Source organism: Ornithorhynchus anatinus, chromosome X1 (assembly GCF_004115215.2).
Source record: "Ornithorhynchus anatinus isolate Pmale09 chromosome X1, mOrnAna1.pri.v4, whole genome shotgun sequence".
NCBI classification, from domain to species: Eukaryota; Metazoa; Chordata; class Mammalia; order Monotremata; family Ornithorhynchidae; genus Ornithorhynchus; species Ornithorhynchus anatinus.
In genome coordinates, this window is record NC_041749.1 from 104,482,819 (window position 1) to 104,602,231 (window position 119,413).

At 47.1% G+C, this 119,413-nt stretch overlaps 1 protein-coding gene across 15 annotated transcripts; it reads right to left on the reverse strand.

Annotated features, from left to right (window-relative positions):
* Positions 1–6,351: 6,351 nt before the first annotated feature.
* RANBP3 (RAN binding protein 3) lies at positions 6,352–102,234 on the reverse strand. Of its 15 annotated transcripts, none has more exons than XM_029049916.2 (18): positions 102,129–102,234; positions 75,108–75,163; positions 59,768–59,971; positions 48,861–48,894; positions 48,568–48,654; positions 45,171–45,242; positions 43,239–43,277; positions 41,261–41,326; positions 39,348–39,440; positions 38,357–38,469; positions 33,323–33,426; positions 29,209–29,287; positions 24,605–24,707; positions 23,199–23,308; positions 20,032–20,152; positions 17,840–17,982; positions 11,312–11,495; positions 6,352–9,733 (listed from the first exon to the last, which is right to left on the reverse strand). In XM_029049916.2, the coding sequence occupies exons 1-18, from the start codon at positions 102,148–102,150 to the stop codon at positions 9,690–9,692; spliced, it is 1,674 nt and encodes a 557-aa protein (XP_028905749.1). In that variant the 5' UTR covers positions 102,151–102,234; the 3' UTR covers positions 6,352–9,689. The 15 variants fall into 15 exon arrangements, with proteins under 15 accessions (XP_028905749.1, XP_028905747.1, XP_028905755.1 ...); XM_029049914.2 differs by having other exon boundaries at positions 23,199–23,323; XM_029049922.2 differs by lacking the exon at positions 102,129–102,234 and adding an exon at positions 76,980–77,047 and having other exon boundaries at positions 23,199–23,323.
* Positions 102,235–119,413: the final 17,179 nt, after the last annotated feature.

Genomic DNA, 119,413 nt, shown 5'->3' on the forward strand with positions numbered 1-119,413 from the left:
GGACTGCTTAGGCCCTTTATTGGAGTCAGATTTGGTCTGGGTTACCACCCCTTCAATAGGATGTGGAGAAACTGGAGAAAACAAAATGACAGGAGTGCCATTCTTTCTTAGTGAAGGGGGGTGGCTTCAGGCAATGGTGCAGGGCGCGGAAACCACACGTGCAGAATTTGGAAAACAAACAGCAACAGGGTTTAAGAGGAGGTATAAAGTTCAGAGGCAAAGGGACTAGAGAGACCGACAGGAGTGTCAATTTGAGCACGGGTCTGTGAGTCAGAAGGTCGTGAGTCCTAATCCCGGCTCCGCCACTTGTGTGCTGTGTGATTTTAGGCATCACTTCATTTCTCTGGACCTCAGTTCCCTCATCTGCAAAATGGGGACTGAGACCGTGAGCCCCACGTGGGACAGGGACCGTTTCCAACTCGATTGGCTTGTATCTACCCCGAAGCTTAGGAGTGCCTGGCATATAGTAAGCACTTAACAAATACTATTATTAATAGTTTGAAGTCCCCATGGGAGATGAGTAGGTGTAGGGCCCTAGCAGACTTGTGTTAGGATGCCGCCACTAAATCTATCCCAACCCGAGGCTGACAAATTTGCATGGCATCCTTGTGCTGAGGCAGCAGCTGCCGATCATTTCTGGCCCTGCCTCCTGGGCTTAGATGGCACAGGGTACCCCAGATATTATATACATCCACTAAGTCCTGGAAATGAACAGTTTCCTCTACCCGCAGAATGGGGAGCTGGTCATCCTTTGAGAACTCCACCCCATCACACAACTGCTTTCCTTGAACGATGCCCGGCCTCCACCACGCTCCGAGCGCTCAGAGGAAGGTCCTCTCCACATTTTACCAAAGAGATCCTCTGGATTGCAAGCTCATTATGGGCAGGGAACGTGTCTACCAACTCTGTTGTATCAATAATATTTATTGAGTGCTTAGCTTGCACAGAGCACTGTACTAAGCACTTGGGAGAGTATGGTACAACAGAGTTGACAGACACGGTCCCTGCCCACATTGAGCTTGCAGTCTAGAGGACTGTACTCTCCCAAGCACTTAGTACAGTGCTCTGCACATGGTGAGCGCTCAATAATTACCATCGATTGACTGATCGCAGGGCTGAGAAGCCTGAGAAATCCAACCTTTCCTGTCAGCCAACTCAATCTCCAATGGCTCCTTCCCCTCTGCCTTCAAACATGCCCACATCAGCCCATCCTAAAAAAACCCGCTCTCGACCACTTCCCCTTACAGTTATCGCCCTATCTCCCTACTACCCTTCCTTTCCAAAATCCTAGAACGAGTCGTCTACAATCGCTGCTTAGAATTCCTTAACTCCCATTCTCTCCTGGACCCCCTCCAATCTGGCTTCCGTCCCCTCCACTCTACCGAGACTGCTCTCTCTAAGGTCACCCATGACCTCCTTCTTGTCAAATCCAATGGCTCCTACTCCATTCTAATCCTCCTTGACCTCTCAGCTGCCTTTGACACTGTCGACCATCCCCTCCTCCTCCACACCTTATCTCACCTTGGCTTCACGGACTCCGTCCTCTCCCGGTTCTCCTCTTATCTCTTTGGCTGGTCATTCTCGGTCTCCTTCGCAGGCGCCTCCTCCCCCTCCCATCCTTTAACTGTTGGAGTTCCTCAAGGGTCAGTTCTTGGCCCTCTTCTGTTCTCCATTTACACTCACTCCCTTGGTGAACTCATTCGCTCTCACGGCTTTGACTACCATCTCTACGCAGATAACACGCAGATCTACATCTCCGCCCCTGTCCTCTCCCCCTCCCTTCGGGCTCGCATCTTCTCCTGCCTCCAGGACGTCTCCACCTGGATGTCGGCCCGCCACCTAAAACGCAACATGAGCAAGACTGAGCTCCTCATCTTCCCTCCCAAGCCCGGTCCTCTCCCAGACTTCCCTATCACCGTGGATGGTACGATCATCCTTCCCGTCTCTCGGGCCCGCAATCTCGGTGTCATCTTTGACTTGTCTCTCTCGTTCACCCCACATATCCTATCCGTTACCGAGACCTGCCGGTTTTACCTTTACAATATCGCCAAGATCCGCCCTTTCCTCTCCACCCAAACGGCTACCTTACTGCTACGGGCTCTCGTTATATCCGGCTAGACTACTGTGTCAGCCTGCTCTCTGATCTCCCTTCCTCCTCTCTCGCCCCGCTCCAGTCTATTCTTCACTCTGCTGCCCGGCTCATCTTCCTGCAGAAACGCTCTGGGCATGTCACTCCCCTTCTTAAACACCTCCAGTGGTTGCCTATCAACCTCCACTCCAAACAAAAACTCCTCACTCTAGGCTTCAAGGCTCTCCATCACCTTGCCCCCTCCTACCTCTCCTCCCTTCTTTTTCTACTGCCCACTCCGCACGCTCCGCTCCTCTGCCGCCCACCTCCTCACCGTCCCTCGGTCTCGCCTATCCCGCTGTTGACCCCTAGGCCGTGTCCTCCCGCGGTCCTGGAACGCCCTCCTTCCTCACCTCCGACAATCTAATTCTCTTCCCCTCTTCAAATCCCTACTTAAAACTCACCTCCTCCAAGAGGCCTTCCCAGACTGAGGTCCCCCCTTTGTCCCTCTGCTCCCTCTACCCCCCCTTTACCTCTCCACAGCTAAACCCTCTTCTCCCCCCTTTTCCCTCTCCTCCTCCCCCTCTCCCCTCCGCACTGTACTTGTCTGCTCAACTGTATATAAATTATCACCCTATTTATTTTGTTTATTTTGTTTAATGAGATGTACATCACCCTGATTGTATTTATTTGCCATTGTTTTTATGAGATGTTCTTCCCCTTGACTCTATTTATTGCCATTGTTCTTGTCTGCCTGTCTCCCCCGATTAGGCTGTAAGCCCGTCAAATGGCAGGGACTGTATCTGTTGCTGACTTGTACATTCCAAGCGCTTAGTACAGTGCTCTGCACATGGTAAGCGCTCAATAAATACTATTGAATGAATGAATTTCCTAATTCCATGATTTCTCTTTGGCACCTGCTATGGGAGCAAGTGGCTGTAGCTGCTGCTGCTAATCAAACTGGAAGCAGAGGACTCTCAGAGGCTGGGTGAGCAGCAGCAGCTCTCATTTATGATAATAACGTGGTGATACATGCCAAGTACTATGTGCCAAGCACTGGGCTAATTGCTGGGATAGATATAATCATCAGATTAGTTTCTGTCCCACATGGGGCTCACAGTCTGAAAGGGAAAGAAAGCATCGTCTCCCTTTGACAGATAATGAAACTGAAGTACAGAGAGGCTAAGTGACCTTCCATGGTCCCACAGCTGGCAAGTAACAGAGCTGGGACTAGAACCCACATCTCCCGAATCCCAGGCCCACGCTCCTTCCACCAGGCCATGTTGCCTCCATTTTCCAAAGCCACCATATACGTGTCCTGAGGCAAGAAGAGTCCAGCTCTGTCCAGAGCATGTTTCCACGAGCTGGTTAAAAGTACCTTGTTAGTTTCCCAAACAAGAAACCAGTCACTCAGTTTGGAAAGCTTCCAAGCCAGTAGAGGCATCTGCTCTTTACCCTCCCAAGTTCTGACCTGTAGAGCCCTGAACAGACTGGACAACCACATCCTGGCCGTCTTTGAGTTCAGGCCAGGAAGTAGATCCAGGGCACACTTCCAGGAGGTGACTGTTCCAAGGCCACAACCGTACATGAGGAACTACTGCACTTGTGGGCCAACTCCCAGGCTCCATGTTCCCAAAGCAAGGGAAGTGGGAATATTTGCAGCAAAACAATAACAATAATAGTAATAATCTTGAGGGAGATTCAGGATACATATTAGATAGCACACCAAAACCTTACACAGAGTGCCACTGGCACTACAGAACTGCAAGTTTTGATCAAATTCTGCTGCCTGGGCAACACACCACCTGATTTTGTGTTAATAAACAAAGAACTAGAAGGTTAAAGTAAGTAGGTTCCTTAAAGCGGCAACCAAGCTCCAGGCTAAAATGAAGATTCACCAGCTAGTGGTGGTGTCCAACTAATTTCGCTAGGGGAACCTCTGAGCCACGCTGTCCGGACAAGGCAGAATCACCGACAGCGGGGTCTACCTACATCAAAGGGATGCTTGTTGCAACTTGGCCCAATGGGGCACGTAAAGATAGATGAATAACTGCAGGAAAATTAATCTGTTGTTTTATGATGAAACAGGGCAAAATGATTGGAAGAAATGACAAAGATATAATGAAACCGACCTCAAAAATCACAGTATACCTGTGGACTGGGGGAGGCCACAACAGTGACTAGCTAAGCTTGAAGTAATCGTAATCAGGATCTTTGTCAACAGTGACCTCAGTTAGAACCTGAATGTCAGAGGTAAGGTCCACATGGCTTCAGGTGATGCAAGCAGTAACAAACTGTATAATCTCTGCTTACTGTGAGGTGGTCACACATTGGTCTGCTTGGCCATAACCAAAGCCACTGTCAATAGTGTCATCTTAAAACTCAGAGGGCAGCAAAATAGAGAAACAAGTATCAGGGCCAAAGTAACAGATACAGCTGTGTGATCTCTACATCTTTAAGAGCACTCGGCCAGACGACGACACAATTGGTTCCTGAAAACCGTATCTTAAGTGGAAAACCAATCTTCTCACAGGAACCATGTTATAAATGGGGGATTGTTTCCTGAATCAAGGTCGGGTCCAGAACTGTGCACTCCTTCATAGATGAGCAAGGCAGCTATGTTAACCTATTTATATTGAGAGACAGCGATCCCACAAAAAGACTGGCCACTTTTTACTACGCCAAAGTGAAATGGACATGTCGATCCTCCCCGGTGACTCTACCTGGCAAGGGGCTGGGTGGCCCGGGCTGGATTGCTTGTTTGCCAGGCAGAGTTGAAGGGAGGCTAAGGGTTGACATCTCCGTCTTACCTCAGATGGAAAACTCCAGGTGGTACATGGAGCTAGTGTCATAAGGGAGGCCAGTGTTATAAAGTCAAAATGAGGCAACAGGCTGTCAATTCAGAAACCATTGCTGAGCGCCATTCAGAATTGGAAACATATGTCCGGGACTACCTGTACAGTCAATGAGGTGCCACTGTTTAGACTGGAGATGAATTATTCCTTTGGTTTGTTGAGTACCTTCAGTGAGTAAAAGTAGACCACTGCCCATTTACTTTCTCAATCGATAGGGTCCGACGACTTCTTCCCCCTCCACGTTTGGCTATCGTTAACAAGTCTAACATTGAAATCACCCATTATAATCAACACGTCAGACGTACTCAAGAAAGACTTTTTTTTTTTTTTTACCTCCTAACCAAAGCGTTATCGGAAAATTACCTGAGATCACGATGAAGCGTATAAAAATCACCCTCCCACTTTCAGTTCAGAGGATTTGTGATTAGTCCAAGGACAACAGCACAGCATGCATTCCAAACGACGGCATTACTAAAAGCGCGGATATGAAGAGAAAAATTATTCAATTCCTTTGCGTGAGAATGCCACCTCCAGCGAATCCTCATAAGGATTTAAAGACTGTCTGCGACGACGACAAGTGCCACAACATACGAGGCACAGGCATCACACGGGAACTCACCGATTCCAAGATCCGTGCATGGTTGCTTCCAAGGATGTCGACCGATCAACTCCAAGAAAAATCAGAAGTCCACCTGTGTGAAACTCTGAACCTTCCAAAGTCGAAGGCGAGGAATTTATAGTGGGCATTTTCATAGGCAGTGAGACGCGAGTTCAAAATCAAGTGATGGACAAAAGAGTTGCATCATCAGTCAGAACGAGAAAGACTGCTGCCCTCTGCCAGTCAAGCCGTGGCACCTATCCTTTGGGACAGAGAGAGGGTGTTCCTTGTGGACTTCCACCGAAAGACGCCCTCCAATCCGGAGTGGTCCTTCAAGGAAACCGAAGAGCCGCTAACTCTAATACCAGCCGGCATAAACCGCGGGGGCGTTCGCGGCCATAGGATGGACCATACTCCCTCACCGTGCTGATAGACCAGATTCTGCCCCCTTTCAGATTACCATTTTTTGGGCCTGCTACAGGTCGGGTGTCACGAAGATGGTCTGTGACTGGTTACAATATTGCGAGAAGTAATTTCCCCCTGCTGGCTTAAGTGTATAGATGTGATGGAAACGAGGTGGAAAAATGACCACCTACTTGTCCCCAACATGTGTAGTTGCTGTAATTTTCACTTCAAAGGAACCTCCAATGAGAAATCACACAAATCCTTTTGTAACACCCTTGACTATATATGCCTATATACCACTCCCCTGCTCCCCTACGTCCTGTAGTTTGAAGAGGATGGTAAGATCGCACGAGCGTGAGTCTGTCGTCGAGAGAATCTCTTGCGGACCGTGTCCAGGAAAACCTGGTAGGGCATCTTCTTTTGCCCACTGTCATCTGGTGGAGAGCATCGCTCTGAAATCAAGGGTGCCGTTGGACGGGTCCTGCAACCTCGTCCTTGGCAAGAGATCAGACTGGCGCTGCCTAGGCTCGGGGGAAAGAGGATGGGAAAAGGCACAGAGCCTTCAAACCTGCAGGACACGCACTTGTGTGTAGCAGTGGCGATGGCCGGCACCGAGCCAACCACACCCGTCTCACCCTGGTCTCTCTACGTCCAGCGGCACGCACGGCGAGACAGCTGGCGGGGAATCTCAGCAGCACACACCACTGTGTACGAAACAGGGAGGCTGAAGATACGAGAGAGTCGGCTCCAGCGCAGCCACATCGTACGCCGGCCCTGGCAATATGGACCGTGGGCTGAAGTTGTTAGCCTCACGCAGCTTAGGTAGGGCCAGAGCACAGAAGCTCAAAGTTTGCCCTTAGTTGATCAATCCAGGATTCCTATGAGGCTCCTCACTTCACCCGTAAATCACTTCATGTAGCTGGAGATCTATACACATACGCTACATATACACCGTACATGTAGTAAGAAGCTCTCTGAAAGAGGCAGCCTGGATGTCCCTTCTGGCTGGCCCATCCTTCTAGAGCAGATGACCCATCTAGGAGAATGTGGGAACAGGGAACCACTCACTGGCCCACCTGGTTTTACTCCATCATGCCCAGCCCCCATAGCACCACAACACATGGATTTAGGTTTGGTCTGCCCACTCCAGCCCCCGGAGAACTCCCCTTCCTGCCCCGATGGGTCTCAATTTACCAAAGAGCACAATGCAGGACTGATTTGTTTTTGTTAAAAGTTTTAATGTAATTCCCAAATACATTTGATATGACAATCTTACATGATCCTTTCAAAACACATGGGCATTATCTGTTTTACTTGTCACTAGGCTACTAAGGCTGAAAGCAGAAAGTGTAACAAGGTTCAGCTCTGGCCTAACTACGTCTCACCAGGCGGGGCTTAAAATTAATTTCTGGCCCAATTAAGTAAGTTTTATAGCCTGGAATATCTTGGGTAAAAATGAAATAGGCTCCCACTCACGCTACATAATATATGCAAGACTTCTGGATTAAAAAATAAAAAATAAAAATAAAAATCATATGTCGGCAGGCTGCTGACAAATTTGAATTCATTTGATCAATGGCGGTTGTGCATATACTAAAATTTCCTGAAGATGAACATGCTTATTAAGCATTCTCTCCTGGCTCAATGTGCCTCTGTCTAATCCACGTCAAACAAAGGCAGAAACAACCCCAGTCAAGCCCCGGAAAACTACTAGGAAATTCATTTTCATACTTGCTAATAGATTCTCATCACTGTTTTCTCCAACTCCAAAGCTGTAAACACACCAGCCGAAGTGAGTTTCAATGGATTTTTACAATATCTGCGTTTAAAAGTTTAAATTTCATGCCAAGAAAAAGAGGGCAGTGAAGAGACAAGCCCAGAGGACTGTGATAAAGCCAGATCGCGGCCAAGGAAACCAGATGATGGGCGTGCCAGATAGCCCACTCTGGGGGTTGGGGGAGGGTGCATAAAAATGAAGTTCACAGAGAGGAACGAGCATGTGAGAGACGGAGGCTGTTTGGGAAGCAGACGGCAGAGAAATCACACAGATCTGATGGCGCGGCTTAATCTTCAGCCCCTCTCTCTACCCTTAAGAAAGGGACTTCTCGGTAGCGCTTGCTCCACGACTAACGTCGTGAAAGCAAATCGTTCAGATGTCCAGGAACGGCAGAACGATGAACGGCAGTCACAATATCAAGAGAACTGGGTTCCTGTGTGCATGTTCGCATTTGCAAAGGTAGGACTACAGAGGAAATTGTGGCGTTTTCTAGTCACGGTGCTTCATAAGAACTTGATTCAGACACATTTGATGATTCTGCTGTGCTAAAAGAGTTAAAACCAAGGTTACCAGCACTTAAAACAGGTGGCCCCGCAGCCACCTGAAGCAATATAGAGCTCTTTCTCGTGGAAAGGGGCTCTTTGAGCTCTCTCTCAGAGGCTGACTGAATTCTGCCTTTGTAGTGAGCAGTATTAAAGCAACGAGGCTTCCAGAGTCCAAGTTTTAAAAATGAAGCAAAAATTCCAAGCTGGGTCAGTGCAGCTAACCCGCAAAATCGCTTGGAAAAGCATTTTGCTCTGTCCATTGGCAAAGTAAGAGTCAACGTTTTTCAGCACCCACCAGTGCGCGCTGATAGCATCACGTTCTTCATGCTTCAAACTTTAAATGGGAGGGAGAGGAGGACGTGGAATAGTCGAGGGTATTATTATTATTATTAAGTCTGAGCTTCTTAAAAAAAGACCCAATAGATGCTGGTCCAATGGCTTGTCCCGTTCACCACAGAACCCTGTGTTCTCCAGGGGGCAAGCATCTGGTTTCACTGTGTAACCTTTATGTAATTATATGCTTTATCATAGCCAGAAGAACAAAAGTTTACTAAGAAAACTGTCTGTAACACCTATTATATATAGTGGCTTAGCTCTCCCTTAAATATTAACAGACCAGTACAAAACATAGAGTTTCAATTTCTCAACACACAAGAGCATCTTATTCTTCAAAACTTTGAAAAAAAAAAAAACAAAAACCCAAAACAAAAAAATCAAAACTTTAAAAAAAAAAAAGGGCGGGGGGTGGGGGGGTAAGGGAGAGAAGGACCGGCACAATATACCCATAATCATACTGTGAATGGGAGAAGGAATTAATAGAATAATCAATTATCCAATGTACTTTTTAAAGTGTCCTATTAACTCAAGAACAATTTCTTGTATTGAGTCAGTATTTTTTTCCTCACCAACTGACCCACCAAACAAGATCCCTACACGTGAGAAGGTGGGCGATGTTAACTGCTCAATTTGCTGTCCAATAAAAATGAAACCCTGAAGACTAAATGGGAGAGCATAGACCTCAAACTTCCCAGCAGGAACTCAAAAAATGGAAGTCAGAAAGAAAATATATAATGGGAATCATGCTGGAAAAGCTACGTCCTAGAGGCCTGAGACCCATGATCTACTGAAGGAAAAAAGCCCTAAATGTCCCAATGAAAAGTTGTGACAAGTAGTACTGTGCCGTTTCAATTAAAAAGAAGACAGGGAAAAATGTTAGTTTTCAGCTCATCAATATGATGAGCTTTCATGTCCTAAACCACATTCAGGCAGTTTACCGAGTCTGCTTTTTGTGGAATCCACCGATCCAAACAAAAAACCAAACATACAGAAAAGGGATACACGATTCCAAAGTCCGGGTGCCTTCAACACTGCCTGGGATGTCAACAGAGGCGCCCGCAAAATGAGGAGGCAGCAGCCTTTGCAAGCAATGGGCTCACAGTTGCTATGTGCTTCCTGCCGGCTCACCATCTCCTTCATCACTAGGATCTGAAATCAGAGCAGGGAGCTTTTTAGTCACTCGCTTCTCCCCCACCCCCCGCCCCACAAAAAAAAAAAACCCAAAAGGATAAATGGCGGGAGTCCTGTTTCCAGATAAAGAAAGGAGGAGGAGAAAAAGAATAGGAGGACCCTACTCGCTGGGCGAAATTCTGCCTTCGGGCGAGGTATAGGGCCTCCTCCTCAAGTCTTCCCTCACCGCCTATAAACCCAGGCTCAGTATGCACATCCTGGAACCACAGAGTGGAACCCTAAGCGGCAGAGACTCACTCGACAACTCGCTTATAACCTAAAGTGGCCTACTAAATTTACCTAAATTACAGCCAATATTCCTCTTGGAAAGGGTGGCATCGTTTTCTTTTAGGACTTTAAATTTTAGAACCGTCTTTAGATAGGAGGCTTTTCTTAGATTTTTGTTTCTCAAGTTTATCTGATTACTCCCACGTGACTCGAGCTTAAAAAACTCCCTTTATAACCTCTTTGGTGCCTACATTCCTGGAGTCAATCCTCCATTGATTTCTCCCAGTCAGTAGATTGGATTTACTGAGCGCTTATTCAGTGCAGAGCACTGTCCTAAACGCTTGGGAGAGTACAATAGAAAATAAAAGAGACACGTTCCCTGCCCATAATGCGCTTACAATCTACAGGAGACAGACATTAATATAAATAAATTCAAGATATGTACGTAAGTGCTGTGGGGCTGGGAGGGGGGACGAATAAAGGGAGCAAGTCAGGGTGACACAGAAGGGAGTGGGAGTAGAGGAAAGGAGGGCTTAAACAGGGAAGGCATGTTGGAGGAGATGTGCCTTCAATAAGGCTTTGATGGGGGGTGGCACAACCAAGGGGCAGCCCATTAATCCGGCTGCCCTTCAGTTCAGCAGGTTGAGAAGCAGCGTGACTTAATGGAAAGAGGCCGGGCTTGGGAGTCGGAGGTCATGGGTTCTAATCCCAGCTCTGCCACTTGTCAGCTGTGTGACTTTGGGCAAGTCACTTAACTTCTCTGGGCCTCAGTTACCTCATCTGTAAAATGGAGATGAAGACCGTGAGCCCCATATGGGAAAACCTGATTACCTTGTATCTACCCCAGTGCTTAGAAAAGTGCCTGGCTCATAGTAAGCGCTTAACAAATACCATCATCATTATTATTACCCTCTAGACTGTAAACCAATAGTGGGCCAGGAACGTGCCTACCAACTCTTATACTGCATTCTCCCAAGCGCTTAGTACACTGGTCCTCACATAGTAAGCCCTCAGCGTGGCTCACTGGAAAGAGCACGGGCTTTGGAGTCAGAGGTCATGGGTTCAAACCCCGGCTCTGCCACTTGCCAGCTGTGTGACTTTGGGCAAGTCACTTAACTTCTCGGTGCCTCAGTTCCCTCATCTGTAAAATGGGGATTAAGACTGTGAGCCCCACGTGGGACAACCTGATTCCCCTGTGTCTACCCCAGCGCTTAGAACAGTGCTCGGCACATAGTAAGCGCTTAACAAATACCAACATTAATTAATAGATACCATCCATTGACTGATTTCCAAGAGCAGCCCCATGGCCAGTGTGGCATTTCCCCTCACCTCCTCCAGTGGATCCCGAAGGAGCCAGAACATCGTCGTCGTCGCTGTCTTCTTCGTTTGACTGTGTGACCTCGGGTCCCGGGGCAAGTATCTTGGTTTCCTGCTCCTGTTCTGCTCGACTCCGCAAAGCCAGAATCCGGTGGTGCAGGGCTGCGTATAGTTGCCCTGTATCTTTGGAGCTTGCCTACCAATAGCAAAGGGGACAAAGAGATCAGGTTAGGGGCAGAGTTAGTTATTCCCAAGGGAACACGGACTACTGAAAGCTCAGTCATTTACAGCCTGTCTTTTCTACTCCCCATGAGCCGAGTGGCTAATTGAGAAGCTAAATTGTACATCGCTTTTTGTGTTGTGATTCCCAACAGTCTTGTGGTTCCCCAATCCCGTTTCTAAGGAAGGAAATGGAGGTAGAAGAGAAGTTCAAAGTAACAAAGTACTTCTCCAAACATCAACGGTAAGGCTGACAGATTACTCAAGCCGTAAACTCTAGGGTCCCCTTTAGTTTCCAGTCCCGTGGTCCTATTCAAAATTAAAAGGGGACGTATGATGTTTGGTCATGAAAAACTTTTAGGAAAAAACCAAAACCTAGAGTTGAATGTGAAACACAAAGTTCTAACCCTTCGCGAGTGCCAGATCCAATGGTACTGGAGGTGGCAATATCAATGATGGGCTGGCAGGTGGGACAACACGCCAACACATGGGGGTGTAAAGCAGTCAAAATCATTTAGACAGGTGCTTGGCCAGACCGCCTGCAGAGTCGACTCAATGCCCTGCTGCCTGATATGCCACAGTAATAAAGAACCTTCACTTTAGCCAGGTTTTTGTGAAAATAGGTCATATGATATTTATCTGGGGTCTGCACACACCACACACACTCGCATGTAATTCTCCAAATTCCACTGTGGTGCCACTGACGGTGAAATTCACACGATGAACAGCTAATGCGAGAGGCAATCTTGGCTGCATTGTTCACACACACAAGTGACCCTTCTTTCACCATCATGCTTGTTGCTTGCAGCACCTGGTCCTGTTTTCACTTTGCCTCCTTGTTTCCTTGTCCTTTCGGAGCTTCCACTCCTTTCATTCATTCACTCATTCAATAGTATTTACTGAGCGCTTACTGTGTACAGAGGACTGTACTAAGCACTTGGGAGAGTACAATATAACAACAGATCCACAACAAGCTTACAGTCTAGAGTGGGGGAGATAGACATCAGTACAAATAATTACAGATATGTACATTAAGTGCTGTGGGGCTGGGTGAGGGGGAGAGCAAATGGAGTAAGTCAGGATGACACAGAAGGGAGTGGGGGATGAGGAAAGGTGGGGCTTAGTCTGGGAAGGCCTTTTGGAGATGTGCTTTCAATAAGGCTTTGAAGGGGGGTTGGGGGAAGGGTAATATGTCCAAAACTGAGCTCCTTATCTTCCCTCCCAAGCCTTGTCCTCTTCCTGATTTCCCTATCATTGTGGATGGTACGACCATCGTTCCAGTCTCTCAAGCCCGCAACCTTGGTGTCATCCTTGACTCGGCTCTCTCATTCACCCCACATCCAATCCGTCACCAAGACCTGCCGGTCTCACCTTTATAATATTGCCAAGATCCGCCCTTTCCTCTCCACCCAAACAGCTATCTTACTGGTACAGGCTCTCATAATATCCCGGCTGGATTATTGTGTCAGCCTTCTCTCTGATCTCTCTTCCTCCTGTCTCTCCCCACTCCAGTCTATTCTTCATTCTGCTGCCCGGCTCATCTTCCTGCAGAAATGCTCTGGGCGTGTCACTCCCCTCCTTAAAAACCTCCAGTGGTTGCCTATCAATCTCCCCAGGAAACAAAAACTCCTCACTCTAGGCTTCAAGGCTCTCCATCACCTCGCCCCCCCCCCCCCCCACCTCTCCTCCCTTCTCTCTTTCTACTGCTCACCCCGCACACTCCGCTCCTCTGCCATCCACCTCCTCACTGTCCCCCGTTCTTGCCTATCCCGCCATCAACCCTTGGCCCATGTCCTCCTGCTGTCCTGGAATGCCCTTCCTCCTCACCTCCACCAAACTCTCTTCCCCTCTTCAAAGCCCTGAGAGCTCACCTCCTCCAAGAGGCCTTCCCAGACTGAGCTTCCCCTTTTCCCTCTGCTCCCTCTCTGCCCCCTCCTCACCTCCCTTCAGCTAAGCCCCCCTTGCCCCCCTTTCCCTCTGCTCCTCCCCCCTCCCTTCCTCTCCCCTCAGCACTGTCCTCGTCTGCTCATTTGTATATATTTTTATCCTATTTATTTTGTTAATAAGATGTACACCCCCTTGATTCTATTTATTGCTATTGTTTTTGTCTGTCACCCCCGATTAGACTGTAAGCCCGTCAATGGGCAGGGATTGTCTCTATCTGTTGCCGAATTGTCACATTCCAAGCGCTTAGTACAGTGCTCTGCACATAGTAAGCACTCGATAAATACTATTGAATGAATGAATGAATAATTGTTTGTCAGATTTGAGAGAGGGAGCGCGTTCTGGGCCAGAGGCACAACGTGGGTTAGGGGTCGGCAGCGAGATAGGTGAGACCGAGGCGCAATGATGCTAGCATTAATGGAGCGAAGTGTGCGGGCTGGGTTGTAAGAGAAGACAAGTGAGGTATGGGGAAGGGGGGGCAAGGTGCTGGAGTGCTTTAAAGCCAATGGTGAGGAGTTTTTGTTTGTTTGATGAGGTGGATGGGCAACCACTGGAGTTCTCTGAGGAGTGGAGTGACATGTCCGGGCAATGTGGCTTAACGGAAAGAGCACGGGCTTGGGAGTCAGAGGACATGGGTTCTAATCGTGGTTCTGCCATTTAACAGCTGTGTGACTCTGGGCAGGTCACCTAACTTCTCTGTGCCTCAGTTACCTCATCTGTAAAATGGGGATTAAGACTATGAGCCCCAAGTGGGACAATCTGATAACCTTGTATCTACCCCATTGCTTAGAACAGTGCTTGGCACACAGTAAATGCTTAACAAATCCCATCATTGTTTTTGTAGAAAGACGATCTGAGCAACAGAGTAAAGTATGGACCGGAGTGGGGAGAGACAGTAGGCTGGGAGGTCAGCAAGGAGGCTTATGCAGTAATCCAGGCGGGATAGGATGAGCGATTGTATTGACGTGGTAGCAGTTTGGATGGAGAGGAAAGGGTGGATTTTAGCAATGCTGCAACGGTGGGATCAACAGGATTTAGTGATGGGTTGAATATTTGGGTTGAATGACAGAGAGGAGTCAAGGAAACGCCAAGGTTATGGGCTTGGGAGATAGAAGGACGATGGTGCCATCTACGGTGAAGGGAAAGTCAGGGGGAGGACAGGGTTTGGGTAAGGAAGATATCTGTTTTGGATATGTTAAGTATGAGGTGCCAGGAGGACATCCAGGTAGAGATGTCTTGAAGGCAGGAGATGTGAGACTGGAGAGAGAGAGAGAGATCAGGGCTGGAGATGTAGATTTAGGTATCCGTCCACATAGAGGTGGTAGTTGAAGTCACGGGAACAAATGAGTTCCCCAAGGGAGTGGGTATAGATGTAGAAGAGGACCCTGAACTGAACCTTGAGGGACCCCCTCAGTTAGGGGGTGGGAGGCCGAAGAGAAGCCCATGAAGGAGACTGAGAATGAACGGCCAGAGAGATAAGAGCAGAACCAGCAGAGGACAAAGTCAGTGAAGCCAAGATTGGATAATGTTTCCAAGAGAAGGGGGTGGTCCACAGTGATTGCAGGGGGTCGTGTTTGTCTATCTGCAGTAACTGAAGCAGATAGCAACGTGGCCTTATGGAAAGCGCCCGGGCCTGGGAGTCAGGACATGGGTTCTAAATTCGGCTCCACCACCTGTCTCCTATGTGACGCTGGGCAACTCACTTCACTTCTGCATGCCTCAGTTCTGTCACCTGTAAAATGGGGATCAAATCCCCCTCCTTCTTAAGACTTAAGACTGTGAGCCAGGGACTGTGCTTAACAAGCACCATTAAACAAAAAACTGCCTCCCAGCTTCCTACTGGATGTATCCTTGTTCGAGGCTGGGTTTTACCGCATCTTTACAATCACTTCTGCTGGCCTCCTTGCTTTCAGTTTCCCAACTTCAGTTCATCATACTTACTTCTCACATGATTGACCTAATGCAGTTGTGATGAGGTGAGCAGAACGTCAAGCCTGGGAACTCATTCTGCTCTATGATCAATGGCATTTATTGAGTGCTTTATGTACATAGAGCTTGGAAGAGTACAACAGAGAAGCTCTGGGACTTCACTGTGATCCCATCCTGCTATCTGACGTTGAGTATAGCCCTTGAGCGGCAGGGACCAGAAGTATTCCAAGAGTAGCATCCATGGGGAGTCCAGGTCTCACAGCCTTAGGGAAGATGGGTCAGCACTGTAAACCTTCAGTTTGGTTTGGAATCTGATACTAAGCTGCTACCAAACTCTGACACTCTCTCAAAGGATGTGTCAGCCTTCTTGATTTGGTTTTCTACTTCTCTTTGCACTGTTCATCAGTGTGCTGCTTAGGTAACAGAAGTCTGTGCCGGTTGAGCTCTGTGTTGCCAACACACACCTTTAGTTGTATGCTTGGCTTCCCTGGTGCTGGCTGATACAGAGAACCAGGAGAGAACTAGGTCAGTACAACCAAGGTTAGATCGGGTTTGCAGGAGAGGGGTATAGTCCAGTATCAAAAGTTCTAGACTGCAAGCTCATTGTAGATAGGGAACGGTCTACCAACTGTTGTATCGTATGCTCCCGAGCATTCAGTACAACGCTCCACACACAGAGAGTGCTCAATTAATACAACTGATTGGCTGACTGAGAGCAGTCAAGCATTTGAGGAGGATTAGGATAGCTGCCTTTGTTCTCTGGGAGCTTAACAGTTCACTGTCTTGGGGGTTGGAAGCCACTTTTTGATGCACTGGTAGTAGAGTCACTGTGAGCCTGGAGCATATGAAACAGCAGCATTCTGCATCACGCTCGGCTGTTGTGAACCGTGCATCTCTATAATGCTGCGCCTGCCACACAGTGAACTATTTATTATCTGACATCTCTTGCTAGGATCTTTCAGAACCATGGCCATGTGAACAGGAGCCACTGAAAGGCCCAGGGGAGCAAAGGGCTGGCCAGTGAGATATTCCTCATGCTTGGGGAAAAAATTTCCATCAAAAACTTAACTGTAGGAAATCTTTGTTATAAAGGGATTCGACAGACAGAGGTTTCATAGTATTTTACAAATGGGCCCTAGGCTCAGGAGGAAAAGACCTGGGTCTTGAAAGGAGGATTTCCCAGTGAGGGACTTTTGAGGAATTTGCCTCCCAGATTTTTCTCATGACCATGGAAAACAGCCAGCGGTGCAGAGGTAATTGTCTAGAGGTAACAGGGCCACAGTAAGGATGTTTCTAGAGGAACAAGCTAAAAATGTGGATAAGTTTAGAGTTCAAGGTCTCTTAGGTGGGTGTGACGAATTGTTCGAGAGATCAGTGCGTTAATCCTCCACTGGTGATGGGTGCTCAAGTGTTCTGCCGACCGTTGCAAAAGTGTTCTGCCGACCGTTGATAACAGTCTTACCCCTTAGACTGGGGAGGGGAGGGGGTGCCATCTGAGGGGTCACAGACCTGCTTTCAGGCCCCTTCTAACCTTTCAGCATACGGAGCTCGGGGCCTGGTCTGGAACTGGGGGACGACTGCCGTGAAATGGGCCCAGACCCCACCTCCAATGGTCTGGCAGTTGGGAAAAAACACAGAGTCAAGAGCAGGGAACATGCTTGAGTTGAATGAAGAGGGCAGAATCTTGAGGAGCTCTTCCAGGAAAACTGGGGAGGGGGGAGGGCTTGTTGAAGAAGGCTCACGGAGGGCAGTGAAGGAGCACTTGAGGGTTAGGTCCCGGGCCTTCCCATCTGAGCAACTACTCCAAGTCCTGAGAGGCACCCAAGGGAGCCATTATGAAAATCATTTGATGTGGTCCACTGAAGAAATGCATTTCAAGCCTTAGCTGAAAGTATCTTGAGAAATCCAGCCACTTTCATCTCTTGGCTAGTTACTCAGTGAAAGAACAGTAATAATTTGAAGTAAGATGTTGATACAAGGTGCGTGACCCTTGCATGTATGCCCATGAGATTCACATTTACAGACATACGCACACACTCGCCTCTTCCGTCCTTTTTATTCCAAAATGACATGACCAACAGCGAAATTTACTTCTGGGACCAGGTGCAGCCAGGAAGGCCAGCAAGGGACCCACATGTTATACTCCCCCCACCCTTTATTTTAAATTTGCCTCCCCCATGACAACGGAAAGGCCAAAGACAGGAACCTTTTCTTAGATTTCTCTTGTAAATGAAACCCACTACCTAGTACAGGGCACTGCACAAAATAGGGGCTCAACAGCCTCTACTGCTTCTTGCCAATGCACCTCATCTGAACTGCATCATTCCACATAAAATATTAGTTTTTAAGAAATGAAAACACACCTAAGCCCAAGAAAAGCAAAAGCAAAAGAATTGCTCGTGAACAGCTGGGGTCTTTAAAGAAAATAACTGGCCACGGAATACTTACCGATATCAGGAAAACCTTGACTCCCTGATCTTCGGTGTCCATAGCTGTGATTCGGATGCTCTTTTCACTGGCTTTGTCAATCTGCATTTGGGCCCACAGTTTGGTGTTGAGGATTAATCTCAGACTTCCTTGGGTTCGCATTACTAAAAGGAACATAGTGGGTACTTAATAAAGCGATCACATTTACTTTCAGAACATGCACGGGTAAACAACCAAACAAGAAAGTTCATCACCTGAAGAGACTGTTCCCAACGGTAGTTTGAAAAAAAATTAATTCCTCAACTTCCCTCCTAAACCTAATCCTCCTCCTACTTTTCCTACCAAGAGCACTATTGTCCCTGTCCCAGTTTACAACCTTGGTGTCGTTTTTGACTTTTCACTTTCTTTCACCCCCTTATTCATGCTGTCCCTAAATCCTGCTGGTTTTTCTTCGACAAAATTTCGTGGATCTGCCCTTTCGGCCACCACCTTGATCCACGCCATTATCACCTCCCAGTTGGATTCCCGCATCAGCCTCCTGATGGTCTTTCTGCCTGTGGCCTTCAGCCCACCCTACATTCTGCTTTCTGGACCATCTCCTTAAAATGCACCACTTCCCTCCTCAAGGCCCTCCAATGTCTACTTGTTTCTTTCTACATCAAAACAGAAATTTCTTAAGGCTTACCACTCTCTGTCACTCCCTTTCACTCTCCTCTGCTGTTTCCTGCCACAGCTCCAACCCCAGCTCACCCCATTTGCTACTCCCAAGCTAAACTAGCTGTACCTAGTTCTTGATTCTCCCTTATCTGACCCACTATACATGTCCCTCCCCCTGCACAGAACCCCTCTGCCCCTCACCCTCAAAGCGGCATGGCCTGGTGGATAGAGCATGGGCCTGGGAATCAGAAGGTCATGGGTTCTAATCCCAGCTCCACCACTTGTCGGTGTGACCTTGGACAAGTCACTTTGCTTTTCTGGGTCTCATCTGAAAATGGGAATTGAGACTTTGAGCCCCACTTGGGACAGGGATTGTGTCAAACCCGATTTGCTTCTCTCAACCCCAGCACTTAGAACAGTGCCTGGCATGTAGTAAGTGCTTAACACCTGATTACCTTGTATCCCCCACCCCAACCCCCAGCGCTCAGAACAGAGCTTGGCACATAGTAAGCGCTTAACAAATACCATTATTATAATATTAGTAATAATTATGGAAAGTAGCCTGGCATATTGGATAGAGCACTGGCCTGGGATTCAGAAGGACCTGGGTTCCAAACCCGGCTCTGCCACTTTTCGGCTGTAACCTTGGGCAAGTCACTGAATTTCTCTGGGCCTCAGTTCCCTCATTTGTAAAATGGGGATTAAGACTGTGAGCTCCATGTGGAACAGGGACCATATCCAACCTGATTAATAATAACGTTAGTATTAGTATTATTAGCTTGTATTTACCCCAGTGCTTGACACATAGTAAACGCTTAAATACCATCTTTGCTTGAGAAGCAGCTTGGCAAAGTGGACAGAGCATGGGCCTGGGATTCAGAGGGTCACAGTTTCTAATCCCAGCTCTGCCACCTGTCTGCTTATCTGCTGTGTGATCCTGAGCAAGTCACTTCACTTCTCTGTGCTTCAGTTCCCTCATCTGGAAAATGGGGATTGAGACTGTGAGCCCCACATGGGACAGGGACTGTGTCTGACTCCATTTGCTTGCATCCACCCCAGTGCTCCATACAGTGCCTGGCACATAGTAAGCGCTTAAATACCACAATTATTATTATTATCCTACAATCCACATCTCTATAACTGGACCATAACTGATATGGACTGCAAGACTGCTAGGTTCTCAAAAACGTACTCAGGCACATTTTCTCTGTTAGGTATTTTTACTTAGTCACGAGAGTAAGGGTGGCATTTTATCCCCTAGCTCCAATCACCACACTTACTTGTCTCTAAACCACAGAAGAATCTGGTCACCAAAGTTTTCATTTTGATTTCAGCCCTTAAACCAAGTTTCCCTTCCTCTTGCTCAACAGATGCTTAGGCTATTAGGGAGTTCTACCCGCCCATGCCCTGGTTCAAAGCAAGGCTTTCTTTTCAGGCCCACACTTCAAAAGAGCCAAACAACATTCGCTAGAAGTTCAATATTGTTTTCTACCCAATACCAGGAGTCTCTTCGGGGCCTGGGGAAGCAGTCCCTGTCACCTTAACGTTCATTTTACCTAATCGAGATTGTAATGTCCCATCATCTGTTGATGCCATGTCATTGAGTCTTAGAAGACCTCTGCCTCTTTCCACCCATGACTGTGAGTTCTTGTCAAACACAAATAATTTGCACTGAATCTGTAACAAGAAAAAATCATTTACTGACGGACCGTTACCACCTAGCCCTGTGGTAGTACCATCACAAAATATCCCGGCGGATCAGCATCATCACGCCTTCTTGATTTCTGTACCTAGGGTGAGTCCTTGCTAAGTATCAGACCCTGCCTCAGAGGAAGGAGAGGGGAAGGGGATGGAAACTGCCTCAGAAGAAGGAGAGGGAAAGGGGATGGAAACTGCTGCGCCGACATGTTTCAACCCTGTGGCAAAGAGGAGACGAAGAGAACAGAAGGGGTCAGGTTTACTTCTTTCAAGTCTGCATCATCTAAGGGAGACAGAAGCCCTCTGACATGCTGCTGCTCTTTTCAATATGAGTACCCAGGGTTCCATCCACCTTGGGAACGCCATTTGGTGACTTACCCCAGCATACGTTTGATCCAAGTGCTGCAGATAAATTAATTTCCACTCTATGCTACCCACACCCCAAACTTGGCCCCCTCGCTGTCTTCGTATTGTGGAGTATGGCAACTTTGCCGCTCCTCCCCATCCCGGCCCAAGGAGGTGGGACGGGGGGCTTCTAGGCTTCCACCCCCGCCCCATCTCTGACTCTGTTCACCCAGCTTTGGGTGGATGGGTGGGGGCAGACAGGGCTGCCAGCCAGAAAAGGGGAGGGAGCAGCAAAGTTGGCAGCTACTGTGCCAAGAATGAAACTACATTTAAAAGAAAAGGCAAAAATACTGTGCTCTACAGTACACTACAAAGGGAGTCACCGGGTAATTTTTACTTACCTGTAGTGCGTGGTCATGATGTTGGGATTGGTTCTCGAAAGTAGCCTTAGTTAGAATATGTACGTCTATAGGCAGACACACCAAGATACAACCACATTTTCGAGGAACATTACCCAGTTGTACTTTGAGGCGTGCCTGGATGGTTTAGACAACGGCAACAATACCATCTATTTGAATGTGGCGAGATTATTCAAGGGCTGGGCAACAGAGCTAGTTTCATAGCTTTTGGCAGCCGAAGAAAATGCTCCTTGGCCTTTCTGGTTCTGACTGATGACCAGGGGACCTCAGCAGTGTGAAAAATAATGTCCATGGAGAGTCACAGTTTCATCTTACAGTAAAGCTAGAGGCTTAGGGTGCCCCAAGTGCTTGAGGCAAGCAGGAGCTTCAAATACCCACAAGTCCTTATGCGCAGGGAACACATCTACCAACTCTGTTTTACTGTACTCTCCCAAGTGCTTAGTCCAGTGGTCTGCACTTAGTAAGCGCTCAATACCATCACTGATTTGACTGAAGTAGTTTTGGAACAAGCAGGGAACACTCAAAGGGCTTGCTGGGCATTGCCAAGGGCAAGAGTTGCAGAGCAATGAAGCCACAAACCCACTCACACCCACTTTTAGAGCAGCTCTTAACCCACATAATCTGAGGTCTAGATGTTATGAAAAAAGCAGTTCCTTGGTTTCCTTACAGTGCTTTTATTTTTCCTAAAACACTTTTACATCAGTGATCTCATTCTATCCTCACAGCCTCTTGGTACCTTACTCTCCTCATCTTTAAAATGCAGATAATACCCGCCTCACTGTACTTCACAGGAAAGGCAAGTATTATCTATCTGCATTTTAAAGATGAGGTGACTAAAGCACAGAGAGATTGAGTTACCCAAAGTCACACAGGAGGCTAATGATAGGAGCAGGAATCCAGGCTATTTCCACTACACCACACTGCCTCCCTCAAGGCCACATGGCTAAAACTAATTGCAGCTCATCTGCACACTCCTCCCAGCCTCCCATCACAGTTACTTCATTGGCATCCCAGTCGTGTCTTTAAATATTTCTTCCTGGCAGATGTTTATGGCTCAAAGGTACTGTGGTCCTCTCATTGCTCCGAGCAGCCTTCAGATCCACCAAGATTCATCTTATCGCATAGAGTTTTTACTTGCCCTGGGCCCACAATCTCTTCTCAATCCTTAGGGGCCAGAGGGTCCTGGGGTAGGTTTTCCCTGCCTTGCCTAAAAGCCGTTTACTCCATTGGATAGAACCCAACTGCGGCTCAACCCTGCTAAACAGGAAAGGGTCCCGGGATCTAGGCAGGGCTGTGTGGCTCAGCTAAACTTTGGTGGTCAGAAGCAAAGCAGCTCAGTAAGACTGTTCTAATGAGGTGATCTTGGAAACTATCCACACTATAATACCTGTTGCGTGGATTAGGTCTTGATTTCTTTTTGCTCTAATGCAGTGCCTCAGTTTCCTCATCTATAAGATGGGAAGAAAATACTTGTTCTCCCTCCCTCTTAGACTGGGAGTCCCATGTGGGTCAAGGATCGTGTGCTCTGATTACATGTCTATCTACCCCTGTGCTTGGCCCGGAGTGAGCGCTTAAGTGCCAAAAATCGTAATTATTTACTCTTCTGGTGGAAATGAAGACACATTTGTCCGCTGTGTGATCCTGGTCAAGTCACTTCACTGGGCCTCAGTTAAACTCATCTGCAAAATGGGGATTGAAACTGTGAGCCCCATGTGGGACAGGGACTTGTGTCCAACCCGACGCTTGTATCCATCCTAGCGCTTAGTTCAGTGCCTGGCACATAGTAAGCGCTTAACTAATACCACAATTATTATTATCCCTACTGAATTCAGCTGCACTCAGTTTTGCATGAGCTTCGAAGAGCCCGAGTGTGTTGGACATATTTTTAAAAACACTATAAAAAACCGTCTTTCGGCATGGCATAGTGGATAGAACATGGGCCTGGGAGTCAGGAAGGTCAGAGGTTCTAATCCCAGCTTTACCGCTTGTCTGCTGTGTGACCTTGGGCAAGTCACTTCAATTCTCTGGGCCTCGGTTACCTCATCTATAAAATGGGGATTGAGACTGTAAGGTCCATATGGGACAGGGTCTGAATCCAACCCGATTTGCTTGTATCTACCCCAGTGCTTAGTACAGTGTTTGTTACATAGTAAGCGCTTAACAAATGCCATAATCATCATCATTATTATTATCATCTTCAGAGAATGCACTGGAAAATATTCCTCTCGTGATCGAGATCAGTATGTCTCAACAATACTTACCTGAAGTACATTACTCTCAGCCTCCTCCCCGGTGATAACTTCCACCTTTTCCAGAAGGCATTTCCTCGCTGTTGCCTTGGTGTAGGCTGCGGCAGATTCTGCCAGTGATTCTGAAATATTATTAGCTAAACAACATTTTAAACATTTATTTACGCAGGGGACTAGTTAACGTATCACAGGAAAAGAAAAGCTTGGATCTCTGCAATTAATTTTCTAAGAGCAATGGACTTTTTCTGAGAACACTAAAAACGGATCAGATTTTCTGGTCATTTTTTTTTTCTCTGGGAACTGTAATTTACCGAGCTACTGGTCAGAGAGAGAGCTCAAAACGGTAGAGGAAATAGGTCTCCAATTCTATCTAGTGACCGCAAGGATGCTGATGCTACAAGGATTAGCTCTCTTCCTCTCCTGCTTACTGGATAGAGCACAGTCCTGGGAGTCAGAAGGACTTGGGGTCTATTCCCGGCTCCACATGTCTGCTGTGTGACCTTGAACAAGTCACTTCACTTCTCTGGGCCTCAGTTACCTCATCTGAAAAAATGGGGATTTTGTGAGCTCCATGTGGGACAGGGACTGTATCTAACCTGATTAACTTGTATCTACCCCAGCATTTAGAACAGTGCTTGGCACATGGTAAGCACTTAACAAGTACCATAATGATAACCACAGTAATGAGAAAGCCATTCAATACACAAACGTTTTAAACTGCTGGGGGTAAAAAAACAGAATGAGTTGGACAAATGAGAGAAAATCCAGCAGAGAAATACTGGCCTACCCTACAATTAGACTTCCCTAAAGCTTGTACCTAAGTGTGGTGGCTGAAACTGTGCCCGATGGTTAGGATGTACCCAGTTTGGGTTTGACTGGATAATGAACTCCCCAGTTGTGCTTAATTCATTCCCCACCGGCACATCTTCCAGCCTCAAGAACCACGGTGTAGGAAGAGGACACACTATGTGTCAAACTTTGGGGAGCCCCAAAATCCCACAACTGGAGGCTTCTGAATGGGCTCCAGAGTTAGGGGATGAGGACAGACACTGCCTAGTGGGGCAGTTGGGGCTCTAAATATTCAGCACGTTCACGGCATATTGCCTTTGGAAACTCCAGACGAGACCTGACAAACAGATGGCTTAGTCTCATGTTACTCTGTGTTCAAAATATTTACAGACCTACCAAGTAAAATGAATGTGCCTAGCATTTATTCTATCAAGCACCAAAGAAATAAATCTTAGGAAATCATTCCAGTGTGTTTTGCAAAATTATGCTTCCATAAAGAATTTAGCTTTTAAATGATCTGATTGGGAATTACTATATTTCCCCAAACCCTTAAACCACCACTTTAACTGTAAGGGATAAATCAGCCAATCCTCATGGACACCAAGGATTTTTATTTATTACTTATTTACCTTTATCAAGAGTCGATTCCTGTGAAGATGACTCAGACACTGATTCAGTAGCAGCATTTTCCTTGTTGGCATCAGTATTAGCTTCGCTTAATTTTGGGGGACTCTGTAGAAAAGCATAAAGACATATATGACATGAGAATTTATTTATGCTAGCAGACCAAACTATGAGACTGAAACCTTTTAAATTAGAATGCTGCTTTAGAGGTAAGCTCCTCGAGGGCAGGGATCATGGCTTCTCCCTCAATTGTACTGCCCAAAACACTTCATTTAGGGTTCAGGGCACAGCAAATGCTCAATAAATACTACAATTTGTTTTTCAGGGCATGAGAGTACTGACTTACCTTTCCCTTGGGTCAAATTTGGGGAGTCAATTTTGCCCATGTTCTCCTGCCTAAAGACCAATGCTGTGCTGGAGACAAGTTTCAGTGAATGGAGACTACGCCCCTCAATTCTGTCACTCTCACGTCCCTTTTCTCCTCTAAACATCCCTGCCACCACTGGCAGGTTGGTTCTAAGAGGGCAGGGTGTTAGTTGTCTTTAAGGAACAGGGTTGAGTAGGTTGTCATCTTTAAAGGTGTCGATGCTTACGCTCTCCCACTTCTGTCTAAAACTCCCTCCCCTTACACATCCAGCAGACCACTGCTCTCTCCATCCTCAAAGCCCTTCTTAAATCACATCTCCTCCAGGAGGCCTGTCCTGATTTCTCTCATCTTCACACCCTGAATCCCCCTCCTGCCACTTCGGCACTTCTGTGTCCCCTAAGTACTTGCGTAACTCGACCCACACTATAGCACTTACATTTTATTTTATATTCTATTGTTTTCTCCTACCTGTAGTTTATATTAGTGTCAGTTTCCTATGCTAGATTGTAAGCTCCTTGAAGGCAAGGTTTGGGTCTACTAATTCTATTGCACTCTCCCAACCACTTACTACAGCGCTCTGTGGACAGCGAGCACTCACTAAATATTATAACTGGAGTTCTTATGCGATAGCCTCAATCCCTTCCTTTTAATGTATTCTAAAGAGTCTCTAGCACCGAGAGGACAGTGTCTATTTTCTAAAACTATATAAAAATGAACCAAAAAAAAAAAATAAATCCCTGAACGTCTATCTGAGAATAGATGTATAAGTGGTTCTATCCCAACTCATGTTTTCACTGCATGCTTATTTGACAACGTGAGCCCGATTGGATACAGTCCACCCGTGTCAGCACAATCTGTGCACATGCACACAATGTCAGAATGATTAATACAGTGAAAGCTTTCCTGAAAGTGGGATTTTACAATAATGCAATCCCTGTAATACAGAACGAGGAGTGCTATACATTCCCAAGAAAACTGAGGTAATACATTGGCAATGCAGGCTAAAAGCTGGGACAGAATTTTGCTGCTTAGGCAGCACACTGACTGATGATGCAGTGACGGACAAAGAATTAGAAAACAGAACTGAAGTGCCTGACATCCTTGGGGAGGCTGTCCCGCCAAGCGGGGGGAGGGGCGGGTGGCGTGAGATCAAGGCTCCGGACCAAACTCCAAGTCTATGGACCTGTCCTGCTATCCAACCTTCTCTACCGCCGGGAGGCCTGGACCCCGCACAGGCACCACATCTGGCTCCCTGAGCAGTTCCATCAGCGACCCTTCCGGGCAAGACTCAATATCAAACGGCAAGATGAGATCACATCCAGTGAAGTTCTGGAGCGCTGTCTCCTAGCATTGAAACTATGCTTACCTGAACACGGCTATGCTGGGAGGGACATTTGAGGAGAATGAACAACAGCGGGATAACCTAACAGCTGCTGAATGGAGAGCTGAAACTGGGAAACCGAAAGCAAGGAGGGCAGACAAAACGTTTTAAGGACACGGTAAATTGAAGCCTCAGACAATGCTGCATCCCAGCTGGAAATTGGGAGTCAATTGCTGAGGAGAGATCTGGATGGCCCCACTGCCCTCGAGAAGGGTGTCACTCTAAGGAAAAGCCTCGGACAGAGACAAGGAGGCAAAACGGAAAACAGTGCCAGGAGCTACAAACATTCAGTACACCACCACAACCAGGATCAGCCTTTCTTGTGCCCAATGTGGCCAGGATAGTAATTTCCACACTGGCCTTTTCAGACAGACAGACACACACAACACACACACACTTCACCGTCACTGCTGTGTCTCTCTGAATATTAAGGATAATTACATATACAGCAGCTACAATAAACTGGAATAGTAAATTCCTTATTTTTAAGCTGTTTCATAGAGAGAAGGAGATTCATTATGGACACAATCCCTTGGCTGAGTCTGCACATGTTGACACGTTTTTCCAATGTAGCATGTCAATCAATCCGTGGTACTGATTCAGTGCTTACTGTGTGCGCTGCACTGTCCCAAGCGCTCGGTAGAGTATAATAGAGTTGGAAGACCCAATCCCTTTCCTCAAAGAGCTTTCCATCTCCTTTCCAGGTGACTCATGGAAAAAAAAAAAGTCTCTCCTACATTGGAATGCTAACCTTTCCACCTATTTGCTCCCATCCTCATTTCAACTCACCCTGACTGTACCACTAGTCTGCTGTGTGACCTTGGGCAGTCACTTTACTTCTCTGTGCCTCAGTTACCTCCTCTCTAAAATGGGGATTAATGCTGTGTGTCCTATGTGGGTCGTGGACTGCGTCCAACCTGATTAACTTGTATCTTCCCCAAGCACTCAGAACAGTGTCTGACACACAGTAAGCACTTAATACCATTACTATTATCATCATCATTATTATTGGGGGATACCGAACTTGATTCACCCATTCCCTTGGGGAGCTCTTCTGCCCAAATACTGCATTGCTCCAAAACCTGATGAGTATTCCTTCCCAGCTCCATTTTGCTCTACAAAAAGAAAGGTTCCTCTTAAATGACCATGTAAGCAATCGACATCAATTATCCACATCAATTGAAGAATGCTTTTAGGCAGGCAATTGAAAATCGTTCCCTACTCTCGGAGGGATGCAAGCCCTACTCTTACAGAGGACCATGTCCTGTGCTGAATTCAGTACCTACCAGTCACCCAGGCATGTAATTTTGAATTCGTCTCTACCTCCCTTCTCTCTTTTGCCCCCACTTTCAGCACTCTTGTATTCTTTGTTACGCTCTTGAACCTGCTCATTTTTCCAGAATCCCACCCATACAGCCCCGGGCTTAGCTCTACTTACCTCTTATCGGGACAACTGGCCTCTTTCCCTACTCCAGACTACCTTACCTGCAGCGAGAATCACTTTCTTCAAACACTGAGCTGAACATGTCACTCCCTCCTCTTGGAAACAAATTCAAATAAACCCTCTCATCACTGCATTTTTCCTTCCCTCTCTTCTGCATCAAATCACACTCACATGCTCTCCCCCAAACCAATAACAAACCCCACCCCAAAACTGAGCTCCTCTAGACTTTTATCAGATTAACTCCACCTGGCCCAGTCACTCCAATTACTCCCCAGCACACCGTATCCCTGCAGACATTAACGCAAGTTTTTTGTGTTGTGTTACCATCTTGATACACCTACTAATCTAAAGGGGTAGGGGAGAGTGATGGGTGGGACCAGAGTGTGAGAGCTGGTCTAGGGGAGTTTGGGTAGGGGGGGAAGGGGGCTGGTGAGAAGTCTGGCCTTGAGAAGTCAGCTCTGCCATTTCTCCCTGCTTCCTATAGTTGGGTTTCTTCCAGGTCCACCTCTGCCCTTTCTTGAAAAGCAAGAGAGGCAGAATAATAATAATAAAAATAATAACAATAATGTTGGTATTTGTTAAGCGCTTACTATGTGCAGAGCACTAAGCGCTGGGGTAGGTACAGGGTAATCAGGTTGTCCCACGTGAGGCTCACAGTCTTACTCCCCATTTTACAGGTGAGATAACTGAGGCACAGAGAAGTTAAGTGACTTGCCCACAGTCACACAGCTGGCAAGTGATAGAGTCGGGATTTGAACCCATGACCTCTGACTCCCAAGCCCTTGCTCTTTCCACTGAGCCATGCTGTAGTTTCAGATACCAACTAACATCCTTTCTACACTGATTCAGTGGGCAGCAGCGTGGCTTAGTAGAGACAGCCCGGGCTTGGAAGTCAGAGGACGTGGGTTCTAATCCCAGCTCTGCCACTTGTCTGCTCTGTGACCTTGGGCAAGTCACTTAACTTCTCAGTGCCTTAATGACCTCATCTGTAAAACTGGGATTACGACTGTGAGTCCCATGTGGGACAACGTGATTACCTTCTATCTACCCCAGCGCTTAGAAAAGTGCTTGGCACATAGTAAGTGCTTAACACATACCATAATACCGATAATATCCCATAATGAAGGGCTGTCAAACAGATCCTCAGTCAATGTATTTATTGAGGAGCTCTTACTGTGTGCACATCACTGGACTAAATACTTGGAAGAATACAACAGAGTTGGTACACACATTCCCTGTCCACAGGGAACTTAGAATCTAGAGGGGGAGACAGACATTAAAATAGACTGCTTATTTTATATCTAAAACTTATAGGAGGCAACGTTGTCTCAACCATAGGCAGAAGAAAGACCTCCCAAACCTGCTCCTTAACTTCTTTGAAAGAATGGATTCTTAAAAAACAAACAAAAAAACTTACCAACACCCTCTCACTCATATTCTGGCCAAAGACAAATTTATTGCTGGAGGCATCAGCACTGTTTGTTGAATTCTCTAAACTGGAAACAAGAGCTATTATTAGTACAGTCCAACCAGTATGAACAACATCAATTCAACATCTTCAAAGACTCCTAATGAATCCATATCCAAAGGCAGAAAAGTTACAGTCAAGAAAAATATCTGTCTGCTGCTTCACTCGTGTCGAAAAGAAAATGGCAGGTGTGAGCAGGTGGAAGGCAGTTAAAAGTTACTTGAGGTCAAGAAAAAAAGAAGGCATGTGGGAATGGAACAGCCTTATGGTGCTCTTGCTTCTTCCTCTCAGAGGATGTTGTCCCAGGCAAGCTGGAAACCCTTAGCCATGAGTTTCGTATGCCCACACACATTCACTCTCTCATACCCACCCTCGCCTCCGACATTCTATCAGCACATCATAATCATGGCATTTGTTAAGTGCTTACTATGTGTCAGTACACTGTGCTGAGCACTGGGGTAGAGAGAAGATAATTAGATCAGCCACTGTGCCTGTCCCATGTGGGGCTCACAACCTGGCTGCTAATCCCGGCCCCGCCACTTGCCTGCTCTGTGACCTTGGGCAAGTCACAACTCCTCTGGGCTTCAGTTTCCTCATCTGTAAAAAGGAGATTTGATACCTGTTTACCCCACCCCCGTACTTAGACTGTGAGCCCCATGTGTGGACAGGGACCGCGTCTGATCTCATTGGCGGGCATCTACCCCATCACTTAGTTCAGTGCTTTACGTATTATAACCAATTAAATACCATAATCACTATTATTACCATTAATAACAACTATCTTCCCCCCACTTTACAGATGGGAAAAAATGAAGCCAAGAGCAGTTAAGGGACTTGCTCACAGTCCCAAAACAGCCAGTTCTGATCCCATTCCTACAATGATTTTATTGGACTCCTGGGAATGATCCCGATAATATTAGAACCATTTAAAAAAGAAAAAAAAGAAAAAAGAAGGAAAGAAAAAGAAAATCACAAGCTTGACTGGCTGGAAACCTTGGAGTCAGGATTGTACTCCCAGCTACCACAAAACTTGATCAGGTCAACTGGGTTATATCTACGCTCTTCCAAAAATTATCATGTGGAAAATACCCATTATCATTTACATACACTCTGCCCTGGAGATCTGGGAATTCTTTGGAAATACTATTTTTCAGGTAAGAATGATTCAAGGCAGCCTGCATGTCGAATAAGATCTATGTAAAGTGTTGCCTTGAAGGAAAAATAAATCTGAACCCCCTTGGGTGGATGACGTCTCCGAATCCACATCGCCTTGAAAAGCAGTACTGTGGAGAGTAAGGTTCACACACAGATTGGGACGTGAGCTTGTCAGCCCCACTTTGAATTGCCAAAAGCAGCAGTCACTTACCGTAACCCAAGTTCTCCGGAGCCGTGTGGATATGCCAGATGATCACTCTGGTAGCCGCTCCCGGATACCCCCGGACTCGTCCTTGTAAAGCTCAAGGGGACGCCTCTCTAGATAGCAGGCAGCCTGGCCAGAAACAGGTCAGGCTCTGCCCCTCCCATGTTCCCAGGGAGGCAGGGCCCCTTCTCCCCTCCAGTTTCCCGACAGAGCCAGAGCCCTGCCGAAGAGAGCACAAAGAGAAAAAAGGCACCGCCCTCAAAAGAGGGGAGGAGGGCGGGGGTGATCATCTGGCTTGTTCACACTCTTTCAGAGAACTCAGGTTATGGTCAATAACCTTTGCTTCCCCAAAGCAGAATCAGGGACATGCCAGATGATCACTTTTGGCGATTCCATAGCTGGTTCCAGTTAGACTGTCAGCTCCCCAGGGGCAGGGATCATGGCTTCTACTTCTATTGCACGCTCCCAAGCGTTTAGTCCACACCAGTGCCCTGTACCCTGGAGGTGTTCAATAAATGCCACAGATTGGTCAGTCCCAGAGAGGTGGTGGGACTGACACTACTGAAGCAGGCGCTGCGAGAGAGACCGACCAAAATGTCAAAATGTCCCCTACAGGCCACATTCAAATAGTGGCTGATGAACTGAATGGAGACTCCTATGGAGACACTGATCAGGGCTGTTATGGTGACTGCCCAATCCCTGATGGGGGTGGGTGGAGACCCCATTCGTTACAAAGACAAGCACGGTAAATGAGCCATTTCATCATATCCTCTTTGGGGGCCTCCAGCCAACAGCTTAACTAGTCTTGCTAGTCGTGTTCCAGGCAAATCCCTACAGCTAAATGGCTAGCGAAGAATGGCAGATATTGCCTGCACTCGACCGGTTTCTGACTTTCGTCTTCCGGGGAAGAGGCTCTGGTTCAACATGTGGGGGAAACCCTGGTGGCCTTCCAGAGTGCTGTCCCCAGGGGCAATGAAGCCAGAAGCTTGACTTGGGAGGAAAAACAAACCAACAGATGCTTAGGCTTTGCCGCCACTCGCTCGGGACACGAGACGCCGAATGTAAACACAGGAAAACCCCTTTATGGAAAAAGATCCCCCAAGACCAATAAGAAGCAGAGAGGGTGGCTGACCCGGCCTAGGCAGACAGTTACCTAGGGAATTCCCCTCCCCATCTACCTTACGGGATGGGGGTGGATCAAAGAGGACAGCACTCCAAAGCTTTCAGGCAATGGAAACCCTCTCGGTCATGCCAGTGGGTGGGTAGGGGGAGAGTCTAACACCCTCCACCAGCCCAGGTTGATAGCTTACCTGAAGGGCGTCTCCAAGGTCTTCACAGCACAGGAGGGAAACTGGAAGGGAGAAAAAATCCCTCCTTCCTGGGAACCCGGGAGGGGCAGAGCTCAACCTCTTTCTGGACAGGCTGCCTGCTAGTTAGGGAATCGTCCCCTTGAGCTGTACAAGGAGGTGTCCGGGATTGGGGGGCCAGGGGGGTGGGGGGGAAATCTGGGAGCGGCTACCAGAGTGATCATCTGGTGTGTCTGTTACCCACCATTAGAGGGGTCTCTGACTCAGGCTCCTCATATGTAAAGCGGGGCTGATATTACTAGTCTTCTACTTTCCAGAGATTGTTAGGAGCAAAAAAAAAAGGACTAAAAAGGTCTATAAAGCCGGGTACTCCATGGAACTAGAGGCTACGTAAAGTCAGTGATTATAGTCATTACTTATGACAAGCCAATACTTCACGAACCCTTTTGTACCCCATCTGAATCTTCTTGGTCCCTAGAGGAAAGAAGGCAATATACTCAGTTCTCCTACAACACAGAGGATGTAAACGCCACGTTAGGGAAAAGCCGTTGGTAATACTCAACAGTCTGATGCAATGGGGACAGCCACATTGGCACTAGCGGTTTCTTCCGACCCCGTGGCACTCTGCCGGACAAACGTTCCCTAACTCCAAACCAGGGGCCTAACCAAACTGTGGGGCCAAAACCCTCTGTATGGCAGAACTGAGCGTACAGGTCAGTATTCCTATAATAGGTGTTTTCACTATGGATTTTCAACAGGAGGCTATCGGGAAGTTGGGAAACGTTCTTCCGACTACACCCATCAACCTGGACAAAGCGGAAAGTGGAGGAAGAAACGGATGCACGCATAAGGCACTGGACGCAGTGTCTCAAAACTCAAGTTTTCCTTATCGTGGGATCGGTCAAGAAAATAACTCCAGGGTTGCAGGAGAATGGAGTGTATTCCCTTCTATCTGGTAGCATTTCTGCACTTAGGAGTGATGGGAATGTTTTTTGAAGTGTCTGCTATGGAATCTGACCCGGTCGGAGCTCTCTGTCCAACTGTCGGCTTCTTCTAAAGAACTTGCATACAAACACTGCTGCCCTCTGATTCCTATGACCAAAGAAGCAGCGTGGCTGTTGGACGGAACAAAAACAGTGCTGCAAAGAACTCAATGTTCTTGCCCTGCCTTGCTTAGCCAACCGTTTCCAGGTTACACGCTTTGGCAGCCAAGTATTGGTCCCGATCTTCTTTAAAGCCATCTATATTCATTACCGGCAGGTGCATGTGTATGTTATCATCCCCCTCATCCAAAAAAGTTCTCTTGGATTTCTGAGGTAACAGTGTGGTAGATTAAAACTACCTTAAATTAGATTAGTAGCCTATAGCAAATTGACATTAAATTATAGCACCTCACCTGAAACTGATGTACTGCAGGAAATAATTGGTTGCAGATGGTGTTTCTGTACTCAGATGACCAGCGCTCTGAATATCAGCCGTTTCATTACTTTCACTTCCCAACTGAAAAACAGAAATCCAAATTGTATGTGCATAATGAATGATATGCCACCAAGAACTCTAGTTTGCCAGAACTCCGAGAAACAAATTTCCTAAGTAAGTTAATAATGTTGGTATTTGTTAAGCGCTTACTATGTGCAGAGCACTGTTCTAAGCGCCGGGGTAGATACAGGGGAATTAGGTTGTCCCAAGTGAGGCTCACAGTCTTAATCCCCATTTTACAAATGAGGTAACTGAGGCACAGAGAAGTCAAGTGACTTGCCTGAGGTCACACAGCTGACAAGTGGCAGAGCTGGGATTCGAACCCATGACCTATGACTCCAAAGCCCGTGCTCTTTCCACTGAGCCAGTTGTTGGTTTGGAGTCTAGCCAATTCTATACTATATACATTAATCACTACATTAATTACAAATGGATAAAAAGGTAAACAGAGAAACAGCTTCTAAAATCCTTAGAGGTCTGGGCTTCTCATAACAAAGCAGCAAAATCAAACGGAGACTCTCAAATGCAATAACAGCAATCTAACTTCAAATGGTGCATACCTCCAAGGAGATTGAAGCCCTAGAGTAGTGTCTCATTTGGATAATTCAGCAAATCCTCACAAAGACTCTGTGAGGGAAGGAGCAGAGACTGAAATTTAGTCATCGAGTGGCTTAGCCAGCAACAGCTCTGGCTTCTGGATTCCTCGTCTACTTTCTATTTTCAATGATATTTATTAAGTTTTTACTTTTTGCAGAGCACTGAGTTAAGTGCTTGGAAGAGTACAATGACAGAGTTGGTAAACACGATCCTTACTCACAAAGCTCTTGATAGACCTGATTTCTGCCCATAAAGTAGCTTACGGGCCAGAGGGAGAGACAGACATTGAAAAATAAATTACAGTTAGGAGAAATGGCAGGCTATAAGGATAGCCATCAGACCAGATTGCCGCTAACAGCAACATCAAAAAACCCCAAACCACCTAGCCCCAGGCAAATTCGACGATATTCAGGACAAATTATTGTGATTCGTGTAAAAACATCTGATGCGTTTATTAGCTTGCTTCTGGGACTTATTTTTGTGAAAAATGGAATTCCTGGCAAATTTCATCATCACCTCCCAAGCTTTCAAGGCTGGCCCCACCGGCAATAGAGCTTGTTGGTAAAAGGGATGTCAGTCACACAGAATTTTTTCAGCTACCGGGGAGAGGTAGATGCTATCTTTCATAAAATCATGCCCATATAGAAAAAACAATTTTTCTACTGACAGTGAATCCTCTGCCATCACTGATTTCTTCTCTCACAGCTGGAAAATTAAACAGCTGCTGACTAACACTACTAAACTTTCTGATACGAGTCAGTTCACCCTGAAGAGGGAGTGCTGTTTGACATAAGGATAAGGTACCAATGCAGGAATGACTTGCCATGGTACGAAGCATTAAACCATGATCCTCTTCCCATCTTTTCATATAAAAGGGGATAGACATACAAGAAAGTAAATCCCAAAGATTTTTTCTTCATTACTACTCTTTAAAGAACATCTCAATACTCACACTACGTTCAGTGATATTTACTATTAACAGAGTATGTCCAAAGGCACAGCATGGATACTGAAAGCCAGTTAAAGCCAGCTGCCACTTTGGCTGAAGTAATTCTGCAGAAGAGAACTCAGAGCACACCAAAGCATGCCTCACACTTAAAGCTAGCTTCATCCATCAGACTTTACCAACCACTCATTAATTAATTCAATCTATTTATTGAGCGCTTACTGTGTGCGAGCGCTTGAGAAAGGTGTGGCAATGGGCTGATCAGATGCTTCAGGACTGCCATATCCAGTTTAGGCCCAAGATATCTCTCTTTAAAAAAAGATGATCACACCCAAAAACGTATCTCCCTTTCTTGATCTTGGAGTGGGGGGGTAATGTCATTTCATCAGTTCAACAGCTCACACCGGTTTTAGTGCTCTATTTAGATACCTGAATTCCATCCCTCAAATTTTGCTCAAATATATAATATATATTTTGGGCATTTTATTCATTACTTCTCCCCCTGCCCCCCTCTGGCCACCTCGCAATTTTATCCTTTGAAGTATTGCTAGACTCACTTTTCTTGGACTTTTTTTTTTTATGGTAATTGTTAAGCGCTTGTAATGTGCTAGGCACTGTAGTAAGTGCTGGGAAAAATACAAGTTAATCTGATTGGATGCAGTCCATGTCCCACATGGGGCTCACAGTCCTAATCCCCATTTTACAGATGAGGGAGCTGAGGCACAGAAGTTAAGTGACTCGCCCAAGGTCACACAGCAGACAAGTGGTGGAACCAGGATTAGAACCCAGGTTCTTGTGACTGAGGCCCAGGCTCTATCCACTAGGCCCCACTGCTTTGTCCTAAAAAGAGAAGCAAAACTTAATCTTAGGTGAAAAAGATCAACGATTTAAAAAAATCCTTTTATTTAAACTGCATGTCTTCTTTTTAACCTTCTTGCATCATTCAGGCCTGCTGAAATAGGTCACTTTGCGGCCCCCTTGTCCTTAACTGGAACGACCAGAAGGAGATACTCGCCACGGGACTGCTTGCCATGACATTTCCAACTCATTTTGAAAGTTGAATTTAGGTGTTTTGAAGCTAACTGTGGGGCTCTCACCCCAGTATACAGCACTTTCTGTCCTTCGACAAAGCAGCTGGGTTGGAAAGCCCAGTCCCATCCAGTCTTAAGAGTCAGGGTCGCAGGTCCCTATTCCAAGTGATGGAGTAGTCCCTCACTACTCAGAGACCTTGGTACTAGGCTATCAGTTCCCGGAACTTTGTCATTCTTCACGGGTCTAATCGAAGGATTGACTAGGTGTTAGAAATCAAAATTATGTCTTCATGTTAGCAGGTTAACTATTCTTTGTAGCGAATCATCCTCAATGGTGGAAAATGTATTGGAGAGACTGTCGGAGGGCTGTTGCCGGCTCTTCCCTTCGGTGATGCTGAGGTGCTGTCCATGCTCTTCGGAAGTGCATGGACCAGAGGGAAGACCTTGATTTGGCTACTGAAAGCGGCACCTTGCATCTCAGGTCAGCCTGTCATTTTTATTGAGCGCTTTCTGTGAGCAGAGCACTGTCCTAAGCGTTTGGGAGAGTACAATATACAAACACAGCCTCTGGCCACAATGAGTTTAGAGTCCAGAAGACTGGCTTGGCTTTGGCCCGCTTTTTCAATCAAGTGCGAATTACTCTATGTGATCCTTCCCCCCTCCCCCCCCCCCCCCGCCATCTCCAACGGGGCAATGGATTCTCCTGTGGAAAATGACAGGGGGGAGGGGGGAGCCTCGCACCTATAGAAGATTCAGGGCTGAGAGCCCGGGCGAAGGAATTGATTCAAGTGAAGGTGTTTTTCACGGCTCCACGTGCCCGTTCTCATCATCTGCCCAGTCGCGTCCCCGCTGGGGCACAGAGTGCAACAAGTGAGTAGGCGGGCGGGCACATTGCGGAGGGCACGCAAAGTTCCTTTTGACGTGTAGGACCCTTTTACGGCTGAAGCGACCGCAGCGTAATGCCAACGCTGTGCTGTAGTGCCACGAACCAGCAGCTGCTGCAGTCTTTGCCGCCCACGTTAGCCAGCTATTTTCAGGATTCCTGCTGAGCCTGTCCACTTTGCAGAACACCCTGGGTGGTCCTTCGGTCCAAAACCTTCACCACTGACAGTACAGCTCTAGCAGGCACTCCCCTACTTCTAGCTGTTACACCCCCCCACCGCAGTGAGGTGTGGGTCGGACTTTGGGGGAGACCAATGGAACCAATGGAGTAAAGAAGGGCCGTGTAGTAGGTCCAGTCATATCCAATCTACTTTACACAGCCATATTGGAAGACACAACAAGGGTTCTGGAAGTGAATGTCAAAATATAATCTCAATCCTCTGTTGGGAAACTTTTTCAACCCAACAGGCTGGGAGTGCCACTGAATCATTCCTCCATGCTGACGACTATGTTCTGGAAGCAAGCACCCAAAAATACATGCAGATGACCAAGAACTGCTTCTCAGATCCAGCAAAACACAACGGACTGACCATCAGTCGAACGACTGAGCTATGTTCCAGTCCTTACCCGGCAAGCCCTTTATTCAAGGACCTTCACCTGGGACAGATGTAAGCTGACCCTGAATTCTGCTACCTAGGCAGCAGACCATCCAATGACAATGGGATAGAAGAGGTAGAAAAATCAAATCAAGAAGGTCAGCATGTCTTTTGGACAATGAGAGAATGGGGCATCAACATGGCATCAGGGTTCAGGAGTAAGTAGTGGCATCTTTTCCGATGGCTGTGGGACCTGGACCTACCACATACGCCACATCCAGCATCTAGAACAGTTTCACCAAAGGCACCTACCTATACGCAATAGTGAATGGCAAACAGGAAGACAGAATAACATAAATTGTGGTCTTGGTAAGCAGCCCACCCGCCCATACTGGATGGCTCACTACACTTTTCATTTATCACAACACACCTTCGCTAGGTGCGTAATGTGAAGGGGACCAAGAGTTGGAAACTCAAAGATCTGAAATGTGGCAACCATAAATACGCAGACAGAAGAACAGCTTTAAAAAACACAAAGAAACCAAACTTCAATGTAGCATAACAGCTGGGAGTCGGCAGAAGACGGATCGTCCTGGTGTGTGTGTATATATATATGTATGCATATATATATACCCATCAGTTGGAAATATGGTTACGGTGTTGGAATGGAAGACTTCAGGGAGATCAACGCACCAAGAGGACACAACCAAACCGTGCATGACCCTGTGGAGAGCAAATGCAAAAGCGTGGCATGGAGCAAAACTCCATGGATTACTGAAATTGCCAAAATGCATTATAGAGTTATAGAACATGAAGAGAGAACACAAATGAACTATTTTCAGGTTGGTGCAAGCACATAGACACATCTCTTTGGATTGCCAGATCTTTCTAAAACTCACCTTGTCATTAGAGTCAGAGGGACTTCTCAGTGTGGTATTATTTAGTGATTCAGATGTGGCTGCCCCGGAAGGTTCTGATGATACATTAACACCATTGGTGCCACTACTTGGAACTGTAACAAAAAATTAGAACAGTTTTGAACTCTAGATTGTATGTGGAGGTCCAGTAACAAGAAAAGTGGCAGGTGTCCTCATTTGCTTACTTCAAAACTATGTGTTCAAGGGGTTGAAAACCAAGACAACAACTTTCTTCTAGATTTTCTTTGCACATATCATCCGGAGGCAGTTAAGACTCAAAACTGTTTAGATGACTGATAAAAACCCTCATACATTTAGGATATCCATGAAATGTTCACTCACTGTGTAAACGCTTTCAGGAAAACCCACCATACCTTCAATGCTTTCTATGACCACTGGCACGAGCCAATGAATGAAGTCTTAGTATCAGTTTGAGCAATGCATCACAAACACCCTACTGAGCAACGCAGTTATCGAGTCTGGGTTTATAATGGGAAACAAAAACCTGGTTTCTTGGAGGCTGGGGCGGGGGGAGGGAACGTTTGTAGCTTAAGTAGGCATCACATCTGGGGTGTACGACTGTGAAAACTCTCCACCTTTCAAGGGTTCGTTCATTCAGTCGCATTTACTGAGTGCTTACTGTGTACAAAGTGCTTGGAGGAGCAAAAAATAATAATACACCTACATGTTCCCAACCCATAAAGAACAAGCTTACAGTATAGAGGGAGAGACAATCATTAACACCACCACAGTGTACTCAAGTTTCTCATTTTTACCAAGATTTCTATGTCTTTTTAAACAGAGATGACTAGAAAAGCCGATAAGAGGCTTGGTGGGGTGGGAAGGTAGTTCGTTAACATAGAGCAAACAGTGTGATTTAACGCAAAACAACCCTGTGAAAGACGGCTTGGGGGACACCTATCCCAGCTTTCCTTCTCGGACCGCAAAAACGTTAAAGGGAAATGTCATTTACCTGTCTGTGAGAGCGCCTTTGGCTGTGGGGCTTGTAATACTGCAGGGCGCAGCACACTTCTTTGTTGCTCCTTAGGTTTCTGGCTTGGGAGACCTAAAAATGGAAGCATCCTTTTCCAGAACTCATGGATTTGAGAGGCAGCCACTGCACAACTCGATACTGAAACAAGTCATTTCCTAGGCAACTACTGGACACTTCCCTTATTAACACTCCATTTTATATTCCATTCCGAGCACGCTTCGCTTCAAAGCTATCAGAGCTCATTTACCGAGCTTCCCCGCATGCTTCCTTCCTGACAACTTTCCCAAATCCTTATATGCATTTGGCGGGGGGGCGGGGGGTGTCCTGACTCGGCTCAGCTACCGGCACCAAACTGATTCCGAAGGAATCATACGGGGAAATCCAAAATGTGCTCTATTCACAGTGATTCCAGAGTCAAACTGACCTACTGAAAAAAATCTATTAGTAAACTTCAGAAGTCAACTGGGACAATGGTGCAAATCAATCCACGAGACATCCGAATTTCTACTGCAATTAAAACAAACCTGAGGCCACAGAATCACCTTGGCAAAGCAACAAAACAAGAAACACCCCAAAGAAGCAAAAAAGGGCCACAACTAAGGTGGCAGAAGTTATTTTTCCACACATTTTCACTCTTAGGGTTGGCTTTGTCGTTTCCTAAGAAAACGTTAATCGCAATGATGATCGTGACGAAAATACCTATTTTTGAGCACTTCGCCATCTTTGCTCACAACCGACCAATTTGGGTTGGCACCGTATGGGCACACCCTGGCTTTCAACTACTCTGCAATAAAATCGATGTGGTGATAGAGCCCAGTATGACGACTTACCTCAGCAGATGTCCAGGCACCCCCAACCTAGCTAACACCCTGTAGTGAGTGAAATCCCTCTCCCTCCTCCCGCAGCTTTATGTCTACATATATCTAGCTATCTGTGTGTGTGAGCGTAGCTATATATACACATATATATATTTATATTTTCTAATTTAGCCTTGGAAAGCCCCTGCATCATTCCCCTCTGAAATCAATCTGGCTTTTTTCTAGTTTTATCTTTAATATTAACCTTAGGAGAAGCTGCTCATTCCCTTAACCTGCCCCTTAAAACTTTCTTTTTCCCAGTTTCCCACCCTGCCCAAGGCCACGAAAAGAGCTGGTCTGGCAGGGGAGTAGGAAGGAGAGGAGGCAATGGTGCCCTCCCAGTTGTCCCGCCGTCTGCGTCCAAGCCCAATTAACTCCTTTGGCCTAGGAGGGACTGCAACTGGGCAGTAAGGGGGTGTTGCCACTAAGGTTAAAATTTAAGGTAAAAAAAGAGAAAAAGCTGGACCGGATAAGTTGCGGGGGGCCAGGTGAGCTCAGGGTGTGGGGAGAGAGCAGGACAGCCACTGGGAACAAGGGAAGGCGAGGCAAGGGATATCCTGTAGTCACCTGTAGTACGTGGCTGTTATATCAGGGTTAAGTCTGGAATGGATCTTAATTTCTAATATGTACATCTATGGGAGAACATACCCCATAATATAACCACATCGATTTCATGGAACCAGGGCCCTGGTGTGTCAAAGGGTGTACTTGGCTAGAAAGTCAGGCTTCCATCACAGTTACACTACTCTCATCAAGCAAGCGTTCTCATTCCCTTGACTCATAAAAAGCTGGATCACTCTCACTCAACATAATTTCTCTTTTTCAATATACTTAGGCATTCAACTCAATCGATATTCTTCAAGGTTTCCAGTGCTGTGTTCAAGTCACTAAGACTGTTTGTAAAAGATGAACAATTTCCAAAATGATGTTCACACTGGCTGCGATGCATTCGTTGAAGGCGCTTCTTTGGGAGGCAAGGCCCTAGAAGAGCAACAGTCCTTTACTCCTCTTCTCCTCAGAAAATGGTGAACCTACCAGCACTGGGCGCCTGACCATGGATAAGTGTTGGAGGCTTCAGTCGAAATCCGCTGCTCCTTTCTTCTAAAAGCACAATACAAAACATAAGAAAGTAGATCCTGTAGTTGGATGGTTGAGTCAGGAATTAAAGCTGGGCAGAGATAACAAAACTCTGGGCCCTATGAAAGATGGCCGAGTGGTGCACATTTCCTCTCCGATGCCTTGATGGGATCAGAAATGCTTACAAAAATGTCACAAAACAGTGCGACTCTCCCAACCCCAATGGAGCGCTCCTCTCTGAAATATTATATTCTTCTGCAGCATGATGGACTCAGAATCCGGGAAAATTGGGACGGCAAGAAGTTACACAAAAAGTTGATGGTTCTTGTGAAACGCTGTCCCCACCATGTTAAATTAGGTGATGACGGGGCCAAAAAGGAGACACAAGAACAGTTACTACAACGATTTTCATCGAGACTCCATCAAAATTAAACAGAGGTTGGCGAATCCAGGAGAAGTGAGTAAATGGCAAGATTTAAAAAAAGGAAAAAAAAAAAAGCGAGGAAAAAAAAAAGCACACCTGGATCTCCCAAATGTGGAGCTTGTATTCTTGCAAAACCCCGCGTCAAGGACAACTCATATTGCAGTACTCACCCCGGGGTCTGATGCCCTGTGCGTGCACACGGCCATCATTTCTTCCAACCCTGCATCATGCCGTATCCAGAGAGGCACAGAGCGCCCAAAGAACTAATTCTGCTATCCTTCTCTAATCACAATGTATAATGAAAGCACACGTTCTGGAACAACTGAGCGTGTGCTGAATAAATTTTAGTCATTTACATTCCATTTGGACCAGGGAATGGAAAAGCTAGCCTAGGAAAGGAAATGTGGGCCAGATATGTTGGTTTGTGCACAGCCATCCCACTTCCAGTGGGAAGGCTATAGGTTTAAGGGCGTCAAAGAAGGAACTGAAAAGAACTGGAATTGGGAGCAGTTGGGAAAGAGTTCTAGAAAGCAGGCGTTAAAGTGTTGAGGGAAACTCCCATGATACTCACGCTGTGTCTAACACCATTTCTTCCTACGCCGCATGGCACTATCTAGACTTCCAGCCGGGGTCAAATGAATCCTCTCTAATTCTGCCATTGAGTTCTATCCAAAAACGGGTTCTTGGGGAGCTGGCTATCATTATATATCTAGCAAAGAAAGTGAATCCTTTTGGACAGAAGCACTTTAAAAAAACACATCCCACCTACCCTTAGAATCCATCTATTTAGGCAGTATGCTGAGCTCCTAATTTAAAGCAGGATTCGGGGTCTACAGAATAAGGAAGCAGAAGCATTCTGTCAGGGGAAACAAGGGCTTCACAGGGGCCTTGACTTATTTCTAGATCAGATAGCCAACGGCTGCACCTTCAAGGCAGGCCAAACCCTGACACCTAACAGTAGTTGAAGAAAACCGTGGTGGCCACGCTATTTAAAATAAGACTAGAAATGCTAACTTTCCTCTTAAGGGTGCACTATAAAATTATGGGGGACACACACACACACAAACACACCCTCTCAACCTAATCAGGATCTCAGAACACTAAAAGTGTCTGAATCCAGGACATTATGTGCCTTGGTTTGTGCTGGAGTTACCCATCTGAAACCAAGTTTTTTTGATCCAAAGATACATCAAGGAAGAGCCTAAAACAGAAAGGGACACTATCTTCTTGTTTATTCCATTGGTTCAAAGCAAAATTCTTTTCCCAGCACATGAGCATCAAGAAAAATATGAACAATTGTCTGAAAAAGGACATGGAGTCTTCCGATTTTCATTTGTTTCTTTAAATGACCTAGACCTATTTGCAGAGGGAACAGCATCACTCATACTCCGTTCACCATCTGTGTCTCCTTTTTTTTTTTAAAAAAAAAAAAGAAAGAAAAAATGCCCCCAAATTTCAAATGGAAAAGAAATGTAAAGGGAAGCACCTACATTAAATTCTTATGCAACTCACCTTGGCAAAACAACTTTCCACAGGGATCCAGGTCTTGCTCTTTCAGAGGTAACGAAATGTCAACCAATTAACAATTACGGTTTTGCCAAGCAACTTCAACTAGGGAAGTTGAGTCTCAAATACAATGTGGCTTAAAAGCAAAACATTTAATGTTAACAAGTTATAAGAACCAATTGGGACATTCATAGAATAGGGAGGAAATAGCTTTGGCAATTTTTTTTTTAAATGTAAAATCTACTGACTCTGGGCTTATATAATTCAAACTTCCTTCCTTCTTAGTCTTCTGCAGAAAAAGAAAAGGTCATTCATTACCCAGAGGTTTCCCTTTAATGCAAATAGCCTTCAAAATCATCCTCTCTACCAGACAATTTCACTCCAAGATCCTAAACCAATGTGCACTGAGATACATTAGGAAGTATACAGGCTAGACACTTGAGGAGGGAATAAGAAAGGACTTGACAGTAAGAGCCAAACATATATAAATGCCTTCACTATTTTCAGGAGAATCAATTCAATATCCTGATTTAAGAAATAGCCCCTGATACAATTTGTAAAGCCCTATGTTAAGGAAAATTCATCCTGCAGAACTCACCCATTTTGATATGTGAATGCACACATGTTCTTGTGCACAGTTTCTTGTGACACTGGAGCACTGCCTCCCAACAGGCTCGCCTTGTTGGACGAGTGTTCTCTAATAATTCTCTAGCTAAAATGTGTATTGAAAACACATGCTCTTGGCACAAACGGGTGTATTCAAAAATAGACTTCTCTTGGCTATCAACAGTAAATGCAAAATGTAGAACGGGCTTAATTTTCTGTTCTGATGCTTGCACCTTACACATTCTGCTTTACAAATTCAGGACAAGCTAATGCAGTAGGTCCAGTAAAGAGGCATTTAAATGATGCAATCTACTTACACTGTAAAGCTCAATACATGATGATTGCAAAAAAAAAAATATATATATATTTTTTTTTTAGGGGGGGCGGTGGTGGAAGAGAAGGTCTCCGGTATATATGCTTTTTTTCAAACCAGTTGCTTTTTCCAACTAGGTGGAATTAAAAAGAGCGATGTATTCAGATGGACTGAGCAACAGGAACAAGCAAGGAGTGAATTTTAATATTCTAGAGTTGAAAATTTTGGTTTAGTTTGCAGAGTATCAGAATACTTTCCTTTAATCACAAGCATTTATTTTGAAACTCTGCTCAAAATGTGGTTATTCTAGTCAGTAAGCACACCAGCAAAAACAGTATAGGGCTCTGCCCAAAGTAAGCGCTCAATAAACACCATTGACTATTACAGGAACTGAGTAACACGATCTAAGTGCTTAGAAGAATATAACACAACGGAGTTGATAGACACTTTCCCTGCCCACAAGGAGTTTACAGTTTATAGAGGGGGGCATTAAACACCGATCAGATTCAGGGAGTTAATGTAGAAGGTCTTCGGAGGAAAGTGTAAATGACTTTCGTATCATTTTTCGATGAGGATCGTGAACTGGGAGACATGGACTGTGTAATTCATTTCTGACACTAATTCAGATACATGGGAATTATTCAAGGATATTTGGAAGTAGATGCTCACTGCCAGAGGTCCATCAGGCGATCTGTGGGGCTTCTTTAACGGTAGAATTTCTCAGGTTTAAAAAATAATATTGATTCTTTTTTCAGAGACTGATTTTAAAAATATTCATATGCATACGTTCTTCACGTGCATATCTCTGGCTGTCACTTTTACATTTTAGAAAATTAAGATGGGGAACCAATCTGGCAGAAGTGTTTGAATCCTCAAGGAAATGGTTTGGAGAAATATTCAATAAACGGACGAAAATGAACTGTAGAAGAAGGATTTGGTGGATTATAATTTTACAGTTATCGACTGCCACTGTTTGATCAGTTACTGATTGAAATGGGCAAACAGATTAGGAAGCTCACCTGGTTCTGAGTCAGAATTGCCTGCAGATAGCTCGCAGAGGGTCGATGGCATAAAAACATTTTTTTTTGTTACTGTCATCAGGATGGTTGGGGGTGGGGAGAGGTAAGAAGCAGGAGGAAAAAAAAGAGCATGAGTGAGAGAACAGAGACAGACACACGTGATTATTTCCTTCAGTCTGCAGTGTTAATTTTTATAATATACAAATGTGTGAATGATATTAAGAAGATTCTCCATCACACACACTGTATTTAGACTACTACTACTAATAATGATATTTAAGCACTTACTATGTGTCAAACACTGTTCTAAGCACTAAGGAAGATACAAGATAATCAGGTCAGACGTGGTCCCTGTCCCACACAGGACTCAGCAGTGTGGCCTAGTGGATATAGCAAGGGCCTGGAAGTCAGTAGGACCTGGGTTCTAATCCTGGCTCCGCCACTTGTCTGCTGTGTGACCTTGGGCAAGTCACTTCACTTCTCTGTGCCTCAGTTCCCTCATCTGTAAAATGGGGATTACGACTGAGCCCCACGTGGGACACGGACTGTGTCCAACCTGATGATTTTGCATCTACCCCAGTGCTTAGAACAGTGCCTGGCATATAGTAAGCCCTTAACAAAATACCATAAAAAAAAAAATAAGTAGGAAGGAGAAAAGATACCGAATCCCCATTTTACAATGGGGCAACTGAGGCACCGAAAAAGTTAAGTGACAAAGTTAAATGATGTTAAAGGTCACAGCATGCACGTGGCGGAGGTGGAATTAGAACCCAGGTCCTCTCAGGCCTGTGCTCTATCCACTATGCCCCGCTGCTCCTATAATACTGCATACAGTACCTATGATAAAATCATTTCAGTGTGGTGTCTCACTCCTGCAGGGTTATATCTTTAGGACTACTGTTCAATTTGATTTTACATCTTGCATCCAATTTATCCATAAAGTGCATCCTTGAGGACTCTTGATTCTTATCTTGCTTCTACTTCCTGCTCACCTTTGCTCATTCCAGCAGTCCAACTGGGTGGGCAGAGAAAGGGAGAAGATGAAGATGAAACTCATACCATACTCGCTTTTCTATCTGTTAGTAGCCTGATGCGGAAGGAGGTCAAAACCACTGGCTAAAATGAGCAGTTCTGTAGGCTGCGTTAATTCCTGCCATTCTCACTAACCACTGGGCCCGGACAATCGGGAATTAACTGGCAGCAGAGCGGCCTAGTGGAAAGAGCACAGGTCTGAGAGTCAGAAGATCTGGGTGCTAATCCTGGCTCTGCCACCTGTAGGCTGTGTGACCTCGGGCAAGTCACTTGACTTCTCTGTGCCTTAGTTTCCACATCTGTAAAAATGGGGATTAAATCCTAGTCCCTCTTACCTAGACTGTGAGCCCCATGTGGTACAGGGATTGTGTTCAAACTGACAATCTGGTATCTACCCCAGTGCTTGGAACTGTGCTTGGCACATAGTGAGCACTTAACAAATAGCATAATTATTCTTATTTTGCAACTGCCAATATTTCAAGAGAAGTACCCATATAATAAAAATAAAGTCCTCTGAAGTAAAGCCTACCAAAAGATTTCTGGCGACTACAGATGCTCCATCACTGACCTGACTCTCTATGTGTGTCTTTCTCTTCTCTGCTACACACTTATGGGAAAAAGTGATGAAAGTCAATAACGGGTGGGTGAGAAGGAATAAAGGTGGTGGATGGGAAGGGGGTTTCGAGGCACGACAAAATTTGCAGGGTAACAATGATGAAATTTTAGCATGAAAACAACCAAGGTACGGTTTAAGAAAGCACATGCAACTATACATCTGTGGCCCTCCAACTGCTGGAAACTTCTCTGTAAAATGACTAAGATTCTGTTTGTTTCTCAATAAGGGAAAAGAGACCCCCCTCATGAAAAGCTCCACGTTGAGCCGGTAACAGGAGATGGATAACAGTAATGCAGTCAAACAGAATGAAAACAAGAAGAAACTCAGAAAGGAGCAGTGGTTTGATTTGGTGGGGGAGGGAGGGTGTTTGGTTTTTGTTTTTTTATCTAATGTACCTGAAAAGAAGGGCCTTAAACCAAGCCTCGAATCAATGGCATTTATGGAGTGTTGACTGTGTGCAGAGGACTGTACTAAACACTGGGGAGACTACAGTAGATGTGGTACATGGCAACCACCAGAGAATTCTGGTGGACAGCTTCAGGATGATACAAGATCCCTGAACTGAAATGGTCTGGAGCTCCGACTGATTCAGAAAGACTCCAGATAGAGTCAAAACAACCCTGCCAAACTCTGTCCTGAAAGAACATAGGAGGAACGAGTTTATCAGTAGCAGTGCCCGCAAGGTCTGAGCTAATTTAGAGCAGCTTAAGCTCTTCAAGGGAAAGGCAGTTTTTATTTTTTGGTCATGCTCATTTGATCTAGCTAGGACCACCTATGAGAAACAGTGTGGTCTAGTGGAAAGAGCACAGTCCTCAGAGTCAGAAGAACCTGGGTCCTAATCCCGGCTCTTCTGCTTGTCTGCTGTGTGATCTTGGACAAGTCAGGTCACTTCTCTGTGCCTCAGTTACCTCATCTGTAAAATGGGGATTAAGACTGCGCGCCCCAGTGGGTCAGGGACTGTGTCCAACTCGATTAGCTTCTATCTACCCCAGCCCTTAGTACAGTGCCTGGCACCTAGGAAGCGCTTAAATACCACATAAAAATCCAACAAGTCTCATCCTGTCCATTCTTAAACATTGAGCAGCATAAAGAAATTCTACACCACCCACACCCCGAATGCACCGATAATCTCTCTGAAGCCATGGAATGGGGGCCATGTGCCCAGGCTAATATATGACCTGATTAAAGTAACGCAACTTTAAGATCAAAATGCTCTCATCTCCAACAGACACTCGCCAGTTTGGGGTTTTTTTTTAAATAGTATTTGTTAAGCACTCAGTACGTGCCAGGCACTGTACTAAGTGCTGGGGTAGATACAAGACAGGTTGGACACAGTCCATGTCCCACATAGGGCTCACGGTCAATCCCCATTTTACGGATGCGGTAACTGAGGCACAGAGAAGTCAAAGTGACTTGCCCGAGGTCACGTAGCAGACAAGTAGAGGAGCCGGGATTAGAACCCGGGTCCTTCTGACTCCCTTGCCCATGTTCCATCCACTAGACCACGCTGTTTCCAGTTATGAGGGACAACTTGACTGTTTTCCCCCTAGAGTCCTCCACTGTGAAATTCCTGCACGATAACTCTGCCACCTGTTCTAGCAGATGCAATATTAACATGGTTCGGAAAGAGCTACAACTTTGCTGCTTGATAGAAATGGTTCTTGGATTTATTTGGCCAGATGCGGAGAGGCACAGAAGAAAAACACACTTGAATTACTTAAAGCAATGAAGTTATTAGACAACTTTCACCTGGATATGAAGGAGGAAACTGGGTTAACGATGAAGTCCTTTCACGCTTTACAGGAGGACAGTAATTTCCATCTTCGTGGTCAGAATCTGCAATGGATAATTAATGAGAGGAAAAAAGTTAGGTTGTTTTCCTTTTACTTCCTTTCTCAAGAACCAACAGTATGTAGGGTCTAGATAATAATAATGTAATTATAATAAAAATAAATATTGGCATTTGTTAAGTGATTACTATGTGCCAAGCACTGTACTAAGTGCTGGGGCAGAGGCAAGATAATCACATAGTATTTCCTCACCTCCAGCTTCAGGACTTGAACCATCAGCTGACCTCTGAAAAAAGAATAAATCACAGAGAGTAAGAAATAGTCGCACTGACACAATATTAAATTATTTCATTTAATGGAGTTCCAAAAATTGATACTACTAAGACACATCCTTGAGGTGCATTACTACTAAGGAACATTACATCAACTTCTCCAGTTCTTAAACGAAAATACAACTCCTCTTTCACATCAACGGATGATCATTTGGGTAGTGACAGAAGGAGAAAGCCGGCTGAGGCTAGACCATCAGGGGGTGAAGGTTTTTGACCGAAAATCAGGTAGGATAGACGGGCTCAGCAGGCATCCTGAAACCGGCCGGTTAATGTCGATGGCCAAGATCCCCGCAGCCTCCAAAGCGGACGGCTTGGCAATCACCTACTGGTATATGGTGCCACAACCCTGGCACTAAACTGGAGTCACTTTACCCCCTGCTCACTTGCCAACTTCACTGCCCCGCTGGGAACGTGACTGGCAGGGACAACAGAATGTGAGTGGCCATCGGCACGGGAATCAGTTCCTTCAGGTAGGTGCTCAGCCCTGATGTCTCAGTGACTGGAGATTCCATCGCCGGCGAGCAGCCGTGAGTTAATGAAACTACCCAAAGATGACTACTGTGCCCTGGGGAAAAGTAGCCCAAAAGTATAACGCAAAAATAATTCAAGACTACGCTTGGCTCCCAGCACTGTGCTCTTTTCACTAGGCCAAGCTGCTTTTCTTATCGCAATAGTCTTCTCACTGGTCTCCTTGCCTCTAACCTCTCCCCTCTCCATTCTACACTATGTAACTCAGTTCGCACCTCTCCTCTCCTCAAAGCCCACCACTGGCTTCCAGGATCTCTTTGCTTCTAGACTGGAAGCTCGTTATGGGCAGGGAATGTTGTCTATCTCTCCACCACACTGCCCCTCCTTACCTACCTGCTCTTCACCCACTATTCCTCAACCGCTGTCTTCGTTTCCTCAAACCAACCTTCTAGCTGTACCTCACTCACGATTCTCCCACCTTCCCCCTTCCCTCGCTCAGTGTAGGCCCAGCATCAGACAGACCACAGCTCTCCTCTCGTTAAAGTATCTCCTAAAATCTCACTTCCTCCAAGCTTTGCCTGATTGATTGCCCGCTCCCTGAGTCACATCATCCCTTCAGTCAACTCTAGAACTTGGGAACTTATTTACACCCTCCTTTAAAAAAAAATGGTATTTTTTAAGTGCTTACTATGTGCCACACACTGTACTAAATGCTGGGGTAGATACAAACTAATCAGGTTGGACACAGTCCATGTCCCAAGTGGGGTTCGCTCTCAATTCCCATTTTACTTGTCTGCTGTGTGACCCTGGGCAAGTCACTTCACTTCTCTGTGCCTCAGTTACCTCATCTGTAAAATGGGGACTGAGACTGTGAGCCCCATGTAGACAGAAACTGTGTCCAAAGAAATGTGTCTGTATCCACCCCAGCGCTTAGTACGGTGCCTGGCACATAGTACGCACTTAAATACCACAGTTATTATTTTTCCGATATCTGTTGCCGGATTGGACTTTCCAAGCGCTTCGGACAGTGCTCTGCATACTGTAAGTGCTCAATAAATACGACTGGATGAATGAATGAGATGACTGAGGTACAGAGAAGTGAAGTGACTTGCCCAAGGTCACCCAGCAGACAAGTGGCAGAGACTGGGAGGAGACCCCGGTCCAGGCTCTATCCACTAGGCAACCTTGCTTCTTCTTAGCAAACCACATATGTATCTGCTCAAAACACTTACTATGACCACTCTAATTGTTATTACTTGTATGTCTGTCTCTTCCTGTTGGACTGCAAGCTTCTTGTGGACAGCAATCACGTCATATTGTTATTTTGTACTTCCCAAGGGCACCACACCAAGTTGAGGCTCATGAAATGTCACTACTACATTTCTGTACCTAGCTTCAAGCCCAGAAAATTTTTATCAGAGAGAAGTACAAAATAAGAACCTGCTTGTACCACCATGCATTGCTCCTGTACCTTATGCCCAAATAATAATTGTGGCATTTGCTTTATGGTATTAAGTGCTTACTATGTGTCAAGCACTTTTCTAAGCGCTGGGGCAGGTGCAAGTCAGTCAGGTGGGGGCACAGTCCATGTCCCACATGGGGCTCACAGTCCAAGTTGGAGGGAGGACCAGTTATTCAATCCCCATTTTACAGATGAGGCAACTGAAGCCCTAAGAAGCTAAGTGACTTGCCCCAAATTTCCCAGCGGGCATTGGGTGGAGCCGAGAGTAGAATCCGGGCCCTCTTAACCCACCGACCCTCACTCTTCCTAATAGGCCACGCTGCTTCTCTGTTGAACACTTCCTCTGTGCCAATCGTTGTGCTAAGCACTGGAGTAGACACAAAATCATCAGATCGGACACAGTTCTTATCCCACATAGGACACACGGTTCTAAGGACGTGGGGCTACGTCTTGCACATTCAAAAGTCAACCTGCTTATGCTAGGGAACAGAGAGACCTACTGTCATTGCAAAGTAACCCTGGCCCACCAGTTTAAGTCAAGAAATGGAGAATATCCTGAGGGGAAATCACCAAGAACTAAGGCAAATGAGATAAAAGGGAAATGTCTTTACTGCTAGACTTGACTTCAGAATTTTCAGCCTGTAAATTTATCAGGAATTAGTCCAGAGAGTGGAATCTCGCCTCAGTAACACGTTTCTAACACTGTGAAAAACAACTTGTAAGTAAAGCTTAAAAACCAAGCACTCCAAATCGATAAACCAATGTGGCCATCATCTTTAAGAGAGTTCAATAGAAAAATAATTTCCCCCCGAGATATTAAGCTTCTAAACAGAAAGCAGGATGTTTATCTTTCAGCAGATAGCGCTGGCTGAGTATTATCACTTCTTCCAAACTTTAAGTGAGAAACTACCCTTTATAACCTTCCTCCAGAATGGTCTCACTTCAGTGTTCATTTCCTAACATGGAACCTACAAAACTCATCATATGAATATTCTGTCCTGCCTAGCTCCAAAACTGTTCACCAAGACAAATTAAAAAAAAAAAAAAGGAAGTTCAGCTAGGCAAAGATGAATGGAAAATTCCACCCCACATTAATTAGACCCCAGAAAAGACGGTATTACATTCAATGTTCTCCTTCTGTTTGTTTCTGTTCAATGATGCTCAACTGACCCACTGGATCCATTTCCAAAAGCGCAAGAAAACCTGGCATCCCCATTGCTAGCAACAATTCCACTATAGCCACTGAAGAGGAACACTGTGTTCCCTCAGGCCTAGCACAAGATTAAAGCACCTAATGGAATTTGAAATATTAGGCAATTTTCTAATTAATGCATTTTACTTCCCTGGGCCGACAATCAGTACAAAGAACCTTCAGCTGTGCCACTTTCTTTCCAAATGTTTCTATGTTCTGGGAGGCTGTATGTTAGGGTTGAAGTACAAACATATCCGTAAACTCCCACGAGGGTACAACCCGTCTTGTGTGATGGCTTACCCCACGCATATGCTCAACTGGTCCAACGTTCCACTGGAGCCTGGAACAGCTCCACCTATTGATTTTGGACAAGTCACTTAACTTACTCTGTGCCAAGCACTGGGGTAGATACAGCATAATCAGGTTGGGCACAGTCGCTGTCCCCCAGGGAGCTCACATTCTAAGTAGGAGGGGAAATTCTATTTATTTATATTGATGCCTGTTTACTTGTTTTGATGTCTGTCTCTCCCCTTCTAGACTGTAAGCCCAGTGTGGGCAGGGATTGTCTCTTTTTATTGCTGAACTGTACTCTCCAAGCGCTTAGTACAGTGCTCTGCACACAGTAGGCGCTCTGTAAATATGATCGAATGAAAGAGGTACTGAATCCCATTTTACAGATGAGGAAACTGAGGCACAGGAGTTGTCCTCTGAGTCCCAGGCCCATGTTCTTCCCACTAGACCACAATCCTCCTCCTTCCATCTCCCCACCGGGGCTAAGATTAAGCAATCAACAACATTTGGATTTAGAGGAAGCTCTGCCAAGAGTCTGTGGTAAATTTGCAAGGTGTGGAAGAAACCCCCGAGCAGGAAACAAAGGAATTGTTGAATGGGGGAGGCAAGCTAATTTAGACATGGATGTGGCAAATTCTGATGAGCTAATTGCCCCTCATTCGGAGTCCAACAAGGACAATCCAATGCCCGACTACAAGATGCTGAAACAAATGAAGTAATTCTAGTTTCTCCACTACCACCTACATTTGGGGATTAAAAAGCTGTGCATAAATTGTCTTGAAAGCAGGTGAACTTGGTGCTCAGAGGTACCCTGCAGAAACCAAGCAGGCTGTTCAACCTAACTTGGACAAATTCTTCACCAATGTGGAAAAAGCACAATAGTCAGCAGCCTCCTGCAAAGACCCTTAATATTACAACTTTTCGTGCATTTAAAATGATGTTGCTATGCTTTGAGTTACTTGAATAGAGATACTATATAATCGTTTAGTGACACTTATCATTACAGAATGTAGAACATAAAGGAATTTCCTTTTTCTTTTCCAGGTGCCTGGAAACAACCCTAATTTCCAAACAAACCCCAGGAAGAACTCAACACTCACAATTCAACCACATTTTCAAGGAACACGATCCAGTTGTATTGCAGAGTAGGCCCATATAACCACGACTGAAATTATGCAGTGCCTACATTCCATCAACCAGAAGGCTGTCAAAACTTGGGACCTTCAGTGAAATGAGGAAAGAAAACAGGAAAGAAATTTCCTCCAGTTCCCAAAGGGAAAGGCTTTGTTACAAGCAGAAGGATCCTGTGATAATTATTACAGATGGCTAGATAAATTCTGAGTGTCATTTTTAAAGGAGAAGTGTATCATACCTACAGTCCTTTTTCATTATTTGCAGAAAGCTCAATTATATCAATCACTCTTGAAATTAATCCACCCTTTCCTCTCCATCCAAACAGCTACAACGTTAGTTAATCCAAGCACTTATCCTAACCCGCTTTGATTACTGTATCAGCCTCCTTGCTGACCTCCCCGCCTCCTGTCTCTCCCCTCTCCAGTCCATACTTGACTCTGATGCCTGCATCATTTTTCTACAAAGACGTTTAGGCCACGTTTCCCCACTCCTCAAGGACCTCCAGTGGTTGACCACCCACTTCGGCATCAAAAGGAAACTTCTCACTATTGGCTTTAAAGCAGTCTATCGCCTTGCCCCCTCCTATCTCATCTCACTACTCTCCAACTACAACCCAGCCGGCACACTTTGCTCCTCTAATGCTAACCTTCTCACTGTACTTTGATCTCGTCTATTGCCCATGTCCTGCCTCTGGCCTGGAACGCCCACATCTTGCCTCTGGCCTGGACTGTCCTCCCTCCTCATATCCGACAATTACAATTACTTCAAAGCCTTACTGAAGGCGCATCTCCTCCAAGAAGCCTTCCTTGACTAAGCCCTCCTTTCTTCTTCTTCCACTCCCTTCTGCATCGCCCTGACTTGCTCCCTTTATTCGTCCCCCCTCTCCGCCCCACAGCACTTATGTACATATCTGTAATTTTATTTATTTATATTGTCTGTCTCCCCTCTAGCCTGTAAGATCTGTGTGAGCAGGGAATGTGCCTCTTATACTGTTACACTGTACTCTCCCAAGTGCTTAGTACAGTGCTCTGCACACAGTAAGCACTCAGTAACCATGCTTAACTGCTCACTTTCACAGAGTGTCCAGGAAATAAACCAGGTGAGAAATATCACTTTGAGGAAAAAGAAAAACAAAGAAGAAAAAACCCACCACACACCATACATACAACCCTCAAAAAACTCAGAATTCACTGATTCATTGTAATAGTCGCCAAAAAGTCCAGTTCCTTCTTTAACAAGATCGGGCGAGTTTTGCTGTGACAAAATGCAAAAATTTCCTATAAACCTTTGTGACAGGTTTATAGTATTAATAACCTTCTGAAGTTCACAGCTTAAAGCTCATACCAAGCAAAGCATATGGGGAAATTCACCCAGAGTGTGCTAAAACTGTTCCCCCAATTCAACAGAGAAGCACAGAGGAAAATGAGCATCTCAACAATTGTTCGACCAAGAGTCTTTAAGACAGCCAAAGGAGTGGTTATTGGTCACTTCAAAGGTCAATTCAGCTAGTGCAAGGATTGGCCCAATATAGAGAGGTTTGAAGAAATTCTGAATGGTTCTTCCTTCTTCCCTCTATTTCCTTTAAAAACCAAATAAAAAAATCTCAGGGGGGTGAGGACAGAAATCTCAAATCTTTCCACCAAGTAGGTTTAAAATCAGGGTCGTTTCAATTCGATCACTCAAATGAATGGGTCCTGTGAAATTAGTCATACTATCAGCACCTAATATGCATATGGGGAAAATCAGGACATTTTCCCAAATGTTTGGTTTAGGAATATGACCATATTGCTATTGGAAGAATCTTTTAATGGCCATGTTAACATGCTTCAGAATTATAATCTTGAATAGAATGAATCGCAGAAAGTAGAGAGATTGTTTTCAATTTAATCAATGATATTTTTGAACACCTATTAAGTGCTAGGCTCTGTACAACAGAAACAAGCCCACGTGCTCCCTCTCTCAAGAAACATACAGTTTAATGGGGGGGATAAAAATTGTTAACCAAGTGGAAGCAGAGGAAAAATACAGACAGCAGGAGACAAGACAAACACGTCAGGATGAAACAGCTAAACCAATAATTGATTTTACAGTTAGGCACAAAATATACAAGTGAATGCACAAATATATACATGTGTACACACTGTGTTTTATTTTGTATGATAGACTTAAAAGGTCTCTCTGGAGAATACAGGGAACACCTGACGGTTGGCTTTGAGAGTCTCCTCCAGCTGTCCCCACTTCTTTTATCAGCTCTCTTTACCCATTACTCCCCAGTTTGCTTTCTTCACTCCTCCCAAGCTCACCTTCTATCTTGCTCTAGACTGTAAGATCCTCGTGAGCAGGAAGTGTGTTTATAGACTCTACTGTACTGCATGCTCCCAGGCACTTAGTACAGTGCTCTGCACACAGAAAGAGATCAAATGCGATTGATGGATTGATTTTCCCATCTCTCCCCCCTCACTCATGCGGTTCCCCCATCCTGGAACTCCCTCTCTCCCTGAAACCCACCAGACCACCATTTTCCCCCCCTTCAAAACCCTCCTAAAATTCCATCTTCTTTGGGATTTTGCCAAATAATTCATGCTGTCCTCGTCACACCAACCCAGCAGCCACCTGTAACCCTTATGTATACTACTTTATTCCTGTCATCAGCATTTTATGTATACTTGAATATTTTCATTTAGATTTTTCACTTGTATATTCAATTTTTTATGGTTTTTTTAAGCATTTACTATGTGCCAGGCACTAAGCACGGGGGTAGGTACAAGCTAATCGGGTTGGACACAGTCCATGTTCCACATGGGGCTCACAGTCTTAATCCCCATTTCACAGATGAGAGAAGAGAGGCACAGAGAAGTCTTGCCCAAGGTCAGACAGCAGATAAATGGCAGAGCTGGGATGAGAACCCAAGGCCCTTGACTTCCAGGGCCATGCTCTACCCACTAGGTCATGTTGCTTCTCACTTACTTATTCTCGTTCACCCCGACAGACTTGAACTACTTCCTTTTACATTCTCCTATGCACACTATTTGTAAATAATTTTTGTCTGCCTCCCCTCTTAAGAATGTGAGTGAGCTATTTGAGGGGAGGGAACATGTATCAGCTCTTTCACAAGGTACTTTCCCAAGGGCTTAAATCAGGGCTCTAAACTGTAAGCTTGTTATGGGCAGGGAATGTACCCATCAGCTCTGTTGTATTGTACTTTACCAAGCGGTTAGTACAGTGCTCTGCACACAGTAAGCGCTCAATAAATCCCACTGTTTGCTCCGCACATAGTAAGTGCTCATTTGACACCAATGATTAATGTGCCCTATTTCTGATGCATTCTGTAGATGCTCTATATCCCCATTTGAGAGGATGAATTGTTCCCTGCTGAAGATAGCAGGACTTTGGAATTATTAGTACACCTATATCCTGGTTAACATTTTGAACTGGTTCCACAAAAACATGGAGCTAACAACAACAAAGCTTTTCAGAGGACCAACATAAAATGCACTAATAAGCTCCTAAGGTCCAAAAAACTGAACAAAACAATACGAATGTTTCTTTATCAAAAAAAAAGTACCTTGTGCTAACATACTCTAAAAGAACAGAGGACAGCTTTCCACATTTACATGCCAAGAGTCTCAGGTTAAAAAAAAATAATCATCATCGAGCAAAACAATGAGCAGACATGCCAGGGTTGAAGGGGTGCAGCAGTGAGCAAGAAATGGCAGGAGCTAGTGAACCCCCGCGCACCACCCAGAGGGCTGAGGTAATGGCTTAATGTGGTGGGGTAATAAGTGAGAAGGATACTATTTGGCCACCTTTGTATAGAGGTCTGCCATGATCTTGGCAGGGACACTCGAATGGGCTTTCCTCCCTACTCTAGCCAAGTCGGTCCAAATACTTCAAAGGGCGGAAAAGGGACCCACCGAAGCCAAGGTAAACACTTGCAGCGGTATCATAGTCAGAGAGTCAGATCCTTGTAACAGAGTTGTCCTTCAGTTTCAAGAGGACACAGCCACTGGTGAGGCCTGATCCCTGAACCTGGGTAGTGTTGAAAGACCCCTAGCACACTGTGTCCAGGATAATACACTAGGGCACCATTATTGGCCCTGAGCCACTGGAGAGAGCAGAGCTCAGCTACCAAGGAAGCCTAGATGACCTAGGAAACATAAACCCCATCCACAGCAGGGGGGGTGGGTGCGGGCACGAGACCAGCATGATCCAGAGGCCCTTGAACACCGGGAGCTCTCGGGTCTGTCCAATGCCCGGCCCAGTCACCCTGGAAGACACTTTCGAGCCACTATCTAGGCCTTCCCAATTTGATTCACGCAAACAAAAGAAAGAATGAATTGCATAGAGCATAGAGTTTACAGGTTGCTTTCAATCAATCGGGGAACGTGTTTCCCAATTCTGTTATCGGTACTTTCCCAAGGGCCGCGGCAGACAGGCGGCGAGCACGACAGAGTCCACAGCAATGCATGAGGCCCTAATAATGCTTCTGAATAACGGGCAACTTGTTCAATCAAGGCTCTAGGCTTGGAACCCACGTGATACGGGCATCAAGACTCATATCGACATTGGCTCAGTTCGGCACTCAAAACAAAATACTTTCCGATTTGCTCCCTCTTCTGCCTTTGTCAGTGTGCCATCTCGGACTACCGTCAGAACTCTGGGTTGCCCGTGGCCACCGCCGTGATGGCTGAACTGAGCCGTAAAGACCCCAAAAACCCCACTCCTCTAACCCTATCGCTCTTATGTTCATCACTGTCTTTGTCTTGTGGGTGGCTTCTGTATTTTTCCTTCATCCTTCCTTGTGCTGTCTCCAGCCCTCTCTATCCGCTTTCTTAGATGGCGCGTCCACTGGAGGCCAGGGACGGTGTCAAATTCTCACCCGGGTAGTTTTTTTCCTAGTGCTTAGTACCGAGTTTGGCACACAGTAGGTGCTTAAATGTTATTACTACCATTTCAACAGCCTGGGCTTATCTGCACAGAAGATTTCAATCTTGACTTTTCACTTGTCGCTGACATGTGGGCAGGAGTGTATCTGTGGAGTACTGACCACGATGGTATCGATCCGAGTCCACCCTTCTTGGTGCCACAGGAAAGAATTAAAAGAACAAGACACGACTCTTGCCCTCGGGAAACTTACAGTCTAACTGGGGAGGAAAAAGAACCACCAACACACAAGTAATACGATTAAATGTGCCCCGGGGGGGCGGGGAGAACATGCTGCCACTTCCCTTACCAATCTTTGTCCAGCCTCCGTTACGACACCTGACGTCCACTGTCAGCAGGTGCCAAATAATTTTAGGTTTCAAATATCTTTTGGCTCCCCCTATTTGTCCCACCCCCTTCACTCCCAGCTGGCGCCTTCTACTCCTCCGTGAGAGTGACCGGCCCCAGTGGGGAGTATGAGCAGCTACCCAGAGAGGTCAGGTGTCCGACTTTATTCTGCAACAATTTCCACAGAAGATGCTCCTCTTCATATAGGGAGCATACTTTCAACTGTCCGGCTCGACCTCTGGCTTGGAGGAGCCAGAAAAACCCCAAAACACAGGCATCTAAAAATACTTCTCACAGCAAAGGTCAGCTGGTGGGTTTTTGAGGGGATTTTTTGGTTTCTTTTGGGGACTGGGGAAGAAGAGTTGGCTTGAGTGCATCACCGCGCCTGCTGCTCAGGGTGGCCTGCCCAAGTCAAGAGGTTGCTGGCCTCTGCCGTGGAGGTGGCTAGAAAGCTTTCCTTCCGGCATGCCATTATACCTACCACTCGGGCAGCACATTTTCCCCCAGACATCCCAGGCCTACTCATCACCTTGGAGGCAGTGTGGCCTAGTGGAAAGAGCATCGTTCCTCATCTGTCAAAGGGGGATAAAAGCATCTGTTCTCCCTCCCTCTTAGTCCCTGTCCCCCGGGGAGGGGGCGCTCATAATGTACAGTCTGATTAGCTTGTGTCCACCCCAGCGCTCAGCACAGTGGTCGGCACATAAAAGCACTTAATACCGTCACTACTTTCATTATCATCGTTGTAACCCAGGTCCCGTGCTCTTTCCACGCTTCTGGTCTATCCCCTCTATCTCAACTATATGTATTTGTTCTGAATACATTAGAAATGCCCAGATTTATTTGGGGGGGAGGGTGGGGGGAGAGAAGAGAGGGGTTGTTCTCTACAATTCTGAGTGGAGAGTTCTTCCTTACTCTGCTACCAGTCCATCACTGAAATTATCTCGGGACTAAAGACATCGTGGCCTCGAAGCCACTAAGGAGGTGGAGTACTGGGGAGATATGGACTTACCCTTGCCAGTTCCTGATGGATAGGAGTAGCCCGGGCTTCAGGAGTGGGAAGCGGAGAAGCGCTGGTGGAGGCAATAGCGGGAGCAGAAAGCTCTAAGGCATGCGCACTAGCTGATTCTGTATGACCCATACCATGGTGGGGAGACTCAGCCTCTCCCTGAGGGTCCTCTCCCGAATCCGACATGCCTTTTTGCTCTGCGGAGGACTGGGAGCAAAAAAGACAATTTTCCTTCAATGAACATCTACAACACGGTGGAGCTTGTTACCACCACCAGGATTGCTCAATCTTTATACAAAACTGCTTCTTCTGACATCTACTGAGGGAAACTGCTTCATGCAGCGAAGTCAACAAGAACATAGAACAAGATTAAAACCAGACAACAACAACATCCCCAACAACAACAACAAAAAAAACCACCCCCCTCATCCAATTAGTCCTTGAAGATAGTGGCGAAAACAAATATGCACCTGCTACCATTATGCGGCTCTTTAGTTTTGGCTTTGTACCAGGTTTAAGGCACTACTTTGAATGGCAAGCTTCCTGATTCCACTGGGAGGAAAAGGGAATCCAGATGGCAAGGGTGGTGGTTATACAACTCCTGGAGAAGAGTAAAACGGGGGGTGGGGGGGAGGAGAACATGTTTAATCTAGGGGTTACGCCCCATACTGGAATATTTCCATTCCACTTGGGATCAGACCAACCTGTTTTCCACCCATGGAAACATGGAGGGGCCAGAGCAACCTTGGATGAAAAAAGGACGTGTCTACTCTTGGATTTTCAGACCATTATGTTACCGCTAATTTTCTTTGGGGCTAATGTGTTATACAGCTTCATTATCAGGAAGAGAAAGAACAGGATGGAAAACCCGTGAGGCCATTCAGGAGAGCAACGGGGGGCGGTGAACGGGTTCGAGAATCCTTTCGCAGTCACCGATTTGGGGAAGCACTATCACCGTTGGGCCTTCTACTTTCTCTATTTTGGCTGGCTGGTCCAATATGTTCAAATAAGGGCCTCTCTCGCTCGATTCAGTTTGGTTTATGGCAACTGAAGTCTGGAGCCCGTAACCACGACTGAAGATTTGTGAAGAAGACTGGTAGAGCACAGCAGACCAATCCAATACTGGTATTCAGAATGTGCTGGGTTGCAATCCCTTCTGACCACCTCCCCGACCCAGCCTAGGTTGAGGCAGCAGAAAAACTTCAACTCTACAGGCGTGGATCACACGGGCTGCGGCTTGCCCGCTCCCTTCCCATGGCGGGAGGGGGAGCCGGGGCAAGCAGCCGTGTGCGCGGGCTGAGACTGTCATGACTCGGAGTAGGACTGGCACTTTGAGTGTGTCTGGGGGCACCGAGCTCTGGTTTACGTCATGGCTCTCGCTTGCAAAGGCTGTACGTGTTTCGGGGCAGGGACACCACCGCATCATCTGCTGAGGTGGCGGGCACATATACGACTGAAAACCACCAATCTAAGCCCCGGAGGCCTACCTTTTCATTTTGCAGGTCGACCTCCGGCTACGGAAAACTGAAGAATCGAATGTACTTTAGATTAGACCATGCCAGGGTACACAGTTGCTTAAATAGAGGTGGAGCTTCAACGGGACCTCTCCCTGGTAAAATCAGCAAGGCCTAGTGAAAAGAGCCCGGGCCTGGACGTCAGAGAACTTGGGTTCTAATCCCAGCTCTATCATTTGTCAGAACCTTGGCCTCAGCAAGGCCTTGAGTTTCACTGGCCTTGCATTACCTCATCTGTGAAATGGAGATTCAATACCCATTCTCCTTCTTAGACTGAGAGCCCCAGGTGGGGCCGGGTCCGCGTCCGACCTGACGCTCTTGTATCTACCCCCGGTGCCTGGTACGGTGCTTGGTACATAGTAATAATAATAATAATAATAATAATGTTGGTATTTGTTAAGCGCTTACTATGTGCCAAGCACTGTTCTAAGCGCTGGGGTAGATACAAGGTGATCAGGTTGTCCCACGTAGGGCTCACAGTCTTCATCCCCATTTTACAGATGAGGTAACTGAGGCACAGAGAAGTTAAGTCACTTGCCCAAGGTCACACAGCTGACAAGCGGCGAAGCCGGTATTAGAACCCATGACCTCTGACTCCCAAGCCTGGGCTCTTTCCACACAGCTGACAAGCGGCGAAGCCGGTATTAGAACCCATGACCTCTGACTCCCAAGCCTGGGCTCTTTCCACACAGCTGACAAGCGGCGAAGCCGGTATTAGAACCCATGACCTCTGACTCCCAAGCCTGGGCTCTTTCCACTAAGCCATGCTGCTTCAAAACAAACCCCAAAGTCACAAACAGAACCATAGAGCCCCACAGCCTGAAAAATCTTCAGCTCAGCCTGGCCTTCCTTACTCTGGTCCAAGTCAGACCCCACTTCCAGGGAGTGGAGAAATAGGAGAGCACAGATGCTGTCGCATGCACCTGTGCGGTGCCCTGGCCCCTGAATTGGGCAGGGATTGTCTCTATCTGTTGCCGAATTGTACATTCCAAGCGCTTAGTACAGTGCTCTGCACATAGTAAGCGCTCAACAAATACTACTGAATGAATGAATGCGGTCTCCCAGGGGTGCAGAACTAACAGTACAGCCAGTCATCCCACAGCCACTACTCCACGGTCCCCTCGGACCTGAAGTGAGGGAGTGCAGCCTAGTGTCGACCTGGTCCCACTGTTGCCTAAATGTACATCGCCTTGATTCTATTTAGTTGCCATTGTTTTTACGAGATGTTCTTCCCCTTGACTCTATTTACTGCCATTGTTCTTGTCTGTCCGTCTCCCCCGATTAGACTTTAAGCCCGTCAAACGGCAGGGACTGTCTCTATCTGTTGCCGACTTGTTCATTCCAAGCGCTTAGTACAGTGCTCTGCACATAGTAAGCGCTCAATAAATACTATTGAATGAATGAATGAATGAATGAATAGCCAGGCCCAGAGGTCCTGCAGGCTCACAGGAAGAAGTTGGGAGGCTTCCAAGATCTCTTAAGAGAGATACGCTGACCTGACTTCCCCACGCATTTTCTCTCATAGCACTGAATGGTTTCCTTCATCTAAAAATGACTTTACTGTTTTGAAGGACCCAGTACCAGGTTTCTTCATTCCATAGGTGGTTCTATTTCTGTGGTCCTGAATGATCCCTACAGGGGCCATGAATAGTCTTTTACATAAGAAAAACCTTATATGATTGTAGGAAGCAAGGGAATGATGATAAATAAAATACATGTTGGTCACCGGGAATAGATGTTCTCTTAAAAACGGTGGCACACCAGATCAAGGAAGGTGGGGAGAGCTCTGTTGACTTTTCTCCCAACAGAGAAGCAGCAACCAACCACCTCTGTGGCTGGCTTGGTTACTAAAAAGCCATTCTTGCCTTGACTTGGTCCTGACCCTTGCCTTTTTGAGAAGCAATGTGGCCTAGTGGAAGGAACACAGGTCTGGGAGTCAGGGAACCTGGAGTTCTAAACCCAGTTCTGCCACTTGCCTGCTGCGTGACCTTAAGCATGCCACTAAACTTCTCTATGCCTCCATTTCCTCATCTATAAAATGGGGATTAAGACTGTGAGTCCCACGTGGGACAGGGACTGTGCCCAACTGGATTATCCTGTATCTACACCAATGCTTAGAACAATGCCTGGCCCACAGTAAGTGCTTAGCACCATTTAAAAAAAAAAAAATTCCCCTTCTCCCTCCCTCAGACTGTGACGGGGACGTTGGACGGGGACTGTGTCCGATCAGATTGTGTTGGCATCTACCCCAGTGCTTAGTACAGTGCTTAGGACATAGTAAGCACTTAAATAACAGGATTATCATTATTATTGTCTGTGGCTTCTCCCCTGTGTCTAAGCCAATCTTCCTCAATATTTTTGATATCAATCGAATTTACTGAACGCTTACTGGGTGCAGAGCGTGAACTAAGAGCGTGGGAGAGCACAATATAACAGAGTTGGGTAGACACGTTCCCTGCCCGCAATGATCTTACAGTCTAAAGGGGAGAGAGACGTTAATAAAATTAAATAAGTGCTATAGGGCCGAGGGAGGGGTGAACAAATGGAGCAAATCCAAGTGCAAGGGCAACGCAGAAGAGGAAATGAAGACTTAGGCAGGGAAGGACCACTGGAGATGTGCTTTCAGTAGGGCTTTGAAGGTGGGGAGAATAAATTATCTGTTGGATATAAAGAGGGAGGGCATTCCAGGCCAGAGGTAGGATGTGAGCGACAGGTCCACATTGATATCTGCCCAAATCAACAAATCCCAAGAAGATAAAGCAGAGGTTGGTGGGAACAGGAAGAGTAGTGGATCCTGTGCTCTCCTACGAGCTGCAGTAAGTAGGTGGGAGGGTAAGTGGCACAGGAAAATTTGGATCTAACAGGTTGCTTACTATTGTTATTTTTGTAGTTAAGTGCTTACTATGGGTCAAGCACTGTTCTAAGAGCTCACCAATAAACAACTTGGAATACAGGTGGAGAAACTTGTATTTCTCCAAATATAGGTTGCCATCCAAATGAGAAGCAGCGTGGCTCAGTGGAAAGAGCCTGGGCTTCGGAGTCAGAGGTCATGGGTTCAACTCCCGGCTCTGCCACTTGTCAGCTGACTGTGGGCAAGTCACTTCACTTCTCTGTGCCTCAGTTCCCTCATCTGTAAAATGGGGATTAAGACTGTGAGCCCCACGTGGGACGACCTGATTACCCTGTATCTCCCCCAGCGCTTAGAACAGTGCTCTGCACATAGTAAGCACTTAACAAATACCAATATTATTATTATGAGGAAAATGAACAGATTTAGTATCAGCTACTGGCTTTCCCAAGTGGGGAGGAGGGGAGATTCTAAAATCTCCCAGGGGGCACCTTCCTCAGACTTCTAATAGTGATTCTGCTATTTATTAAGCACTTAATTTGGGCCAAGGGCTGTCCTAAGCACTAGGGTAGATGCAATACCTTTAGACTGTGACAAAGTCACACAGGGCTCAAAGGTTAATGGGGAGGAATAACCAGTATTTAGCCCCCATTTTAAAGATAGGGAAACTGAGGCACAAAGGAGTTAAATAACTTGGCTTAAGTCATCCAGCAAGCAAGTGTGGTGGAGGCAGGGATCAAACCTAGGTTGCCTAACCCCCAGGGTCCTGTGTATTCTTTCCACTAGGCCATCTGCTTCCCCAAAAGGCAAAAACTCCCAGATGGAAGGTATTCCTGGGGCTAGGCCTGCCAGGTAGAAGGCTTCAAGTGGTTAGCAGAACTTTGGACTCCTGCTTGGGGACACAGTTCTACCCACTCCCAAAGTCCAATTCTATTTCTAGCCCTTTGGAAAAGAGGGGGCAGGGGGGTGAGTCCAAGCTGTTTCCCTCATCTGAGTGGACAAACAGGCTATTCTTGGGAACCGTTCCTACGGGAACCAGAAGAGGGTTCTTATGCTGCTGGATCCGCTTTAGATTAAGGAGGAATCTTGAAATTAATAATAATTATGGTATTTGTTAAGCTCTTACTATGCGCCAGGGACATATGGAAACCTGGACCAAATGTTGCTTCTGCAACATACAGAGTAGCTAGACTGTAAGCTCATTGTGGGCAGGGAATGTGTCTGCCGACTCTCCCATACTGCGCTCTCCCAAGTGCTTAGTATAGTGCTCTGCACACAGTAAGTACTCAATAAATATCATTGATTTTTTTTTTATATGGCATTTGTTAAGCACTGACTACATGCCAGGCTCTGAACTAAGCACTGCGGTAGCTACACGTTAAACACAGTCTTAATCCCCATTTTACAGATGAGGGACCTGAGGCCCAGAAGCTAAGTGACCTGCCCAAGGTCACACAGTGGACAAGTGGTGGAACCTAGGTCCTTCTGACTCCCAAGCTCGTACTCGATCCACGAGGCCACGCTGCTTATCCCCCTTTAGGGAGGTCTGACACAAAGAAAAAAAATTTCAATCAATGGTATGTATTGAGCACTTCCTGTGTGCAGAGCGCCTGTACTAAGTGCTTGGAAGAATACAATACAGTTTGTAGACACAATCCCTTCCATCAAGGAGTTTACAGCCTATCGGGGGAGAGAGAGACAATAAAATAAATGACCGTGGAAATGGGAGAATCTAGGGACACGTATATAAGGCATGAGGTGAACATCAAATGCTTGAGGGGTACACATCCAAGGACAGAGGAGACAAAGAAGGGAGGGTGACTACGGGAAGTGAGGGCGTAGTCAGGAGGAGTTGCAATTTTGGGAGGCTTCTGAAGGTGGGGAAGAGTCTGTCGGTTATGACGGGAGGGGAGGGAGTACGTGGGCAAGAGGTCGACAGCAAGACCGACAAGATCATGGTCTGGTGAGTGAGGCTGGTATTAGAGGAGGAAAGTGTGAGAACTGGGTTATAGTAGGATATCAGTAAGGTAAGGTAGGAGGGGGAGAACTCAGTGCTTTAATACCGACAGTAAGGAGTTTCTGTTTGATGTGGAGGTAGATGGGCAACCCCTGGAGGTTCCTGAGGAGTGGGAAATGTGGACTGAACGATTTTTGCAGAAAAATGATCCAGGCTGCAGAGTGAAGTATGGACTGGAGAGGGTAGAGACAGGAGACAGGGAAGTCAGCAAGGAGGCGGATGCAGTATTTGAGGTTGGACATGATAAGTACTTGGATCAGCACAGTAGCAGTTTGGATGGAGAGGAAGAGGCACATTCTGGAAATGTTGGGATGGTAGAACCAACAGAATTTCAAGACAAATTGAACATGCAGGTTGAACGGGAGAGGAGCTGAGGATAAGGTTACGGGTTGATGAGACAGAAAGGATGGTGGTGCTACCTACAGCGATGCAAAAGTCAGGGGGAGGAGAGGGCTTGGACACGTTAAGTTTTGAGGAGTTGCTGGAACAGCCAGGTAGAGATGTCCTGAAGGCAGGAGAAAATTTGAGACTGTAGAAGAGGAGAGGGCAGGGCCGGAGAGGTAGATGTGGAAATCAACACCATAGAGGTGGGAGGGAATGAGTTCTCCAAGGTGCAGATAGAGAAAAGAGGGGGAACCAGAAATGAGCCTTGGAGGACTCCCACAGTAAGAGGGTGGAAGGCAGAGGAGCCCGCAAGAGACTGAGGAGAAGCAACCACACAGATAGGAAGCGAACCAGGAAAGGACAGTGTCAGTGAAGCCACAGCTGGATAATGTTTCCACGAGATGGGGGTGGTCCAGTGATGAAGGCACCCAAAGGCCAAGGAGGATTAGGATGGAGTAAGGGCTACTGGATTTGGCAAGAAGGGGCTAACTGGTGACCTCGGAAAGGGAGGGCCGTTTCGGGGGGAGCGGGGCGCAAAAGCCAGATTGCAGGGGGTCAAGGAGAGAATTAAAGGGAAGGAAGTGGAGGCAGCAGATATAAACAACCCGCTCAAGGAGTTGGGAAAGGATTGGTGAGGCGAGAAATGGGGCAAAAACCTAGGCTTCTCTTTCAGAGTGAAGACGATGCATTTGGAATGCCCCGTGTTTCAAATGGTATGGAAACTAGCCCTCTCCCTCTCCTATGTGGGAGCCAAGTACCTGCTTCCACATTGACCTGGCCAACCAAGAAAGTGGCCAGTAATTTTAGACCCATGCCCGCAAAAAGCACAACGCCTCACGAAGACTTCGGGAATGGAGAGAAAAGCCTAATGTGCCATAATGGATCAGTCCAATCGTCCATCCAAAATGGAGAATTTCAATTTAGGCAAGGACAACAAAGGATGTTTGAAAAAACACCGTGCCGACTGCTCTCCTTGGCATCTTGGCTCCGTACTCTTGAAGCACTTAATATTCACCCTCAGCCCCACACCACTTGTGTCAATACCCATAATTTATTTTAATGTCTGCTAACTGTAGACTGTAAACTCCTTGTGGGCAGGGAACGTGTCTACCCACTCTGTTGCACTGCACTCTCCCAAGTACCTAGTACAGTGCCCTGCACACGGCAAGCACTCGATAAGTACAACTGATTGACCTATGGTTAGAAATATACCTTCTAAACAACCCAACTTTCCCCTCAGTCTATTGCAATCTTCTCATCCACACAGTTTTCCAATAAACTTTTGAATCTATTGATATTCTCTGCTTGCACATCTTCCATATATTTACTACCGCTTCGTGTGAAAAATGTTGTCGGTTTGAAGTTACCATCCCCTATCGGGATCGATTCCTGCCCTCTTACTGAAGGCACATCTCCTCCAAGAGGCCTTCCCTAAGCCCTCATTTCTTCTTCTCCCACTCCCTTCTGTGTCACCCTTGCACTTAGATTTGCTCCCTTTATTCACCCCTCCCTCAGCCCCACAGCACTTACGGATCTGTAATTTATTTCTATTAATGTCTGTCTGCCACTCTAGCCCATAAGCTCCTTGTGGCACGGAACGTGTCTGCCTACTCTGTTATAGTGCTACACTGTACTCTCCCAAGTGCTCAGAACAGTGCTCTGCTCACAGAAAGTGCTCAATAAATGCAACCGATTGATCGATTCTTACCTTTAGGTTGGGGGACTAGGTGAATAAGTTCCATTAGAGTGTAAGCTCCTCGAAGGCTGGAACCAGTGCATTTACTTCTACCGTAAGGTCCGAAGCGCCTAGTACTGTGCTCTGCACACAGGTGCTCAGTAAATGCTATTGATGAAGTTCCTCCCGTCAAAACCGCCCTCCCCTCCCCGCCCCATGATTTTTGGACACATTACGCACATTCCCTCTTCTCCAAGCCTTTGCCTTTAGAGGCCAAAGGGTCCATTCTGTCCTCGTGTGGAAGCTTCCCCAACAACCGATGTCTCGGGTGTCTTTATCTTCCCTTCTCTGGCACTATTCTGTCTTTAAAATCTGGAGACCCAAACTGCACAGGATATTCCAGGTGCAGACATGCCATTTCATAGTGTCAAAACTATGACTTTTGCTTTTTCTTTCTCTTCCCGATGATGCTCGGCATTTTATTGGCTTTTGGGGGGCACTGCCTCAAATGAAACCGACGGTTTGGGAGAACAGTCAACAATGACTCCAGAGTTTCTTTCCTGAGTTATGACCGATTCCTCACAGCCTTTCATTATGTAGTGGAGGTGTGGATTAATTTTCCCTAGAGGGATTACTTGGCACTTGCTCATATTTATACTCACTAGTCACTTTTTTTTTTTGCCAAGTCGCTTAGGGCGTTCCGCAAATTTGAATATTTCAATGTTTACGCCCTCTTCAATGATGTGTTCCTAGGTCTCATCTGATTATCTTGTCTCCGTCCCAGAATTTAGCACCGTGCTTAAACCATAGTAGTTATTATATTATTATAATTCATTCAGTCATTAAATGGCATTTAGTGAGCGTCTACCGTATGCAGAGCACTGGGGAAAAGAGGACACTAGAGGATAAAAAAAAAAGTGTGACTCCTGGCCCTCACTGGGGTCCCAATCAAATGGGGGGGCCTGGGAGGCTGCCGAAGGGTGAATGAGGAAAAATTTAAAAGACAAAACCAAGACAATCCAAGACACTTAGGGAAAACAATAAATGCAGCAGGAGTTCCAGAACCTTTGGCTAAAGGAGGAGTTTTCTGGCTCCCCGACGCTTACGCGGAGCTCTCTGAAGCCCAATCACGAACAGCCACTGCCAGCCCCACAGTCTCCCACTGTCACTTCATCACTTCTATGCCGTCGAAACACTTGACTACCCAAAGCTGCTCATGGGCAACCTCGTCGGGACCTTTCTGGTCTGTCGCTTCTAGTCTGTCTCCTCCACACCTCCTTCGGGGCAGGGCTCGGTCCACCAATTCTATTGTCCTCTCCCAGGAGTTTAGTACAGCGCTCTGCATGCAGCAGATGCTCAAATACTATTGGTTGCCTGGAATAGCCGAAGCAACACCCTCATTGCTGCCCCATCAGCTTCTCCCTGCCATAACAGACCATGGATGAGCAACTTAATCAGCTCCAAGCAGCCAGGACCCCGCTATCGCCTTTTCCATCCAAAAATGTGACCATGCCAGCCCTTTCCTCTATTTCCTATCTTTTAGCCAGATCTCTAGCCTCGGACAAACATTCCCTCCAATTCCATGAGGTTACAGCCTTTGAAAGGCCATCTACAAATAAAGGAATACCTCAGTAGTACTCCAGATTACTCCATTTGTGGTAGATGAGCATATATTGCCCCACATTATTCGGAATTAAAATCTAGAAAATTCATACTGCATTAATACATACTTTACTGGAGTTCACACTGAAGAAAACATCAAGCTCAGATCTACCAATATATTTCAAAGTTTACCCATTTCTACAGAATAGTCAGTCAGTCAATCATACTTATCGAGCACTTACTGTGTGCACAGCAGAGTATTAAGGGCTTGCGAGGGTACGATAACAATATAACAGACATATTCCCTGCCCAAAACGAGCTTACAATTTAAAGTACAAAGAGAACCATGTTCAGAGAAAAGCCCAGAGATTCTTTCCCCAGCCCAGGGAACTCAAATTTTCAGCTGCCCTTATAAGAAAGTCAAAATGGGAGGAAGCTCAAAAACATTCAGTATGGCTAAAATCAAAGGATTATAATAAAGCTCTATCTGCACCCTTTAGTTATGGGGCAGGTTTATCATCACCCACATAATTGCCCCTCACTTTCAATCAGTGGTAATTATCGAGCGCTTACTGAGTGCTAAGGGCTTGGAAGAGTACAAGGCAACAGAGTTGGCAGACATGATCTCTGTACACAAGGAGCTCACAGTCTAGAGGGGGAGACAGACATTAAAATAAATAACAGATATGTTAGTACGTGCTGTGGGGTGAATATCAATTGCTGGAACTGTGGAAGATCCCCCTCTAGGCTATAAGCTCCTCAGGGGCAAGGAACATGCCTACCAACTCTATTGTAGTGCATCCTCCCAAGTGAATGTTCGGTAAATACAAATCGCTGATTAAAGGGTGCGGAGCTAAGTGCACAGACGATGCAGAAGGGAGAGAGCGTGGGGGAAAAGAGGGCTTGAAAGACCTCTTGGAGATGTGATTTTAATAAAGTGGGGAGAGTGGTGGTCTGGCGAATATGGAGGGGGAGGGAGTTCCAGGCCAGAGGGAGGGCGTGGGAAAGGGGTTAGTGGCGAGATAGATGAGATTGGGGCACAGTGAGAAAGCTGGCGCTAGGGAAGCAAAGTGTGGGATTGAGTGAATTAGATTAATACAAAATATATTTTTAATAGTAAATGCTGTGTTACCGAAGGTATTTACAATCTCTCAACGGGAGAGGGTTTGCATCCCAAGCACCCTGTATCAAATAAAGTAACTCAAAGGGTTTGCCTAGACTAGGCAACAGAAAATCCCAGCAGGAGGGCCAGAGAGTGGCTCATAAAGCTACCCTAGTGGGAACCAGCAGCTAAACACTTAAGTGTGGCTTAGTGGAGAGAGTAAGGGCTTCGGAGTCAGAGGATGAGAATTCTAATCCCAGCTTCGCCACTCGTCTGTGTGACCTTGGGCAAGCCACTTAAACTTCTGTGTCTCACCTCACCTGTAAAATGGGGATTAAGACTGTGAGCCCCACGTGGGACAAACTGATTAACTCGTGTCTACTCCAGTGCTTAGCACATAGTAAGCGCTTAACACACACCATTATTATTATTATTATTATTCCTATCAGCCACTGCACTTTGCAATTATTTCAAATAGGCACGTTCACAATGCTCACAGCTTTTCTCTCCTCTTTGGCTAGAGGGGGTACAGCAGACTGCATCTCAGAAGCCATGACTGTGGAAGTGGTGAAACGGCAGCAGCCCCATCACAACCACAGCTCCCGGGGGAGCCTGATAAGTACTTGGGGCCACTCCTCCATCCCCGATTGCCATGGCAACGATTTTCGATTGTTGACGCCTGGCACGGAATATGCAAATTACATGCACTAATCATGAACAGCGTGACATATATAACTGTAAACTCCTAACTCTCCTGCCTCTTTACTTTCGCTCATACAGGTGCCCAGGGTAGGAACTTCTCTTCCCAAATCTGACAGACCACAATCCTCCCCTTATTCAAAGCTCTCCTGAAAATGCTCTTCCTCCAGTGATCCTTCCCTGATTAATTTCCAGCATTCCAAAGCCATATAAATCCATCAGTCATCTCTAACGTGTGTGTGTGTGTATGTACATACACTCATTCTCGGCACTTAAGATCAATGGTATTTATTGAGCACTTAATGTGTGCAGAGCACTGTTTTAAGCACTTGGGAGAGTGTGCTACAGAAGAACTGGCAGACATGATCCCTGCCCACAAGGAACTTACGGATTGTTCAGTTCTATAGTCAATTATTTATTTTGCTTACTGTTTGTAATCCCCATTAGAGGCTAAGTTCCTTGTGGGCAGGGAATGTATCACTTCTTTGATTTGGGATTGTCGGGCACTTAGTACAGTGTGCTGGACCCAGAGGGCTTTACTACTACTAAAGAACAAACGACCCCCGCTCCACTATAGACTGTGAGCCCGTTATTGGGCAGGGATTGTCTCTATCTGTTGCCGAACTGTACATTCCAAGGGCTTAGTACAGTGCTCTGCACATAGTAAATGCTCAATAAATACTATTGAATGACTGTTGCTGGTAAAATAAGCTGACAAACAGACTTCTCACAGATTAAAAAAAGATGTGAATGACATTTTAAGTGTAGTCGTCAGCAACAAGGTATCATTCAGGGGCAAGAGAAGACAGCCCAACTAGCCAGGCCTGACAGTGCGTGGGGGGGGTGGGGGGGGGGGAATAAGGGACACTTTCCGAGAAGGACCACTGGAGGCAAATAACCTGTGTTATCAATACCTACTTCCACCTTCATTTGGGAGTAGTTTAAAAGGAGCTCACTTTTGACTACACATTTGCAGGAACTTCAAATTGCAGATCTTTTGTTGTGCAAACATATTTGGAGACAAATGGGTAATGACAGGTATTTAAGAGGAGAGACAAAACTGGAAAATATCACCCCGAAAAATCTATGGCACACCAAGTCCTCCTAAAATGTGGGGGTTGCGTTCTTGCAAGAACCCCACGTTAAGAAAAATCTGCACTGTAATCACCTGTTCTGCACCCATGGTCTTATTCAACACTACGGGGCCCTGTGTACTAGCAGGCTGAAGGTGGCAGCTGACAGTTTGCTAATGCCCCAATAACGTCCTAGCCAAAAGAACAAGTGAAAACGTGTGAGTACAGAACTGAGATTAAGTGCAATACAAAGGTTTTCCAACCTTCAACCGTTTCTGTATCAAGGGATTTCGATGACAAAAAGGTTTACGTTCGTGAGGGAATCCCTTTATTTGTGGAAAAAAAAAAGATATCCCTGAATGATTATTCACTGAGCAAAATTCCTCTCAATCCTTATTTTCCCATTTACTTCAATTACCAACAGAGAGGCAGGTTCCTAGACAGTCCAAACTCCTCCCATGGCAACTCGACTCTCCACCCCCCCACCTCGACCCCCCTCTCCAAGCACTCTACCATGCTTAACCATCTCAGCAGGAGCTTTCTTGCAAAAGGAGACCCTCCTGCCCCCTTGGGTTTTTTTTCCTCCTCTGATTGTTAAAAATCATCCTACATATCTAAGTTGCTTCCCCATGGATGGTCTCCCCCAAGCTACACAATATAGGGTTGGAGGAAGGCAGCCGGGTGGCCAGGTATGAAGAAGAAGATGGGACTCTTCTGTTGAAAACAACAAATTAGCCTCACTCCTGAGATTTCGGGGCCGAGAAACCATGGGGAGGAACTGACGCGAGTGATAGCGGGTGAAACCGGCCCACTAGCAGCCTCTTGGCCCTGCCCCTTGTGTTCCTTCTGGGGCACGGACTGCAGCAACCTTGCCGAGAGCATCCGAAGGATTTTGCCAGGCAGGGCCAAGTTTACGGCCGGAGTGACTGGAGCCCATAGCTGATGGTGGGTGGCAGCGCCTGGAACCAGCAGGCTAGAAGCAGCGTGGCCTAATGGATAGAGCACGGGCCTGGGAACCAGAAGGACCTGGGTTCCAATCCAGACTCCGCCCCTCGCCTGCTGTGACCTTGGGTGAGGCACTTCGCTTCTCTGGGCCTCAGTTACTTCATCTGTAAAATGGGGTTGAAGACCGGGAGCCCCATTTGGGACTTGGATGGTGTCCAACCTGATTAGTTTGCATCTACCCCAGCGCTTAGAACAGTGCCTGGCCCATAGTAAGCGCTTAATACCATAAAAAAATAGAAAATGTTGCCTTGGTGGCCGCGTTCCAGGTCAGCAGGCTCTCTTTCAGGATTCCTGCTGGGCCAGTCCACCTCCCGACCGCCCAACCATGGCTCTTGGGTCAGAAACCTCCCCTACTGAGAGCAGAGTCCCAGCAAGCAATACCCTATGCGCCGAGCCAAGACTACAACTCTCTAGGCCATAGGCTCGTTATGGGGAGGCAACGTTGTCTGCTAATCCTGTTGCACTGTACCCTCCCAAGTGCTTAGTACAGTGCTCTGCACATAATAAGCGCTATATAAATACCACTGACAGAACCCAGACCCACTGGTTCCCAGGGCCGTGTGTGTGCTTGCCACTGGGCCAAAAAGCCCTAAGTTGAGCTGTTGTAGAATGAGGAATATCCACCCCTGTTTAAAAGCACTAACAGGCTGGCCGAATAAACCAATGAAATCCCCAAAGTTGTCAATATCAAAATACTATTTCGCATATGCATCAGCTGTTTCTTCTTCCACCACCACACCCCTAGTCCCCAAAGAAAATGGGCCAGGAAAAAGAAAAAAACCCCAAAACACTGCTTCTTAAGCTTGGTCCCCACCTTTCCAAGGCAAAGGTGTCGGTCATCTCCCAGAACGCTTTCCATGAACACTCAGCAAAACCCCCAGCGATAATGCATGTTGGAAATTCTTAATCAAAAATGGGAACAGTGCCTTGACTGTGAAAATAGATAAAACAAACGGACTGCGGTCATCCAGAGAATTTTTACACTAGCAACAATGAGAAGGAGCCTGTTCCAAACTTCGCAAAATACAGAGTTGGTTGCAACCCAAAAACCTCCAGTGAAGGCTACAAACTACATTTTTCCCCTCTATCATCGGCTGCAACCCAAAAAACTCCAGCGAAGGCTACACACTACATTTTCCCCTTTATCCTCATGTCTTCCGACCTTCTGTTTCTATTTTGTTTAAAATTAGAAACCTCTCTTCTCCCACAATAAGCCAGCCTGCTGCCTTCTTTTTCAGCCCATAATAATTTGCAGCCTCCTTCATTGTTAGCTGCTGAGATTCGAGCCCTAATCATCTTTCTAGCTTCCTCAATTCTGGAGCAGCAACAACCTATATATATATGGTTCTCCTCAAAACTTGGATCTTAAGCCCAGGCTAGCAAAGCAAAGAGCACATATAAGATAGAATATCCTGGTTCCTTACCTTCTGTCCTTTATCCTTCTGAAATACAAAGACTGGTGGGGAAATGGCCGACTTTTCTGCAAAAAAAAAAAAAATACAAAAAAAAACAGAAAAAAACGTAATTTTCGACTATTAAACACAGTTTAATCCTTTTTTAAAAAAAAAAAAGTTCTAAAATAGCAAAGGAAAACAAATCCATTAGAATGCAAAAACAATCAATTAGTGTACTTCCTCCTGCCAGATGTTTTCAATACAGTCCCAGCTCCACTGTCTGCATCACCTGACAAGCCTGGACACTAGACTCTGAGGATAATTGACTTTTCCAAATTGCTCCAGAGGACTCCAGGTCCCTTGAGAGCATCCCCTCGACCACCTGCCTGCTGTTCCAATATCAATCCTGCCAGCACACTGGAATCTAAGTCCCTCAGTCCTTCAGAAAATTCAGCAGGATGGAGGGCGCAAGGTGGGGTCAAAGAGTTCTGGTTGCCAATGACCATGAGATGCCTGTCGAGCTGTTCCAAGAAGAGCAAGGGCAGATTGAGCTGGAAGCTCTTCTTGCCTAGATTGTTCTGTCCCCTTGACGGGGCCCACCCTGACTACATCTACCTTGGAGAAAGAACATCTGGAGAAGCCTCTAGGCATCTAGCCTAATTCTTTTTTTTTTAAATGGTATTTGTGAAGCACTTCCTATACGTCAAACACTGTTCCGAGCTCTGGGATGGATACAAGTTAATTAGGTTGGCCACAGTTCCTGTCCCGCACCAGGCTCATAATCTAAGTGGGAAGGAGATCAGGAGAACTGAGGCCAAGAGAAGTTAAGTGACTTGTCCAAGGTCACACAGCAAGCAATTGGCGAAGCCTGGATTAGAACCCAGGGCTTCTGACTTCCAGACCCGGGCTCTCTCCGCTAGGCCATGGTGCTTCTGAGAACTGAGACTTTTCACCGGACCCATAGGACCACATGGCCTACAGCATGGGCGAGAGATCAGGGCTCGCCCAGGCTTGGCTATCACTCGCCTGAGACACGACCTGGGAAACCTGGAATCTGTCACGCAGTCTTGGGCCAGAGGACTGGAGTAAATGTCTACTCAAGGGCCCTTTCAGCTCCTTAGCCGCATTTCTGGATAGACCAAGCCCAGATATGGACATTTCTACTGCGCCTGGAATTTTTTTCTCCTCAAATGAAAATACCAAGGGAGTGACTCAGCAGGCTCCCTCTCCTCAGTACAAGTCTCTCCCTAGTAGTCCAACTCGAGTAGAAAGATGCATTCATTCTTTCAGGCCACTAGGGTACTACTATTCAATGTAACGGACAGGGTGTCCTTGTCTTAGAACTGAATTCTGGCAAGTGGCGCTTCCAACGATTCCAAATTAACCCCCTGACTTGGCTTTTTGACATCAGGTCCGACTTTAGGACAGAGGCCTCCTTTATGGCACATATTCTGCTTACCACCTAGAGTAGTACAGTGCTTCCGGGAAGGTAAAAGGGATGAGTCCACCAGTCCGGGTGACCGTGCCAGGCTGGTACGTGCGTGTGCGTACGTGTACACACACACACACACACGCACTCATGTATCCAGATCTATAGATTGAAATACGTGCAATCCAAACCCCTCCCCACCCTCCCACCCCAGCCGCTTCCATTTTCCACCTTTTAAATCCCCTCCCCAGTCTCCCCAGAAATTAGTCTCCATTCACTAGCTCCCGGGCACTTCCCTTCACCCTCCTTCGACCGGCCCCCACTTAAGTGCTACACTTTTGGGTTTGGGGTGTGCAGCTGGGACTCCCCCGCACCCGAGCCCTTCGCAGCCATGGGGCCAGGTCAGATCGACTAGGACGAAGGAGGAGGCCTGGGAGTAAACAGGCACTGCTCACCCCAACTTCCCTACTTACAGCCAGCGGGGACCGGGCCAACGTGGCAGTCACCTGATGGGCAGCAAACGTTCCCACCCTGGTCACCCCAGCCCCCAATGGTTGTGGCGGTCCTAAAGAGATGGGGGAAAGAAGGGGGAGGGGGGATGGAACACTGTGGGTTTCCTAGAAAATTTTCACTTTTGTGGATAAACCACCCAGCACCAACTCCCACCCCAACTCTCGAGCTCTCCCTTTGATGGGGCTTTCGGTCACCATGTCTGTTTCCCTTCGGGCCCAGGAGAACCTTACTTCTTCCCTCCTTCCCCATTTTTAACCTCCAGGGGGAGTTTCCACTTGAGATTTTTGGGTCTTTGTGGCTGGATTGCCCCAATACCCAGGCCTAGCTCAAATGCTGCAAACCCCCTAAATCTTGGTCAATCAATCGCAATTATATCGCCCTTGCTGTGTGCAGGGCTCTGTATGAAGCATCTGGTAGAGTATGATGCAATACAGTTGGTAGACACAGTCTCTGCCCAAAAGAAACTTACAGTCTAGAGGGGGTGACAGACATTAAAACAGATTACAGAGAGGGCAAATGGGAGAGAATTAAGGATATGTACGTAAGTACCATCTGGGTGAATACTGAGAGCTTAAGGGGTACAGATCCAAGTACACGGGCAATGCAGATGGAGATTGGGCAAACGGGAAAAATGAGGGCATCATCAGGGAAGGCCTCTCAGAGGAGATGTGATTTTAGGAAGGTCTTGAAGATAGGGCGAGCAGTGGACTGTCAGATACGAAAGGGGAGGGAGTTCCAGAAGGAGGACGTGGGCAAGGGGTCGGCGAAGACAGTCAAGATCGAAGTAGTGAGTAGATTGGCATTAGAGGAGCAAAGTGCGTGGAATGGGTTGCAATGGAAGATCAGTGAAGTAAGGTGGAAGAGGAAAGCTGATTGAGTGCCTTAAAACAGATGGTAAGGAGTCTCTGGGGCGGAGGTGGATGAGCAGCAATCACCGGAGGTTTTTAAGGCTTCGGGAGATATGGACTAAACGCCTCTTTAGGAAAATAATCCAAGCAACAGAGTGAAGTATGGACTGGGGAGGGGATAGACAGGAGGCCAGTGAGGAGGCAAATGCAACAGTCAAGGTGGGCTAGAATAAGTGCTTGGCTCAACCTGGTAGCAGTTTGGATGGAGAGGAGAAAGCAAAGGTAGAATCAAATGGATTTGATGACACTTAATATATGGGCTGTGTGAGTGATGGGTCAAGGACAATGCCAAGGTTTTGGGCTTGTGAGACAGGGAGGATGGTGGTGTTGTCCACGGCGACAGGAAACTCACGGGGAGGACAGCGTTTTGGGTGGGGAGATGAGTTGTGTTTTGAACATGTTAGGTTTGAGGTGCTGTTGGGACACCAAAGTAGGAATATACTGAAGGCAGGAGGAATTGTGAGACTGCAGAGAAGGAGAGGGGTTGGGGCTGGAGAAGTAGATTTAGTAATCTTCCTCGAAGAGACAGCAGTTGAAGTTGATGGCAGTTGAATGACTTCTCCATGGGAGTGGGTGCAGATGGAGAATAGAAGGGGACTCAGAACTGAGCCTTGAGGGACTCCTATAGTTAGGGGATGGGAGGCACAGAAGTTGATTTATGTACTTGCACATAGAACTGTTTATCCTGTTGTGCCCTAAAACTATTAGGGACCATGACTGCTGATACCTCTTCTCCTTTTGAGAAACAGCCTGGCCTAGGGGAAAGAGCCCAGGCCTGGGAGTCAGAGGACCTGGGTTCTAATCCCAGATCTGCCACTTGTCTGCTGTGTGACCTCAGGTAAGTCATGACTGTAAAATAATAATACCTTTTCTCCCTCCTTCTTTGACCGTGTGGGACAGGAACTGTGTCTGACCTTATTAACTGGTACCTATCCCCACGCCTAGAAAATGTTGGACACAGAGTAAGTGCTTACAAATACCACAATCATTACATATCCCTCACGTTTCCTCTCCTTTCAACTCCACCTATCAATGGTTTTTATTGCGCACTCGCTGTGTGCGGAGCACTGTACTAAGCGCTTAGGAGAGTACAATACAACAGAATCGGTAGACACGATCCTTGCCCTGAAGGAGTTTATAATCGACTGGAAGAGACAGACATTACAGTAAATGACCAAGGGAGTGGCAGAATATAAAGAGATGTACATAAATACTGATGAGGTAGGGTGAATATCAAAGTGCTGAGGGGATAGATGCAAGTGAACAGGTGAGGCAGAAAGGAAGGAAACTAGGGTGTTTAGTACAGTGCTCTGCACACAGTAAGTGCTCAATAAATACAACAATAAATGGAGAGATGAAAGGTTAGTCAGGAAAGACTTCTTGGAGGAGATATGATTTTAGGAGGGCTCTTATGATGGAGAGTGTGGTGGTCTGTCCGATATGAAAGGGAAGGGAGGGCGTGAGCAAGGGGTCGACAGCCAGAGAGACAAGACAAGACACGAAGTAGACTGGTGTTAAGAGGAACACTGTGTGGGCTGGGTTGTAGTAGGAGATGAGCGAGGTTAGGTAGGAGAGAGAAAACCAACTGAAAACCTTAAAGCTGAAGATAAGGAGTTTCTGCTTGATGCAGAGACAAATGGGCAACCACTTGAGGCTACTGAGAAGTGGGTAGACATGCGCAGAAAGATGTTTGAAGGAATAATGATCCAGGCAGCTGAGTGTAGCATGGACGGGAGAGACAGGAGGCAGGTAGGACAGAAGGGAGGCCGATGCAGTAGTCAAGGCAGTATTCATTCATTCAATCGTATTTATTGAGCGCTTACCATGTGCAGAGCACTGTACTAAGCACGTGAATGCTCGGACCAGTGTGGTAGCAGTCTGGATGGCGAGGAAGGGGTGGATTCTAGAGACACTGTCAAAGTAGACCCTATATGATTTGGTGAATGACTGGATGTGTGGGTTCAGGGAGAGAGAGATAGATGAATCGAGGGCAACAACAAGGTTGTGGGCTTGGGAGGTGGGGAGGATGATGGTGTTACTTACAGTGATGGGAAAGATATGGGGAGGAGAGGGTTTGGGTGGGATGATGAGGACAGGTTAAGTTTGAGGTGCTGCTAGGAAATCCAAGTAGAAATGTCCCGAAGGCAGGAGGAAATGCAAATCCACAGGAGAGAAAGATCTGCAAATCATACCCGTAGAAATGGTAATTAAAGCCATGTGAGTGGATGAGTTCTCCAAGGCAGTGGGTATAACTGTATAACAGAAGAGGACCCAGAATTGAGCCTTAAAGGGGCCCCACAGTTAAGGAGTGGGGGGGTGGGGGGAATCCCTCATCACGAGTTTGTGCTTGATGCACAGAGGGACAGGCAACATTGGAGGTTTTTGAGGAGTGGGTGGGGAGACATATGTGGAAGGTTTTAGAAAAATGACACACGTGACAGAATGAAGTAAGGAGTAGAGAGGATGGAGTGAGAGGTCTGCAAGTAGGTTGATGGAGCAGTCAAGACAGGATATGGCAAGTGCTTGGAGGAGTGTGATAGCAGTTTCCTTCCCAGCCACCTTCCAAAAGATCTCCTGCTCCCTTTAGAAAAGTACCACCTCCACCTACGCATCTGACCTCACGCCTCAATGCATGTACATTATCCCCACAGAAGTTGTGTACTTATCTCTAATTTATTTATATTAATGTCTGTCTCCCCCTGTAAGCTCGTTGAGGGCACGGACTGTATCTGTTTATTATTGTACTGTACTCTCCCAAGTGCTTAGTACAGTGGTCTGCACACAGTAAGCGCTCAATAAATACGATTGACTGACCTTATTAAAATACTTATGCCCGCCCCTCTTCCCTCTGACCACTGTCTTTTTAACAGCTCCTTCTCCACTGGCTTTTCCCCCACTGCTTTCCCATGATCTGAGGGCTTCCTCCAGTTATTCATTCATTCGATCGTATTCATTGAGCACTTACTGTGTGCAGAGCACTGTACTAAGCATTTGGAAAGTACAATACAGCAATAAAGAGAAACAATTCCTGCCCACAACGGGCTTACAGTCTAGAGGGGGAGAGAGAAAGACATCAGTACAAGTAAACCGGCATCAATATAAATAAGTAGAATTATATATACATAGAGACATAAGTGCTGTGGGTTGAGAAAGGGGGGAAAGAGCAAAGGGAGTGAGTCGAGGTGACTTAGAAGGGAGGGGGAGCTGAGGAAAAGGGGGCTTAGTCTGGGAAGGCCTCTTGGAGGAGATGCAGGGCTTTGCTGGGGGAGGTGAGGGGGGAGAGAAAATCGTTTGGCAGATTTGAGGAGGGAGGGTGTTCCAGGCCAGAGGTAGGACGTGGGTCAGGGGCTGGCAGCGAGACAGGCAAGATCGAGGTGCAGTGAGAAGGTCGGCACCATAGGAGCGGAGTGTGCGGGCTGGGATGTAGAAGGAGAGAAGGGAGGTGAGGTAGGAAGGGGCAAGGTGAGTTATTGCCCTATCTCCCTCCAAACTCCTTGAAGGAGTTGCCTATACCAGTTGCCTCTCCTCGACTCTCTCCAATCTGGTTTCCAGCCCCTTCATACCACAGACATTGCCCTCTCAAAGGTCACCAACGAGCTCCTTCTTGCCAAATCCAACAGCCTCTACTCCACCCTCATCCCTCCTCGACCTCTCAGCTGCCTTCCCCTGGAAACATTATCCAACCTCGGTTTCACTGACACTGTCTTCTCCTGGTTCTCCTCCTATCTCTCTGGTCACTCATTCTCAGTCTCTTTCAGGGGCTCCTCTTCCTAACTGTAGGGGTCCCTCAAGGCTCAATTCTGGGTCCCCTTCTATTCTCCAGCTACACTCACCCCCTTGGAGAACTCATCGACTTCCACGGCTTCAATTACCACCTCTGTATGGAACGCTTCCCAAATGTACCTCGATCTCGCCTATCTCGCAGATGACCTCCCCTCTTACCCACATCCTGCCTCTGGCCTGGAACTCCTCCCCTCTTCATATGCAACAGACGTTTACTCTCCCCATCTGCAAAGTCTTATTAAAATCACATCTCCTCCAAGAGCCCCCCTCCCCCACTCCCACCCAGCCCTCATCTTTTCTTCCTCTCCCTTCTGTGTCACCCTTGCACTCGGATTTGCACCCTTTCTTCACCACTCCCTCAGTCCCGCTGCGCTTGTGTATGTCGCCATTATTTATATTAATGTAGACTGTACATTAGACTGTAAGCTCCTGGGGGCAGGGAATGTCTACCAACTCTGTAATACTGTACTCTCCCAAGAGCTTAATACAGTGCTCTGTACAAACTACGTGCTCAATAAATATGACTGATTGATCTGCTTACCACCTGCTGGACCAAGAGGTGTTTTCTTATGTTTGTTTTGAAACTGTGATATGCAAGCTTCAGTAGGTGCTCCCTCACTCTCCTGCTGGGGGTTATGGAGAACAACCAACCCATGGTTATCCTGTCCACACCCTTCACAATTTTGAACACTTTAATCATGTCAGGTCTCGGGAATCACTGTTCCTGAGAACACAGTAGAGCTGCAGGGAGGAGGGGAATCAAGATACCCAAGGGAATTCAAAGCTTCTGCATGATAACTGAGAAAAATTAGGATTCTCAGGCTGGAAAGACAAACACTGAGAGTGGATGTGACTGAACACCAAAATAATTATGGTACTCATTATTAAAGCCTACAAAATCATGAAGGAATTGTTGTCAGTACATCCCTAACCACTATGTTGGATGTCAAGGAGGGCAGCCATTCCACAGCTCCCCAGAACATCCTGTTGCTGCTATTCACAGGTGAATGAATTCTAGGCTGGATGGACAATTGGTCTGACAGTACTAGAATTGTACATGGTCTTAACGGCCACAATTTATCTAGTGAATTGATGGTAAATCCCCTCCCAATGCCTCCCCAAATTTAATTCAATTGGTTTTCATACATAAAATTCCCTTCTGAAAAAGTGCTAAAATAATGACTTCAAAATGTATTGCCACTACTCACACTGGGGAAATAAATATAGTTCCAAAAAGAATGCAGGTTTTGGTTTTTGGGGGGCAAAAATTGCCATGAGGCTTCTTGACTGAAATCAATTTCATTCGAACCAAATTCATCCTACTTGACTGATTTGTAGCAATACTTCATTTTTAGTAGTGATTATGACTAATTTATAAACTAACAGTAACTAATTTGTAGCATCACAATCACCAAATTGTGAGCTCCTTGAGGGCAGGGATTGTTTCTGACTCTCTGTACTCTCTAGTACTTAGTAATGCTCTGCACACAGTCTGTGCTCAATAATCTCGACCAACTGCTTGATATCATGCGTTACCTTTGCCTTCCCCAACTAGATTGCAAACTCTTGGTAATTTCCCACAGCACCTAATATAATGCTCGGTGCACAGTGGGCAATCACTTTCTTTCGTCTGACTAGGACCTCCTGCCCCTAAAACACCCCCACACAACCCACTCATTTTTCCCTTGAGAACAGAGGTCTTATCACCTGGGTTGTGCTTACATTCTCTGCAAACCTGAGTCATAACCCGCCCTGCCAATATACCACGTCACGAGAAAAGCAAAAAATGTGGCCATCTTCTAACTCTTTGTACTTTCCCAAGACCTTAGTACACTGCTCCGTACCCAGTAGGCATTCAAAAAAATACTAATTGATATGTAGTCTAATGGGGTAGGTAACGAAGGCATTACTTCCAAAATAAGTTTTTGAACCCAGTTAAAAATCTGAATGTAACCTGTCCAGAGCACTCTCTTAGCTCTAAGGCATTGGTCCAAAATACTTCCTCCTGAAAAAACACTATTTTCATCAGATAACTCCTGAGGTGACCATTTGTAAAGCAGAATACATTGTAATTCAATAAGTAAGAGAGCAAATAATGGGTTTCTTGGGTTCACCATGTGAGTAGGCAAATTTTATAGCCTTTGGCCGCAAGCAACCCAACTGCGAAATCGGGTTTAAAAAAGTCAAACCACGCCAACGATAAATGTATTAAATGATTTAAAAAGACATTGAGGTCAGCACCTTGGTACTATTCCTTAGAGAGACTCACATTTTACATCCGAAGTTAAAACCTGAACATGTACTCCTGTTCACTAGGCAGGCCTTACTAGCTTTGGAAGTGCAAGAGTTAATTTTTCCTTTGACACAAATCTCCTTAGCCCCACAAATAAGCTGGACTGATTGAGTGCCTCTGTGTAACTTTGGCAGTGTAAGCAGGCACAATCCAGTGGTGGGTGGAAGACTCATGTTTACACCCTTGGAAAGGAACAAGTAAGGCTACATGGTTGACTTCAGGGACCTAGAAGTGTACAATCGACTACTGTAGTTGAGCAGCCTGCTAGCTGCCCTAGGAGCTCAACATCTGCAAACAGATCTGAAGTCAACTCCAGGCAGCAGCAAGAGACTCGGGATTAGAGTGTGTGAGTGAAGAAGAGATGAAATGAACAAGTGCATCGGTTGTGGGCCGGGGAAGAATCCCAGGGCTCAAAACTGCCTTAACACAAACAGAAGCTCGTTAAATGATGAAAATTTTCAAGTTTGGGGTGCCGTGAATGCAGGTGATTGGGCAGTCGATGGTCTTTATTGAGAGCTTCCTGGGTGCCCAGCACTGTGCGAGGCACTTGGGAAAGTGCACTGCAAAAGAGTTGGGAGACACAACCCCTACCCACAAGGAGCTTACAGTCCATGGGGGAAGACAGACATTCATATAAAAGTGCTGTGGGGATAGGATGAGTATCACAGTGCTTAAGGGGTACAAGGTAATCAAGTTGTCCCACGTGGGGCTCACAGTCTTAATCCCCATTTTACAGATGAGGTAACTGAGGCACAGAGAAGTTAAGTGGCTTGCCCAAGGTCACACAACAGACAAGTGGCAGGGCCGGGATTAGAACCCACATCCTCTGACTCCCAAGTCCGTGCTCTTTCCACTGAGTCACACTGATTCTAGGCCTTTTGGAGGAGACTTGATTTTAGGAGGGCTTTGAAGGTGGGAATATGAGGCAGGAGGGAGTTTCAGGCCTGGCAGTGGATGTGGGCCAGGGTTCAGTGGTGGGATGGATGAGATTAAGATAGAGATAGGAGGTTAGTGTCCTCCACCTCTCCCTTCCCCTTCCCACAGCACTGTACTCGTCCGCTCAATCGTCCGCTCAACTGTATATATTTCCATTACCCTATTTATTTTGTTAATGAATTGTATATCGCCTTGATTCTATTTAGTTGCCATTGTTTTTACGAGATGTTCTTCCCCTCGACTCTATTTATTGCCATTGTTCTTGTCTGTCCATCTCCCCCGATTAGACTGTAAGCCCATCAAACGGCAGGGACTGTCTCTATCTGTTGCCGACCTGTTCATCCCAAGCGCTTAATACAGTGCTCTGCACATAGTAAGCGCTCAATAAATACTACTGAATGTAATGTTGGTATTTGGTATTTGTTAAGCGCTTAGTATGTGCCGAGCACTGTTCTAAGCACTGGGGTAGACACAGGAGAATCAGGATGTCCCACGTGGGGCTCACAGTTTTAATCCCCATTTTACAGATGAGGTAACTGAGGCACAGAGAAGTTAAGTGACTTGCCCACAGTCACACAGCTGACAAGTGGCAGAGCTGGGATTCGAACTCATGACCTCTGACTCCAAAGCCCGTGCTCTTTCCACTGAGCCACGCTGCTTCTCATGAATGAATGAAGAGGAGTGGAGAGTGTGGATTGGGTTGCAGGAGATCAGTGAGGTAAGGTAAGAGGGAGAGAGCTGATCGAGTGCCATAAAGCCGAGAGTGAGGAGTTTCTGTTCAATGGGATGGTGGATGGATGCCTGGCACATAGTAAGCGCTTAAATACCATAATTATTATAGCCACTGAAAGGTTTTGAGGACTGAGGAAATAGGAACTGAACAATATTTCAGAAAAAGGCTCTGGGCAGCAAAGTGAAGTATGAACTAGAGAGGGGAGAGACAGGAGGCAAGAAGGTCAGCAAGGAGGCTAAAGCAGTAGTCAAGGTGGGAAATAAGTGCTTGGATCACTACAGTAGCAGTTTGGATGGAGAGGAAAGGCCAGATTCTGCAGATGCTGTGAAGACACATCCAACAGGATTTCATGACAGATCAATCAATTACTGTGTGCACAGCACTGTACTAAATGCTTGGGAGAACAGAGTTGGTAAGCACGGTCCCTGCTCACATTGAACTTACAGTCTAGAGGGGGAGACAGATATTCATATCACTTCTAATATATAATTTATACATATGTGCCTAAGTGCTGTGGGGTTGGGGTGGATACCACATGCCCGAAGGTCACAGATCCAACAGATGAAGCAGAAGGGAGAGGGAGCTGAGGAAAAGAGGGCTTAATCAGGGAAGACCTCTCAGACGAGATGTGATCTTAAAGTTTTGAGGGTGGAGAGCGACAGACTGGCATATAGGGAGGAGGAGGGAGTTCCAGGCCACAGGGAGGAAGTGGGAAAGGGGAGCCTGGGGCAAAGTGTGTGGGCTGGGCTGTAGTAGGATATCAGTGAGGTGAAGTAGGATGGGGAGAGCTGATTGAGGAGTTTAATGCAGAGGTGGATGGGCAAACACTGGAGGTTCCTGAGGAGTGGGGAAAAACAGGAACTAAACTTTTTTTTTTCTTAGAAAAATGATCCGGGCAACAGAGTGAAGTATGGACTGGAGAGGGGAGAGACAGGATACAGGGAGGCCAGCTGGGAGACTGATGCAATATTCAAGGCGGGATAGTGATCGACGTAGTAGCAGTTTGGATGGAGAGGAAAGGGCAGATTTTAGCGACATTGTGAACGTAGAACCAACGGGATACGGGTGACAGATTGAATACGTGGGTTGAATGAGAGGAGTCAAGTACGACACCAAGGTTAGGGGCTTGTGAGAAAAGGAGGGCAGTGGTATTGTCTATAGTGATGGAAATGACAGGGGGAGGGGAGGGTTTGGGTGGGAAGATAAGGAGCTCTGTTTTGAACATGTTGAGTCTGAGGTGTAAGCGGGATACCCAAGTAGAGCTATCCTGAAGGCAGGATGAAATGTGACACTGAAGAGAAAGGGAGGGGTCGGGGCTGGAGAGGTAGATTTAGGAATCATCCACATAGAGAAGGTAGTTGAAGCTGGGGGAGCAAATGACATCTCCAAGGGAGTAGGTCTTGATGGAGAATTGAAGGGTCCCTAGAACTGAGCCTTGAGGGACACCCCCACGGGTGGGGGGGCGCAGAGGAGGGGCCTGCAAAAGAGACTGAGGAGTGACCAGAGAGATAAGAGAACTAGGAGAGGACAGTGTCAGTGAAGTCAAGGTTGGATAATGTTTCCAGGAGAAGGGGGTGATCCACAGCACTGAAGGCAGCAGAACAGGAGGAGGATTAGGTTGGAGTACAGGCCATTGGATTTAGCAAGAAAGAGGTCAGCGGTGACTTTAGAGCGGGCAGCTCCAAGAAGTGAAGGGCGCGGAAGTCAGAATGGAAGGGGTCAAGGAGAAAATTGGAGGGAATGGGTGCAAACAACTTGTTCAAAGAGTTTGGAGAGGAACAGTAGGAAGGAGATGGGGTGATAACAGGAGGGTGCCATGGGGTGGGGGGGGCAAGGGGATTTTTAGGATGGGGGACACACGAGCCTGTTTAAAAGCAGTGGAGAAGGAGCCATTGTGAAGTGAATGTTGAAGACGGTGGTTAGGGAGGGAGCAAGTATTTCGATAAGGAGGGATGGGGACAGAGGTGCGGGTGGAATGGGCAAAATCTGAGAGTAGGGAGATTTAGGGATACTGCTGGGATGGGAGAGTTAAAGAGGGGGCAGGAGGAGGGGAGATTTTAAGGAGACCACATCTGATGGCTCTGATTTTATCAACCACATAGGTAGCCAGATCTTTGGGGCAAGAGACTTTGGGGGGGGGGGGTGGAGAGAGAGAAGCAGGGGGTTTGAGGAGGAAGTTAAATGTCTGGAAGAGCTGTTGCAGGCAATGGGCTTGTGAGCCAATAAGCATGGAGAAACAGCATTGCTGGACAGAGAAGGCAGAGTTAAAGCCAGTGAGGATGAATCTGAAATGGATGAGGTCAGCCTGACGTTTGGATTTCCACCAGCAGCTCTCCACAGGAGCAGAGGAAGCGTATTGTGAAAGTGTTCCAGGGCTGCAGATTAGTGGTATGAGATCAGAGGAGGGGCAGGCAAGCAAAGGAATCGAGTTCAGTGGAGAAGGCAGTGTTGAGGGCATTGATTTACATGTCAAGAGAAGAGAGGTTGAGCATGGAGACTAAGTGAGGCACGATGACTTTAAATTGGAGAGCGTCAAAAAATTGGAGGTTTCTATGGGGGAACAGGATGGATTTGCAGGGAGGGGCTGTGTGGGAAAAAATGCAGGTCATGATGTTGTGGGTGGAGTAAGGAATTTCAGAGTTGGTGTGGTTAGAGCTCGTACAGTAAGTAGAACTGATGAGATCGAGTGTGTGGCCAAGTTGGTGAATGGGTGAGGTGGCAGGGAACAGGTCAGTGGAGTTGAGAGGAAGCAGGCAGCAAAAAGGTCGTTGGGTACATTCACAAGGATGTTGAAGTCCCAGAGAAAGAGAGAAGGAAAGTGAGAAAAGGACTGAAATGGTTCAGAAAGTTGGAGGTGGGGTCTGGGAGGCAGTAAATAGAAGGCCAAGTAATAGGAATGGGTGGTAGAAGCAGGCAATGTGGGTTTTAAAGGAAGGGAGAGAGAGAGGGTGGGAGATTGTCCAAAAGCTCCACTGGGGTGCAAGCAAGAAGGAAGCTCAGTCCTCCCCCTTTTCCAGTAAGTCTGAGGGAATGTGGGGGGATGATGAAGCTCCCTCGGGAGAGACAGCGTCGTCTGGGAAAGCCAAGTTTCGGTGATGGCATGGAGGGGCAGTAATTGGGTCAGGAACAGGTTAAGGATGAAGGGGTGCTTTCCCCATGATGGAGCAGGGGGGCGTTCCACAGACTGCATTTGGCTGAGGCTAGGGTGTGGGCACAGTTTGGAGTGGGGAGGGGGTGGGATGGGAGTGAGCTGACGGGGGCCCATGCAGGGGGGAGGGGGATATGGGGCTAAATTCAGCAAAAACAAGTCAACTCCCGCAGTGGCAGTCCCCAGCGTATGCACCGGGGGGAGGTCCCTTAAGCAAGCACCCAACTCCCTGTCCAGGTCCACCAGATCAGTCATCCCGTTCTTTAAATCACAGCTTGGGGCCTATTTCCTTCAGGAAGCGTCCCCCCCAACTAACCCAGAATAATAAATCACCCCCTCCTCCACCACGTCATTCTTGTCATTACACATATTTAAAAACTTATCTTAATTTTAAGTTTGTCTCATATTCTGTACTAGCTGGAAAGCCCCCTTTAGGGCAAAAATCATTTCTATTCTTTAACATGCACCCAATGGCCACCCCATGCACCCCCTGGAGATGTGCTAGGGCGAGGGTGCGCAATGGCACTGGGTACAAGGGTGAGTGGCAGGAAGCTTGAAAGAACTAAAAGGGACAGAGACGATGAAAACTCAGGTCAGCGTAGCTTGGTGGACAGAGCACAGGCCTGGAAGTCAGAAGGACCTGGGTCCTAACCTTGGCTCTGCCACATTTCTACTGTGTGACTTTGGGCAAGTCACTTAACTTCTCTGGGCCTCAGTTCCCTCAGCTGTGAAATGGGGATTAAGAGTGAGCCCTACCTGATTAACTTATATCTTCCCCAGCACTTAGAACAAGTGCTTGGCATATAGTAAGTGCTTAACAAGTACCATAATTATTATACAGCATTTATCGAGCAGCTATTGCATGCAGAAAACTGGACTATGCACTTGAGAGAATCCAGAGATCCCTGCCCTCGGGGAGTTCATACAGCCTAGCAGGGGAGAAAGATACTTAAATTCCTGATAAGGCACCCACCCTCCAGCAGAATCTCATAGTTTTGAAGGAAGCCAGGTGGAGAGAGTAATTTAAAACTCAGGGCTAGGAATCAGGAGATCTGGGTTTCAGTTTACAAGGATTGCAGTTTGGCAAGGGCCGAATGATTTCATCTCTCTGACAGATTCTCATTTGCAAATTGATTAGAGTATTTCCATTTATCTCCTGAAACAAGCGTAAAGTTGTCTGAATTAAATAGACAACTAAGACAGACTAGAGAGTGACAGGCCCAAGGCTAGTTCTGATCAAAGTTTGGAAGGGGGAAAAAAAGAAGAAAAGAAAAAACCCCAAACCACTTTCTTACATATAAACATTGTTTTTAAATGGACAACTTAAATGAGAGAGCTTCTATGGACACTCAGATTATGAAGAATCTGATTTTAAAGGGTGGAGTAGGTGTTTTGCAAGACTCTTAGAGAGCTCTAGTAGCTTTAAATAGCCAAATGACGCCCTTAAAACTTTTAGAGAACCTCAATCAGGTCCTGCACTGAGCACTCTTAGCTTTGAAAAGGTTTCAGCTCGGCCCTATCTCAGCTGAAACGTGGAACCTACCTGAGGCTCTTTGAAAACCTTAAAATACCGTTCCGGCTCCCAGAGAATCGCAGATGGGCCTCAAAATGGGTCCCCACACGTTCTCTGGGCGATTGGCGGTGTTCTCGCTCCAGCACCCCCGGACAGTGCCACCGTCCCATCCCCAAAGGTCGGGAAAAAGGAGGCACCCGGGGCAAGTGGGCCTGGTGCATCACATGTTTTTTCCAAGCCTGCAGAACTATTAACTTGGCACCACAACAACATCAAGGCTTAAGCTGAAATGAACGCCTCCTCTTTAATCCTCCAGCCAACTCTCAATTATCTACAGTAATAGCTACCAGGGATAGCCTTGACAATTGAAATCCACAGATAACTCCCCAAACCTCATTTCGAATCACAAATTCCGGCCTCCTCCCCAACTAAACCTGTTAAGAGCCATCTTTCGGCAGTCCACCAGAGGGTGGGGTGCAATTGGGCAACAAAATGGCCAAAAGAAAGGGAGGTGGGAATCCAGACTAGGCAATCTGTCCCTGAATAATTCAGGTGATTATTCTGACGGTAACCTTACCGCCCCGCTTCAACCCAAACGATAAGTTAGAAAAGCTGGAAGGAATTGCTCGCTTGCTTGCCTGCAGGAAGCACTCCATTTTGTTCCACTCAAATACAGCTGAGCAGGCAGAACAAGGGAACAGCATAAGGCTTGGGGGGCCCAGCAACCCATCATCTGGCAGCACTGATAGCTACCACAGAAGAGAGTCACTCTGAAGATGCCTGGTGAAACAATGAATAAAACTTTGACTAAAGCAACTCAAGGAAAGCAGCGTGGCCTAGTGGATGGAGCCGGGCCCTGGGAGCCGGGAGCCAGGTTCTCAGCCTGGCTCTGCCACTTGTCTGCCCTGTGACCTTAGGCAAGTCACTTCACTTCTCTGGGCCTCAGTTCCCTCGTCTGTAAAATGGGGATTAAGACTGTGAGCAGCCCCATGTGAAACAGGGACTGTGTCCAACCTGACTAGCTTATGCCTACCCCAGCGCTTAGTACAGTGCCCGGCACCAAGTAAGGGCTTAAATACAAAAAAAAAAAGAGGGAACAAGCTACAAATGGCACAAACCATAAAGTCTTTACATACATAAAAATCAATTAGCTAAATCAGAGGGGAAAACACATTTGAAAGCATTGGGAAAAGGCTAGGATTCTCTTTTTCCCTATAACTTTTTCTCTAAATTACAAAAATAGATTTTCCCCACTTCACAAAACTGGAAAGATAATTAGTCGTATTTCTTGAGTACTTGCTGTGTGCTGGAGGACTGTGTCTGTATAATTCAACTGAGTGCCAAGGCACTGACATTTTCAGCTGGATGGGTGGTCTGACTTCACAGTCCAAATGGCTGATTCAATCATGAACTCAAGTCCCACATTTTGCTACCTTAGAAACTATTACATTGGGATGCCTAATTAGTTGACATCATGGCTTGGCCCTCTGCCAATCTTCTAGGTAGAAAATAGTTAAGGCAGTAAGGTTGTCCCCTACAAATTACCAGAGCTCAAAAAATGTTGCCTTAATTTGGCAAATTGCTAGCATCGTATCAAACAGTAGTATTTATCAAGTGCCTACACTGTGCAGAGCACTGTATTAAACACAAAAGAGATAGTATACATGGTCTCTGGCCTCAAGGAGTTTACGTTCTAGCCAAGAAGACGGACACTAAAAGAAGTTACAGGGAGGGGGAAGCAACAGAGTTTAAAGATCTGTTCCCAAGTGCTACGATAGGGTGGTGGAAAGACTGAGTATCCAAGTGCTTAGTGGGTACGGACTCAAATGCATCGGTGACAGAGAAGGGAGGGAAAATTGGATGGGGAGATGAGATATTAGCCAGGGTGGGCTTCCTGGAGGAAAGAAGGAAGCCCTCCAGGATTTCAGGAAGACTTTGAGGATAGGGAGAGTGATGGTCTGTTGGATATGAAGGGGGAGAGTGTTGCAAGAAGGAGAGAGAGCTGTGGGCAGGGAATGTGTCTGTTTATTGTGGTATTGTAGGCTCCCAAGTGCTTAATACAGTGCTTTGCATGCAGTAAGCGCTCAATAAATACGACTGAATGAATGATGAATGAAGGAGGTGACTGTAAGAGAGAGGAGAGCAAAGCACAGTGAGTTGAGGGGCATTAGAGGAGCAAAGTGTGTGGGTTACATTGTAGTGGGAAAGGAGTGAGTAGTGAGTGGGAGGAATGAGACGGATGACTGCATTAAGGCCGATGGTGGTCAGGAGTTTCTACTTGATGCGAAGAACGGGTCGTTGAAGGTTTCTGAGGAGCGGGGAGACGTGCAGAAAGATGTTTTGGACAAAATGTTACAGGCAGCAGAGTGAGGCATGTAATGAAGAGGGGAGAGGCTTGAGGCAGAGAGTCTGTGAGGAGGCTGACATGCTAATCGAGCCAGGACGTGACAAGTGCCGAAACCGGGGCAGTGGCAGATGGAAGGGGGTGGATTCTTGAAATATTGTTACAATCAGAAGATACGGGTTCTGGAAATTACTATGCTAATTTGGCTGCCCTGAAAAGTTCATCAAAACTCTGATGCTACTTCTTGATGATGTGGCTGGTTGGGTCAGAGTCGAGGGAGCCCTGTCTGATCCATTCCCCATCGCCAGTGGAGTAAAACAAGGTTGTGTAGTGGGGCCTGGTCCTGTTCAATTTACTCTAAGCAGCCATCCTTCGGCAATGAGAGACCAGAATGTAGGTGTTAGAACACGCTCTCATATCTCTGGGAAACCCTCCCAGCTCAACAGATTTCAGTATCATCCAGAGTCCTAGAGACAGTCTTTTAAGAATTATTGTATTCAGATGACTACACTCCAGAGGCCCAGACCCAAGACGACATGCAATATGACTGAAAAACACTTCAATCAGCCGGACGCTACAGGCTAGTAAGTCTAAAGAAGACGAAGGCGATGTTCCAAGGATCACAAGGGAAGCCAGGATGCAAGCCAAAGTTCAAGTTGGCAACACAGAGCTAAAACCTGTGACAGAACTCTGTTACCTAGGCAGCACCCCGACCAACAACACGAACACGCCGCCACACAAGGAAGTAGACAACTGAATCATGAAGGGAGACTGACAAACAGCATGGTATCAAGCTCCAGGCCAAACTACAGGTCCACAAAGCTGAGCCGTAGTGTTGTCCAGCCTTCTCTACAGCTGGGAGACCTGGACCACACACAAGTGCCACATCCGGCTCTTTGAGGAGTTCCTTCAGCGTTACTTAGAGGCTATAATCAAAATCAAATGGCGAGCCAAGATCACAAACAACGATGGTCTGGAACATAGTCTTCTAACATCGAAGCCGTGCTCACCTTAACCCGGCTGCACTGGTTGAGACACGTGAAGAGAATGAGTGACAAGGGAATACCCAAACAACTGCTGTACAGAGAGCTGAAATTGGGAAATCAAAAGGAGGGCAGAGGAAACCTTTTTAGGACAAAGTTAAACAAAGCCTCAAGCAATGCTGAAAACTGGGAGTCAGTTACAGAGGAGAGACCACCATGATGCACCACTATCAAGAAGGGAGCAGCTCCCTACAAGAGAAATCTTAATAAGGAATATGAGACAAAGAGGCAAGAGAGGTACAATCAATCTACACGATTTACTAAACTCTTAAAGCAGAGCACTGTATTAAGTGCTTCAGAGAGTTCAATAAAGTACATATGATCCCCATCTACAGGGAATTTACAATCTAGTGGGGGGGGGGGAGAAGAGTAGTGGAGAGACAGACAAAACAAATTACAGGGAGGCAACTGAGCATAAAGATATATACATAAGTGCTGGGGGGGGGGTAAATGAGAAATCAGACAAGGAAGGCTTCCCGGGGAGGTGATTCAAATAGGGCTTTGAAGATAGGCAGAAATGGTGGGTCTGCCGGATGTGAAGTGGTATGGAATTACACACAAGGAAGGCATGAGCAGAGAGTTGGCAATCAGTCACAAGCGGGAGGCACAGTATATAAATTGGTATTGAGGAGCCAAGTGTGAATTGTAGCAGGAGAGGTGTGAGGATAAGTAGACGAGATCTGGACATGGATGGGTGGCGGTCAATCAGTGCTATTTACTGAAAGCAGAGCACTGTACTAAGTCCTTGGGAGAGCACAACAGAGTAGGTAGACATGATCCCTGCCCCTTAAAGAGTTTATGATTGAGCAGGGGAGACACACTATAATCAATTACAAGCAAGGGAAGCACCTGGGGAATAAAGGTAAGTATGTAAGTACCACGGGGGTGGGCTGAGTACCTAAGTGCTTAGTGGGTACTGTGAGCCCCGTGTGGGACAGAGATTGTGCCCAATCCGATTAGCTTGTATCTACCCTGGTGCCTAGAACAGTGCTTGACGCACAGTAGGTGCTTAACAAATGCCATCACCATTATATTATAGACTCACGTGCACAGGTGAAGTGGCATGGAGGGAAAATAGGGTGAGGAGATGAAAAATTATTCAGGGAAGGCTTCTTGAAAATGTGATTTTAGTAGGGCTCTGAAGATGGAGAAGAGTGGTTCTTTGAGATACGCAGGGGGAGGGAGTCCAGGCAAGAGGGAGAGTGTGAGGAAGGGTCAACAATCAGAGGTGAAAGCAAGCAAGAAAGCAAGTAGACTGGATTTAGGAATGAAGTGTGTGAGTTGGGGTGTGGTGGTAGAGCCCAAGCTGATTGAGTACCTCAATAATTAGAGGTTTTTGAGGAGTGGGAAGACATGGCCAGAATATTTTTGTAGAGGGGGAGGGGGAAATCAGAGGCAAGAGTATGGACTGGGGAGGGGAAATACTAGAGAGGGGAAATCAGCAAGGAGGCTGAGGCAGTAGCGAAGCCAGGATCTGACATGTGCCTGGACCAGCATGGTGGCCCTTTGAAAGGAACGGAAGATAAAGATTCTGGAGATGTGGTAAAGACAGAACCGAAAGTATCTAGTACAGACTGGATGTGGGGGTTCAGAGGGAGAAGTCAAGGATAATGCCATGGTTGCGAGCTCGAGAGCTAGGGGAGGATGCCGGTGTGGTTGACTGTGATGAGAAAGTTAAATGGAGGAGAGGAGAGGATTGGGAGGGAGGATGAGGAGTCTGGTTTTGGACATGTTGAGCTTGAGGTGGCATGGGGACAGACAGCCACAGAGCAATATCCAGGTTAAGAATTCTATCATTCATTCATTCAACCATATTTACCGAGCGCTGATTGTGCACAGAGCACTGTACTAAGCAATTGGGAGAATACAATATAACGATAAACAGACAACTTCTCTGACCACAATGAGCTTATCATCTGAGAAATTGGGAAGGAGCAGAGATATGTTTCAAATTATCCTCTTTTCCTTTCTAAAACTCTGTACATGGTGCAAAATTTGAAGTTGCTATGAATAATAATAACAATAATGAGGGCTGGGGCATTTGTTAAGCACTTACTATGTGTCAAACACTGTCCTGAGCACTGGGGTAGATACAAAACAATATCAGACAGTCCCAGTCCCACATGGAGCTCACAGTCTAAGGGGGAGGGAGAATGCCATTTTAAAGATGAGGAACCTCAGGCACAGAGAAGTTAAATCATTTGCCTAAGGTCACAGAAGGCAAGTGGTGGAGCCAGGATTAGAACCCAGATCCTCTGACTCGCCAGCCTGGGCTCTTTCCACTAAACTATGCTGCTTCCCTTTCAGTTTCTTGCTCCAGTTCCTGAGATGGAGGGGCCAGTGAAATGACCAAAAGGGGATTGGTAGAAGGGTAGGAACCTTTGACTGAAGAAAGGGCTGCCTGTTCAAGGGGAACACCTTGTTAGTAACCTTCTCACCGTGCCTCGTTCTCACCTGTCCCGCCGTTGATCCCTGGCCCACGTCCTATCCCTGGCCTGGAATGCCCTCCCTCCTCAAATCCGCCAACACACTTCTCCCCTTCAGAGCCCTACTGAAGGCTCACCTCCTCCAGGAGGCCTTCCCTGACTAAACCCCCCTTTTCCTCGGCTCCCTCTCCCCGACTCCCTCCCTTTGCTCTACCCCCATCCCCATAGCACTTGTGTATACATGTTCATAACTATAATCCTGTTTGATGCTACTGATGCTTGTTTACTTGTTTTGATATCTGCCTCCCTGCTTCTAGACTGTGAGCCCGCTGTGGGCAGGGACTGTCTTTGTTGCTGAATTGTACTTTCCAAGCACTTAGTACAATGCTCTGCACACAGTGAGCGCTCAATAAATATGACTGAATGAATAAACCCTACATCTTCCTAACAACAAGGGCCACTAGATTGCAAATAAATAACCCACCTCTGGCAACTGTCTACCAAATTTGAGTGCTCCTTGTGGGCAGGGAATGTGCCTACCAACTCTGTTATCTGTACTCTACTAAGTGCTTAATACAGTGCTCTGCACACAGTAAGAGCTCCATAAATACCACTGATTGACTGAGTGACGGGGATCACCACAAATCCCAAAGCTCAACTGTCTCCCCTCTACCTTCCCCAAATATTCTCACAATGGGAGAGTATGTGGATGTAGGGTGGGGGGAGGAGAATGGGGGAGAAGGACTAGCCCTAACTAAAAGTTGAGGCAAGATGCTACAAACTCCCACCTGTATGTAATAATAATAATGGTATTTGTTAAGCATTTACTATGTGCCAGGCACTGTACTAAACGCTGGGGTGGATACAAGCCAATTGGGTTGGACACAGTTCCTGTCCCACAAAGGGTTCACAGTCTTCATCCCCATTTTACAGATGAGGTAACTGAGGCACACAGTTTGCCCAAGGCCACACAGCAGACAAGTGGCAGAGCTAGGATTAGAACCCATGACCTTCCAACTCCCAGGCCCACGCTCTATCCACTCCGCCATGTTGATCCTCTATGGAGGTCACAGCCTCGCAGTTCCACTCCGCTCACTGAGAATATGGCATACAAAGACTGGGAGAGAATCAAGTTTCTCTGAGATATTCACCTAACCAGTTGTATTTCTCCAAAACTTACTGTGTGCAGAGCACTGTACTAAGCGCTTGGTAGAGTACCATATAAGAGTTGGCAGACTTGTTCACAATCTACAGGGGGTGACAGGTAATATAAATAAATTACAGATGTGTACAAAAGTGCCGTAAGGCTGAGGGAGAGGTGACTAAAGGGCACAAATCCAAGTGCAAGGGCGACACAGAAGGGAGTGAGAGAAGAGGAAATGAGAGCTTAGTCAAGGAAGGCCTCTTGGAGATGTGCTTTTAATAAGGCTTTGAAGGTGGGAAGAGTGATGTCGACAATTCTTCGTGAAATCAGCAGGATTGCCCACTGGAAAGAGCATGGGACAGTCAGGAGATCTGGGTTCTAAATGCAGCTCCGCTACAGGCCTGCCATGTGACCTTGGGTAAGTTACTTGACGGCTCTATGCTTCAGTTTCCTCATCTGTAAAATGGGGGTGAAATACCAGTTCTCCCACCTTCTTAGACTGTGGGCCCCATGTGGCACAGGGTCTGTCAGATCTGATTATCATGTACTTACTCCAGAGCTTAGCACAATAACTGACAGGCTATTAAGAGCTTAATGCCACTGTAATCACTGCTATTAAGTTTAAAATCTGCAGTGAAATCTCAACCCCTCAGAGTCCATTTAACAACTAGGCATTTCTTAGGTTTCTCAATCGGTTTATTGAGCACTTACTGTGTGCAGAGCACTGGACTAAGCACTTGGGATAGTACAATACGACAGAGTTGGTAGTCACGTTCCCTGGCCAGCAGGAGGTTACAGTCCACAGGCAGAGACAGATATTAAAATAGATTAGGGGAAATAGAAGAGTATAAGAATATTTACCTAAGCAAGGTAGGGTTGGAGTTTCAAGGAGCTGAAGGGGTACACAGCCAAGTGCACAGTCAACACAGAGAAGAGGCCGGATAGGGGAAATAACGGGTTTCGTCTGGGAAGGCCTCAACCCAGAGGTTTAATCTAACTCTGTTCAGCTCTGCCCATGTTCAGTGCTATTAACTGCCGCTGTACCTTTCATCGTGATGTCGGGTGATTCAGCTTGATCCAGGCACAGGCCGGTGGAGTAGAGGGGAGCCTCTCGCTGGCCCCCGAAAACCCTCTCCCCTTGTGTCTGGCAGTCCCAGGTGCTCACGAAACAAAAGCCCTCTCTCCCTTTCCTCACTAGAAGAGAGGAGGTACACAAAGGCTCAGGCACCTTTTTTTTTTTTTAAAACCTATTTTGTGCCAACGAGGTGCCCGAGGTAGAAAAGTGGAGTGTGATGAGGCCCGGAAGGAAGAGGGATGATTTGGAGCAGAGGAACTAAGGATCTTTCCATTGTCTTTCCGGGGGAAGGGGGAAGAGGCCTGCCAAGAGCCAGAGGTTATATCACCCTGAGGTAATTCATTATGCAAACCTCAGGACATCCTCCAAAATATGAAATGTAATGGATATCTCTTGGGAGAATGGGGTCAGAGCATATCAGGTGGTATGTCCCAGGCCATAAAACCAGACAACAGAGTCAGAAATAGAATCCAGGAGTCCTGACTCAGTAAATTGCTTACACGACTATATTTAAGGAGACATTAGCATTCTAGGGGAGAACTTCCTCTGGTCAACTGAATGGGGATCTCAAAGCAGAAACAAAAGGAAATTTAGAAATATTACCAAAAACCAAAGTAGTATTCACAATGTCCGAATTCAAAACCGTGTAGAAAAAGAGCATTACATACAATCAAGTTACCTACTCTAGTTGCTCCAGCAGAGATGTAGAGGATTTACTACTGAGAAGGGCTGCTGATCCAAAGCCATAGGAAAGTAAAACACACACAAAGAAGTACTGTGAGGAGGAAGTGGTCCCTAGAAGGAAGGACAGGGTGTTGAGGAGTAGGGTGGGAGGGGGAAACGATTGACAAGGTAACAAGTAAAGGAACCCTGAACAGTTCACGGATGTAGGCAGAAGATCATTTTTAAGAGATACTGAGAATTCAGCAGCTGTAGAATGGAGGAAGAAAATATGGAAGGGCACTGGTGGGGGAAGAAGAAAGCGATGTGAGTAGACAGTGAGTGGGCAGAATACACAGCTGAGACAGGGTTAAAGTAAAAATCCCTTGAGACCACTAGTGCTGTTAAAAAGAGGAAGCTTGAGTGGGAAGTCACTGTGCCCAGGCAGGGAAAGGAGATGGAGGACCCAAAAAAACCCCCAAAAAAGTGAGGAGGAGAAAAGAGGGCTGGGAAGGGAGAAGGCAAGGAAGAAGGTAGCTAACCAAGAGGAAGGGCTCCAAACATCAAGGGAGTGAAACCCCTCCTCTCCACATAGGAATGGACAGAAACTTGCCTTTCCATTTCTCGAAGCTGGAGGAACCTGGGGCTGCCTGCAACCAACAACTGTTTGTCTGGAGCTGTTACGTATCCAAGAGCTGCCTCTTCCAAGTACTATTTAGTGATACTTTTACTGTTGATATTTTCTTAATTTTAAATTTGTTTTCATTACATTTGCACTTTGTTCTTCTGCTGTGTGTGCTGTCGGATGTGGGGCGGGGACCCTGCCTTCTAATTAATTATCCCAGTGTTTAGCTGAGCGCCAAGCAAATTTTAGTATTTAGTATTTATTGAGCGCTTACTATGTGCAGAGCACTGCACTAAGCACTTGGAATGTACAATCCCTGACAAATTGAGCGCTGTATATGGAGCACTGTAGTAAACACTTGGGTGAGTCCAAGTAGACACAATCCCTGCCCACGAGGAGCTTAAAGCCTAGAAGGCAGGAGGGGGAAGAAGGGGAGGTGAGGCAGGGGAACAAGAATGACTTCCCATCAAACCTCAGGTCACTTTATAGGTCCCTGTAAGACTTTACAGGTACTCCCCTGATTTAGCAGTCAATCAATCAAGTACTTACTCTGGGCAGAGCACTTTACTGAGTACAATAGAGCTAGTAGACATAATCCTTGCCCTCGAGTAGTTTCCCCAACCAGTGGGGGAGACAAGACATTGGGCGATTTACAGATAGGGGGAGATGCAGCATGGGCTAAGTGGTAGAAAACGGGGCTGGGAGTCGGAAGGACCTGGATTCTAGCCCCGGTTCGGCCACTTGTCTGCTGTGTGACTCCGGGCCAGTCATTTAACTTCTGTGTGCCTCGGTCACCTCATCTGTAAAATGGGGATTAATACTGTGAGCCTCATGTGGGACACGGACTATGTCCGATCTATCTTGTATCAACCCCAGTGTTTAGTACAGTGCCTGGTACAGAGTAAACGTTTAACGAATACCATAAAGGGTGGGCGGAGGGGGGGGGGATGTAACAGAATATAAAGTGCTGCGGGGGGGGGGGGGGGGGGAGAGTGGGATAAGTGCTAATGGGGCGAGAGCTCAAAGGCATAGGTGACAGTGAGAGGGAGAGGGGAGTTCAGTCAGGGCCGGATTTCTGGAGGAAAGAGGATTTTAGGAGGGTCTCGATGACGGGGAGAGTAGTCATCTTTTGGATATGCAGGGGGAGAGTTTCAGACGGGAGGGAGAGCGGATTGGCATTACAACAGGGTATGCAGGCTGGATTGAACTGGAAGAGCATCAAGGATTGGAGGGGGGGAGCAGTTTGAGGGCCTTAAAGCCAATCGTGGGGGAGCTTCTGCTTGTTGTGGTAGGGCCGGCCGACCAAGGGAGGGTTTTGAAGCAAGGGAAACGGGCGCAGAACAACGTTTTGGAAAAATTTTATGGGCTAGACTGTAAACTACTCGAAGGCCGGGATCGCGTCTACTTTATTGCACTCTCTCAAGCGCCTGGCACGGGGATCTGTAGAGTCAGCGCCCAACACTAACAACTGATTGGGCAGCAGGGTGAAGTCCGGGCTGGAGCGAAGAGAGGGTGGAGGTGGGGAGGTCCGGACGAGCCTGATGCAGCTACGACAACTGCCAGGGCCGGCTTGGATGGAGAGAAGGAGCAGATTCTTACGACACGATTGTTTCCTGATAATGTGTCAATCCAAAACACGATAGGTGGCAAGCCGTTCTCTCATGGAAACAATGTTTCAAATGGGGAAATCCGTGTTACTCCCAGCCGCAAATAATGTAACAGGGAAAGGCACGTTTTAAACCTAGTTCCCGTGGGTCTACCTGCTGTTTTCTGAATTTTTTTTTTAAAGGATGAGAATTGGATTGGGAGGGAGGAGGAGGGTGGGCGGGGGGGAGGGGGGAGACGGAGAAGCGGGGGGAAGGAGAAGGGGCGGTGGCAGGAGGAGGATCGAGTAAGGGCGGGGGTCCTAGGGAGTGGGGAGAGGCGGCGAAGGGCGGGAAATGGCGCGGGGTGCCCGCAATGGGGCCAGAAGGGTGGGCGAGGGGACGAGAGGGGCGGCGGCACCAGGGGCAGACGGCCGGCGGCTCTGTAGCCTGGAAGTCGAATTCCACGCCCTCGCGGGTGCCAGGCGGGAGCTGGCTCCGGGAAAGGCTCTTGCCCCGCAAGCGGCCCGTGGCGGACCGCGCGGGAGGAAGCACAATTGGGGGTGGAAGCGGGAGCCGCTCCCCCCTGCCTAGGCCTCGGCCCCGCTCCGTTCTCCGGGGCCGGTCCCGCTCTCTTTGTCCTGCGGGCGCCTCCGGACTGCGCGTCCCAGGATGAGAAGCGAGGCGGGGGGGGGGGGGTTCACGGGGGAGGGGCCGGGGATGGGGATTTGGGGGGGGGGGCTGGGGCACTTGCTCGCTCCCCCCCGCCCCGAGCGGGACGCTTCCTCAGACTCCCCGTCCTCCAAGGGACCCCTCCACCCTCGTCCCCCTTCCCCAGACCAACCCCGCTACCCCCCCCCCACACACCCATAGCCCCCGGCAGAGCTACTCCTACCTTCGTTCGCCAGGTCCGCCATCTTACTTTCTTAAACCCTCCCACACAAAACCGCGCAAGCTCTTACTCCTCTGCTTTCAGTCGGGCGACTCGCGCGGGCGCACTGACTTCGGCCCCCCCCCCCCCCCCGCCTCCCCGGTTCCGAGCCGACAAGAGCCGAGGCCTCTGCGCCTGCGTAGTGCAGGAGGCTTCGGCTCCGAGCCGAAAGTACCCGAACGGAGGAGCTGGCCTTTACGGAGCGGCCTCCGCCTGCTCCCGCTCCCTCTTCGGGTCCTCTCGCCGATCGCCCATGGGGGAGCCAGCGCCTGCGCATCCCCAGCCCCCGCGGCTTGGCGCTGGGGAGAGGGGTGACCTTTCTCCCCACTTGCCAGCCCCGACGGGGAGGGCCGTCGGATGGGGCTTTGTGGCTGGCGGCAGGACCAGCCGTGGGCCCGTGACGGGAATCTGGCTCCCCCTCTTTGGGGATCGGTCGTTGAAAATCTCAAATGACTTCATCGCTTTGGTCCGAAAATACCCGGATTGAGGAGTAGTTCGTTGTGGGCGAGGAAAGGTGGCCACCGAGTCCGTTGGATTGCCCTCTCCCAAGCGCTCGGAACGTGGTCCGCACACAGTGAGAGCGCCATAAACACCATCGCTCGATTGATGAGAAAGACAGGGCCCTGTTAGAGAAGCAAGGTGGCTCGGTGGAAAGAGCCCGGGCTTGGGAGTCAGAGGTCATAGGTTCGAATCCCGATTCCGCCACTTGTCCACTTGTCAGCTGTGTGACTTTGGGCAAGTCACTTCACTTCTCTGGGCCTCAGTTACCTCATCTATAAAATGGGGATGAAGACAGTGAGCCTCATGTGGGACCACCTGTTGACTCTGTATCTCCCCCTGCGCTTAGAACAGTAGTCTGCACATAGTAAGCACTTAACAAATACCAACATTATTAGAGAAGCAGTGTGGCTCACTGGAAAGAGCACGGGCTTTGGAGTGAGAGGTCATGGGTTCGAACCCTGGCTCTGCCACTTGCCAGCTGTGTGACTTTGGGCAAGTCACTTAACTTATCGGTGCCTCAGTTCCCTCATCCATAAAATGGGGATTAAGACTGTGAGCCCCCCATGGGACAACCTGATTCCCTTGTGTCTACCCCAGCACTTAGAACAGTGCTCGGCACATAGTAAGTGCTTAACAAATACCAACATTATTATTATTATTATTAGGTGGCTTCTTGTGGGCAGGGGTGTGACTACCAACTGAATCGTACTCTCCCAACCTCTCAGGACAGTGCCCTGCACCCCTGTAAGCACTCAGTAAATACCACTGATCGTCGACTGATTTATTTGTGTTGATGTCTGCTCCCCCCCCCCCCCCCCCCCCCCGCAGACTGTGAGGTCGTTGGGGGCAGGGATTGGCACTGTTTATTAGTGTAGTCTAGTTCCCCAAGCACTCGGTACAGGGCTCTGCTCACAGAAAGCGCTTAATAAATACGGTTGAAGGAATGAAGGATTGATCGGAACGCCTGGGATGGGACATTCAATAGCAATGGCCTACTCCTGTTCGGTGAATGTGCCCACATTAGCCTGCAACTGCCCACTCCGTTATCTTCTAACCAAAGAGATAGATATTATTAATATATCGGTGTTCTAAAGAGATGGCTTCTCGCTGAATATATCCAGGTGACCCACTACAGTCGTTTCTGTCACAACTCATCTTTGGACATCTTTCCATCTTTCCATCTTTGGATGGAACGTGGAGGAAGAAAACATTATTCCTCCATTGAGCCTGTCCTGGTATAACGTAACACACACATACACCCCGGCCAGACTGTAAAGTCTGTAGTGGGCAGGGATTGTCCCTCTTTATTGCTGTATTGTACTTTCCAAGCGTTTAGTATAGTGCTCTGTACACAATAAGTGCTCAATAAATATGATTGAGTGATAATAATAATAATAGTATTTGTTAAGTACCTGCTATAGGCCAACCATAGTCCTGAGAGCTGATCTCAATGCAAAGTACCAGTCGCTGCCGGAAATGGGGCTCACAGTCTAAGGGGGAGGGAAACCAGGTATTGAATACCCATTTTACAGAGGAGGAAACTGAGGCACGAGAAATGAACTGACTTGCCTAAGGTCACAGAGCAGGCAAGTGGTAGAGCCGGAATGAGAACCCAGGTCTCCTGACTTCCAGTCCTGTGCTCTTTCCAGGCTGCTTTTCATGATCCAGAAGTTGGCACAAGTAGATTTGGTGTAGGAAGAAATGGTTGTGCGTTGTGTGTGTGTATATGAGGGGGGTGGCGCAGGCCAAAGGGTGATGCTGCTACACACCCCAGCCTCAGCCTTATTCTACCTTACAGTACTTAGTGGGTATGCCACTTTTCAGTAATTGATACCGACAAATAACAAATATGGGTGAGGGTAAAAACATTTTGCTAGTGGTGGATATAACAATATAATAATAATGATGGTATTTGTTAAGAGCTTACTATGTGCCAAGCATTGTTCCAAGCGCTGCAGTTAGCAGGGAAAAATATCAGTCGCAGTGGGATCTTCGAAACATCTACCCGCTAATGCATTAATTCCGATTGAGTCATTGATCCTCGATTAGACTGTGAGCCCATCACTGGGCAGGGATTGTCTCTATCTGTTGCCGAATTGTACATTCCAAGCTCTTAGTACAGTGCTTTGTACATAGTAAGTGCTCAATAAATACTATTGAAATAAAAATACTATTGAAAATATCATGATTTTCCCACAGTAGTAATTCTTCAAAAATACAACCTCTGCATCACAAGAGAACTGGGTATGCCTGTAGCTGGACCACGTTGATTTATTCATTCAAACGTATTTATTCAGCGCTTACTGTGTGCACAGCACTGTACTAAGCACTTGGAACGTACAATTCGGCAACAGATAGAGACAGTCCTTGCCCAACAACGGGCTCACAGTCTAAAAGATGGTCTTTGAATGGTAGTGGGATCTGAAGGATGAATGAATTACAGAATGATTCCTACCACGGCATTGAAATGCTCCTAATGCTCACTAAAATTGCAACCCGTTTATTGAAAAATGGCTTCAAAACCGCCTAGATGATTCAAGGTCAAACTCTTGGAAAGCACAGACGTAGCTGGAAGGAGCTTCATGGCACCATCACAACAGTCTCACCAGAGCAAGGAACCTTATCTGCAAGTTACAAACGTGAACAGCAAATTGTCAACTCTCCAAAAAACTGTTGAACGGACGGCAATTGAAATTATGACCGTGTTTCGTCGACACCTCCCTGATGAGTTCAACGTAAACAATTCAGAGATTGAGAAACTACCCCAGCGCTTAGTACAGTGCCTGGGCACATAGTAAGCGCTTAACAAATACCAGCATCATTATTATTAAAGCAAGCAATGTGTCATCAACATCTTGCGGTTCCTCACGATCCTCACAAAAAGATGCTTAAAGAAGTCTGCATTGTGACATTCAGGCCAAGCTAAGGAACGTGTTTGACTAGTGGTGGAATGCCAAGGCTGAGAAGATCCAGGGCTAGGCAGGCTACTTCTAAGCCAAGGACTTTTACTCATCCCTAAAGAGATGAATAGTCCCATGTACAGCACCACTGAAGAGTGCTGATAGCCTCATCCTTATCATATGCAATGAGGGAATCTTGTGGAATCTTGTAAAAACACTTCAACCATCTTTCAAACATGTCTAACCCCACTGAGGACAATAATAATGAAGGTTTTTATTAAGCGCTTACTATGTGCCAACAATCGTGGCATTTGTTAAGCACTTACTAAATACCAATAATCATGGTATTTTTTTAAGGCACTTACTATGTGCCAAGTGCTGGGGTAGATAAAATATAATCAGATTATGTCTAAGGGGGAGGGAGAATAGCCGTTTCATCCCCATTTTATATGAGGGAACTGAGACTCAGAGAAGTCAAGTGATTTGCCAAGGTCACTCGGCATGCAAGTGATGGATCGGGGATTAGAATCCAGGTCCCTTGACTCCCCACCCCATGCTCTTTTCACTAAGCCAAGCTGCTTCACTTTTTTCTTTTTTAAGGCATTTGTTAACCCCTTGTTATGTGCCAGGCACCGTACTAAGTGCTGCAGTAGATAAATGCTAATCTGGTTGGACATAGTCCAAGTCCCCACAGTGGGCTCCCAGTCTTAATCCTCATTCTGCAGATGTGAGGAGTGAGGAGACTTGCCCGAGGTCACACAGTAGACGAGTGGCAGAGCTGGGATCAGAACCCAGGTCCTTCTGGCTCTCAGGCCCGGCTCTATCCATTAGGCAATGCTGCTTCACTAAGCACTGTGACTTCTAAATACAGTGCTAAGCGCTGGGGTAGATACATGATAATAAGTTTGGACACAGTCCCTGTCTCACGGCCTAAGATCCTACAAAGCATAAAGACATAGCCTTCTTTCCATTTCCAAAGAAGTTACCCCCACAGCCTGAGGTATGAAAAATGGTAATGGTTCATGAGCCAGCGTCAAAACTGCCAAGATCCTCAAGCAAAAAAGAGATGCAAGTTACAAACGTGAACAGCAAATTCACGCTTGGGAGAGTACACTACAACAATAAAGAGACACATTCCCTCCCCACAATGAGCTTACGGTCTAGAGGGGGAGACTGACACTAATATAAATAATTAAATTACAGATAAATAAATTACACATATATTAATAAAATACAGATGTGTATGTAAATTACACTTGGTTTAATTGACTTGGGTGCCAGTACTGTACTAAGCAGTTGAGAGGATATGCCCCAGGATTTCAAAGTTGACACTATCGTCACCATCTTCAAGAAGAAAAAGGTCTGCGGAAACGATTGTTTTATCTCACTGTTCTTCACTGCTGGCAAGATTCAACTCAAAATCCTTCTGGACCGACTACTAAGGAGAACTGTTAAAAACATGTGCTCCTAAAATAGAAATGTGGCTTAACGGTTGAGCGGAAAGAGCAAGGGCCTGGAAGTCAGGAAACCTGGCTTCTAATCCCGGCTCTGCCACTTGCCTGCTTAATGAACTGGGGCAAGTCAGTGAACTTCCCTGTGCTTCAGTTTCCTCATCTGTAAAATGGGGATGAAATACCAGTTCTCCCTCCCCGTTAGTCAGTGAGCCCCATATGGAACAGGGACTGTGTCCCATCGACTTAACTCGTATAATAATGATGGTATTTGTTAAGCACTTACTATGTGCCGAGCACTGTTCTAGATACAAGGTAATGAGGTTGACCCACGTGGGTCTCACAGTATTAATCCCCATTTTACGGATGAGGTAACTGAGGCACAGAGAAGTTAAGTGACTTGCCCGAAGCCACACGGCTGATAAGTGGTGGAGCTGGGATTCTCGGCCCCAGGGCTTGGTTTAGTGCCCTCGGTACAGTGCTTGGCACACAGTAAAGGCTTAACAAATACCACAATGATGATGATTTAAAACCACAACATGGCCCAGAAGATGCCATCTTTGCTGCATCCCAGAAACAGGGTAGAGGCAGGGAACTCTACCCACCCACCTGCCACCCACCTCTCTGGCCTCGCCTCCCCCCCCCCCCCCCCGCCCCTTCCTATCCTCCCCTTCCCCTCTCTCGCTCAGCTCTTTCCCGCTCTCTCCTCTATCTCCTCCCCCCCTCCTCTCTCCCGCCCTAGAACCCCACTTTACCAGCGCTACCCCTCTTCCCCCTCCCCCTACTCTTCCCCCCACCAAACCCCCTCTTCACCCCTCCCCCTTCTCTCTTCCCCACCCTTGCCCCATCCCAGTCCTCTTGTCCCACCGCTACCCCTCATCCCCCTCTCCCCGTCCAGGGCCCCGCCACCTCCTTCCCATCCAAACCCTCCCCTCCCCCCGCCCTTCCCCTCCTCCCCCCCTTGCACCCACAGCTACTTTCAAGTGTGGCCTCTGGAACCCCCGCTCTATTACAGGTAAGCTACCTTTCATCCATGACCTTTTCCTCTCTCGCTCTCTCCTCCTCCTCGCCCTTTCGGAAACATGGCTCTCTCCCGAAGACACGGTCTCCGCCGCTGCTCTCTCCGGCGGAGGCCTCTCCTTCTCCCACTCCCCCAGACTCACCGGTAAGGGAGGAGGCGTCGGCTTCCTCCTCTCGCCCCGTTGCCGCTTCCGCACTATCCCTCCTCCCCCCTCCCTCTCCTTCCCCTCCTTCGAAGCCCATATCGTTCGCCTCTACCACCCCCTCCAGTTACTTGTCGCCGTCATCTACCGCCCTCCCGGTCCCACCTCCGACTTCTTCAACCACCTTGACCCCTTTCTCACCTATCTTCTCTCCTTCTCTCTGCCCACTCTGATCCTTGGAGACTTCAACATCCATATGGATGTACCCGACGACTCCTCTGCCGCCCGCCTGCTATCCCTCCTCGACTCTGCCGACCTCCTCCTCCACCATACCGCGCCCACTCACCGACTCGGTCACACCCTCGATCTCGTCATCTCCTACCGCTGCACTATCTCCTCCCTCACCAACTCTGAAATCCCTCTCTCTGACCATAACCTTCTCACCTGCCTCATCTCTCACACTCCCTCCCCCTGCAAATCTTCGCTACTGCCCCACAGAGACCTCCGCTCTCTCGATCCCATCCGTCTTTCCAATAGCATCTCTCCTCACCTTGCTGCCCTGTCCTCTCTTCCCACTCTGGATGATCAGGTCTCCGCTCTCAACTCCACCCTCTCTACTCATCTCGACTCTCTCGCCCCCCTTTCCCTCCGCCGCTCTCGCTCCACTAACCCACAGCCCTGGATCACCTCCTCCATCCGCCTCCTACGCTCCTATGCTCGAGCTGCTGAGCGCTGCTGGCGAAAGTCCAAGCACCAAGCCGACCTCACACACTTCAAATTTATCCTTTCCTGCCTTAACTCTGCCCTCTCCTCCGCCAGGCAAAGCTTCTTCTCCTCCCTCATCGACACCCATGCCCGTCACCCCCACCGACTGTTCCGGACCTTTAACTCTCTCCTTAGGCCCCCTGTTCTTCCCCCTCCCCCATCTCTCACCCCCAATGATCTGGCCACCTATTTCCTCACGAAAATCAACACGATCAGGTCTGAGCTCCCCAAAGTCACCCCTCCGCCTCTCCCCTCCGCCCCATCAACCCCCTCCCCTACTTTCCCATCCTTCCCTGCAGTATCCTCAGAGGAGATCTCCTCCCTCCTCACAAGTGCCACCCCCTCCACCTGCGCCTCGGACCCCATTCCCTCTCACCTTATTAAAACCATCGCCCCTGCCCTCCTACCTTCCTTAACTTCTATTTTTAACCACTCAATCTCCAAGGGCTCCTTCCCCTCTTCCTTCAAACATGCCCACGTCTCCCCCATCCTAAAAAAACCCGCTCTTGACCCCACTTCCCCCTCCAGTTATCGCCCTATCTCCCTACTACCCTTCCTTTCCAAAATCCTAGAACGAGTCATCTACAATCGATGCTTAGAATTCCTTAACTCCCATTCTCTCCTAGACCCCCTCCAATCTGGCTTCCTCCCCTCCACTCTACCGAGACTGCTCTCTCTAAGGTCACCCATGACCTCCTTCTTGCCAAATCCAATGGCTTCTACTCCATTTTAATCCTCCTTGACCTCTCTGCTGCCTTTGACACTGTCGACCATCCCCTCCTCCTCCATACCTTATCTCACCTTGGCTTCTCGGACTCTGTCCTCTCCTGGTTCTCCTCTTACCTCTCTGGCCGGTCATTCTCGGTCTCCTTCGCTGGAGCCTCCTCCCCCTCCCATCCTTTAACTGTTGGAGTTCCTCAAGGGTCAGTTCTTGGCCCTCTTCTGTTCTCCATTTACACTCACTCCCTCGGTGAACTCATTCGCTCTCACGGCTTTGACTACCATCTCTACGCAGATGACACGCAGATCTACATCTCCGCCCCTGTCCTCTCCCCCTCCCTTCAGGCTCGCATCTCCTCCTGCCTCCAGGACGTCTCCACCTGGATGTCGGCCCGCCACCTAAAACTCAACATGAGTGAGACTGAGCTCCTCATCTTCCCTCCCGAACCCGGTCCTCTCCCAGACTTCTCTATCACCGTGGATGGCACGACCATCCTTCCCGTCTCTCGGGCCCGCAATCTTGGTGTCATCCTTGACTCGTCTCTCTCGTTCACCCCACACATCCTATCCGTTACCAAGACCTGCCGGTTTCACCTCTACAATATCGCCAAGATCCGCCCTTTCCTCTCCACCCAAACAGCTACCTTACTGTTACGGGCTCTCGTTATATCCCGGCTAGACTACTGTGTCAGCCTTCTCTCTGACCTCCCTTCCTCCTCTCTCGCCCCGCTCCAGTCTATTCTTCACTCCGCTGCCCGGCTCATCTTCCTGCAGAAACGATCTGGGCATGTCACTCCCCTTCTTAAACAACTCCAGTGGTTGCCTATCAACCTCCGCTCCAAACAAAAACTCCTCACTCTAGGCTTCAAGGCTCTCCATCACCTTGCCCCTTCCTACCTCTCCTCCCTTCTCTCTTTCTACCGCCCACCCCGCACGCTCCGCTCCTCTGCCGCCCACCTCCTCACCGTCCCTCGGTCTCGCCTATCCCGCCGTCGACCCCTGGGTCACGTCCTCCCGCGGTCCCGGAACGCCCTCCCTCCTCACCTCCGCCAAACTGATTCTCTTTCCCTCTTCAAAACCCTACTTAAAACTCACCTCCTCCAAGAGGCGTTCCCAGACTGAGCTCCTCTTCTCCCTCTACTCCCTCTGCCATCCCCCCTTTACCTCTCCGCAGCTTAACCCTCTTTTTCCCCTTTTCCCTCTGCTCCTCCACCTCTCCCTTCCCATCCCCACAGCACTGTACTCGTCCGCTCAACTGTATATATTTTCGTTACCCTATTTATTTTGTTAATGAATTGTACATCGCCTTGATTCTATTTAGTTGCCATTGTTTTTCGAGATGTTCTTCCCCTTGACTCTATTTATTGCTATTGTTCTTGTCTGTCCGTCTCCCCCGATTAGACTGTAAGCCCGTCAAACGGCAGGGACTGTCTCTATCTGTTGCCGACTTGTTCATCCCAAGCGCTTAGTACAGTGCTCTGCACATAGTAAGCGCTCAATAAATACTATTGAATGAATGAATGAACTTTCCTAAGACGTCCAAACTGTATCTGTACATCGTACGAAGGCATTTGACACCCTTAGTAGACTCCGGGAGCTATCAAGTAAGTTGCTAGTTTGGTAGTAAACCGGTTAACTGAGGGGCAGCGTGGTCCAGTGGATAGGGCATGGTCCTGGGAGTCAGAAGGACCTGGGTTCTAATCCCGGCTCTGCCACATGTCTGCTGTGTGACCTTGGGTGAGTCGCTTAACTTCCCTTTGCCTCAGTTACCTCATCTGTAAAATGGGGATTAAGATTATGAGCTCTATTTGGGTCAGGGACTGCGCCCAACCTGATTGGCTCTTGTGTACCCCAGCGCTTAGTACAGTACTTGGTACATAGTAAACGCTTAACAGATACCATCAAAAAATGTTTGGCAAGATCCTGGATTACTCCTAGGTGCCTTACTATCTCAATAGAATAGCCAGTTATTCAATCATATTCATTGAGCATTTACCGTGCGCAGAGCACTGTACTAAGCAGTTGGGAGAGTACAATCTAAGAGTACAAACAGACACGTTCCCCGCCCACAACAAGCTGAATTGCAGGGGTTCTGTGCCCTGTCTGATCCTTTCCCCATCCCCATCGGAGTAAAGCAGGGCTATGTAGTTGGCCCAGTCCTGTCTGACTTATTCTATGCTGCCTTGCTTGATGACACAGTGAGGAATTTGGAAGCTAATATAATAATATTGGTATTTGTTAAGCGCTTACTAGGTGCCAAGCACTGTTCTAACTGCTGGGGTAAATACAAGGTAATCAGGCTGTCCCACGTAGGGCTCACAGTCTTCATCTCCATTTTCCAGATGAGGTAACTGAGGCACAGAGAAGTGAAGTGACTTGCCCAAGGTCACACAGCTGACAAGTGGCGGAGCCGGGATTAATAATAATAATGTTGGTATTTGTTAAGTGCTTACTATGTGCCGAGCACTGTTCTAAGCGCTGGGGTAGACAGAGGGGAATCAGGTTGTCCCATGTGGGGCTCACAGTCTTAATCCCCATTTTACAGATGAGGTAACTGAGGCACCGAGAAGTGAAGTGACTTGCCTACAGTCACACAGCTGACAAGTGGCAGAGCTGGGATTAGAACTCATGACCTCTGACTTCCAAGCCCGGGCTTTTTCCACCGAGCCACTCTGCTTCCCTATTTGAATATACCTACAAGCTTCGGGAAACCTTTAATTAGTAGCTTGTGTATATAAGCTAAAGTTCTTCAGGAGCCGGTCTGGGCTGATGACAGAGGCATGCTTAATCAATCAGTCAATCAATCTGGCATTTTGGGGGCGCTTACTGTATGCAGAGCACTATACTAAGCACGGTGGGAGAGTAATAATAATAATTGTGATATTTGTTAAGCTCTTACTATGTGCAAGGCACTGTACTAAGTGCTGGGATGAATATAAGCAAATTGAGTTGGACACAGTCCCTGTTCCCCATGTAATTCTCAATACAACAGCATTAGCAGGTGCGCTCCCTGCCCACAACAAGTTTGCAGTCTAGAAGGGAAGACAGAGGTTATTATTAATAATAATAATAATGGTATGTTAAGCACCTACTATGTGCCAAGCACTGTTCTAAGCTCTGGGACAACACAAGGTAATAGAAGGAATGCAAGGTAATCAGATTGTCTCACGTGAGGCTCACAGTCTCAATCCCCATTTTACAGATGAGGTAACTGAGGCACAGAGAAGTTAAGAGACTTGCCCAAGGTCACACAGCAGACGAGTGGCAAAACAGGAATTAGAACCCAAGACCTCTGACTCCCAAGCCCGTGCTCTTGCCTCTAGGCCATGCTGCTCCTCCACCGAATCACTCTAGATGGATGGATGGCATTTCCTTATACTATTGTCTGTGGTCTTTAAGGCATAATGGGCATGATTTCGGTACTGCTGAAAGTACAGTGCATTAAGGTTAAAGACCTTGTCGATTTCCAGAATATTTGAATACTTTTTTTTGGTATTTGTGAAGTGCATACCATGCACCAGGTGCTGTACTAAGCGCTGAGGTAGATACAAGCTAACCGGGTTGGACACAGTCCTTGGCCCACATGGGGCTCACAGTCTTCATCCCCATTTTACAGATGAGATACCTAAGGCCCAGAGAAGTGACGTGACTTCCCCAAGGTCACACAGCAGACAAGTGGCCTACCCAGCAGTAAAACCCAGGTCCTTCTGATTCCCATTCATTCAATCATATTTATTGAGTGCTTACTGTGAGCAGAGCACTGTACTAAGCGCTTGGGAGAGTACAATACAACAATAAACAGACACATTCCCTGCCCACAACGAGCTTATGGTCTAGAGGGGGAGACCGACATTAATATAAGTAAATAAACTACAGACAGATAAATTACACATATATTCATAAATTACAGATGTGTATATGAATTACAGATATCCCTACAGCAATTAGGTGGTATTCCGCTAAAAGTACTGTAGACAGTAGGGATGTTTTACCCCTGTGAGAAGCAGCGTGGCTTAATGGAAAGAGCCCGGGCTTGGGAGTCAGAGGTCGGGGGTTCTAATCCCGGCTCCGCCACTTGTCAGCTGTGTGGCCTTGGGCAAGTCACTTAACTTCTCTGTGCCTCCGTTCCCTCATCTGTAAAATGGGGATGAAGACTGTTAGCCCCATGTGGGACAACCTGATAACCTTGTATCTACCCCAGGGCTTAGAACAGTGCTTGGCACATAGTAAGGGCTTAACAAATGCCAACATTATTATCCTACTCCCAACGAGAGAACTCCAGAACATTGAACCAGATGCTACCGTCTCTTCAAAGACGCTTCTCGGTGATGGCATTTGCCCGAAGCCTGGATCTGGCCAGCATATAAATAAGTAATTTATAATTTAAAGTTACGTACATAAGTGCTGTGGGGTTGAAGGTGGGGCAAATGTCAAATGCCCAAAGGTCACGGATCCAAATGCATAGATGACACAGAAGGGAGAGGGTGTTGAGGAAAAGAGGGCTTAACTGGGGAAGGCCTTTTGGAGGAGATGTGACCTGAATAAGGCTTTGAAGTTGGGGAGAGTAGTGGTCTGGCATATATAGATGGAGAGGGCATCCCAGGCCAGAGGGAGGTCGTAGACAAGGGGTTGGCAGCGAGATGGATGAGGTCAAGCCAGATGGATGATCAGGACCATAAACCACTCCTTCTCCACTGACATTTTAGTCCAGAAAGGGTTAGGATTGGGATTGTGGGGTCTCAGGTTGAGTGTTTTGGAGAAAGACAAGTGGGATTGGTTAGGGCAGCAACTTTTCCTTTATTCCCCAAATATCCAAGGGCTCAGGGCTACTTCTCTAGCCATCGATAACTCCATCTTTGTTTTGTCAGATGAAAAAACATGAGTTTTTTGTTTTTTTTGAGAACTGAGCTAAAATAGCTCAAGTAGACTTAAGAAAATCAGAAACACAGTGAAAATCTTAGGTAGCATGGGGTAAGAGGCAAAGAAAAGTTTGACATGATTTTCTGGGAGGACAGAATTTCTGCCCCGGATCTGCCAACCCAAGTCCCCTCTGCTGCTCTCCCCTGACTGGCCCTGCCACCTTAGGACCCCCTAGGGGGATACTGACCTAGCCGCTAGCTCACAATAGGCAGGTTCATTTGGAGCCTGGAGCCGTAGAGTTCATTCATTCATGCATTCAATCGCATTTATTGAGCGCTTCCTGTGTGCAGAGCACTGTACTAAGCACTTGGAATGTCCAATTCGGCAACAGATAGAGACGATCCCTGCCCAACAACGGGCTCGCAGTCTAAAAGGGGGAGACAGACAGCAAAACAAAACAAGTAGTCAGGCATCAATACCATCAAAAGAAATAGAATCATAGATATATACACATCATTAATAAAATAGAGTAATAAATAATATATACAAATGTACACAAGTGCTGTGGGGAGGGGAAGGGGGTAGAGCAGAGGGAGGGATGGGGGAATGGGAAGGGGAGGAGGGGCAGAGGGAAAGGGAGGGCTCAGTCTGGGAAGGCCTCCTGGAGGAGGTGAGCTCTCGTTGTGGGCAAGGAGCGTGTGTGTGTCTACCAACTCTGTTGCATTGTACAAGAAACATTGTGGCCTAGTGGAAAGAGCATGGGTTAGGGAGTCAGAGGACGTGGGTTTTAATCTCGACTCTGCCACATGTCTGCTGTGTGACCTTGGGCAAATCACTTCACTTCTCTGTGCCTCAGTAACCTCATCTGTAAAAGGGGGATCAAGACTGTGAGCCCCATGTGGGCCAGGGACTGTGTCTAACCTGATTACCTTGTATCCATCCACCCCAGTGCTTAGAACAGCACTTGGCACATAGTAAGCACTTAACAAATGCCACAGTTATTATTACTATTACTCTCCCAAGCGCTTAGTACAGTGCTCTGTACCCATAAAGTGCTCAATAAATATGATTGATTGATTGATTGAAAAGGACGTGGGACTTTCAGGGAGAAAGAAAGTGGGATGGGGCCTGAGAGTAGCAGGCAGGCCTCCAAGAGCTAATTGGGTCATGAAGACACAATGTGCCCTCTTCTTGGCCCTGCTTGTTAAAGCCCTGGAGTGAGCAAGGTGGGGGTCAAGCCCCAAAAGCAGTAGAGGTGGAAATCATGGCTTCACCCCCCAACAGCTGCAAAGCTAGGGGACGACAGCCCCTATTGCTCCCACAGATTTACCATTCCGGAGCCCGCCTTTATCTGTTTTGGAGGGGAGAGTGGGAGAACCTTTAGAACCGGAGAGTGGGAAGCAATGGCTGGCTAGAGGAGTGAGGGAATTTGAACGCTGGGGAAGGCAGGATTCAATTAATCGATGAATATGTCAGTCAATCAATGGTATTTATTGAGCGTGTCCTGTGGGCAGAGCAAATTCAGAGACTGAAGGCTAGGAAGGAAGGAAGGCAGGTGGAAGAAGAAGGGAGCTAGAGATCAGGGAGAGGTCACGGTGGGGCCGAAGAGGAGGCTGGGAGGGGCCTCAGGATAGGAGGCTGTGGTTTGAGACAGGGAGCTGGAGTTGAGGGTGAAGCCACTGCAGATCCTCCTTGCTTTACACTCTTGCTTTGAACATCGGGTGGCACTTGGACAATCCTATTTTTCTCTCCCCAGATTTGGAAAGAACGAGGATGGCTCGCAGCTGCTTCTGCGCTCGAGAGTATCTGGAGCGGTTTCCCTTGCCACTAATACCATAGCCCCAGAAGAGCTGGCACGGTGTTTGAGGCGGTGGGTGTGCAAGTGTATGATGGAGTGTATTAGCAGCCTTCTCTTGGCAGGCTTACGACAGAGTGGGAGAACACTTGCCGTCCCCTATCCCGGGCCTGTAAAGTCCTTTAATTGACCAGGCACTTCCAGTATAGTGACAGCAAGGAGGTTTGGCTTCCCTCTACCTGGGGTACATGAGGTGGGGGTGGGGGAGGTGACTGGGTGGTAGAGCAAAACCCTTGGTGATTCTGTCTTCAGTCCTGCATCGATGTCCTTCCCTCCCTCACTCCACCAATTTGTGTGTGTGTGTGTTCACTCGCCAGTTGGGCCAAGCAGACAGCAGAGTAGGCAGCTGCTGCCTAGGAAGCGGGAGGATTGTTCCAGCGAGGAAGAGGTTGATTTCTCCTCTGTAGCTTCCAGCAGGCAAACAGGGCTTCGTATGAAGCACTCCCTTTTGTGCCTTGAAATTTTCTCTCTAGATGCACCCTTTCTGTAGCGTGCTTAGATTGAGGATATGTGTTTGGGGTTGTGTTTTCGGGGGAAGCAGACTGCCCTTTACCTTACAAAAAAGACAAGGAAATGAACATCGAGTTTCACCTCAGCCATCTAAGGACCCTGAAACCCAGCACAAAGGACTGGGAAAAGCCCCTGTTGACTCCCCAGGAAGCTCAGAGGTGACCAGCTTGGTGGCTGGGGAGAGGCCAGGCGGGCATAACCGACAGGATCTAGGAAGAGCTGAGGGTCGCCGGGAAGCCGATGACTCGGTCATCCCCGGGAGATGGTGCAAGAAGGTTGAGTCCCTGCCCTCAGGAGAAAGGCCCAGGCCCTCCTGTCCGACCCCACCTGTCTGACCTTGGTGAAGACACAAGGTGCCAACGTCCAGGGATGCTTGCGCACGTCAAAGGACTGCCGGGGGTATAGATGCTGCCTTGAGAGGAGGTGAACCTCGCAGTCCTTCAGCAGCCACTCTGTCCTTAAAGCTCCTCGAAAATATGGATTCCTCCCAGGGGGCAAATAAACCTTACCGAGCCACATCTCTGAAAACCGCTTGATGCATCAGGGCCGGGAATCATCACTTCCTTTTCTTCACTTGTGTTCACATGTTGCATCTCCTTACAATTTCACGTAGGCGTACATAAATGCGTGTAGATGTCTTTGGGAGGAGGGCACTTGAAATAACGGATGAGGGGATGAGCAAACCCACTCGTACAAATGGGACAAGGGGGGTCTGGATCGAGCAGGATGGAAGTAAGAGGTGGGTGGGGGCTAGCTTGGAAAGCATGACGTTCACCGAGACTCCGAAAGCCCTTGGAAAGTTGTAGCAGGAAAGTGAACTCAGCGATCACCTCCAGGGCCTAGCCTCTTCAACCTGCTGTTCCTTCAGTTGTGTGCCCATTCCTTTTCCTGCTTAATCGCAGGGAGCACCTGAAGCCAGGCCTTTTTCACTGTTAGAAAAAGGCTGTTGGGCATGAAGCCCACGTGGCTCTACCCAGATGCTCTCACTCTTTCTATTTGTCATTCAAATTACCTAGGTTTGGGCTCCAAATTTAGAGGAGGGAGGTGGATGAGGTAGAGAGGGTAGAAAGGAAAGCAATGAAAATAATCTACAGTATGATTATTTCTCTCCTCCCGTCCCCCGACTATATTGTAAGCTCTCTGAGGGCAGCGATCGTGCCCACCAACTCTATTGTACTGTACTCTTTGTACTTTGGACCATGTCCAACCCAATTAGCCCGATAACCCTGGATCTACCCCAGACTTTAGTAACTGTGGTGTTAAAGTGTTTACCATGTGCCAGGCACTGTACTAAGCACTGGGGTGAAGACAAGCAAATAGGGTTGGACACAGTCCCTGTCCCGTGTGCGGCTCACAGTCTCAATCCTTGTTTTACAGATAAGGTGACGGAGGCCCAGAAAAGTGCCCGAGGTCACACAGCAGACAAGTGGTGGAGCCGGGAGTAGAACCCATGACCTTCTGACTCCCAAGCCCGGGCTCTATCCACTATACCACGCTGATTTTACCCAGCACATGGTTATCCCTTGACAGTTATTATTATTACTCTCCCAAAGCACTTGTTACAGGGCTCTGTACCTAGTAAGTGCTCAGTAAATACCATTGAGAAGCAGTGTGGCTTAGAGGGAAAAGCACGGTCTTGGGAGTCAGAGGTTGCGGGTTTTAATTCTGGCTCCGCCACTTGTCAGCTATGTGACTTTGGGCAAGTCACTTAACTTCCCAGTTACCTCATCTGGAAAATGGGGATTAAGACTGTGAACCCCATGTGGGACAACCTGATTACCTTGTATCTACCCCAATGCTTAGAACAGTGCTCGGCAGATAGTAAGTGCTTAACAAATATCAGCATTATTATTATTTCTGATTGATATGGGAAAATGGGACCTCTTGGGGCAAACCTATATGAGTTGATTTCATGAGACTGTAATCAATCCGTGGTATTTACTGAGCACCGTGTGTAGAGCACTGTACTAAATGCTTGGGAAAGTACAATACATTCTCCACTTCACATCTGGGAAGGGCAGTTTCTTATTTCTCTCTATTCATACCTTCTTAACCCTGGAATAATCATCAACTGTCTTCCCCGTTAAACTGTGAGCTCGTTTTGAGTGAGGATCATATGTCTTGTGCCTTTTACTTCTTTTGCCTGTCTCCTGAATGTCTAATACAGATGGAACGCTTCAGCCATTCCACTGCTCACCTTAATCCCATTCCCTGGGCCCCAGCCACGCAGTGAAGACTCTATCCCTTTCCCAGGACACCGGGTTTTCCCATGGTTCCCTATTTTGGCCTGGAGGACTCAAGGGTCATTCCCTGCGAGACGACAATAATAATAATAATTCATAATTACGATACTTGTTCAGTGCTTACTACATGCCAAGCACTGTTCTTGGCACAGGTTAAGCAGGTTGGATACAGTCCCTGTTCCACATGGGGCTGACAGTCTTGATCCCCATTTCACAGATGAGGCAACTGAAGCCCAGAGAAGTGAAGTGCCTTGCCCAAGGTCACACAGCAGACGAGTGAC

Coding starts and splice junctions, on each gene's coding strand:
- RANBP3 (XM_029049914.2), bottom strand. CDS start 102,150: ATGGCGGACCTGGCGAACGAAG. Junction 43,278..45,170: donor CAATTCTGACTCAGAACCAG/GTGAGCTTCCTA, acceptor TACCTCTGAAAG/AGCAAGACCTGGATCCCTGT. Junction 20,153..23,198: donor CTGAGAGTAATGTACTTCAG/GTAAGTATTGTT, acceptor TTCTTGTTACAG/ATTCAGTGCAAATTATTTGT.